The sequence below is a fragment of the Mobula birostris genome, chromosome 12 (assembly GCF_030028105.1).
Source record: "Mobula birostris isolate sMobBir1 chromosome 12, sMobBir1.hap1, whole genome shotgun sequence".
NCBI lineage: Eukaryota > Metazoa > Chordata > Chondrichthyes > Myliobatiformes > Myliobatidae > Mobula > Mobula birostris.
Genome location: NC_092381.1, coordinates 115,865,472 through 116,009,650, shown reverse-complemented (window position 1 = coordinate 116,009,650; position 144,179 = coordinate 115,865,472). Strand labels below are relative to the sequence as shown.

General features: G+C 47.2%; 1 protein-coding gene across 1 annotated transcript; it reads left to right on the top strand.

The window, feature by feature from the left end:
• Positions 1–62,321: 62,321 nt before the first annotated feature.
• Positions 62,322–133,100, top strand: LOC140206247 (uncharacterized). The gene is made up of 14 exons (XM_072274566.1): positions 62,322–62,405; positions 68,511–68,641; positions 78,324–78,480; positions 84,713–84,856; positions 95,073–95,158; positions 100,414–100,639; positions 104,151–104,332; positions 109,376–109,540; positions 111,899–112,076; positions 118,289–118,741; positions 122,690–123,119; positions 127,635–127,818; positions 129,325–129,446; positions 132,514–133,100. The coding sequence occupies exons 1-14, from the start codon at positions 62,322–62,324 to the stop codon at positions 133,098–133,100; spliced, it is 3,129 nt and encodes a 1,042-aa protein (XP_072130667.1).
• Positions 133,101–144,179: the final 11,079 nt, after the last annotated feature.

Sequence of the window (144,179 nt, the reverse complement as noted above, 5' to 3'; positions counted from 1 at the left end):
GAAAGTGAGAGTGAGGTGGGGTATGTTAGCAATCGACCACTGGTATTGTGCTCCAAACGTTTTGCAAATCGGCTGTAACCCAGTTATTGACTCACTTGCTGGTCTCCACTGGGGGTGCCCAAGAAACTGTCCACGATGTTGAGTAAGGAAAGAAATAAAGAGTCGATATTTCGAGCCGAGACCCTTCATGAGGACTGATGAAGGGTCTTTGCCTGAAAACATCGACTGTTTATTTTCCCCCATAGATATTGACTGAGTTCCTCCAGCATTTTGTGTGTGTTGTTCAAGATTTCCAGCATCTGCAGAATCTCTTGTGTCCACTAGGTTGTATGTGAAAGGGCCTGGAGGTCTTTACATCAAAGACATACAGGCATAGGATCCAGGAGCAAGCCATTCAGCTCTTCAAACCTTCCCCAACATTCAGGAAGGTTATTGTGACCTGATTATCACCTCATCTCTGTATTGCCACCTGCCCCGGTGACCTTTCATCCCCTCTTGAATTTGCTTCCACTGGACCCTGAGGAAGAGCATTTTAAAGATTACCATCCTTACAGGGAGACTTTCATCTAATCTCTATCTTAAATGAACAACCTTTGATTTTTAGACTGTGACTCCTAGTTTTGGCTTCTTCCATGAGAAAACTTTCTCTCTACAGTTTCCTGTCAGAGCTCCTTGGGATCTTATATGATTCAGTTAAGTCCTTCTATAGGTATATTGACCATATCGTGACATTTGAAATCACGAGGAACACAGATAGAGTGAATGCATGCAGTCTTTTCCCAAGGGCATAGGAGCCAAAAACTAGAGGCCGTGGGGTTAAGGTGAGAAGATAAAGACATAACAGGGGCCTGAGTAGGCAACTTCTTCAGATAAGTTGCCAGAGGAAGTGGTTGAGGCAGGACCAATAATGACATTTAAAGGACATTTGGACAAATACATCAGCGAAGGTAGAGCCAAAATTTATACTTTGGAGTCAGACGTGTAATTAAGGTGTCACACACTTCTCAGCAAACCAAATGGCGATTATGTTTGATATACTCCTGGGCTGAAAATCAAGCCTGTTCTGTTTGCTATGAAGGATTAATAATGGGCTTGGTAACTCTTGGCTGCCCGGAACGTCGTCTCCGCACCCCACCGCCCACAGGAGGACTGCAGTGAGGAGGAGTCTGTGACCCACCTCTTTGCACACTGTCAGTTCACAGAGTGGGTGTGGAGGAGGATGGACGGGCTAGTGTCACGTTTTATCCCCAGCAGCTGCGTAACAGACGACTCTCTGATCTATGGGCTGTTCCCGGGGACGCACACGGAGACCGACATCCGGTACAGCTGGCACATCATCAACTTGGTGAAAGATGCTCTTTGGTCGGCCCGAAACATGATGGTCTACCAGCACATGGAGATGTCCGTGGGAGAATGCTGCCGACCGGCACATTCTCACCTGCAGGAGTACGTGCTGATGGACGCACTGAAACTCGGTGCAGCCACCGCCAGGGCCCGGTGGGGAAGGACCACGGTATAGGGTTCTTCACCCGTGGGAGTGGGAGGGGTCGGGTAGCGGGGAGTATACCCCTCAACAATGATGTGGTAAGGTGAACAACTGGAGTGCCACGTGGGTGGCCATAAGTATGGATATGTACTGACTATAATGGAAACGTATGTAAAGGATGGGAAGTTATTGAATGGTTTATTGTATCTATTTATTTTTGAATAAAGTTAAAAAAGTTAAAAAAACTCTCGGCTGCTCTGGATCAGTGGGATGCAGGGTATGTTCTTCAATCAATTCATCAGTGCGAGCCCTGGCAGATCAGTCCGTGTCAGTGCCTTGGGACTGAATTGAATCAATGTTTGCATGATGTGTTTTGGGCAGTTGTGTGTCAAGCTTCTGTCATTACTTGAGAGCCTCCAAGTGAGACAACTGATCAGATTCAAGTTCAGAGTTATTTATTTATTTATTTATCTATCATGTACATCAAAACATACAGAGAAATGAGTCATTTGCATTAAAAACCAACATAATGTAAGGATGTGCTGTGTGTTGCCACACATTCTGCTGCCAACATAGCGTGTCCACAGAACTCAGCAGAGCAACACTAGCAACAACAACTCAACAACACACACACATACCACCTCCCACCCCAGGCCCCAGGCTGCCTCTGGGTCTCCAGCCTCCAGTGGACTCGCAGGCATCAAGCCTTCAACTTTCTAGTGGACTCACAAACCCAGGGCTTTGGCCATCGATCCTTGACTTCCGGACTTGCTGAGTTTGGTCTTCAATCTTCAGGCTTCGATCTTCACTATCGACACTAGGATTCACCAATGACGGGACCCCATACACCAGGCCTCGAACTTCAGACTCAATGACTCACTGATCCAGGGGTCACTGGCCCTTGTGTCTCCTGGACACACAGACCTCTGAACCCAGGACACATGGACCAAGGGAATTCAATGAGCTGGTGGGGGGTGGGGGTGTGGTCACTAGCCCTCTTCCACGCTGGACTTTGTCCATGATGCTTGCTGACCCGATATCTGTCCATGTGCATTACTGGCCTTTAACCGTGGAGCTCTCCAACCTGGACTCTGGCCTGACCGCTAACTCTCACACATCCCTATCCCTGAGCCCTAACTCCTCTCTCTGTCTCCGAAACCATCCCTATGAACCTAAAAAACAATTCAGTCTGAACTGTAATCACAATGAACATTGCAGCTTGGTGCCTTCTTGACCAAAGCAATCGGCACCGCTTTCCCAGTGTGGACTGTGCATCCTCACTCAGATTATCCTCATTACCTGACGCAGGGTCTCGGCCTGAAACGTCGACTGCACATCTTCCTAGAGATGCTGCCTGGCCTGCTGCGTTCACCAGCAACTTCCATGTGTGTTGATCCTCAATTACCCACTGGTTGGCAGATTCTGGCCGTGGGTATGTCCAGTGGCATGCTGGAGTACTGTTGGATTTTGCCATACTAAGCACTGGTTTAGAGGAAGACTTGGGTTTCTGTTGTACCTGTCAGGGATCTCAAGATACTGTACAGCCAATAGCACATCTTTCAACGTTCCAAGTAAAACTTCATTATCAGAGTAGATACATGTCACTACATACAACCCTGAGATTCTTTTTCTGCAGGCAACTGTAAACAGCATCAATAAATAACAAACTGTACAAATGCAATAAATAAGGAGAGCATGAAATAACAAGATAAAGAGACCTTAAAGTGTGACCATCAGTTGTGGGAACAGCAGAAATACGATGAGTGCAGTTATCCCCCTTTGTTCAAGAGCCTGATGGTTGAGGAGTAGTATCTGTTCTTGAACCTGGTGGTGCGAGTCCTGAGGTACTTGTTCCCTCTACCTGATGGCAGCAGTGAGAAAAGAACATGGCCTGAGTGGTCAGGACCTTTGATAACAACTACATATCTTGAAGCTGTAGCTGTTATGAAGTGGGAACTACAACACTGCAAGCCCCCACATTCAGCAATGTGATGGCTTGTTGTGATGATGTTGCTTTTATTTGTTTATTTTATTCAGAGATAACAGGCCCTTCAGAGCCATGTGACCATGTACCCAATGTAAATTGGGGACTACTTTGTCGACCACCTCAGCTCCATCTGCTAAAAGTGGAATTTCCCAGTGGCCAACCAGCTTAATTCGTAAACATCAAGAGTCAGACGGCACAGGTTCAATTCTGGCACATCAGTACGTTCTCCCCGTGACAGCGTGGGTTTCCTTCGAGTGCTCATTTCATCCCCTATTCCAGTTGGTAGGTTAACTGGTCATTGTAAATCGTCCTGTGATTAGGCTAGGATTGAATTGGGGGATAGCTGGGCAGCGTAGCTCGGTGGACCTATTCTGCACTGTAATCTTAATGAATAGATGTTCAGAGGTATCAAGTTGGCCCACTCCTCCTCTATAGTGTCAGACAAGTTGTTCTGGTGAGTTGACATTAATGTACCAGCTACTGAAGATGACTGACAAAGAACTTTGGCAGGCACATCACAATTGACTTGAAACGTTTGATTTATGGAAACTGGCCAGGCCAAGACGACTGATGCTGCGATACTTATCCCGGACAGCTCCACTTTGCATGAAGGCATAATCCATGACTAAACTACCACGATCTGAAAGACCAAATATAATTCATGCATTCCTTTTCAAAACGCACGATTGGAGCCAGATTTTGTGGATGAAGTGAGTCCATCTGGGAAGCAACATCACAATCTTTCTACCTTTGTCTACTAGCTTGCTTACTCGAAAGTAGGGAATCCACATTACACTACCAAAGACGGTTCATGAAGCAATCTCTTTCACATCTTCGTTTTACTTCAGAGGCTGTCCTCTCCCATCTGGTGACTCAATTTTGGGCTGATCGGGCGCTTTGCTGTCTCCAAGCGCTTCATAAGCCCACGGTCGACTCCACGTCTCACTGATTAAAGCACTGAAGAAGATTGAAATCAAGTCAGGCGCGCAGGGCAAGCGAGTGTGCAGCGCCGTCTATCAGCCTCTCGCTGGCTGCTGCTGGAGAAGGTGCCAGCTTGTGGCAGCCTCTCACTGGCTGTTCCCGAGGGAAGGGCCTCGCGCTCAAGTGAATCTCCCTCTCTCCCCCGATGCTGTTGGCCGATGGTATCTGAGCATGCTTTAATCGAAGTAGATTTCGACTCATTCAGGTTTATGATGTGCTCTAGTTTCTAGTTCCAGTTTATCTCTCTATGTGATGATACGCTGCTGCAGACACAATCGGTGGACAGTGGTGTGGCTGGGTGGCCCAACATCCACCGCAGTTTCTCTGATGAAAGATCCAATCAAGAGACACGTACACGAGAAAAGATGCAGCTTATTAAGCAGTCAATGATTCCTTAAGGTTGTCATGGCCAGGGGCGGTAATGGGGACAAGCTCCCACTACAGACTAAATGCTTCTAATGGCATGCACCTCAAACAGCCTCTCACACCAGGTCCAGCTCCTGGCCTTTGCATGTGGCTGACTGACAGCAGAAGGCGGGTCACTGACACTTTAAAACTGGTCACTTCGGTCAGATGGGGCTCATGGTTAGCAGCTCATCTAGGAGAAGGAAGACTCTGATCTCAAACCTCCAATGCCTTGCGCCTATACCCACTCACAGGAGTAAACCTCGAGGGAAAAATCCGGAGCCGGATTCTCCCAGGCAGTCCTACGTTGAGTTCAACGCTGACTGGCAACTCCTGCGACGCCACTGGTACCAGACTTTATCAGTCTCTGCCGATCCTTTGGATTCATCAGATGCGTGGAGAGGGGGAGCCTGCTACACGGGCACCAGCTTGCTCTCCATATCATACTGCCTTGGCTTACGTATCACGTAGACAGCTGTACGTAACATCCATGGTGGACCCTGACCAATGGAGGGCCTCGGGTTAGGCAGTCAGTGCTACAAACGTGAAGAACACCATTCACTCTTTTTCACAATCTCACAACCTTTCAAGACTCTGCACAAGCAATGAAGTGCATGTTGTAAGGAGCAGCCACCATCGAAACATGAAGTCAAGTGGCACACAATTCCTTTCCATTTGCTGTTATCCAGTTCTGGGATCAGATCAGGATGCGGAAGGGGAGGCAAACTGGCATGCTGTTCTCACTTGGAGAAGTGTCACCTGGATATGTGGTACGACATTAAATAGAGTCATCGAAAAGCACAGTGCAGAAAAGGCCCTTTGGCCCGTCTCGTCCATTCTGAACAATTCAAACTGTCTACTCCCATCGTCCTGCACTAAGTCCATAACACCACCACCCCCCATATCCCTACTATCCATGTACCTATTCAAACTTCTCTTAAATATTGAAATTAAAACTGCACGGACCACTTGTGCTGGCAGCTTGTTCCACTCTCATGACCCTCTGTATGAAGAAGTTTCCCCTCATGTTCCCCTTAAACTTGTCACCTTTCACCCTTAACCCATGACCTCTGGTTGTCGTCCAACCCCACCTCAGTGGAAAAAACCTGCTTGCATTTACCCCATCCATACCCCCCCATAATATTGTACCTCCATCAAATCTCCTCTCAATCTTCTGCATTCTGAAGAATACAGTCCTAACCTATTCAACCTTTCCTTATAAGTCAGGTCCTCCAGACCAGGCAACATCCTTGTAAATTTTCTCTGCATTCTTTCAACCTTGTTTACATCTTTTACAGGAGTTCAAAGTTCAGGGGTGTTCAGGGAAGGAGTCGCACCTCTGATGAAGGGGCTTGTCATGTCCATTCTGGGGCAGCTCACTCATCTTTGCTCCCCACTGGACACTCATCTCTCACCCGTGGCTGCAAGCAGCCATTTGCACGTGACAGCAGTCTCATACTCCGGTGAGATTGGGACAAGCCAGTCCTAGCACACAAAGTCAGCCTCAGCGGACTGGGCGGGTGCGATCTACAGTAAAACCCAACGGCCAAGAAGGTGGCTCTGCATCGCTCCATGGAGAGCGAGGGGCATGAAAAGACACAGAAAACATCCTGGTCATCCATTGCAAACAAGAAGACCCCAGTTTCTTCTGGCGCTTGTTCATACCACTGGACCCGGACTTCTGAGGCCGAGAGAGTGGAACTGCCCCAGTGCAAAGGCTTTTCCATTTTAAAAACTCTCCCGCACAGGTTTCCCGTCATCGTCAGACAAAATGTGCAGCCACCATGCATACTATACACAACCTTGACATTTGTCTCCTTACAGGCAGCCACAAAGCAAAGGAACCCAACACAACCCATTAAAAACAGAAAACCATCAATCACACAATGCGCACGAAAGGAAGACAAATTGTGCAAACAAGAAAAGTAAGCAAATAATGTTCAGGACTGCACTGCAAGATGCCAGGTTGTACAGCTGGATCAACGGCTCGTCTCCACTAGGAAGGTTACAGGCACAGAATGCAGTGTCATTGCCCAGAACAAGAGTCTATTAATAAAGTAATTGATAGTTGTTTCTGCTGCCAGAAAGTTGTCACTGTGCTTCACCAACAACATCTTAAACCGGATGGAAAAGACAAGAATGAGAATTCCCAACCAACCTTTAACTTTGTTGGCCCCAGCTGCTCGCACTTCAGCCTCACAATCTTTCAACAGGTTTTGGAAAGCAGGAGCTAGATCATTTTCCGCAATTTCAGGACCCACGGTTTTCAGAAGCTTTAAAGGCAAGAGAAACTAAATGATTAACAAAGATAGAGCGGGTTTCAATAGCAGCAATCTGTGCATTAACACGTGAACAGAGGAATCACAAAGACAACACCATCTTTCTTTTCCACGCTTGTCTCGCTGCTGCCATCAGGTAGAAGGTGCAGGAGCCTCAGGACTCTCACCACCAGGTTCAAGAACAGTTATTACCCCTCAACCATCAGGTAGAAGATACAGAAGCCTCAGGACCCACACCATCAGGTTCAAGAACAGTTACTACCCCTCAACCATCAGGTAGAAGGTGCAGGAGCCTCAGGACCCACACCACCAGGTTCAAGAACAGTTACTACCCCTCAACCATCAGGTAGAAGGTGCAGGAGCCTCAGGACCCACACCACCAGGTTCAAGAACAGTTACTACCCCTCAACCATCAGGCTCTTGAACAACAGGGGATAGGTACACTTATTCGATTGAGATGTTCCCACAACCAATGATCTTACTTCAATTATTCTTTATCTTGTTATTTCATACTCTTGTTATTTATTGCTATTTATTTATATTTGATTTGCACTTGATCTTTTATTGATCCTGTTCACAGTTACTATTCTATAGAAATTGCTGAGTATGCCCACAGGAAAATGAATCTCCAGGGTTGTATGTGGTGACATGTACAGGTGTCCCCCACTTTTCCAACGTTCGCTTTATGAAACCTCACTGGTACGAAAGATCTACATTAGTACCCTGTTTTCGCTTTCAGTAGGTGCTTTCACTGTTACGAAAAAAAAATCAGCGCGCGATAAAAATCAACGCGCAAAAAAATCAGCGGGCGATAAAAGGCAGCCGCACTCCCCCGGATTCAGAACGGCATTGCTTAAACACGTGCCTCTGAGCAGCCGTTTGCAAGATGAGTTCCAAGGTATCGGAAAAGCCTGAAAGAGCTCGTAAAGGTGTTACACTTAGCGTAAAACTAGACATAATTAAGCATTTCGATCATGGTGACCGAAGTAAGGGCAACGTGAGCTTGGCTTGCGGAAGCTGACGAACATGATGTTGAAGAGGTTTTGGCATCCCATGACCAAGAACTGACAGATGAAGAGCTGATGCAATTGGAAAAAAAAAGGATAACAATCGAAATCGAATGTGTAACGACAAAGTATGACTTTAATTTTGAAAGGGTACGTCAGTTTAGGAGATACTTGCAGGATGGTTTGAGTCCTTACAAACAACTGTATGATAGAAAAATGCGTGAGGCTCAACAGTCAAGCAAGCCTTCCACATCAGCCACAGCAGACAACGAACCTCGACCTTCGACGTCGAGGCGGGCAGAGATAGAAGATGAGCTGCCTGCTCTAATGGAAACAGACGATGACGAGATGACACCCCAGTGTCCCACCATCCCAACCCCCAGGCCATGGACAGATACTGATTCGCGGAGAATGCAATGGTAGCTGAGAGGCACACAGCACAGCTTTAAGAAAGAAGCCAAAATAAACAAGCTAATTAATTAGGTGATGCCTACACGTAATTGTCGGCCCAGATCAGAGACAATGCAATCGGAAATCACCTCTGATCTGGGCCGACAATTACGTTTCGGGCAGCACCTAATTAATTAGCTTGTTTATTTCAGCTTTTTTCTTAAAGATGTGCTGTGTGCTTCCCGGCTACCACTGCATTCCTGCATGCTTTGCGGCAATGAATCGCTCTGCAACTGGGAGGGTGGCGGCTACTGTACCACCCAAACTCCGACTCAGCCTAACACACCATCATCAGTGTGCTCGGCGCTGCCTTCCTGATTCCGGTAAGTGATACTACACTGTACATACATTATTTCTACTTTGTATAGGCTGTGTATTTTTACGTGTTATTTGGTATGATTTGGCAGCTTCATAGCTTAAAGGTTACCGGAGGGACACACATCAAAGTTGCTGGTGAACGCAGCAGGCCAGGCAGCATCTGTAGGAAGAGGTGCAGTCGACGTTTCAGGCCGAGACCCTTCGTCAAGACTTCCTTCAGTTAGTCCTGACGAAGGGTCTCGGCCTGAAATGTCGACCGCACCTCTTCCTACAGATGCTGCCTGGCCTGCTGCGTTCACCAGCAACTTTGATGTGTGTTGCTTGAATTTCCATCATCTGCAGAATTCCTGTTGTTTGAGGTTACTGGAGGGAGTGTTTTTGCCAACAGCGCTTGCGTGAGATTTTCTGCTGACGGCGCTTGCGTGAGATTTTCGCTACGGAGAACAGTGCCGACAATGATTGTGGAAAAGTATTTCTACTTTATATAGGCTGTGTATTTATCATATCATTCCTGCTTTTACTATATGTTACTGTTATTTCAGGTTTTATGTGTTATTTGGCATGATTTGGTAGGTTATTTTTGGGTCTGTGAACGCTCACAAAATTTTCCCATATAAATAAATGGTAATTGCTTCTTCGCTTTACGACATTTCGGCTTACGAACCGTTTCACAGGAACGCTCTACCTTCGGATGGCGGGGGAAACCTGTATGTACTCTGAAAATATCAACTTCAAAATTGAAAATCTGAACTGTACTTTAGCTACGGTCTTCATTCCAAGATTAGTTTATATGTGGTCTTCAGCATAGAAAGTGCCTTTTGTTGTGGTCTGTCATTAGCAATGATAGCAGAACATTATAAATACAATAAACTCTGTACCATTATAATGCAATTGTTTTCCAATAATGGGTTGGTGCCAATTTCACAAGTACTCTGGCAACCTTTATCTTGTTCTGGCATATTCCCCCTTCCTTTCCAGTCCTGATGGAAGGTCTTGGCCCAAAATGCCGACTGTTTATTCACTTCCACAGATGCACTCTGACTTGCTGAGTTCCTCCAGCATTTTGTGTGAAGCCTTTCCCATGAACTTGCCCTCAACTATCACTTTCTAGAATATTCCCCTTCTCCTCCCCCCCGCCACATTCTTGTTCTGGCATATTCCCCCTTCCTTTCCAGTCCTGATGAAGGGTCTCGGCCCAAAACGTCGACTGTTTATTCACTTCCTTAGATGCAGCCTGACCTGCTGAGTTCCTCCAACATTTTTGTGTGTGTTACCTTATATAGAGCTTATTTTTGAACACGGGTTAGTTATCTTATAAAGACAAACAATATAAAGTCTTTGCCTGTTCCAAGGGTAACAATCCTAAGCTGACAAAATGGCTGTGTTTTCTGTGTGCTTTTGAACACTGGTCCATCTGTAATTTGCTTTAATTTTTGATCAGGTTTACAGTTTTGAATTATGTAATTTTTTCATGGGTGGCGGGGTGGAAATACATCTCTACCAAGAGAGGTGTAAGGCGTTCCTTCCCTCCGCTAGCCTGCAGGTCACCCTTGGGCAAGGTGTAGCACCTGCTTAGCCGACCCCCCACCCCCAATCAGGGTCACGTGAAGCCATGGGGTAAGAGGAAAGAAACCCAGAGAAATGTTGCCGTTGTGTTCAGATGTTTATCAATGAGTGGATACCTCATGCTCTGGTAAAGAAATAAATGAGAGGGGAGAAAAAGGGAATGGTTAGATAAATGATGTCCATTTAGAAGCAGCATTCTTTAGTGTTACCCAGGTAAAACATGGTCATAGTCATAGTCATACTTTATTGATCCCGGGGGAAATTGGTTTTTGTTACAGTTGCAGCATAAATAATAAATAGGAATAGAACCATAAATAGTTAAATAGTAATATGTAAATTATGCCAGTAAATTATGAAATAAGTCCAGGACCAGCCTATTGGCTCAGGGTGTCTGACCCTCCAAGGGAGGAGTTGTAAAGTTTGATGGCCACAGGCAGGAATGACTTCCTATGACGCTCTGTGTTGCATATCGGTGGAATGAGTCTCTGGCTGAATGTACTCCTGTGCCCAACCAGTACATTATGTAGTGGATGGGAGACATTGACCAAGATGGCATGCAACTTAGACAGCGTCCTCTTTTCAGACACCACCGTGAGAGAGTCCAGTTCCATCCCCACAACATCACTGGCCTTATGAATGAGTTTGTTTATTCTGTTGATGTCTACAGCTGTAATGATCTATCCTTGATAATATATCCACAGATAAACCAGCTGCTTCAGTACAGATTTTACACTCATACAGAACAGAAAGATTTAATCTCAATGCTTTGAGGTGGGACCGGAATTTTCTGGCCTTAAGAGACGGAATTTTAAGTTTTCATAGAAAGGCAAAGTTGAGAAAATATTGTCGTTGATGGCTCTGAATCCGAAAGTATGGTACACAGACAACAACGTGGGCAATTGTAATCAGCTAGTTTCTCAGGTCAAAAAAACAACTAAATAATGTTATTTAATCATTAAACAATGTTTCTTGATTGTTAAATAATGTTACCCTGATCGGTATTGTTTGCAATTAACTTATGTAGGCAATGTGCCTTATTTTGAAGATTTGGATTACACTGCGGTGAGAAAAGCACGGAGATTTCAGTAAATCGGAGTGTTTTCCCAGGCTAGGAAAGTCTAAGACTAAAGGGCATAGATTTAATTGGAGACTCAGAACAGAACAAGCTGGTCCGGCCCTTCAAACTGCACCGCCAGTAACCCACCAACTTGTGCAACAATCTACAATGACCCTTTAGCCTACTAACCGGAATGCTTTTGGACTGTGCGAGGAAACCGGAGCCTCAACTGCCAATAGCCTCACCGAATCCTGTGAAAAAGATGTTCAAACCAGGTTTGAGCTGGTTCTTAATTAAAACACAAAATTAATTTACTGAAGTTAACATTAGGAAGAACTAATCTAATCAAAAAAACCATAAAAATAAATACTGACAATATAACAATTGTTTCCCAGATGATATCCATTCAGATCACCTAGAAAGTAGCAACAGGTTTCATTACTTTGCAATGTGTGCTGGAATCTTCCCAGGATACAAGTACTGGACTGGAGATACTGAACTTGTAAGTTATAACTGCTGAAAAGACATGTTTAATTGGGGCAAATGCAACTGTCCGAGGCTACACCTTTAGTTTGGAGAAAGTGGGAGAAACCTAAGTCAAACTTGAGAGTAAGAACTAGTTCTACCAGGTGAGGAATGATGGCGATGAAGGGGAACTGATAAGGTCTGTTGTCTAGAAAGAAGCAGAACTTTAAGGACTTCCTGGAAGGGGATGAAAACGTATAAACACCAAATCCATAGTGAAAATAAAGTGATCTGGGCCAGGCAACTGTAAGTGATTGAAGTGATGGAGAAATTACAGACCAGATAATGTTCTAAGTGTCGGTTGCCAGAAAAACATTGGCAAGAACTCGAGGAAGAACACTTCCTACTTCTTTTTAAAATTAGGAGTACATTATTTGTTACATTGATAAAACCAGACAGGCTTCCGAATACCATTGCATCTCTATTGGTAGAGTAATCCTTCAATACCGTACCATATGAATAGCCTGGACTGTGGGACTCCAGGTCAGTCTTACAAGAGATATTGTTAAGCCTGGAAAATTGTAGCTATGGAGGAAAGATTGGATAAGTTTGGGTTGTTTTCTAGTCTTGAGATGTATAAAATTGGGAGGATTAAATGGCAGAAATGAGAAGGACTTACTTCCTGAACAGGGGGATTAAAAACAAACTGAGGTGCATAGTAACTGCGAGAAGTATTAAAAGTATTTTCACTCAGAGGATGGTAGAGGGATCTGAAATACTTCCAAGGCATAAATTCCCCTCATATTTAAAAAGTAAGTGAATATCTGAAGAGATGTGATCAACTGGGCTGCAGAGCCTGAGGTCGGACGTGGAATTAGAATGGGTAGCTCTTTTCTCGACCATCACAGATACAGTTCCCATCATATTTATTCTTATGGTTCTGTGAGCTTGGCTTACGAAATAGGCAGGTAGATTTTATTTTCAGAAACACAATTTAGTTGTTCAACTAATTTTTGAAAGTGTTTATACTTGTAAACTTTCAACTTAAAAGACTTTCTTTTATCAAGTTTTTTTGGAATGTGTCATCTCAGGTGTTTACAGAGAGAACATTTTGAGATGCAGACGTACATGCAACTCAATGACACATTAGATCCTTCACCCTTTCCAGCTCTTTGCAGATTCAGTCCTGAAAACAAAAAGCAGAAAACTAATTTTGAGTTTAAGAGCTTGGCAGATAAATATCATATTGTCTTTGGAATTTTGCAGTGACAAAGGATCGCAGATCGACATTGTAGACCGCTTTTCTTCTCACAAATTCTGCCTGATTCCGTGCATGTTACAGCAAGCTACTCACAACATTTCTGAGCCAAATCCCAGAGTCTCAAAAGCACAGCAAATGTTACAGATCATCATTAAACTGCAGAATAGAATGAATTATGTCACTGGATGGAACAGTCAGCTATTGAAAGAAAACCTGCTAGAAATTTAGGTAAACTTTTTGAAAACAGAAATCAAAATATCACAGATGCTGGAAACGTAAAGAGAATGACAGAAATATTCAGCAGGTGAAGCAGTGTCTAAGAAGAGAGAAACAGAATTACTGAAATAATATTTCAAAAGTCACTGTCATTGTTTCATGCTCCACCTCCTCAGTAGAAAATACTGTACTACTCTTTAAAGAAGTCTGCTAAATAAATGAACAACAGTCACGTTCAACCTAATTTTTAAAAAAGTACTTTCAATAGGGGAGAGGCCATCCCATTATGTTTAACTTATAAAACAGTGATACTACCAATATCCAGAGAAGTCTTTTTCCAACTAAGGCTGTATTGCCCAGTGACATTACCTTTGTAGAGAAAGTGGTTTAGCCTTGGGCTTCTCAGCAGCAATGGAGGAAGGGGTTTTGATTTGTGGTTTGGTGGAACTGGACACTTTGCTTAGTTTTGCTGGAGTCCTTTTAATTATTTCATTACAGGACTGGTAATACAAGAGAAAGAAAAAGATTAAATGTTGAAAGGTTCATTTTATTGTCGAAGTATGCACGTACAACTCTGATATTTGTCTTCTCCAGATAGCCCTGAAATACAGAAAGACCATGAGAGTTGATGAAAGAAAAGACACCAACTCTCCCCCACCATCAGAATGAAAAAGAAAAGAAACAATAACAACCCCCGACTCCCTGACTCGCAGAAAAAAACAGCAACAATAACAATCTGCAATCCCCTGACTCACAGAGAAAAACAGCGACAATAACAATCCCCGACCTGCTCACTTGCAGAAAAATCAGGGGCAATAGCATTAAATCCACACTGCTCCCCCACAGGAAAAAAAATTACAATAACAATCCCCGACCCCCTCGCCTGCAATAAAGAACAGTGACAGTAGCATCGAAACCCCCAACCCCCACCTTACACACAAAATATTTACAGATCACCCACCAACCAGCCACAATTAAGAAAACACCAAAAACCTGAAGGAAACCAATATAAAGTACAGTCCAAAATTCACATATGTCTCAGAATATTGGAAACAGCTTTCCATCAGCATACGAAGGCAGTGGCTGCAAACTCAACAAATCAGCAAAAGCATTTTCAACTTAATAAATCCAATTTTAGTTGGTAAATTAATCAAGGCTGACAACTGAAAATATTCAGAGGATGGCAAATCAATTTGGCTAAATGCTGTAAAAAATAAATTGTAAAGACTGCAACAATCCAGATTTCTCCAAACTTTCAGAAAGCGTTGCCTCCTGCTGCTTTAACATAGCAGATACAAAGCAGGAGAATAGCAGCAATTGGGGAGAGACAACCGAACGTACTATTGAATGTTGCATAATTTTCAAAGACTTTTGAAAGTCAGAAGCAATATAGCAATGCAAAGAGCCTTAAGAATGAGTTGAGGGTGATATAAAGGATTTTCCAGCAATGGAACAGAAACAAAAAGTATAAAGGTAGATCAAGCCCTTTGAATAATCATATACTTTATTTCCTCAAATACCAGGAAATCTGCAGATGCTGGAATTTCAAGCAACACACATAAACGTTCACCAGCAACTTTTATGTGTTACTTAATTTCCTCAACAATTTTCCAAATTAAACAATGAATATTGTGGATAGCAAATTGATTTTGGAGTAGTATATACATACAACTTTCATATTGCCCTAATCAAAGACTGGCAGGACAGTCAAGGTGAGAAGGTACGACGATAATCTTACCCTTAGCTCTTTAATGAGACTGGCCTCCTGTGCCTTCAATCTGTCCTTCCGAAGGTTCTGCTCTTTCTTCAATTTGTTTACAACAGATTTATGTTTCCTCAGATCATCTTTCAGTGCATGAATCCTGCCCTCGATATCACTCTGCTCAGATACTTTCTCTGTTAGGGATGCAATCAAATCAATGTTATAATGGGTAGTAGCTTCCAATTCAACCAATTATTTATCATTCAAAATACATATCTCAGCAGGGTGAAATCAACTAACAATTTTACTTAGTTTCTATTCATTTATTGCTACTTGAAGCTTAAATTTCCAATTAAAATCCACCTGATTCAATGCAGTAATAGCTGCAAGAATTAAATGGAAACTCTCACATACCATTTTGTTTTGTTTATCACACATGTCCTGAGATCCCCAGTGGCAGGAAATGCATTTTGATTTTGACACTGTCCTCCTGGTACCATTCTCCTGTAAATATAATCAAAAGCTGTCACTGTACAGTGCAATCAGATCCATAACTCACTAAATGCACTCTTAAAGCTCAGAATACGAGTAACACACAGCTGAGCAAAGCAATAGACTGTCAAATGCCTTCTTAATTGGCCCAGTAAGCCAATAGATGAAGGGCAAACAGGGAAGGAAAGAAATACTGATATCCCCCAAAATACTAATTACGCACATCGAGCCCCAACCTTGTCGGACACCGACCGGCCAGAGTCACGGCCTCGTTGGAGACGTGGCTCCCACTCTCAACAGCAAATACAGTTGTGGACTCATTGAGATCATAAACAGGGGAACATCAGGAAACAATTTAAATATAATATCGGATTTTTTAAAAAATGGAAGCTAGTGGTGAGCATTGCATCAATAGGCAGAGAAACACTTGCTGCAAAATAGAGTACGTGCAGCATTTCACTAACCAAAGTTAGAACTCACTGACCACTGCTTTTAAACCTTTTCCTTTCTGTGGTACAAATCTTGCCAGTGTAGTTTTCACGTTGATTTCCAGAGTTCAATTTGATTCGGGCTATTTAATCCCACACCCTGTCAAATACAGCCTCATTAAAGGCAGTCACTCAAATCACCCGTAAATAATGCACTAACTCTGACCATGGAAAGTCAAAATGGGCATGGGGGAACAGATTACTGAAAAGCAATTGTCCCTTAAGAGCACTGTTGGTGACACGTCCCATTACTTTTATGATAGGACAGTAATTAGCCAGATCGGATAGACTCTGTTTTTGGTGGATAGAACGTAACTAGGGACATGTAGTTGCCACTGACAGACCTGTACTGGATATGCTTGGCATGCCAGGCATTTAGTTCTGAAGTGCAACTTTAAGCACGACACATCGGAGGTTGCCCATTTTCATTATTATTGCTTTTCCTGCTACTCGCTCATTCTTTGATTTGGCTGAAAATTACCATTATAACAGTGAGGACTTTGGGAGGAAGCACAGATGCATCATTCACTCAGTTCTTCCAGTTGAATATAGTTTCACAAAGTTCATTCCAGGGTCTGGTTTAACTGAAGGTGGGGATCTTTACTGGAGAAGTGTCCTCATGTTAGCTAACCTATCACCATCATGACTGTGTGATCCAGGGTGGCAGAACTTTGATAAGATCCATTGGTTGGGGAACTGCTGAACTCTTAATTGAAGATGAGAAAATCTGCAGATGTCAGAAATCCAAAGTAATACCCAGAAAATGCTGAAGGAACTCAGCAGGCCAGGCAACAGCTACGGAAAAGAGTTAACAGTCCTGGAATAGTCCATGTTTCGAACCTAAACGGGCATCACTCCACAACTCTTCCTACGCTACAAAGATAACTGCATTGGTCCTGCTTCCAGCACCCATGCTGAGCTCATCAATTTCCTCAACTTTCTCCAATTTCCACACTGCCCTCAACTGGCCCATTTCTGACACCTCTCTCCCCTTTCTCGATCTCTGTCTCCATCTTTGGAGACAGTTTATCTACTGATACTCTTCACAAACCCACTGACTCTCACAGCTCTCTGGACAAGATGTCTTCCCATCCTATCACTTGCAAAAATGCCATTCCCTAGCTTCAGTTCCTCCATCTCCACTGCATCTGCTCCCAGAATGAAGCTTTTCATTCCAGAACAACTGAGATATCCTCCTTCTTCAAAGAAAAGGGCTTCCTTTCCTCCACTATCAACGCAGCCCTCAACCACATTGCACAAGTCACCCTCAACCCTTCCACATGCCACCACACGAGGGATAGGGTTCCTCTTGTCCTCACCTATCACCACACAAGCCTATGCATCCCGCACGTAACTCTCTGCAACTTCTGCTCTCTCCAAAGGGAGCCCACCACCAAGCACATCTTTCCATAGGAATCACTCCCTACACGACTCCCTTGTCCACTCGTCCCTCCCCACTGATCTCCCTCCTGGCACTTATCCTTGCAAGCGGAACAAGGGCCACACCTGCCCCTACACCTCCTTCCTCACTACCATTCAGGGCCTCAAACAGCCCTTCCATGCCAGGCGACACTTCACCCGTGAATCTGTTGGGATCACCTATTGTATCTGGTGCTGCCTCCTATATACTGATCAGACCAGACTGGGAGACTTTTGTCAAGCAGCTTCGCTCCATCTGCCACAAGAAGCGGGATTTTCCGGTGGTCAGCCATTCCAACTCTACTTCCCATTCCAATATGTCAGTCCATGGTCTCCTGTCACTGTGAGGCCACCCTCAGGTTGGAGGGGCAACAGCTCATTTTTTGTCTGGGTCATCTGCAAGCTGATGGCACAAACATCAATTTCTCAAACTTCCAGTAACTGCCCCCTCCTCCTCTCCATTCGTTTCCCTCTCTCACCTCATCTCCTTACCTGCCCATCATCTCCCACTGGTGCTCCTCCTCCTTCCCTTCTTCAATGGTCCTCTGTCCTCTCCTATCAAATACCCCCTACTCCAACCCTTTGCCCCTTTCACCAATCAACTTCCCAGCTCTTTGCTTTAACCCCTCCACCTCTCCCAGTATCACCTATCACCTGCCAACTTGTATCTCTTCCTTCCCTTCCCCCACCTTCTTTTTCTGACTCCTTCTTCCTTCCATTCCACTCGTGAAGGTTTTCGGCCTGAAACATCGATTGCTTACTCTTTTCCGTTAATGCTGTCTGGCCTGCTGAGTTCCTCCAGCATTGTGTGTGATGCTTCTGTTTACTGCATGCTGCTTTTGCCATTTAACAAGCTGATGGTTCTGTGTAGCAGCTCTATTCAGTTCAGATCCACCCAATGCAACTTGTAAAACTTCTTTCTACACTCGCCACTGAACTGGCATTGGCCCCCAGCTTGATAGTAATGGTCAAAAGGAGTGATAGACCAGGCCTCGAGATTACAGTTTGCAGTTGAATACAATTCTGCTGATATGGGCAATTACAACCCTTCATGAGCAGCTGGATTTACTGAGACTGTCCCATCAGTACTGAGCTGTAATGTTAGCTGTGGTTACATGGAATTCTGTGAGTACCTACCAAGTATAAATACTGAAAAGCTCACACATAGCTGTTAGAAACTTCATACCTGATTGAGTCACAGATACAGATTTGTCAGACGAGCTGCAGGATCCTTGGCGTGACTGTAAACTAGGGCTGGAGTTATTCTTCCTATCAGCTTCATTTGATGCAGGGACACTCACTTCTGAGGAAGCAGACTGCACAAGGGCAAGGGAATGGCAATAGATTAGTTCCCGAGCTGTTAGTATTTTCTGATTTGATAAAATAAGGATTAGATGGGCAGGAAGCTTGCAAAAGTTTAACATCCAGCAACTTAAATTCTGTACATCTGTCCACTGGATTGCCCCCTCCCTGCCCTTTCAATGCGTCCCATTATATCCTTCCATATATATCACTAAACTGCTCCAACCTATTAGCCCAAACCCTCAAAGTTTAATGTTCATCTCAAGCATGCTCCCCTTGAAAGAACCACATAAGAAACACCCCCTTGACCAAATTGATCTAAAAATAACCCACCAAATCATACCAAATAACACATAAACCTAAAGTAACACTAACATATAGTAAAAGCAGGAATGATATGATAAATACACAGTGTGGCGGCTCGCCCACGCGGCAAGCAAACCGGCTCCAGCAGTCGCGGGCGAGTCTGCAGCCAGCGGCAACCGAGAGGGCTCTGAGTGCGGGGCAGACCTCGGCCTGAAAGTCGACCTCACTTTCGCCCTGCAAAGAGCGGGGGATGCTGGGGGCAGGCACTTAAGCGTGTGCAGTTTGAAACAGTGAACAGTTCAACCAGACTATACTCGACTCAGTGTGTTGCTTTCACTCGTTGCATATCAGCACGACCACAACAGCCTATATAAAGTAGAAATAATATATGTACAGCAGTGGTCCCCAACCTCCGGGCCGCGGACCGATACTGATCCGCGAAGCATGCAGTGGTGCAGCGGTAGCCAGGACACACCCAGCACATTTTTTAAAAAAGGCTGAATAAACAAGCTAATTAATGCTGAGCTCGCTGCATTGGCACTGCTTCCTGCATGCATGCTAAGCTCATTGACTTCATTAACCTTGCCTCCAACTTTCACCCTGCCCTCAAGTTTACCTTTATACTTCATACTTTATACTTCATTGTCGCCAAACAATTGGTACTAGAACGTACAATCATCACAGCGATATTTGATTTTGTGCTTCACACTCCCTGATTACAAATATTAAATATTAAAGATATTAAAAACAGTTAAAAATAGTAAATATTAAAAATTTAAATTTTACATCATACATAAAAAATAGAAAAATGGGAAGTAAGGTAGTGCAAAAAAACTGAGAGGCAGGTCTGAATATTTGTAGGGTACGGCCCAGATCTGGGCAGGATCCGTTCAGCAGTCTTATCACAGTTGGAAAGAAGCTGTTTCCAAATCTGGCTGTACGAGTCTGCAAGCTCCTGAACCTTCTCCCGGAGGGAAAAGGGATGAAAAGTCTGTTGGCTGGGTGGGTCGTGTCCTTGATTATCCTGGCAGCACTGCTCCGACAGCGTGCGGTGTAAAGCGAGTCCACGGACAGAAGATTGGTTTGTGTGATCTGCTGCACCGTGTTCACGATCTTCTGCAGCTTCTTTCGATCTTGGACAGGACAACTTCCATACCAGGTTGTGATGCACCCTAGAAGAATGCTTTCTACGGTGCATCTAGAAAAAATAGTGAGTGTTTTAGGGGACAGGCCAAATTTCTTTAGTTTTCTCAGGAAGTAAAGGCACTGGTGGGCCTTCTTGGCAGTGAACTCTGCTTGGTTGGACCAAGTCAGGTCATTTGTGATATTGACCCCGAGGAACTTAAAGCCTTTGACCTGTTCCACTTGCGCACCACCGATGTAAATTGGGTTATGTGGTCCACTACTCCTTCTGAAGTCAGCAACCAATTCCTTCGTCTTGCTGACGTTGAGAGATAGGTTATTGTCTTCGCACCATGCCACCAGGTTCTTAATTTCCTCTCTGTACTCAAACTCATCATTACCCGAGATATGGCCTACAATTGTTGTGTCATCAGCAAACTTATATATTGAGTTTGATGGAAACTTGGCTACACAATCATGGGTGTACAGTGAGTACAGCAGGGGGCTGAGTACACAGTCTTGTGGGGCATCGGTGCTCAGAGTGATTGTAGAGGAGAGCTTGTCCCCTACTTTTACAGCCTGGGTCCTGTTTGTGAGGAAGTTGAAGATCCAGCTGCAGATCTGAGTGCTAAGGCCCAGGTTCCAGGAATCAGTCTATTTGGAACGATGGTATTAAAGGCAGAGCTGTTGTCAATGAAAAGGAGCCTTACATATGCGTCTTTATTCTCCAGGTGTTCTAAGGAGGAATGTAGGGCCAGAGAGATGGCATCTGCCATTGACCTGTTGCTCTGGTAGGTGAATTGCAAAGCATCGAGGTTGACCGGTAGGCTGTGGTTGATGTGTGCCAAAACCAATCTCTCGAAGCACATCATAGCAATTGATGTCAGAGCCACAGGTCGATAGTCATTCAGGCATGCCACCTTCGTCTTCTTCGGCAGTGGGATTATCGTTGCCTTCTTAAAACACGAGGGGATCTTAGACTGAAGCAAGAAGCAGTTGAAGATGTCAGCAAACACTCCAGCTAGTTCCCTTGCACAGGCCCAGAGAACCCGTCCTGGGACGCCATCTGAGCCCGTTGCCTTCCTTGGATTTATCTTCAGGAAGGCCCTTCTAACGTCCTCCTTGGTGACGATGAATCTCGATGCCACCAGGTCTGGTTCATCCGGAGGGAGCGGGATGCTCCTCTTCTGTTTGAATATTGCATAGAATACGTTAAGTTCGTCAGGAAGAGAAGCACCACAGTTATTGATATTCCCAGCCTTTTCTTTGCACCCAGTGATCTCATTCAGACCCTGCCATAGTCTACTGGCATCCCTTTGGTTAGCCTGGGCTTCCAACTTGGCCCAATATTGCCTCTTGGCGCCCTTAATGGCTTTCCGGAGTTCACGCCTGGATTCTGTGTAGTGACTGGTAACCCCGGACCTAAAAGCCGCAGCTCTAGCCTTTAAAAGGCACTTGACCTCATAATTCATCCAAGATTTCCGGTTAGGGGATACCCGGATCGTCTTGCGAGACACACAGTCCTCCGTGCACTTCCAAATAAAGTCCGTGACAGCTGAGGCATACTCATCGAGGTTAGCTCCGAGTCCTTCAATACTAACCTTGGATACCTGGTCCATTTCCGACACCTCCCTCCCTTTTCTAGATCTTTCTGTCTCTATCTCTGAAGACAGCTTATCTACTGATGCCTACTATAAGCCTACGGACTCTCACAGCTATCTGGACTCTTCCTCTTCTCACCCTGTCTCTTGAAAAAATGCCATCCCCTTCTCGCAATTCCTCCATCTCCGCCGTGTCTGCTATCAGGATGAGGCTTTTCATTCCAGGACAAAGGAGATGTCCTTTTTTAAAGAAAGGGGCTTCCCTTCCTCCACCATCAACTCTGTTCTCAAACGCATCTCTGCCATTTCACGCACATCTGCTCTCACCCCATCCTCCCACCACTCCACTAGGGATAGGGTTCCCCTGGTCTTCACCTACCATCCCACCAGCCTCCAGGTCCAACAAATAATTCTCCGTAACTTCCGCCACCTCCAACGGGATCCCACTAATAAGCACATCTTTCCCTCTCCCCACTCTGCTTTCTGCAGGGATCGCTCCCTACGTGACTCCCTTGTCCATTTGTCCCCCCCATCCCACCCCACCGATCTCCCTCCCGGCACTTATCCTTGTAAGCGGACCAAGTGCTGCATATGCCCTTATACTTCCTCCCTTACCACCATTCAGGGCCTCAGACAGTCCTTCCCGGTGAGGTGACACTTCACCTGTGAGTCAGCTGGGGTGATATACTGCGTTCCCATGCTCCCGATGTGGCCTTCTATATATTGGCGAGACCCGACGCAGACTGGGAGATCGTTTCACTGAACACCTACGCTCTGTCCACCAGGGAAAGCAGGATCTCCCAGTGGCCACACATTTTAATTCCACATCCCATTCCCATTCCGATATGTCTATCCATGGCCTCCTCTCCTGTAAAGATGAAGCCACACTCAGGTTGGAGGAACAACACCTTATATTCCGTCTGGGTAGCCTCCAACCTGATGGCATGAACATTGACTTCTCTAACTTCTGTTAATGCCCCACCTCCCCCTCGTACCCCATCCATTATTGCCCATTCTCTCGGCTTCCCCCCTCCCCCTTTCTTTCTCCCTTGGCCTCCTGTCCCATGATCCTCTCATATCCCTTTTGCCAATCAGTTGTCCAGCTCTTGGCTCCATCCCTCCTCCTCCTGTCGTCTCCTATCATTTCGGATCTCCCCTTCCGCCTCCCACTTTCAAATCTCTTACTAGCTCTTCCTACAGTTTGTCCTGATGAAGGGTCTAGGCCTGAAACGTCGACAGTACCTCTTCCTATAGATGCTGCCTGGCCTGCTGCGTACACCAGCAACTTTTATGTGTGTTAATTAATTAGGTGCTGATTGCATCGTCTCTGATCTGGGCTGACATTTACGTGCTGGGCAGCAGCTAATTAATTAGCTTGTTTATTTCGGCTTTTTTCTGGGTGCGTTCTGGCTACCGCTGCACCCCTGCATGCTTCGCTGATCGGTACCGGGCCGTGGCCCGGAAGTTGGGAACCACTGATGTACAGCATAGTTTCACTTAGCAGAGTCAAGAAGACAGCCAGCATGCTGGAAGGTTCACACGTCTTTCTATCATACAGTTCTTTGTAAGCACTCAAAACATCCTGCAAACCTGCCCTGAACCTACGTGCCCTTTCAAAGTTAAAGCCATACTTTTCTGCAATCATTGCAGCATTGTCAATTGTAGTGAAAATCTCACACAGTTCAAAGCTATGACAGCTTAATGCTGAGATGCTGAGTGTAGTTCCCGGGGAAGAAGCTTGGCTTTTCACCACTCTCGCAGCTCGGTGTGCGTGCTGCCTCTATAACGGCTCACTTCACAACAAACGCTGAACACTATTGTCGCCACTCTCGCTGCTCGAGGTGCGCGCTGCCTCTATAACAGCTCACTTCACAACAAACGCTGAACACTATTGTCGCCACTCTCGCTGCTCGAGGTGCGCGCTGCCTCTATAACGGCTCGCTGCAAAACAAACACTGAACAGTATCTTCACCACTCTCGCTGCTCGGGGTGCGCGCTGCCTCTATAACGGCTCGCTTCACAACAAACGCTTAATGCTATTTTCGCCACTCTCGCTGCTCGGGGTGCGCGCTGCATTTTTTTGTAACAGTGAAAACACCTTCTTGTCAGCGAAAACAGGTAACTAATGTAGGTCTTTCGTAACAGCGAGGTGTCATAAAGTGAACTTTCGAAAAACGGGGGCCACCTGTACACTGAACACTTGCTGACAAGTTCGGAATTACCTGAGATCTTTCCTCTTCATCCTGCCTGAGCAAGCATCTGCTCCATCCCAACCCCATTTGTTCGGCAGTTATCACCTCTTTAGCTCTCCAGTATTTCCTAGCTGAAGACTGAGACACAACAGTTTGTGCTTCTTATCTGATATCAATACCAAAATATTTCTCATGGTTTCTGATTTAAAGCCAGTGTGATGTCATCAGCCATTGTGATGTCATCAGCCACTGTGATGTCATCAGCCACTGTGATGACATCAGCCACTGATTAAATCTAATTAAAACATGCAATCTGATAAAATGAAGCTATCCCAAATATTTGAAACATTTCATTATTTGAACCTTCCCATCGTTGATTATAATCAGTGGCCACAAATTTCAGTTGGGCTGGGTCTTGTGATTTATTTAATGAAACAGTTATGTATGACAGACTTTTTGTTCCAATGTATACAGTAAAGAAAATGACACAGAATGACATTCATGATCCCAGTACATTAATATTCACCTCTTTGGGCAAGTTAGGATTTAAAAAAAGAAATCACTCTTAATTGTTCCCCGAGGCAAAAAAAAGGGGAAAGTTGACAGTTGTCCATACAACTGGCTTTAATTGATTCCTAATCTAAATTACCTTACCACCAATGATTAGTCAAATAACCTCACACCTCCTCCCTTGCAGGAAGCAAAGAATCTTTAAAATGTAGAAATGGTCTTTGAGAAAAACAAATCCTGGCACTGCTAGGAGAATTGCCAATTGAAGAAAACTCAATTCTACCGTTGACTTGTTTCCAAAATGCATCAGGCTTGTTTAGATGTTCCTTTGCAAACTTCTGATGCTGAAATTTGTGGTGAGAATGCAGGAAAAGTTTTCTTCTGATGACTCTTCCATGAAGGTCATATTTGTTCAGTGTAGAACAGTGCACCACCACTCCAGAGTCTGCTAATTCCTCCTGAAGGTCTTTTGCAGTCAAACAGGGGTTTTGATTTGCCTTTCTAGCAATCCTACAAGTAGCTCTCTTGGAAAGTTTTCTTGGTCTTACAGACCTCAACCTGACCTCCACCGTTCCTGCTGACTGCCATTTCTTAATTACGTTATGAACTGAGGAAACGGCTATCTGAAAACTCTTTGCTCTCATCTTATAGCCTTCTCCTGATTTGCGGGCATCATTTATTTTAATTTTCAGAGTGCTAGGCAGCTGCTTAGAGTAGCCCATGGCCGCTGATTGTTGGGACAAGGTTTGAGGAGTTAGGGTATTTATAAAGCTTTGTAATTTCCATCACCTGGCCTTTCCTAATGATGACTGTGAACAAGCCATAACCCTAACAAGCTAATTAAGGTCTGAAACCTTGGTAAAAGTTATCTGAGAGCTCAAATCTTTTGGGGTGCCTAAACTTTTCAATGGTGCTCCTTTCCTTTTTTTCATTCTAAAATTGTACAAAACCAAAATAATACACTAATCTTGCTCAAAATGTTGAAAAGAATGTTTCATCTTCAACTTTATGATTTTTGGAGATCAGTTCATCTTCTACTCACTTAACTATTCACTGTAACAGAAATTTTGACCCGGGGTGCCCAAACGTTTTCCTGCCACTGAATGTCAATTTAGGCAGCTGCAAGTATCATGATGTTTACTTCTGCATAGACTGCAAGTAAACGTTATTTTTTTTTCAATAATATTACTGGTATTGTGAAAACGGTATTGTTCACCATCCACTTCAAGGTTCGACATGTGTGTTTAGAGATGCTCTTCTGCACACCACTGTTGTAACGTGAGGTGATTTGAGTTACTGTCACCTTCCTGTCAGCTTGAACCAGTCAGTTGTCATTTTGGGCCAAGATGCTTCATCAGGACTAGAAAAAAAAAGATGAGATCAGAGTAAGAAGGCGGGGGAAGACGTACAAGGTTGTGGGTGATAGGTGAAACCATGAGATGGGGAGTGGTGAGGTAAAGATCTGAGAAATTGGTGAAAGAGATAAAGGGCTGGAGAAGGGGGAATCTGATAGGAGAGGACAGAAGGCCATGGAAGAAAGGGAAGGGGGAAGAGCACCAGAGAGAGGTGATGGGCAGGTAAGGAGATAAGGTGAGGGAGCAAAATGGGAATGGGGAATGGTGAAGTGGGGGGGGGGGGTGGTCATTACCAGAAGCAGGAGAAATTGATGTTAAGGCCATCAGGTTGGAGGCTACCCAGATGGAATAAGGAGTTGTTCCTCCAACCCAAGTGCGGCCTCATAGCGGCAGTAGAGGAGGCCATGGACCGACATGTTGGAATGGGAATGGGAAATAGAATTAAAATTGGTGGCCACCAGTTGAAGTGCCACACCTGCCCCTGGATCTCCTCCCTCACTACCATTCGGGGCCCAAACAGTCCTTCCAGGTGAGGCGACATTTCACCTGTGAGACCCAGATTGGGGGACCACTTCGACGAGAACCTACAGTCCATCCAGCAGAAGACAACAGGACCTCTCGGTGGCCACCAATTGACCTGGATGAGGAAGTGGAGGGATAGGTTAGTAAATTTGCGGATGACACAATGACTGGCGGGGTTGTGGACAGTGTGAATAGCGGGACATTGATAGGATGCAAAACTGAGCTGAGTAGTGATGGATGAAGTTCAACGCAGATAAGTGAGAGGTGGTTCATTTTGGTAGGTCAAATATGACGACAGAATATAGTATGAATGGTAAGGCTCTTAGCAATATGGTGACCTTTTATCCAATATTTTCATTTAATTGTTTATTAGTCTTTCAGTCTTTATTTCAAAGTTTTAGATTTGATCAGAAGGCCTTTCTTTCTTTCTTTTTTGATCGTATCCTCAAAATGGAATGCCCAGTCCTTTTTTTTTGTTTTGTTTTTTTTTAGTGTAGTGGGTTTTTTTTCCTTTTCATTTAAAACCCAATGTTTTTTCCTTTCTCTTCATAAACTGCTAAGAGAATTGTTATTTTCATTTTTTTGTTATATATTTTATACTATTTTTACAATATCTATGATCTTGACAATGTCTATCTTAACCTTGGATTATATTGTTACTGATATATATATTAGAATGAATTCTCCTCTTGATCGTATTTATGCTTTTTTTAAATCAATAAAAAGATTAATGAAGAAAAAGACTCTTGGCAGTGTGGGGGATCAGAGGGATCTTGGGGTCCGAGTCCATAGGACACTCAAAGCTGCTGTGCAGGTTGGCTCTGTGGTTAAGAAAGCATACAGTGTACTGACCTTCATCAACCATGGGATTGAGTTTAGAGCCAAGGGGTAATGTTGCAGCTGTATAGGACCCTGGTCAGACCCCACTTGGAGTACTCTGCTCAGTTCTGGTCGCCTCGCTATAGGAAGGATGTGGAAACCATAGAAAGAGTGCAGAGGAGATTTACAAGGATGTTGCCTGGATTGGGGAGCATGCCTTATGAGAATAGGTTGAGTGAACTCGGCCTTTTCTTCTTGGAGCGTCGGAGGATGAGAACTGACCTGATAGAGGTGTATAAGATGATGAGAAGCATTAATTGTTTGGATAGTCAGAAGCTTTTTCCCAGCTAGCACGAGAGGGCACAGTTTTAAGGTGCTTGGAAGTAGGTACAGAGGAGATGTCAGGGCTAAGTTTTTTATGCAGAGAGTGGTGAGTGCGTGGAATGGGCTGCTGGCGATGGTGGTGGAGGTGTTCTAAGAGTAAAGTTAAGAGTAAATTGCTAAGTTCTAAGAGTAAACCTAGCAATTGTCGGCCTATAAGTTTGACGTCAGTGGTGGGTAAATTAATGGAAAGTATTCTTAGAGATGGTATATATAATTATCTGGATAGACAGGGTCTGTTTAGGAACAGTCAACATGGATTTGTGCATGGAAGGTCATGTTTGACGAATCTTATTGAATTTTTTGAAGAGGTTACTTGGAAAATTGACAAGGGTAAAGTGGTGGATGTTGTCTATATGGACTTCTGTAAGGCCTTTGACAAAGTTCCACACGGAAGGTTAGTTAGGAAGGTTCAATCGTTAGGTATTAATATTGAAGTAGTAAAATGGATTTAATAGTGGCTGGATGGGAGATGCCAGAGAGTAGTGGTGGATAACTGTTTGTCAGGTTGGAGGCCGGTGACTAGTGGTGTGCCTCAGGGATCTGTACTGGGTCCAATATTGTTTGTCATATACATTAATGATCTGGATGGTGGAGTGGTAAATTGGATTAATAAGTATGCAGATGATACTAAGATAGGTGGCATTGTGGATAATGAAGTGGATTTTCAAAGCTTGCAGAGAATTTGGGCCAGTTAGAAGAGTGGGCTGAAAGATGGCAGATGGAGTTTAATGCTGATAAGTGTGAGGTGCTACATTTTGGTAGGACTAATCAAAATAGGACATACATGGTAAATGGTAGGGCATTGAGGAATGCAGTAGAACAGCGTGGTCTAGGAATAATAGTGCATAGTTCCCTGAAGGTGGAATCTCATGTGGATAGGATGGTGAATAAAGCTTTTGGTATGCTGGCCTTTATAAATCCAAGCATTGAGTATAGGAGTTGGGATGTAATGTTAAAATTGTACAAGGCATTGGTGAGACCAAATTTGGAGCATTGTGTACAGTTCTGGTCAACGAATTATAGGAAGGATGTCAACAAAATAGAGAGAGTACAGAGAAGATTTACTAGAATGTTACCTGGGTTTCAGCACCTAAGTTACAGAGAAAGGTTGAACAAGTTAGGTCTTTATTGTTTGGAGCATAGAAGGTTGAGGGGGGACTTGATAGAGGTATTTAAAACTATGAGTTGACGTGGATTGGCTTTTTCCATTGAGAGTAGGGGAGATTCAAACAAGAGGACATGAGTTGAGAGTTAAGGGGCAAAAGTTTAGGGGTAACATGAGTGGGAACTTCTTTTCTCAGGGAGTAGTAGCTGTGTGGAACGAGCTTCCAGTAGAAGTGGTAGAGGCAGGTACGATTTTGTCATTAAAAAAAAAATTCGATAGGTATATGGATAGGAAAGAAATGGAAGGTTATGGGCTAAGTGCAGGTAGATGGGACTAGGTGAGAGAAAGCGTTTGGCATGGACTAGAAGGGCCAAGATGGCCTGTTTCCGTGCTGTAATTGTTATATGGTTATATGGAAAGCAGGAGATTGCAGCTGAGAGGAAAAATGGAGCAGCCATGATGAAATGGCAGATCAGACTTGATGGGCCAAATGGTCTAATTCTGATCTGCATCTTATGGTCTTAACCACATTCTCTACCACTCCTTTATAATCCCTCCCCAATCCTATCGCCCTCTTTCTAATCCCACCCCACTTCCCCACTACCCACAACACAATTGTGTCGCGTTCTGGTTGCCTCATGATTGGAAAGGTGCAGAGGAGGTTTCCCAGGATGCTGCCCAGATCAGAGAGCATGTCTTTATGGAATGGGTGAATGAGTTAGGGCTTTTCTCTTTGGAGCGAAGGAGGGTGAGAGGTGACTTGATGAAGGAGATGAAAAAGGCATAGATCAAATGGCAGTCAGAGACTTTTTCCCAGGTTGGAAGTGGCTAATGGGGAAGGGGGGCATCATTTTAAGGTAATTGGAGGAAAGTATAGGGGGGACGTCAGAGGTAAATTCTTCACACAGAGAATAGTGAGTGCATGGAACACCCTGCCAGGGGTGGTGGTAGAGGCAGATACATTAGGGACATTAAAGAGACTGTTAGATGGGCACATGGATGATAGAAGAATGGAGGGCTCTGTGGAAGGGAAAGGTTAAATTGACCTTAAAGTAGGTTAAAGATTAGCACCACATCGTGGGGTGAAGGGCCTGTATTGTGCTGTCAGGTTCTATGTTCTCTCCCTCCACAGCTATATATTCTTACCATCATTAAGGACCCCCACCACCCAGGACATGCCCTCTTCTCAACTTTCTGTAGCTCCTTTCGGTCCTGTGCAGTGCCCACTCCCCCACCATACCAGATGGTGATGCAGCCGATTAGAATGCTCTCCATGGTACATCTGTAGAGATTTGCAAGTGTCTTTGCAGACATACTAAATCACCTCAGCCTCCTCATGATATATAGCTGATGTTATGCCTTCTTTGTAACTGCATCGATATCCTCAGAGATGTTGACACCCAGGAACATGAAATTGCTCATTCTCTCCACTTCTGATCCCTCTGTGGTGGTGAGCAGCGAGCTAAACGGACCTTCCAGGTTGGAGGAGGCTCAGCAGGTGAAGCTAATGACTCAAATTATCAGCTGATATAAGCAAGGCTTGCTCTCGGGGAGCAGCCTTGTCGAGGGAAGTGCCTTGTGAGAAAAGTGCGAGTCTTTGGCTCGGGAGTCTTCGGCGAGGAGGCTGAGAGTGGAGACTATGCCACAGTTGGACAGGGTGAGAAGTGGTGAAGAGATGACCGCTAGGCTGATTCAGTGTGCTGCGTGCATGATGTGGGAAGTCAGGGACACTGATAGTGCCTCTGGCTCCTGCACCTGTGGAAAATGTGTCCAGATTCAGCTTCTGAAGGACCTTGTTGCAGCACTGGAGAGGAAACTGGATGACATTAGGTTCATCTGGGAGAACGAAAGTTTTCTGGACAGGACCTACAGTGAGATCGTTACACCCAGGATACTGGAAGAGAGAAGGGGGACGACGATGAGCAAGGAAAGGATGCTTGAAGTACAGGAGACCCCGGGAGATGTGCCTCTCGTAAACAGGTTCTCCCTCTTGGAAGCTGTTGGGACAGAAGACAGTGCCAGTCTGAGAGGTGGACGGGTCTGCGAGTCAACAATTGGCGCTGAGGTCCGAGGAGACAGACGTCAGGCAGAGCCGTGGTAGTAGGGGATTCCATAGTGAGAGGTACAGAAAGGGGTTTCTGTGGCAACAGGCGAGATTGAAGGATGGTGTGTTGCCTCCCTGGTGCCGGGATCCAGGATGTCACGGACTGATTGCAGGGAATCCTCAAGAGTGAAGGTGAACATCCGGAAGTGGTGGTGCATTTGGGCACAAATGACGTGGGGAAGAACGGAAAAGACATTCTACAGTGTGACTTCAGAGAACTCAGAAGAAGGCTGAAAAGCAGGACTTCCAGGGTGGTTATCTCCGATTTGCTTCCAGTTCCCCGTGCTGGAGTGGTCAAGAATAGGGAGATAACGGATCTGAATGTGTGGCTGAGGAACTGGTGCAGGAAGCAAGAATTTACATTCCTGGACCACTGGGGTATGTTTCAGGGTGAGGATGAATTGTACAAAAGGGACGGGTTGCACCTTAATAAGCGGGGCACCAGCATTCTGGCAGGCAGGTTTGCCTCTGCAACACGGGTGTGTTTAAACTAAGTAGTGGGGGGAAGGGGACGAACTGGAAACATACGGATGGAGATAAAAGGAAAAAGTGAGAATAAGAAAAGTTAAGAAAGACAGCAGAATCAACAGAGCAGGAAGCTCAAGAAGGGATCGTACAGTATGGCCAAGTGAAATAGGAATTGATATGGGAGGTGAGGGGAGTAATGAATTAGAAGTATTGTATATGAATGCACGGAGTATAAGAAATAAAGTGGACGAGCTTGAGGCTCAGTTGGAAATTGGTAAGTATGATGCTGTGGGAATAACAGAGACATGGCTGCAAGTGGACAGGGCCTGGGAAATGAATATTCAAGGGTATACGTCCTATCGAAAGGACAGACTGATGGGCAGAGGGGGTGGGGTTGCTCTGTTGGTGAGGAATGATATTCAGTCCCTTGCGAGGGGAGACATAGAATCGGGAGACGTAGAGTCAGTATGGATAGAACTGAGAAATTCTAAGGGTAGCAAGACCTGAATGGGAGTTATCTACAGGCCCCCAGACAGTAGTCTGGATGTAGGGTGTAAGTTGAATCAAGAGTTAAAGTTGGCATGTTGCAAGGGTAATGCTACAGTTGTCATGGGGAACTTCAACATGCAGGTAGACTGGAGGAATCAAGAGGGTACTGGAGTTTGTGGAGTCTCTCCGAGATGGATTCTTAGAACAGCTTGTACTGGAGCCTACCAGAGAGAACGCAATTCTAGATTTAGTGTTGTGCAATGAACCAGATTTGATCAGGGACCTCGAGGTAAAGGAGCCATTAGGAGGTAGTGACCATAATATGCTAAGTTTTATAGACAATAGTCAATAGACAATAGGTGCAGAAGTAGACCATTCGGCCCTTCGAGCCTGCAATGCCATTCTGAGATCATGGCTGATCATCTACTATCAATACCCGGTTCCTACCTTGTCCCCATAACCCTTGATTCCCCTATCCATAAGATACCTATCTAGCTCCTTCTTGAAAGCATCCAGAGAATTGGCCTCCACTGCCTTCTGAGGCAGCGCGTGCCACACCTCCACAACTCTCTGGGAGTAGAAGTTCCTCCTCAACTCTGTCCTAAATGACCTACCCCTTATTCTTAAACCATGCCCTCTGGTACTAGACTCTCCCAGCATCTGGAACTTATTTCCTGCCTCTATCTTGTCCAATCCCTTAATAATCTTATATGTCTCAATCAGATCCCCCCTCAATCTCCTTAATTCCAGCGTGTACAAGCCCAGTCTCTCTAACCTCTCTGCATAAGACTGTCTGGATATCCCAGGAATTAACCTACTGAACCTACGCTGCACTTCCTCCACAGCCAGGATGTCCTTCCTTAACCTTGGAGACTAAAACTGCACACAATACTCCAGGTGTGGTCTCACCAGGGCCCTGTACAAATGCAAAAGGATTTCCTTGCTCTTGTACTCAATTCTCTTTGTAATAAAGGCCAACATTCCATTAGCCTTCTTCACTGCCTGCTGCACTTGCTCATTCACCTTCAGAGACTGATGAACAAGTACTCCTAGATCTCTTTGTATTACTCCCTTACCTAACTCCACACCATTCAGATAATAATCTGCCTTCCTGTTCTTGCTCCCAAGGTGAATAACCTAACACTTATTCACATTAAACGCTATCTGCCAAGTTTCTGCCCACTCACCCAGCCTATCCAAGTCACCCTGAATTCTCCTAACATCCGCATCACACGTCACACTGCCACCCAGCTTAGTATCATCAGCAAACTTGCTGATGTTATTCACAACGCCTTCCTCTAAATCATTGACGTAAATCGTAAACAGCTGTGGTCCCAATACCGAGCCCTGTGGCACCCCACTAGTTACCACCTGCCATTCCGAGAAACACCCATTCACTGCTACCCTTTGCTTTCTATCTGCCAACCAGTTTTCTATCCATGTCAATATCCTCCCCCAAATGCCATGAGCTCTGATTTTACCCGCCAATCTCCTATGTGGTACCTTATCAAATGCCTTCTGAAAGTCAAGGTACACCACATCCACTGGATCTCCCGCGTCTATCTTCCTGGTTACATCCTCGAAAATCTCCAATGGATTAGTCAAGCATGATTTGCCCTTGGTAAATCCATGCTGGCTCGGCCCAATCCTATCACTGCTATCAAGATACGCCGCTCTTTCATCTTTAATAATGGACTCTAGCATCTTCCCCACTATGGATGTTAGGCTAACAGGGCGATAGTTCTCTGTTTTCTCCCTCCCTCCTTTCTTAAAAAGTGGGATAACATTAGCCATTTGCCAATCCTCAGGAACTGATCCTGAATCTAAGGAACATTGGAAAATGATCACCAATGCATCTGCAATTTCTGGAGCCACCTCCCTCTACAATTTGAGAGGGAGAAAGGAAACTCGGAAGTGTCAGTATTACATTTGAACAAAGGGAGCTATGGTGCTGTGAGGGAGGAGCTGGCCAAAGTTCAATGGAACAATACCCTAGCAGGGATGACAGTGGAACAGCAATGGCAAGTGTTTCTGGGAATAATGCGGAAGGTGCAGGATCTGTTCATTCCAAAGAGGAAGAAAGATCTTAAGGGGAGTAAGGGGAGGCCGTGGCTGACAAGGGAAGTAATGGACAATATAAAAAAAAAGAGAAGTATAACATAGCAAAGATGAGTGGGAAGCCGGAGGATTGGGAAACTTTTAAAGAGCAACAGAAGGTAACTAAAAAGGCAATACGCGGAGAAAAATGAGGTACGAAGGTAAACTAGCCAAGAATATAAAGGAGGATAGTAAAAGCTTCTTTAGGTATGTGAAAAGGAAAAAAATAGTTAAGACCAAAATTGGGCCCTTGAAGACAGAAGCGGGTGAATTTATTATGGGGAACAGGAAATGGCAGACGAGTTGAACAGGTACTTTGGATCTGTCTTCACTAGGGAAGACACAAACAATCTCCCTGATGTAATAGTGGCCAAAGGACCTAGGGTAATGGATGAATTGAGGGAAATTTATATTAGGCATGAAATGGTGTTGGATAGACTGTTGGGTCTGAAGGCTGGTAAGTCCCCGGGACCTGATGGTCTGCATCCCAGGGTACTTAATGAGGTGGCTTTAGAAATCGTGGATGCATTGGTAATCATTTTCCAATGTTCTATAGATTCAGGATCAGTTCCTGTGGATTGGAGGGTGGCTAATGTTGTCCCTCTCTTCAAGAAGGGAGGAAGAGAGAAAACAGGGAATTATAGACTGGTTAGGTTGACGTCGGTGGTGGGAAAGATGCTGGAGTCAATTATAAAAGATGAAATTACAACACATCTGGATAGCAGTAACAGGATTGGTCCGAGTCAGCATGGATTTACGAAGGGGAAACCGTGCTTGACTAATCTTCTGGAATTTTTTGAGGATGTAACTATGAAAATGGACAAGGGAGAGCCAGTGTACCTGGACTTTCAGAAAGCCTTTGATAAGGTCCCACATAGGAGATTAGCAGGCAAAATTAGAGCACATGGTATTGGGGGTACGGTACTGACAGGGATAGAAAATTGGTTGGCAGACTCAAAACAAGGAGTAGGGATTAATGGGTCCCTTTCAGAATGGCAGGCGGTGACTAGTGGGGTACCACAAGGCTCGGTGCTGGGATCGCAGCTATTTACAACATACATTAATGATTTAGATGAAGGGATTAAAAGTAACATTAGCAAATTTGCAGATGACACAAAGCTGGCTGGCAGTATGAAATGTGCAGAGGATGTTGAGATAATGCAGGATGACTTGGACAGGTTGGGGGTGTGGGCAGATGCAGTTTAATGTGGATAAATGTGAGGTTGTCCACTTTGGTGGCAAGAAGAGGAAGGCAGATTACTATTTGAATGGTGTCAAGTTAGGAAAAGGGGAAGCACAACGAGATCTAGGTGTTCTTGTACATCAGTCACTGAAAGCAAGCATGCAAGTACAGCAGGCAGTGAAGAATGCTAATGGCATGCTGTCCTTCATAACAAGGGGAATTGAGTATAAGAGCAAAGAGGTCCTTCTGCAGCTGTACAGGGCCCTGGTCAGACCACCCTGGAGTACTGTGTGCAGTTTTGGTCTCCAAATTTGAGGAAGGACATTCTTGTTATTGAGGGAGTGCAGCGTAGGTTCACAAGGTTAACTCCCGGGATGGCAGGAATGTCATATGTTGAAAGACTGGAGCGACTGGGCTTGTATACGCTGGAATTTAGAAGGATGAGAGGGGATCTTATTGAAACATATAAGGTTATTAAGGGATTGGACATGCTGGAGGCAGGAAGCACGTTCCCGCTGATGGGTGAGTCAAGAGCCAGAGGCCACAGTTTAAGAATAAGGGGTAGGCCATTTAGAACGGAGTCGAGGAAAAACTTTTTCACCCAGAGAGTGGTGGATATATGGAATGCTCTGCCCCAGAAGGCTCTGGAGGCCAAGTCTCTGGATGCTTTCAAGAAAGAGATGGATAGAGCTCTTAAAGATAGCAGAATCAAAGGTTATGGGGATAAGGCAGGAACTGGATACTGATTGTGGATGATTAGCCATAATCACAGTGAATGGCAGTGCTGGCTCGAAGGGCCGAATGGCCTACTCCTGCACCTATTGTCTATTGTCTGTTAATGATTTAATCTACGAGATGTAGATGATTTCAGCTGAGCTGACATCTTGTAGATGATTTACAGCTCAGTTCATAGCGACATCTCAGCTCAATCAGGGTTGGGAATTAAATATCAGGTAATACGGTAGGATAGGCATGAAGGTAAGGGAGGTGGGGTAGCGCTCTTAACTAAGGATGAGATCAGGGCAACCGTGAGAGACAATATAAGATCTTCTAAGGAGCAGAATGTTGAATCCATCTAGGTAGAAATTAGGAACAGTAAGGGAAAAATAATCACTGGTGGGAGTTGTCGATCAGCCACCCAATAATAACATTATAGTGGCACAGGCAATAAACAGAAATATCTCAGGCACGTAGGAATGGAACAGCAGTTATCATGGGAGACTAACTTGCACATAGATTGGGTGAATCAAGTTGATCAAGACAGTCTTGAGGAGGACTTCGTAGAACGCATAAATGATGGCTTTCTTGAACAGCATGTTACTTAACCTACAAGAGAATCTGTTATCTTAGATCTGGTCCTGTGCAATAAGACAGGTAAAACTAGTGATCTTGTAGTTAGGGATCCTCTTGGAAAGATTGATCACAGTATGATTTAGTTTCCCACACAAATGGATGGTGCAGAAGTTTGATATAAAACTAGTGTATTATGTCTAAACAATGGAGACTACAATGGGATGAGGAAGGACTTGGCTAGTGTCGACTGGGAACACAGGCTATATGGTGGGACTAGTGAGGAACAGTGGAAGACTTTCGAAGAGATTTTTCATGGTGCTCAATAAAAGTATATTCCAGTAAAAAGCAAGGACAGTAAGGGGGGGGAGAGCCAGTCTTGGATGCCTAAGGATATAAAAGAAGGCATCAAACTAAACGCTTGTGAATAGAAAGCCTCCAAGAGTAGTGGAAAACTGGAAGACTGGGAGAACTTTAAAAAGCAACAAAGGACCATCAAGCAAGTAATAAAGAAAGGGAATAAAGAAAGAAAATATAAATACTGAGAGTAAAAGTTTTTATAATTATATAAAGTGGAAAAGGGTGGCTAAAGTGAACGTAGGTTCCTTGGAGGATGAGAAGTGGGAATTGATATTGGGCAACAAGGAAATGGCAGAAGCTTTGAATGACTATTTTGTGTTGGTCTTCACGGGGGAGGACATGCTTAACATGCCAAAGAGAGATGTTATGGAAGTGATGGGAGGTGAAGACCTCGATACAATAGCTATCATTAAAGAGGTAGTGCTGAGCAAACTTGTGGGCCTGAAGATACATAAGCCCTCTGGTCCTGATGGAATGCGTCCTGGTGTCCTAAAAGAGATGTCAGAAGTTATAGTAGAGACTTTGGTGAGAATCCACTAAAATTCTCTGGACTCTGGGCAGGTTCTGGTGGATGAGGAGACGGCGAATATCACGCCATTGTTCAAAAAATGATGTAGGCAAAAGCAGGTAACTATAGATCAGTAAGTTTAACATCTGCAGTTCGGAAAATGCTTGAAGCTATCATTAAAGAAGAGATAGCAAGACATCTGGCAAGAAATGGATACATCAGGCAGATGCAGCATGGATTCAGCAAAGGCAGATCCTGTTTGACAAACTTACTGGAGTTCTTTCAGGATATAACAAGTGCAGTGGATAGAGGGGAACAGATGGACATTATTTACTTGGATTTCTGGAAGGTGTTTGATAAGGTGCTACATAAAAGACTTATCAATAAGATAAGGATGCAAAGAGTTGGGGTGATGTATTAGCATGGATACAGGATTAGTTAACTGAAAGAAAGCAGAGTTGGGATACATGGGTGTTACTCTGGCTGGCAATCAGTGGTGAGCGGTGGTGCCATATGGGTCGGTGCTGGGCCTGCAACTGTTCTCGATATATATTAAGGATCTCGAAGAGGGAATCGAGTGTAGTGTATCTAAGTTTGCTGATGATACCAAACTGAGTGGAAAAGTAAATTGTGTAGAAGATACAGAGAGATATGTATAGATAGGTTAGGTGAGTGGGCAAGGCTCTGGCAGATGGAGTACAATGTTGGTAAATGCGAGGTCATCTACTTTGGAAGGAAAACTGGAAGAGCAGATTATTATTTAAACGGTAAAAATTTCCAGCATACTGCTGTGCTGAGGGACTTGGGAGTAATTATGCATGAGTCACAAAAGGTTGGTTTGCAGGTGCAGCAGGCTATCACGAAAGCAAGTGGAATGTTGGTCTTCATTACTAGAGGGACTGAACTGAAGAGCAAGAAGGTTATGCTGCAACTCTACAGGGTACTGGTGAGGCTGCACCTGGAGTACTGCATGCAGTTCTGGTCTCCGTACTTGAGGAAGGATATACTGGCTTTGGAGGCGGTGCAGAGGAGGTTCACCAGGTTGATTCCAGAGATGAGGAGTTTAGACGATGAGGAGAGATTGAGTAGCCTGGGACTGTACTCGCTGGAATTCAGAAGAATGAGAGGAGACCGTATAGAAACATACAAAATTATGAAGGAGATAGATCAGATAGAGGCAAGAAAATTGTTTCCACTGGTAGGTGAGACTAGAACTAGGGGACGTAGCCTCAAGATTTGGGGGAAGTGATTTAGGATGGAGATGAGGAGCAACTGCTTTTCCCAGAGGGTGGTGAATCTGTGGAATTCTCTGCCCAATGAAGCAGTGGAAGCTACCTCAGTAAATATATTTAAGACAAGGTTGGATAGATTTTTCCACAGTAGGGGAATTAGTCATAGTCATACTTTATTGATCCCGGGGGAAATTGGTTTTCGTTACAGTTGCACCATAAATAATAAATAGTGATAAAACCATAAATAGTTAAGTAGTAGTATGTAAATTACACCAGGAAATAAGTCCAGGACCAGCCTATTGGCTCAGGGTGTCTGACCCTCCAAGGGAGGAGTTGTAAAGTTTGATGGCCACAGGCAGGAATGACTTCCTATGACGCTCTGTGTTGCATCTCGGTGGAATGAGTCTCTGGCTGAATGTACTCCTATGCCCAACCAGTACATTATGTAGTGGATGGGAGACATTGTCCAAGATGGCATGCAACTTGGGCAGCATCCTCTTTTCCGACACCACCATGAGAGAGTCCAGTTCCATCCCCACAACATCACTGGCCTTATGAATGAGTTTGTTGATCCTGTTGGTGTCTGCTACCCTCAGCCTGCTGCCCCAGCACACAACAGCAAACATGATCGCACTGGCCACCACAGACGTGTAGAACATCCTCAGCATCGTCCGGCCGATGTTAAAGGACCTCAGTCTCCTCAGAAAGTAGAGACAGCTCTGACTCTTCTTGTAGACAGCCTCACTGTTCTTTGACCAGTCCAGTTTATTGTCAATTCGTATCTCCAGGTATTTGTAATACTCCACCATGTCGACACTGACCCCCTGGATGGAAACAGGGGTCACCGGTACCTTAGCTCTCCTCAGGCCTACCACCAGCCACTTAGCCTTTTTCACATTAAGCTGCAGATCATTCTGCTCACACCATGTGACAAAGTTTCCTATCGTAGCCCTGTACTCAGCCTCATCTCCCTTGCTGATGCATCCAACTATGGCAGAGTCATCAGAAAACTTCTGAAGATGACAAGACTCTGTGCAGTAGTTGAAGTCCGAGGTGTAAATGGTGAAGAGAAAGGGAGACAAGACAGTCCCCTGTGGGGCCCCAGTGCTGCTCTGTCGGACACACAGTGTTGCAAGCACACGTACTGTGGTCTTGCCAGTCAGGTAGACAAGAATCCATGACACCAGGAAAGGATCCACCTGCATCGCTGTCAGCTTCTCCCCCAGCAGAGCAGGGCGGATGGTGTTGAACGCACTGGAGAAGTCAAAAAACATAACCTTCACAGTGCTCGCTGGCTTGTCCAGGTGGGTGTAGACACGGTGCAGCAGGTAGACGATGGCATCCTCAACTCCTAGTTGGGGCTGGTAGGTGAACTGGAGGGGATCTGAGTGTGGCCTGACCATAGGCCAGAGCAGCTCCAGAGCAAGTCTCTCCAGGGTCTTCATGATGTGGGAGGTCAATGCCACTGGTCTATAGTCATTGAGGCCGCTGGGTTCTTGGGAAAAGGCAGGTAGGCGGAGATGAGTCGATGGCCAGATCAGCCATGATATTAAATGGTGGAGTAGGCTTGATGGGCCAGATGGCCTAATCCTGTTCCTTTTTCCTATTTCTTATGTTCCTATGTAGGAGGTGGCAGTCTGGTGCTTATGGTCTCACTCCAAGGCATGACTGATGAGAAATTTCCACTTTGTATAAGGTGCTGTTCTGGTCTCGGGGGCCCATCTATGTTCTCCTGAATATCAGGCAGCTTTTTGTGTCGGGCATAGAATGGAATCGAGATATGAGGACGTGAGTTCAGTGGGGCAGTAGCAGGCAGAGACAACAGGCCTACCCGGAGAGTCCGATCTGTGGATCTTTGGTGGGAGGTAGAAGCGAGCAGTGCAGGGTAAGGGAACTATGAGTTTGGTAACAGTGGTTGGGAGTTCTCCAGAGTGGATGAAGTTAGTGATGTGTCGGAGACAGTTTTCTGATGGTGTGGGGTGGGGTCCTCCTCGAGGGGTAGGTGTGAGGAAGTGTCTGAGAGTCGCCGCCTGGCCTCAGCAAAGTAGAGGTCAGTGGGCCACACTACAACAGCATCCCATTCGCCTGCCAGTTTGATGGTCAGGTTGGGATTGGTGTGGGGAGAGTAGAGGGCAGTGCGTTCAGTGGAGGAGTGAAGCAGTGATGAAGTCAAGATGGTTGATGTCCCGTCGGCAATTCGAGATCAGAAGATCTACCCTCCATTCTTGTCACCACTCCAAGCCCACTGCCAACATCAAGAGTGCCAACTTACCATAGGGATTGAAACATCAAGTCCTAGTAGCGGTACTACTAATGGAGAGCATTCTAACCGGCTGCATCACTGGTCTGGTATGGAGGGGCCACTGCACAGGATTGGAAACAACTGCGGATAGTTGCAAACTCAGGCGGCTCCGACACAGGATATAGCCCACCCCCTCCCCCTCAGCATCAAGGACATCTTCAAAAGGTGATGCCTCAGAAAGTCGGCATCCATTATGAAGGACCCCCCATCACCCACGACACGCCCTCTTCTCATTGCTACCATCAGGGAGGAGGAACTGGAGCCTGAAGACACACACCCAATGATTCAGGAACAGTTTCTTCCCCTCCGCCATCAGGGAGGAGCAACTGGAGCCTGAAGACACACACCCAATGATTCAGGAACAGTTTCTTCCCCTCTTCTATCAGGGAGGAGGTACAGGAGCCTGAAGACACACACCCAATGATTCAGGAACAGTTTCTTCCCCTCTGCCATCAGGGAGGAGGTACAGGAGCCTGAAGACACACACCCAATGATTCAGGAACAGTTTCTTCCCCTCTGCCATCAGGGAGGAGGTACAGGAGCCTGAAGACACACACCCAGCTATTCAGGAACAGTTTCTTCCCCTCTGCCATCAGATTTCTGAATGGACACTGAACCCATGAACACCACCTCGCTGCTTTCTTTGCTCTCATTTTGCACTCTTTAAATTTTGTATCAGGATCAGGTTTAACATTGCTGGCATACGTCATGAAGTTTGTTAACTTTGCGGGAGTGGCACAATGCAATAACAAGCGAATTACAACAAGTATATGTACAGTATATTAAATAGATAAATTTAGATAAGTAGTGCAAAAAACAGAAAATTTACAAAAAAAAGTGATGAGTTCATGGGTTGAATGTCCATTTTGAAATCTGTGTGTATAAGCTATCTTATGTTTTTATATTTATTCCGTTTTTTTTTAAATTACAGTGTTCTTTATCTTATTGTGTTGGTTATCTTGTGTTTTTTTTTGTCCTGTATCAGATCTGGAGTAACATTTATTTTGTTCTCCTTTACACTTGACATTAACCAATCGTGGACTTCTCCTGCGTTCCGAGAATCAATCAGTAACTTCACTGAGGAACTGAATCGACTTGCAGCATCTAAGGTCCCTCTTTTGGGCAACACTCTACGAGCAAGCTGGGTGCATCGGAAGCTTTCAAACTCCTCTTACCTTCGAACGTTACTTGCTGCTGGCTTTCCACCTGACCAGCCTCCTTTGGGAGAGGAGCCCAAACAAACGTGCGGTAATCTCCAGCTGTACTCCATCCAACCTGCAGCAAGACGGAAGGATAGCTAAAAGCCAAAGAGCTGTGCAGGCAGATCACAAAACTACAAGACATAAAGCACTGTGCAAAAGGCTCAGGTATATAGTGGGGTGCCCAAGACTTTTACACAGTACTGTACTAAATTTATGTATCACACAGAATCAGGTTTATTATCACCGGCATGTGTCGTGTAATTTATCCAATTAGCAGCGACCGTTCAATGCAACACGTAATGTAGAAGAAAAAAAGAGAAATAAATAAGTAAATCAATTACAGTATATGCATGTTGAATAGATTGTGCAGAAACAGAAATAATATAGATTAAAAAAGCCAGGTAGTGTCCAAGGGTTCAATGTCCAATTGGGAATCAGATGGCAGAGAGAAAGAAGCTGTTCCTGAATCTCTGAGTGTGTGTTGTCAGGCTTCTGTCCCTCCTACCTGATTGTAACAGTGAGAAAAGGGCATGCCCTGGTGCTGGAGGTCCTTAATAATGGACGCTGCCTTTCTGAGACACCGCTCCTTGAAGATGCCCTGGGTACTTTGTAGACTAGTACCCAAGATGGAGCTGACTAGATTCACCACCCTCTGCAGCTTCTTTCGGTCCTATGCAGTAGCCCCCACCTCCCCCCACCCCCATATCTGACAGTGTCAGAATGCTCTCCACGGAAGTTTTTGAGTGCATTTGTTGACATACCAAATCTCTTCAAACTCCTACTCTGTAGCTCTCAATTCTGTACTGCTGCCATGAAGAATAAAATTTCACAACATTTGTGAGTGACAATAAACCTGATTCTGATGTGGGTGTCTATTGTGGACTGAGAGTAGAAGGGGGCAGGGAGAGGGGAATCATGGTTGGGAAAAGGGAAAGGGAGAGGGGAGGGAGCGGGAGGCACCAGAGGGACATTCTGTAATGATCAATAAACCAATTGTTTGGAATCAGATGACCTTGCCTGGTCTCTCAGGGCTGGTTGTGTTTGCACCTGCCTCTGGCACTCCTTCTCTGCCACCTGTCCCACACCCCTCCCGCAGTGCTCCGTCCTCGCCATTCCCAATGTCCTTTACTCCCATCGGATTTACAAGCTCACTCTCCGCTCCACATTGACAAATACAGTACTGTGCAAAAGTCTTGGGCACCCTACCCATATACAGTGCATATGTATATACCTACGACTTTTGCACTGTACTGTAGTTAAGCAGCATTTGTAAAAAAAGACAAAACTAGTCAATCTAGATTATTTCATCCTCTCCCCTCCCATCAGACAGATGGATAAAGTGCCACCGGGTTCCAGGTTAGTTTTTAATCTGTTGTTATAGGACTACTGAACGATCCCTGAACAGGATAACATAGACTCTTAACCTCACAATGTACCTCATTGTAACTATTCACTTTATTATCTGCTGACGTTGCACTTTCTGAGTAACTGTAATATATTCTGCACTCCGTTATTATCTTCCCTCAAATGTGGCGTTGGAATGAAATAGTCTCTGCGGAGGGCACACGAAGCAAGTATTTTCACTATCTCTTAGTTCATTGGTTATGGGCCACGTCGCCTGACATCATCATGCGCCATATTACATGACGTGGGCGATCACGGTCTTTCCATGACCATGATTGTTCTTGGCAAATTTTTCTACAGAAGTGGTTTGCCATTGCCTTCTTCTGGCCAGTGTCTTTACAAGACAGGTGACCTCACCCCAGCCACATTATCAATACTCTTCAGAGATTGTCCGCCTGGCGTCAGTGGTCACATAACCAGAACTTGTGATCTGCACTGGCTGCTCATACGACCATCCACCACCTGCTCCCATACTTTCATGTGACCCTGATCGGGGAGGTGGGGGCTACGCGGGTGCTACACCTTGCCCAAGGGTGACCAGCAGGCCAGCAGAGGGAAGCAGCGCCTCACACCTCCTTTGGTAGAGATTCATCTCCACTCCGCCACCCACATGTCCCTCAGTACATGTGACTATAGTAAGGGGTGGGACTCCACGGTAGCGTAGTGGTTCGCGTGAGGCCATTACAGCTCAGGGCATTGGGACTGGTGTTAAAATCCCGTATCCTCAGTCAGCACGTTTGTGTGGTCTTCCTGTGTGCTCGTGGGTTTCCCCTTGGTGCTCCGGGTCCCTCACACAGAACAAAGACGGGTAGGTTAATAAGTTAATTCCCATTCCCGCATGTCGATCCGTGGCCTCCTCTCATGCCAAGATGAGGCCACCCTCAGGGTGGGGGAGCCCCAACACTCATATTCCATCTGGGTAGCCTCCAACATGATGGTATGAACATTGATTTCTCCCTCCGGTGAACAAAATTCCCCCCCCCCCACCATTCCCGGCTCTGACCTTCCACTTCTTCTCAGCTGCCATCCCTTTCTCCAATGGTCCACTCTCCATCTCCAGTCAGACTCTTCCTTCTCTAGCCCCCTTGACCTTTCCCACCCACCTGGCTTCACCTAGCACCTTCCAGTTAGCCTCTCCACCCCCACCATTTTATTCAGGCATCGGCCCCCTTCCTTCTCAGTCCTGATGACGACTCTCCGCCCAAAGCATCACCAGTTTTACTCCTTTCCATGGGTGCTGCCTGATGTGCTGCAGTTTGTGTGTGTTGAGAGGTTGGGTTTACAATCGGTGGGGGCTGCTCGAAGGGCCTATCCTGTGCTGTATCTCTAAATTGATAAACCGATTACTATTTTGTATTTGCCGGGGGGTGGGGGGGGTTCTTACCTTGAAAGTTCCAATCCAGTCGTTCTTATGGGGTGTGATCCTGGGGGTCAAGGTGTAATTGCATTTTACAGCAACGTCTCTCGTGTACTGCTTTTCGACGTTGACAGAGATTACTTGGGCGAAGGTGCTGGACTATAGTGAAGAGGTGCCAGTCAATGACTCTTCGTTCATAGTGTCCAGACTGAGCAACAAAGAGAGAAACAAAATGTATTTAGCCCAGTGTCTGAGATCTCCTTCATAGAGGAAAAAAAACACCTTTATGATGCAAGACCACAGACGTAGGAACAGAATCAGGCCATTTGGGACTGCAGTTGGGAGGGTGAGTAGTTTCACGTTCCTCGGTATACACATCACTGAAGATCTCACCTGGATCGTACACACCGGCTATGTGGCAAAAAAAAGCACAACAGCCTCTCTTCCACCTCAGGCGACTGAAGAGGTTCGACACAAGTCCCCAAATCCTCAAGACCTTCTGCAGGGGCACCATTGAGAGCATCCTGACTGGCTGTATCACCGCCTGGTACGGGAACTGCACCAACCTTGATTGCTGGTCACTGCAGAGAGTAGTATGGACAGCCCAGCACATCTGTGGATGTGAACTTCCCTCCATTGAGGACATTTACAGCAGCAGGTGCAGAAAGGAAGATCATCGGGGACGCCAGTCACCCCCCCCCCCAACCATAAACTGTTTCTGCTGCTTCACTACCACAGCATTAAATCACCCCCCAACAACCATAAACTGTTTCTGCTGCTTCATTACCACAGCATTAAAGCCAGGATCAATACACTACGGGACAGCTTCTTTCTTCAAACTGATGGTGGCATCCGTTAGTCTCACAAGACCACGGATCCACGACTGGAAGGCTTCCAGGGCGCAGGCTTGGGCAAGGTTTTATGGAAGACCGGCAGTTGCCCATGCAACAAGTCTTCCCTCTCCACGACACCGACGTTGTCCAAGGGAAGAGCAAGGGCCGATACAACTTGGCACCGGTGTCATCACAGGAGCTGCCAGAATGAGGTTGAAGGCAGTGTCAGATTGCCTTAGGGACTCCAGCTCCGGATCTGTCCTCAGGATTTACACTCAAAACCTTTCTCATGAGTGGGTATGGCTGTAAGGCAGCGGAGGTTTGAAAGCAGAGTTTTCCCTCTCTTAGATGGACTGCCTTCCCAGGCTGATAAGCTCGATCTACCTGAAGCACTAGTTTTAAGGCGCCAGGACCTGCCTTTGCCCCTCCTCCTGTCAGTAGAAACAGTTCCGCTGGGCTTAGAGGCTAAGCCACACGAGAAGGCCAGGAGTTGAACTTGGTTGTCAGAGGCTATTTGAATCACGTGCCGTAAGGAGCACCTTTAGGTAGTGGGAGCTTGTCCCCATTACCACTCCTCGGCTTGACAACCTCAGGAACCAAACTTCTTCAAACTATTAGACTTTTAAATTCACATGTCTGTACACTGCGATAGAGTCAAAGATTTTTACTCCCTCACGTTGTGGGATGGATGCAAGATTTAAATAGACGCAAATTAAATTCAAATTCAAATCTCCACCACAATCCATTGAGGCTGATAAGAACCCAAGAAATAGGAGCAGGAGTAGGCCATCTGGCTGTCAAGCCTGCTCCACCATTCAATAAGATCATGGTTGATCTGGCCATGGACTCATCTCCACGATCCCGACTTTTCCCCATAACCCTTAATTCCCCTGCTCTGCAAAAATCTATCCAACCTTGTCTTCAATACATTTACTGGGGTAGCTTCCACTGCTTCATTGGGCAGAGAATTCCACAGATTCACCACTCTCTGGGAAAAGCAGTTTCTCCTCATCTCTGTCCTAAATCTACTCCCCCGAATCTTGAGGCCATGTCCCCTAGTTCTAGTCTCACCTATCAGTGGAAACAACTTTCCTGCCTCTATCTTATCTATCCCTTTCATAATTTTATATGTTTCTATAAGATCTCTTCTCATTCTTCCGAACTCCCGTCCCAGTCCCAGGCGACTCAATCTCTCCTCAAAATGTATTATCCCCCTCAACCCCATTCCCCTGTCTCCTCCTTGTATCTTTTGACACCCTTGCTATTTACAAGACAGGTGACTGCAGCCATTATTAATACTCTTCAGAGATTATCTGCCTGGCATCAGTGGTCGCATAACCAGGACTTGTGATCTGCACCGGCTGCTCATATGACCATCCACCACCTGCTCCTGTGGCTTCATGTGACCTAGATCTGGGAGGGTGGCGGGGGCTAAGCAGGTGCTACATCCTGCCCAAGGGTGAACTGCAGGCTAGTGGAGGGAAGGAGTGCCTTACACCTCCTTTGGTAGGGACGTATCTCCACCCGCCACCCGGAAGGCGGCAGTGGCAAATTACTTCTGAGGAAAAATATGCCAAGAACAATCATGGTCAAAGACCGTGATTCTGTGAAATGAATTCCATAGATTCATCACCCTCTGCCGAAAGAAATTCCTTCTCATCTCTGTTCTAAAGGGAGGACCTTCTATTCTGAGGCTGTGCCCACCATGTTCACTCTGTCGAGGCTTTTCACTATCTGACGGGTTTCAGTCAGATCCTCCCGTCTCAACTCTGGCGAGTACAGGCCCAGAGCAGAGTATTCCAATGCTCCTCACACGTTAACCCTTCCATCCCTGGGATCATCCTCGTGAACCTCCTCTCTAATGTCAGCACATCCTTGCTCAGATAAGGCTCCCAAAATTGCTCACAATACTCCAAGTGAGGCCTCACCAGTGCCCTATAAAGCCTCATCATCACATCCTTGCTTTCGTATTCTAGTCCTCTCCAGATGAATGCCCACATCACATTTGCCTTCCTCCCTGCTGATGTATCCAGCAACTTATCCTTTAGGTAATCCTGCGCGAGAACTCCCAAGTCCCTCTGTACATCCGGTTTTTAAAATTTTCTCCCTGTTTCAAAAATAGCCCATGCCTTTACTCCTTCTACCAAAGTGCATGTCTGTACACTTCCCGACACTGCATTCCACCTGCCACTTCTTTGTCCGTTCTCCTAATCTGTCCAAGTCCTCCCTGCTTCCTCAACACCACCGGCCCCCACTACCCGTCTTTGTATCGTCCACAAACTTGGCCACAAAGCCAGCAGTTCCGTCATCCAGGGATGACAGCTGGAGAGGTGAGGGAAGGATCTGAACACAGGGACTGCTTTTAAAAAAGAATTATCAAATCTGATCCTCATTTATCACCAAAGAAAATGAGACCAACTTGGATCAGTCTGTGCAAGGAAAGAAATTCAAACACAAGTGACATGAAAGGGAATGAAAAAGAAATTGCAGCGAACAAACTGTTTAAAACAGCCAGAAACACTGCAGCAGACCAGCATTTAAGATGGACAATGGTGGCAGACAGGATCTCATGAAAACCTGACATTCTCCTGACATTAATCATTCGGCATCTATTCAGTCAAAAAGTTGAGACTAGGAGTCAGACACAGTTTCTCATATTGAGAACAACAGATCTTACAACACACAAGGTGTACATTATACATGTGTGTGTATATATATATAGAGAGAGAGAGAGAGAGAGAGAGAGAGACACACACACACACACGCACACACACACACACACACACACACACACACACACGCACGCACACACACAGAGTGAGGGAGGTTAAAAATTTGCAGAACACTGTAGTAATTTTATGTATTGTACTGCACTGTAGCCACACAAAATAAAACAAGTTTCATGACATATATGAGTGACGATAAACCTGATTCCGATGTGGGTCTCCATTGTGGACTGAGAGTGGGAAGGGGGGCAGGGAGAGGGGAATCATGGTTGGGAAAAGGGTGGGAGTGGGAAGCATCAGAGAAACAATCCAGAATGATCGATAAACCAATTGTTTGGAATCAAATGACCTTGCCTGGTGTCTCAGGGCTGGGTGTGTCGGTACCCCCGCCAGACACACCTTCTCTGCCACCTGTCCCCACACCCCTACGGCGGTATTCCACACACAAAATTCCCAACATCCCTTTGCTCTCGCCGGATTTAAAAGCACGCTCTCAGTGCACGATGACAAACACAGTACTGTGTGCAGAAGTCTTGGGCACCCCAACTATATACAGGTGCCCGAGATGTTTGCACAGACTGTAAACAGCAGAATTAAGCCATTCAGCCCATCGAGTTTGCTCTGGAAGAGCAGAGAAAACAGGAGTACAGTTGAGCAGCGATAGGATCAATGTTCAGGCTGTGATACAACAAAAGGGTGTACATTTCATGGTGTGCCCAACTTGCTGGAACACAGATGGAAAAATCATACAACTCCCACGAACGGAAAATCCACCGGGGTGGGGCAGAAAGATCTGTTAGCAGTAAAATTATATCCCAACAACTGCCCAACACATTAACCAAAGAGAATAAATGAAATGTCCAAATCACTTCTACTGTTTTTGTGTGGGGGAAGATAGGGGAAGGGGGGGGGTTGTGGATTGATGTTCAATCTGACGTTTCTGTGTGGACAATCAGTTAGTTTTTGTGAGAGGGAGGGGATTCGGGAGGGGTTTGGGATTTGATGTTCAATCTGACGTTTCCCTGTGGATGATCTGTTCGTTTTTGTGTGAGTCAGGGGATTGCGGGGGGAGTTGGGGTATATGCCTAAGACATTTGCACAGTACTCTTCATATAAGTTGACTTGTAAATCTAATTGTTTATAGTATTTATTTTAAATAAATTAAATATGTAGTGCAGAAAGAGAGCAAAAACGATGAGGTAGTGTTCATGGGTTGATGGTCCGTTCAGAAATCTGATGGCAGAGGGAAAGAAGCTGTTCCTGAATCGCTGAGTGTGAGCCTTCAGGCTTTTGGACGGTAGCAATGAGAAGAGACCATGTCAGAGCAGATTCACCAGGATGCTGCCTGGTTTAGAGAGTATGCATTATGATCAGAGATGAAGGGAGCTAGGGCTTTACTCTTTGGAGAGAAGGAAGATGAGAGGAGACATGATAGAGGTGTACAAGATAATAAGAGGAATAGATAGAGTGGATAGCCAGCGCCTCTTCCCCAGGGCACCACTGCTCAATACAAGAGGACATGGCTTTAAGGTAAGGGGTGGGAAGTTCAAGGGGGATATTAGAGGAAGTTTTACTCAGAGAGTGGTTGGTGCGTGGAATGCACTGCCTGAGTCAGTGGTGGAGGCAGATACACTAGTGAAGTTTAAGAGACTACTAGACAGGTGTATGGAGGAATTTAAGGTGGGGGGTTATATGGGAGGCAGGGTTTGAGGGTCGGCACAACATTGTGGGCTGAAGGGCCTGTACTGTGCTGTACTATTCTATGTTCTATCTCCTGGGTGATGGATGTCGGTGTTCCCACATCACAATAGTGGCTGCACTTCAAACGTAAGCTGCAAAGAACCACCGACACTTCTAGACTGACCGCCATCCAGCCACCATTCCCGTGGGCTCAACTGTCAAACTGCTGGACATCAGTTCCCAGTTGTGTCGGCGTGACCGGGGGTGGCTGGTCAGGATCCTGTCAGGTCTCTCAGTCTTTTCTCCAGAGGGAGAGAGATCGATCGGAAAACTCGGGTCTGACGGGGAGATTTCTCTCTCTCTCTGATCTTCCGGCCGAATGAAACGCTCCCTGAACGAGCTGTCCCGAGGCTCCTCAGAGGAGGCTCTTCCAGACGGGAGCTCGGGGGCTGCGACTGCCAGCCACGGGGAAGATGGCTGCGAGACCCTGCAAGACGCTTCCCGAACCGACACCGTGATTCTCTGCCAAGCCCGTAAAGCCCGGGCCGAGATGATGAGGCGGAAGAGGTAACGACCAAATAAATGGCGGGCAATCCGGTATTGGGTGGGTGGGTCCGTCCGTCCGTCGCCGGTAGTGTTGTGGGTCGGTCCGCTCATCATCCACGTCGAGTTCCTAAATTTAGCCTCAGAATAGACGGTCGACCCTTGGGAGCAGAGATGAAGGAAAACATTTCCACCATTGACTAGATGGGCCGAAGGGCTCGCTGATGTACTGCAGTGCTGCCTGAGGAGGGCCCTCCTCGGCCAGAGGCGCCGAGTCTGTGGAAAGCGTTGTCACAAGATGGCGGACGAGGCCAAAGCGGGGTTGGTGCCGCCTTGTTGGGTCAGAGCTTCAGAGGTTATGGGGAGAAAGCTGGAGACTGGGGTGGAGAGAGAAAATAAAAGATCAGGGATTAAATATTACGTTTTCCTGCACTAGGAGCTTGCTGTGGTGTGTTTGTCAGGACTCAACATATGAAAAACTTTCAAAAATTATAAAGAATTGACTTTATTTCTTACATCCTTCACATACATGAGGAGTAAAATCCTTTACGTTATACAGAGAAACATAGAAAATAGGTGCAGGAGTAGGCCATTCGGCCCTTCGAGCCTGCAGTGCCATTCAGTACGATCATGGCTGATCATCCAACTCAGAACCCTGTACCTGCCTTCTCTCCATACCCCCGATCCCTTTAGCCACAAGGGCCATGTCTAACTCCCTCTTAAATATAGCCAGTGAACTGGCCTCAGCTGTTTCCTGTGGCAGAGAATTCCACAGATTCACCACTCTTTGTGTGAAGAAGTTTTTCCTCATCTTGGTCCTAAAAGGCTTCCCCTTTATCCTCAAACTGTGACCCCTCGTTCTGGACTTTCCCAACATCGGGAACAATCTTCCTGCATCTAGCCTGTCCAATTCCTTTAGCATTTTATATGTTTCAATAAGATCCCCCCTCAATCTTCTAAATTCCAGAAAGTACAAGCCTAGTCGATCCGGTCTTTCATCATATGAAAGTCCTGCCATCCCAGGAATCAATCTGGTGAACCTTCTTTGTACTCCATGGCAAGAATGTCTTTCCTCAGATTAGGGGACCAAAACTGCACACAATACTCCAGGTGTGGTCTCACCAAGGCCCTGTACAACTGCAGTAGTACCTCTCTGCTCCTGTACTCGAATCCTCTTGCTATGAATGCCAGTGTATGGGGTCTTTCTTTTTTGTATGTTAAATTTAAAATGGCTTCTTTGTGATGTTAAACGCTGAGAAAGTCTCGAGCTAGACGTTTGCTTGGGTTAATACAAATTGTAGGGTGTTATTAGCCAGTGGGTGTTCATGTGTCGTTTTTTTCGGATCTCTCTCTCTCCCTCCCTCCCTCTCCCTTTCTCTCTCTCCCTCCCTCTCCCCTCCCCTGTATCTCTCTTTCCCCCTCTCTCCCTCCCTCCTTCTCCCACTCACTTGCCACCTCTCTCACCCCCTCTCCACACCCCTCTCCCCCCTCTCCCACTCTCCCTCATTCACCCCCTCTCCCTCCCTCACTTTCGCTCCCCTCTCCCTCCCTCACTCTTACTCTCCCTCCCTCAGTCTTCCTCCCTACCTCACACTCCCCCTCTCCCTCCCTCCCTCACTCACCTCCTCTCCCTCCCTCACATTCCCTCTCCCTCACTCGCTCTCCCCCTCCCTCTCCCACTCTCCCCTCTCCCTCCCTCCCTCACGCTCCCCATCTCCCTCACACTCTCCCTCCCTCACTCTCCCCTCTCCCTCCTTCACACTCCCACTCCCTCCCTCACTCTCCGCTCACCCTCCCTCCCTCACTTTCCCCCTCTCACTCCCTCCCTCATGCTCCCTGTCTCCCTCACTGTCTTCTCTCCCTCACTCCCTCACTCTCCCCCTCCCTCACCCTTCTCCTCTCCCTCCCATCCTCACTCTCCCCACCCTCCCTCACTCTCCCCTCCCTCACTCACTCTTCCCTCTCCCTCCCTCACTCTCTCCATCCCTCACTCTCCCCTTCTGTCCCACACTCTCCCCCTCTGCCTCTCTCCCTTACCCTCCCTCCCAAACTCTCCCCCTCCCTCCCTCACTCACTCTCCCCCTCCCTCCCTCACTCACTCTCCCCCTTTCCTTCCCTCACTCCCATCTCCCCCACCCCCTCTCTGAGACCACAGACCATCACACGTCCACTGACCATCCCCCACCCCTCTCTGAGACCACGGACCATCACACATCCCCTGACCGTGTCTCACCCCTCTCTGAGACCACAGACCATCACACGTCCCCTGACCGTGTCGCACCCCCTCTCTGAGACCACGGACCATCACATGTCCCCTGACTGTATCCCACCCCCTCTCTGAGACCACGGACCATCACACCCCCCCTAACAGTGTCCCACCCCCGCTCTGAGACCACGGACCATCACACGTCCCCTGACCGTCCCCCACCCCCTCTCAGAGATCACAGACCATCACACGTTCCCTGACCGTGTCCCACCCCTTCTGAGACCACAGACCATCACACGTCCCCTGACCGTGTCCCACCCTCTGTATCCCTCTCCCTCCCTCCCTCCCTCTCCCCCTCCCTCCCTCCCTCTCCCTCTCCCTCCCTCTCCCTCCTCCTCTCTCCCCTCCCCCTCACTCTCTCTCTTTCCCTCGTCCTCCTCTCCCCTGAATCTCTTTCTTCCCCTCTCCCTCCCTTTATATCCCTCTCCCTCCCTCCCCCTCCGCTCCTCTGTATCTCTCTCTCTCTCCCCCTCTCTCCCTTCATCCTTTCCCATCTCCCCCACTCACCCTCCCCCTCCCCTCTCTCCCTCCCTCTCAGTCTCCCCCTCTCTTCCTCCCTCCTTCTCCCACTCACGCGCCACCTCTCTCACCCCCCTCTCCACTCACCTCTCCCCTACCCCTCTCTCTTTCCCCCTCCCTCTCCCTCCCCCCTCGCCCTTTCCACTCCCTCTCTCCGTCCGTCCTTCTCCCTCTCCCTCGCCACCTTTCTCACCCCTCTCTCTCACCCCCTCTCTCTCACCCCCTCTCTCCCATCCCCCTCTCTCCCATCCCCCTCTCCCCTCTCTCTCCCAGCCTCTCCCCCTCTCTACGTGCCTCCTTCTCCCTCTCCCTTGTCACCTCTCTCACCCCCTCTCTTTCCTCTCCTCTCCCCCCTTCTCACCACCTCTCTCCCCCTCCCCGCTTGCCCTCCCCTCTCTCCCTCTCTCTCTTTCTCCCCCTCTCCCCCCTCTCCGTCTCTCCCCCCTCTCCATCTCTGCCCCTCTCTCCCTCTCTTTGTCTCTCCTTCTCCCTCTCCGCCACCTCTCTCACCCCCTCTCTTCCCTCTCCTCTCCCCCTCCCTCTCCCTCCTTCCCTCCCTCTTTTGCCGTCCCTCTATCTCGCTCCCTCCATCCCTCCCTCACTCTACCCCTCTCCCTCCCTCCCTCACTCTCCCCCTCCCTCACTGTCCCCACTCCGTCCCTCAGTCTCACTCCCTCCCTCACTCTCCCCCTCCCTCCCTGACTCTCCCCTCCCTCATTCTCTGTCTCCCTTCTGCACTCTCCCCCTCCCTCCCTCCCTCACTTTCCCCTCTCCCTCCCTCACTCCCTCCCTATCACCCTCTCTCCCCCTCCCTCTCCCCCTCCCTCTCCCCCTCCCTCACTCCTCTCTCCCTCACTCCCCCTCACTCTCCCCTCTCTCCCTCACTTTCCCCCTCCCTTCCTCACTTTCCCCTCCCTTCCTCACTCTCCCTCTCACTCCCTCACTGTCCCCCTCCCTCCCTCACTGTCTCCACTCCGTCCCTCAGTCTCCCTCCCTCACTCTCCCCCTCCCTCCCTGACCTTCCCCTCCCTCCCTCATTCTCTGCATCCCTCTCTCACTCTTGCCCTCTCCCTCCCTCACTCTCACCCTCTCCCTCCCTCACTCTCCCCCTCCCTCCCTCAATCTCCCCTTTCCCTTCTGCACTGTCCCCTCCTCCCTCAATCCTTCTCTCCCTCTCCCTCCCTCACTCCCTATCACCCTCTCTGTCCCTCACTCTCCCCCTCCCTCACTCTCCCCTCTCTCCCTCACTTTCCCCCTCCCTTCCTCACTTTCCCCTCCCTTCCTCACTCTCCCCCTCACTCCCTCACTGCCCCCTCCCTCCCTCACTGTCTCCACTCTGTCCCTCAGTCTCCCTCCCTCCCTCACTCTCCCCCTCCCTCCCTCATTCTCTGCATCCCTCTCTCACTCTCGCCCTCTCCCTCCCTCACTCTCGCCCTCTCCCTCCCTCACTCTCCCCCTCCCTCCCTCACTCTCCCCTCTCCCTTCCGCACTGTCCCCTCCTCCCTCAATCCCTCTCCCCCTCTCCCTCCCTCACTCTCCCCTCTCCCATCCTCATTCTCCCCTCTCCCTCCCGCACCGTCCCCTCCTCCCTCACTCCCTCACTATCACCCTCTCTGTCCCTCACTCTCCCCTCTCTCCCTCACTCTCCCCCTCACTCTCCCTCCTCCCTCACTCTCCCCTCCATCCCTCACTCTCCCCCTCCATCCCTCACTCTCCCTCCTCCCTCACTCTCCCCCTCCATCCCTCACTCTCCCCCTCCATTCCTCACTCTCCCCTCTCCCTCCCTCACTTTCCCCTCCCTCCCTCACTCTCCCCTCTCCCTCACTCACTCTCCCTCTCCATCCCTCACTCTATCCCTCTCCCTCCCTCACTCTCGCTCCCCTCTCCCTCCCTCACTCTTATTCTCCCTCCCTCAGTCTTCCTCCCTACCTCACACTCCCCCTCTCCCTCCCTCCCTCACTCATTCCATCTCCCTCCCTCACATTCCCTCTCCCTCACTCACTCTTCCCCTCCGTCCCTCACTCTCCCCCTCTCCCTCCCTCCCTCATGCTCCCCATCTCCCTCACTCTCTCCTCTCCTTCCCTCCCCCTCCTCTCCCTCCCTCACTCTCCACTCTCCCTCCTGCACTGTCCCCAACTCACTCCCTCACTCTCACCCTCTTCCTCCCTCACTCTCCCCCTCTCCCTCACTCACTCTCCCTCTCCATCCCACACTCTCCCCCTCTCCCTCCCTCACTCTCCACTCCCTCCCCCACTCTCCCCCTCTCCCTCACTCACTCTCCTTCCCTCTACCCTCTCCCTCCCTCCCTCCCTCGCTCTCCCCTATACCTACCTCACTCTCCCTCCCCGTCCCTGATTCTCCCACTCTCCCTCCCTCCCTCACTCACCCCCTCTCCCTCCCTCACCCATACCCTCTCACTCCCTCACTCTCCCAACCCCTCCCTCACTCTCCTCTCTCCCTCCCTCACTCTTACTCTCCCTCTCTCACTCTCCCCTCCCTCCCTCACCCCGTCCCTCCCTCACTCTCCCTTCGACCTCCCTCACTCTCCCCCTCCCTCCCTCACTGTCCCCACTCTGTCACTCAGTCTCCCTCCTTCTCTCTCCCCCTCTCCCTCCCTCACTCTCCCCCTCCCTCCTTGACTCTCCCCCTCATTCTCTGCCTCCCTCCCTCACTCTCCCCCTCTCCTTCCCTCACTCTCCCCCCTCACTTTCCCCTCCCTCCCTCACTCTCCTCTCTCCCTCACTCACTCTCCCTCTCCATCCCTCACTTACCCGTCTCCCTCCCTCACTCTCCCACTCTCCCTCCCTCCCTCACTCACCCCCTCTCCCTCTCTCACTCTCGCTCCCCTCTCCCTCCCTCACTCTTACTCTCCCTCCCTCAGTCTTCCTCCCTACCTCACACTCCCCTCTCCCTCCCTCACATTCCCTCTCTCTCACTCACTCTCCCCTTCCCTCTCTCACTCTCCTCTCTCCCTCCCTCCCTCATGCTCCCATCTCCCTCACCCTCTCCCTCCCTCACTCTCCCCTCTCCCTCCCTCACTCTCCCACTTTCTCCCTCACTCTCCCCTCACCCTCCCTCCCTCACTCTCCCCTCTCACTCCCTCCCTCATGCTCCCCGTCTCCCTCACTCTCCTCTCTCCCTCACTCTCCCTCCCTCCCTCACTCTCCCCTCTCCCTCCTTCACTCTCTCCTCTCGACTCCCTCACTCTCCCACTCTCCCTCCCTCACTCTCCTCTCTCCCTCCCTCACTCCCTCACTCTCCCCCCTCCCTCACCCTCCTCCTCTCCCTCCCACGCTCATTCTTCCCCTCTTCTTCCCTCACTCTCCCCCCTTCCTCCCTCACTCTCTCTCCATCCCTCACTCTCCCCCTCTGTCCCACACTCTCCCCCTCTGTCCCTCACTCTCCCTTCCCTTACACACCCTCTCCCTCCCTCACCCACACCCCCTCCCTCCCTCACTCCCCCCTCCCTCCCTCACTCTCCCTCCCTCGCCCACTCTCCCCATCCCCCACTGTCCCCCTCTGCCTCACTCCCTTATCCTCCCTCCCTCCCAAACTCTCCCCTCTCCCTCCCTCACTCTCCCCCTCTCCTTCCCTCAGTCCCATCTCCCCCGCCCCCTCTCTGAGACCACGGACCATCACATGTCCCCGACCGTGTCCCACCCTCTGTATCTCTCTCTCTCCCTCTCCCCTCTCTCCCCCTCCTCCTCCCCTCCCCTGAATCTCTCTCTCCCCCTCACTCCCCCTCTTTATATCCCTCTCCCTCCCTCCCACTCCGCTCCTCTGTATCTATCTCTCTCCCCCTCTCTCCCTCCATCCTTTCCCATCTCCCCCACTCACCCTCCCCCTCCCCTCTCTCCCTCCCTCTCTCTCCCGTTCTCTCTCTCCCTCCCTCTCACTCCCCCCCTCTCTCCCTCCTTCTCCCACTCAAGCGCCACCTCTCTCACCCCCTCTCCACTCACCTCTCCCCTACCCCTCTCCTCCTCCCTCTTCCTCCCCCTCACCCTCTCCACTCCCTCTCTCCGTCAATCCTTCTCCCTCTCCCTTGCCACCTCTCTCACCCCTCTCTCTCACCCCCTCTCTCCCATCCCCCTCTCTCCCTCTCTCTCCCAGCCTCTCCCCCTCTCTACGTGCCTCCTTCTCCCTCTCCCTCGCTACCTCTCTCACCCCCTCTCTTTCCTCTCCTCTCCCCCCTTCTCACCACCTCTCTCCCCCCTCCCCGCTTGCCCTCCCCTCTCTCCCTCTCTCTTTCTCCCCCCCTCCCCCCTCCCCCCCTCCATCACTGCCCCTCTCTCCCTCCCTCTCTCTCCCTCTCTTCCTCTCTTTGTCCCTCCTTCTCCCTCTCCCTCGCCACCTCTCTCACCCCCTCTCTCCCCTCTCCTCTCCCCCTCCCCCTCCCCGCTCACACTCTCCCCCCTCCCTCCCTCCCTCCCTCTCTTGCCATCCCTCTCTCTCGCTCCCTCCATCTCTCCCTCCCATCGCATCCCCCTCTCCCCCTCTCCCCCTCTCCCCATCTCCCTCCATCTCCCTCCATCCCTTCCTCCCTCCCTTCTCCCTCTCTCCCTCCCTCCTCCCACTCTCCCTTCCTCCCCATCTCCCTTCCTCCCCCCTCTCTCTCTCCTTCCCTCCCTCTCTCCCTCCCCCTCTATATCTCTCCCCCCCCTCCCCGTCTCTCTCCCCCTCTCCCTCCATCTCTCCTCTCCCTCACTCTCTCCCCCTCTCCCCCCTCCCTCTTTATATCCCTCTCGCTCCCTCCATCTCTCCCTCCCATCGCATTATCCCTCGCCATCCCCCTCTCCCCTCTCCCTTTCTCCCTCCATCTCCCCCTCTCCCTCCCTCTCCCCCTTCCTCCCCCTCTCCCTCCCTCCCTTCCTCCCCCTCTCTCCCTTCCTCCCCTCTCTCCCTTCCTCTCCCTCTCCCTCCATCTCCCCCTCTCCCTTCCTCCCCCTCCCCCTCCCCTTCCCCCTCGCGCTCTCCCTCTCCCTCTCCTCTCCCTCCCTCTCTCCCCTCCTCCTTTCAACTTCCCTGTCCCCCTCCCATCCCTCCCACCCTCTTCCTCTCACCCTCCCTCTCCCATCCTTTTCTCTCCCTCCCTCCTTCCCTCCCTCTCTCTTTCTACCTCCTTCCCCACCTCTCTATCTGATTCTCTTCCTCTCACTCTCCCCCCCTCCCACCTCTCCCCCTCTCCCTCCCTCCCTCTCTTACTCCCTCCCTCCATCTCCCTCTTTCCCCATCCCCCAGCCTAAGAGAGAATTGCCCCTTGCAGCAAGAAATTGCCCCTGTTTACCCCCTATTTCTCTATTCATTGAGATAGTGGGGAGTGGGCCGTTCCGACCTCACTGAGCCACGCTGCCCTGCAACCCTCTGAATTTAACCCTGGCCCCATCACAGACCCACCCACAACAACCCACCCACCTACCCAGCGGTAGGTCTTTGGGAGTGTGGGAGGGAACCGGAGGGACACCTGCTCGTCCACGGGGAGGGGACGGTACATCTCCTTACGGCAGCGGCGGAAATTGAAGCCGCTGGCGGCGGCACTGTAATGCGCTGTGCTGACCACTACTCTACCTTGGTGGGAGGATGATTACCTGTCTGTGTTCGAATGTTCCCATATGAACGGGGGGGCGGGGGAAGAGAGAGGGAGAGGAAGAAAGAGAGGGAATGAGTGAGAGAGAGGGAGAAAGTGATAGGAATGGGAAGAGAGGGGGAGTGGGAGTGTGGGAGAGAGGGAGAGAGAGGGAATGAGGGAGAGAAGGAGAAAGGCAGAGAGGGGAGAAGGGAACGGAGAGAGACGGGGAGAGAAGGAGTGAGGGAGAGGCAGGGAAAGAGAGAGAGAGACTCTGATCTCACATTACAGCACCTATGTTAAAGATGAAAGGTAACAGAACAATTTATTTAGTTCTAATGACCTCATAGTGATTCTTTTCAACTACACACAACTTTCACCCCTCCCTCTTCACACCCACATTACTGACTTCCAGCTAACGAATACACATTAGCCCTGTCTTGTTTTCCATTTAGCTGTGCTTCATGCTTCTTAGGAACCCATTGTTTGGGGCTGCATTTTGAGTTTATTGTACAGTCCATACTCAGATTGACGGCTGCAGTCAGTTGCTGAAGTTATTTGCTCTTCATGCTAACTCCATTGATCCACACTGATCGTATGGAGGCCATTGGCCATTGTCAGTGGGAAAAATGTGGGGTATTTTATGAGGAAAGATATGAGGTTTAAGTAACTACTGTTGCCTTTCTGCTTTGAGGCAGTGTTCTTGTGAATGTGTCTGTCTCTCTGTATCTTTTATTTCAGATGAATATGGATTAATCTTTCCAACTGCAAGCAATCCAGTGGTGAGTATGTGCAGTTCCCTTCAACTCTGCGTGTAACCTGCATCCTATTTCTGGTTGTATACGTCCGTTTGTTCATTCGTTACGTGCCCTTCCTGGATGACGTGGGTGATCACGGTCTTTCCGTGGCCATGACTGTCCTTGGCAAGTTTCTCTACAGAAGTGGTTTGCCATCGCCTTCTTCTGGGCAGCGTCTTAACAAGATGGGTGAAATCCCAGCCATTATCAATACTCTTCAGAGATGGTCAGTGGCTGCATAGCTTCTGATATAGGCCCGCTGCTCATGCCTGTTCCCATGGCTTCACCTGACCCTGATTCGAGGCTTGGGGGGTGCGGGAGAGTGGGGGGGGGCGCTGCTAAACAGGTGTTACACCTTGCCCAAGGGTGACCTGCAGGCTAGCGAAGGGAAGGAACGCCTTCCACCTCCTTTGGTAGAGACATGCCTCCACCCAAATGCATACTGAGCTGTTGCAAAAACTGCGGAGATAATTGCCTGGTGTTGATGATCTACAGCTCGGCGAGGCCACCTTCAGGATAGAGGACAAGCAAGCATCTTGCATCCCATCTGGGAAGCCTCCAGCATCGACCTGGAACTTAGGATATAGAACAGTACGTGAGTTCAAAGAAGAGATAGGCCATCCCTACTTTGTGCAGTTTCTGGTGATCTCTTTCGTATCAGGGTGTGCAGGTGTCCCCAGTCTGGATTAAGTTAACAGGGAGTAATCCTATTCTAGGTGCTCTAACTTTATGGAGCCAATTCATATTCTTAGGCTTAGTTATTAGAGTGAATTTGGGGAGTAGGTGTTGCTTTTAGGCCTAGTTCATAGGCTTCGTTTAGACTGTTAAAGCCCTTTTGGCCCTCAGCGTTGTGCTGATCCAATGAAATGGTCAATTAAGCCAGTCTCCTCTGCCGACCCAATGTCCATATCCCTCTATTTTCCTCGCAGTCAGGGGCCTATCTAAATATCTCCAAAAAAATCCCAAACGTTTCTGCCTCTACCACCACCCAAGGCAGTGCATTCCAGGGACCCACCACCTTCTATGTGGGGAAAAATAAACTTGCCCTCACATCCCCTTTGAAGCTACCCACTCTTACTTTAAGTGCATGCCCTTTGGTATTAGACGTTTCAACCCTGGGAAAAAGATACTGCCTGTCTACACGCCCCATGCCCCTCATAATCTTACACATCTCTATCAGATCTCCCCCGCACCTCTGAAGTTAATTTTCTCTAACTTCCAGTAATTTTTCCCCTTCCCCTTACCTCTTCTTCAATTCTTCACTCTGGCATCTTTTCTCCACTTCACCTGCCTATCAATCTTCTGCTGGTTTCCCTCTTCCTTCTTTTTCTCCCATGGCCCTCTCTCCTCTCCTATCAGATTCCTTCTTCAGCCCTTTACCTTTCCCACCTATCACCTCCCAGCTCTTTATTTCATCCTCCGTTCCCCCCCCCCACACACCCACACACCTGGCTTCACCTATCACCTTCCAGCTTGTACTCTTTCCCCTCCACACCTTCTTACCCCCCCCCCCTTTCCTTTCCAGACCTGATGAAGGGGCCTCGGCCCAAGACGCCGGCTGTTCAATCCTCTCCACAGATGCTGCCTGACCTGCTGAGCTCCTCCAGGATTTTGTGTGCGCTGCTCTGGATTTCCAGCGTCAGCAGGATCTCTTGTGTTAAAGTTAGTGGGGGACCGCAGCACCCGTTATAACGGGAGATTTTGTGTTCATGTGAATAGGGAGCTCAGTGTGTATTCCGTGGCTCACAACTGTTTAGGCTGAACAAATAAACCCGTCCCCATGCTCAATTGGGTGATTCATCCGGGGGAACGATGGGAGCATCTATGTTGGGAAATAAAGAGTTGCCACTTCCGGCTGGAGACCCTTTGTCAGGACTGGAAAGGAAGAGAGAAGAGGCCAGGATAAGAAGGACGGGGAGGTGGGGGGAAGGAGGACAAGCTGGGACAGATCTTCCCCGGCTGCAGAAGGAAACAGGGGCAAGAATTTCACAGAATTTGCCCCAGAAGATGGGTTGGAAGGTTGCGTCATCCTCATTCGCCAAAGTTCTTGCCTCCTCTCCTGAGCCTGCACTTGGAGATGAATGCCAAGACCCCTGAGTTGGTGTGCAGGAGATTTGTTCGAGGGCTTCAGCTGCAGGGAGAGAGACTGGGGAAGCTGTTGCATTGAGCGACGGAGGAGTAAACAAGGTTATTCTATAAGATTTTACTGTAAACATCTGAAAACGTTGCCACAGTGCCAGGGAAGGGAGCCATTTCAGCGTGAGGGGTGAGGTGAGTCTGGCCATAGTAATCTCTGCGGCATTCACTAAATGCTAGAGGAACTCAGCACGTCAGGCAGCATCTCTGCCGGCTGGTGGTGTGGTGGCATCCGCACCGCACTTCCAGCCGAGTGGCAGTTCGAGTCCGGCCGGCTCCTTGCACGCCTTCCATCCGTGCTGGGTTGAGCGTCAAGCTAGCGACTCGGCCTGGTAAAAAACAGACAGACAGACAGGTGTGAACGAAACGGCAAGGTTACCGCCCAATGCGCCATGAGCCGCGGAGAGGAACAACTAAAACAGTCGACGTTTCGGGCCGAGGGCCTTCATCAGGACTGGAAATGAGATGAGGTGGGGTAGGAGAAGAAGAAGTACAAGGTGGCAGGTGAACGGTGATAGAAGGGGTGGGGGTGAAGTAAAGAGCTGGGAGGTCGATTGATGAAAGAGATAAAAGGCTGGAGAAGGGGGAATCTGATAGGAGAGGACAGAAGGCCTTGGAAGAAAGGGAAGGGAGAGGAGCACCTGAGGGAGGTAAGGAGATGAGGTGAGAGAGAGAAATGGGGATGAGAAACGGGGAAGGGGAAGGGTGGTGGGGGGGGGGCGGGAAATTTGCAGAAGTTCGAGAAATCAATGTTCATTCTATCAGGTTGGAGGCTACCCAGACGGAATATAAGGTGTTGCTCCTCCAACCTGAGTGTGGCCACATCTTGGCAGTAGAGGAGGCTGTGACTGACGTGTCTGAATGGAAATGGGAAATAGAATTGAAATTGGTAGCCACCGGGAGATCCCACTTTTTCAGGCAGACGGAGTGTTTATTGCTCGGTGAAGCGGTCTCCCAGTCCGCATTGGGTCTCACCGATATACAGGAGGCCACACCCGGAACAACAGGTAGTCGACCCCAACAGACTCACAAGTGACGTGTCGCCTCACCTGGAAGGACTGTTTGGGCCCTGAATGGTAGTGATGGAGAGTGTGGGGGCAAGTGTGGCACTTGTTCCGCTTGCAAGGGTAAGTGCCAGGAGGAAGATCAGTGGGGAGGGACAAGTGGACAAGAGAGTCGTGTAGGATTCGATCCCTGCTGAAAGCGGAAAGTGGGGAGAAGGGAAAGATGTGCTTGGTGGTGGGATCCCGTTAGAGATGGTGGAAGTTGCGGAGAATTATGTGCTGGACGCGGAGGCTGGTGGGGTGGTAGGTGAGGACAAGAGGAAATCTCTCCCTGCAGGGGCGGCATGAGGATGGGGTGAGAGCAGACATTCGTGAAATGGAAGAGAGGTGAGGGCAGCATTGATGTTGGAGGAAGGGAAGCTCTTTTCGATGAAGAAGGAGGACATCTCCTTCGTTCTGGAATGAAAAGCCTCATTCTGAGAGCTGATACGGCACAGCCAGAGGAACTGAGAGAAGGGGATGTCATTTTTACAAGTGACAGGCTGGGAAGAGGTATAGTTCAGGTAGCTGTGAAAATGAGTAGGTTTATAAAAGATATCAGCAGATAAACTTTCTGCAGAGATAGAGACAGAGAGATCAAGAAAGAGAAGGGAAGTGTTGGAAATGGACCAGGTAAATTTGAGGGCAGCATGGAAGTTGTAAGCAAAGTTGATGAAGTGGACGAGTTCAGCACTGGTGCAGGAAGCAGCACTAATGCAGTTATCGAAGTAGTGTAGGAAGAGTTGGGGCATGATACCAGTGTAAGCTTGGAACATAGACTGTTCCACGTAGCCGATGAAAAAGCAGGCATAACTGGGACCCCCGTGAGTGCTCGTGGCTTCACCTTTTAGTTTGAAGGAAGTGGGAGGAGCCAGAGGAGAATTTGTTGAGGGTGGGGAACAGTTCTGCCAGAGGGAGGAGAGTGGTGGTGGAGGGGAACAGGTTGGGTCTGGTGCCCAGAAAGAAGCAGAGAGCTTTAAGGCTGATGGGGGCTGGAGGTATGTAGGGACTGGACATCCGTAATGAAAATGAGACGACCAGGGCTAGGGAACTTGAAGTCATTGAAAAGATGAAGAGCGAGTGATGGGTCTACCTGGACAAGTAGGTTTGTGGATCTTGGGTAGGAGGTAGAAATGGGAGGTGCAGGTTGAGGGAACAATGAGGTTGGTGGAGGTGGGTTGCAGATCCCCAGAGTCAATATGGTTGGTGATGGTGTGGGGGACAATGGCCTGGTGCTCCTTAGTGGGGTCCTGTTCCAGGGGTAAATAAGAGCAGAGCTGACGCTGGGGCTCAGCAAGGTAGAGGTCAGTTCACCAGACTACTACAGGACCTCCCTAATCTGCGGGTTTGATGGTGAGGGTGGGATTAGTGCGGAGGCAGTGCAGAGCGGAGTGTTGAGAAGGAGTGAGGTTGGAATTGGAGAGGAATGTTGAAGTCGAGACGGTTGATGTCCCATCGGCAGTTGGCAATGGAAAGGTCCAGAGCAGGCAAAAGACCAGGGTGGGGTGTCCAGGAGGAGGAGGAGGGTTAAAGATGGGAGAAGAGGTCACTGGTGTGGGGTGGGGCGTCCTCGCCTAAGAAATAGGCTTGGAGACGGAGATGGCAGAGGAAGAGCTCGGCATCACGGTGGGCGCGGAACTCACTGAGGTGTGGGTGTGGGGGGTCCGAGGACAGAACGGTCTGCCTCAAAGAGGGAGGTTGGAAGGAATTGTGAAGAGCCGGCACGGATGAGAGCTGGGATTGGAGTGGGGGAGGGGGTTGGTAGTGTCTGAGGAGAGGGGAGGATTGAGGTGTTCAGGGAAGGTGATAGATGGGTGAATAGGAGAGAACTCGTAGCGGGGGAGCCAAGATGGAATATATTGTGTGTGTTGCTCTGAATTTATAGTATCTGTTGAACCTCTTGTGTTTAATCTCTGGTGTGTTTCTGGTTTTTAATTGTGAGGAGAGTTAATTTGCTCCAAAAACAATAATTCAACCTCAGGGATAGAAGAGCTTCAGGAGTCTATTCAGCAGTGGTGGGAATTGAACCCGGGTCGCCGGTACAGTAAAGCGTTGCGTGGACCGCTACGCTACCGGGCCGCCCCACGGTTCACTTGGAATCCAGCACTGTGTATGGAGTGTATGATGGACGGGATTGTGTTAAAAATAAATCCAGCGCACCCCTTGGCTGGCGGGGTGGAGATACGTCTCTAGCAAAGGAGGAGTGAAGCGCTCTTTCCCTCCGCCAGCCTGTAGGTCACCCTTGGGCAAGGTGTAATACCTGCCACCTGCCTAGCCCCCCAGTCTGGGTTATGTGAGGCTAAGGGAGCAGCTGGTGGATGGTTGTATGAGCAGCCGGTACAGATCACAAGTCCAGGTTATGCCACCACTGATGCCAGGCAGACAATCTCTGAAGAGTATTGATAATGGCTGGGGGGGGGGCTCAGACGTCTTGTAAAGACACTGCCCAGAAGGCGGCAGTGACAAACCACTTGTGTAGAAAATTTTGCCAAGAACAATCATGGTCATGGAAAGACTGTGATTGCCCACATCACACGACACGGTGCATAATGGTGACGTCATATGACATGGCACATATGTAAAAAGGAAAAGACTGGTAAAGACAAATGTAGGTCCCCTGCAGACAGAAACAGGTGAATTGATTATGGGGAGCAAGGACATGGCAGACCAATTGAATAATTACTTTGGTTCTGTCTTCACTAAGGAGGACATAAATAATCTTCCAGAAATAGTAGGGGACAGAGGGTCCAGTCAGATGGAGGAACTGAGCGAAATACATGTTAGTAGGGAAGTGGTGTTAGGTAAATTGAAGGGATTGAAGGCAGATAAAGCCCCAGGGCCAGATGGTCTGCATCCCAGGGTGCTTAAGGAAGTAGCCCAAGAAATAGTGGATGCATTAGTGATAATTTTTCAAAACTCATTAGATTCTGGACTAGTTCCTGAGGATTGGAGGGTGGCTAATGTAACTCCACTTTTTAAAAAAGGAGGGAGAGAGAAACCAGGGAATTATAGACCAGTTAGCCTAACGTCGGTGGTGGAGAAACTGCTGGAGTCAGTTATCAAGGATGTGATAACAGCACATTTGGAAAGCGGTGAAATGATCGGACAAAGTCAGCATGGATTTGTGAAAGGAAAATCATGTCTGACGAATCTCATAGGATTTTTTGAGGATGTAACTAGTAGAGTGGATAGGGGAGAACCAGTGGATGTGGTATATTTAGATTTTCAGAAGGCTTTTGACAAGGTCACACACAGGAGATCAGTGTGCAAACTTAAAGCACACGGTATTGGGGGTAAGGTATTGGTGTGGGTGGAGAGTTGGTTAGCAGACAGGAAGCAAAGAGTGGGAATAAACGGGACCTTTTCAAAATGGCAGGCGGTGACTAGTGGGGTACCGCAAGGCTCAGTGCTGGGACCCCAGTTGTTTACAATATATATTAATGACTTGGATGAGGGAATTAAATGCAGCATCTCCAAGTTTGCGGATGACACGAAGCTGGGTGGCAGTGTTAGCTGTGAGGAGGATGCTAAGAGGATGCAGGGTGACTTGGATAGGTTGGGTGAGTGGGCAAATTCATGGCAGATGCAATTTAATGTGGATAAATGTGAAGTTATCCACTTTGGTGGCAAAAATAGGAAAACAGATTATTATCTGAATGGTGGCCGATTAGGAAAAAGGGAGGTGCAACGAGACCTGGGTGTCATTATACACCAGTCATTGAAAGTGGGCATGCAGGTACAGCAGGCGGTGAAAAAGGCGAATGGTATGCTGGCATTTATAGCGAGAGGATTCGAGTACAGGAGCAGGGAGGTACTACTGCAGTTGTACAAGGCCTTGGTGAGACCGCACCTGGAGTATTGTGTGCAGTTTTGGTCCCCTAATCTGAGGAAAGACATCCTTGCCATAGAGGGAGTACAAAGAAGGTTCACCAGATTGATTCCTGGGATGGCAGGACTTTCATATGAAGAAAGACTGGATGAACTGGGCTTGTACTCGTTGGAATTTAGAAGATTGAGGGGGGATCTGATTGAAACGTATAAGATCCTAAAGGGATTGGACAGGCTAGATGCAGGAAGATTGTTCCCAATGTTGGGGAAGTCCAGAACGAGGGGCCACAGTTTGAGGATAGAGGGGAAGCCTTTTAGTACCGAGATTAGGAAAAACTTCTTCACACAGAGAGTGGTGAATCTGTGGAATTCTCTGCCACAGGAAACAGTTGAGGCCAGTTCATTGGCTATATTTAAGAGGGAGTTAGATATGGCCCTTGTGGCTACGGGGGTCAGGGGGTATGGAGGGAAGGCTGGGGCGGTGTTCTGAGTTGGATGATCAGCCATGATCATAATAAATGGCGGTGCAGGCTCGAAGGGCCGAATGGCCTACTCCTGCACCTATTTTCTATGTTTCTATGTTTCTATACTGACTCAAAAGAGGATCCTGCTACATTACACACCCTTTCTGTAGCTGTAATAATATCCCTGACCAGTAATGACACCCCTCCTCCCCTTCCCCCCCTCTCTATCCCTTTTAAAGCACTGAAATCCAGGAATATTGAGAATCCATCCCTACCATCGTGTAAAGACAATACCCAGAAGAAGGCGATGGCAAACCACTTCTGTAGATAACATTTGCTGAGAACAATTGCTCATGTCATACGACATAATGGTTATGATGTGCACACAGTACAGTATTTGTCATCGTGGAGCAGAGAACGAGTTTGTAACTCTGGCGGGAACAAAGGATTTTGGGAATGGCGAGGGTGGAGCACCCCAGGAGGGGTGTGGGACAGGTGGCAGAGGAGGAGTGCCAGTGGTGGCGGGGTGCAGACACACCCAGCCCTGAGACACCAAGCAAGGTCACTTGATTCCAAAAATTGGTTTATTAATCATTACAGAATGTCTCTCTGGTGCCTCCCCCTCCCTTTCCGTTTTCCCAACCATGATTCATTCCCCTCTCCCTGCCCCACTTCCCACTCAGTCCACAACAGACACCCGTATCAGAATCAGGTTTATCATCATTCTCACATGTCATGAAATTAGATTTTTTTTGTGGCAGCAGTACAGTGCAATACATAAAATCACTACAGTACTGTGCACCCTTGATAATTAGATGATCTCCTAAGACTGTCGCACAGTACTCTACCTCATTATGATCTTGCATTTTGTCATTTACCTGTGCTGCATTTTCTGGGTAGCTTTTACACTTTATTCTGTACTTTGATTATTTTACTCTGTTCTGCCTCATTGTACTGATCTGTGTGAACAGTAGGCAAGACAAGCTTTTCACTGATTCTTGGTATGTGCATGAAAATCGCAGGAGGTCAGCAGTTTCTGACATACTCAAACCACCCTGTCTGTCACCGGCAATCATTCCATGGTCAAAGTCACTTAGATCACAAATTCCTCCCCGTCTATTCTGATGTTTGGTCTGAACAATGACCGAACTTCTTGACCATGTCTGCATGTTTTTATTAATTGAGTTTCTGCCACATGGTTGGCTGATGAGATATTTTATATTAAGGAGCAGGAGCACCTAGTAAAATGGTCACTGAACGTATGCCACGTCATACTGGTATACCGTCTGCATGGATTGATAATTCTTTTCCTCACACAGAAAATGAATTACTTTCTTGGGATGAACGAAATCTGTATGAAGGATTTGCTGGTCATGAACTTAAATCGCATGCTAAGGCAATACCCAGAAGATTACAACATCTTCCCAAAAAGCTGGCGTTTACCATCTGAGTAAGTTTAAAGACCACCTCGAAATGGAGTGGGGCTCTGTTCATGCGTGTGTGTGTTTCAAACTTTCAAAGTACATTTATTATAAAAGAATGTGTAAATTATACAACCCTGAGATCTCCTTGCTTGTCAGCAGTTGCAAAGGAAGAAATCCGAAAGAACCCAATTAAAACTAAAGGCCAACACCCGATGGGCGGAGAAAGGGAAAAAGCACAAATCGTGCAAACAGTAGAAGCAAGCAAAATCTGTATGGTCTCTCTGAACCATAAAGTGTGTGTGTGTGTGTGTATAAGTTATGAAAAGATTAAAGATTAGCCTTACTTGTCACATGTACAGTACATCGAAATATACAGTGATATGTGGTCTCAGGCACAGAGCCGAGAGTGCATCGAACCGGCAAAGCCCGGGTCCCGAGAGCGAGGAACGACCTGAGATTTGGACGATTTAAGTGCCGGGCCAGATTGAAAAGGTCAGGAGGTGACGAACGGGCTGGTATTCAACTCGCTGCTCGGCAAGGTTTACTGAACAGTGCGCTGAATTGAGGCCGTGGCCTGCAACGAACAGGCTCCTGGACTGGCTGCAGTGACGACTGGCTTCGTGTCAGTGCACTCACTTCTGTCAACTTCAGTTCTGAAAGTTATTTGCTTACTTTTATTGTTGGCACGATTTAATTTTGTTTCTGTCCATTGGGTGTCTGGCAGTCTTCAATTTTTTAATGGGTTCTTTTATGTTTCGTTGTTCTTTGGCCGCCTGTAAGGAGACGATTCACAGGATTGGATGTCGTATACCTACTTTGATAATAAATGTACTTTGAACTGCATCAATGACACTTAGCACCACTTTTCCATCTTTATTACATCAAAGGTTAAAGTTCAAAGTAAATTTATTATCAAGGTACATATATGATATGACCTTGAAATTTGTTTTCTTGCAAGTACGATAGAATTTGTGAAACACTATGAATAACAAAGACTGACAAACAACCAATGCGCAAAAGAAGACGGATTGTGCCAAGTTGCAGAGTTCTTGAAAAAGAGTCCATAGGGTTGTAGAATGAGTTGAGGGTGGAGGTGAGTGAAGGTCTCCATGCTGATGGTTGAGGGGTAATTACTGTTCCTGAACCTGATGGTGTGGGACCCCAGTCTGCTTGGACCTCTTCGTCCAATGAGCAGAGAGCACGGATGTGGATGTTGGATGCTGTTTTCTTGTGGCAGTTAAGTGTACTCAATGGTGGGGAGGATTTTGCCTGGTATGGACTTTCTATAAACTCTTCCATTAATGCACATTGGTCGGAAGTTGAGATACGTTTTAAAACAAACCTCAACATATCTCATCTTAGCAATCATTGTTGAACATACACCCAAGTTGCAAGGGTCCATTAAGTTAACATCTAATGGAAAGAGATATTAAATGACCATTACCAGTCTCTCCTCCCATGTACCCACCCTCACCCCCTCCCACTCTCCCTGTCACTTTCTCTGTTGCTTCCTCTTCCCACTCATACCCACTCTCTCCCAATACTCCCCCCACTCCCCTGCCACTCTGCTCTTGCACTCCCCCACTCCCAATCCCCCATGCATGCCCTCCAACACACACCTCCCAATCCCCACTTTCACTCCCCCCAACACCCCTCCCAGTCCCCCCTCTGAGTCCTCTCTCCCACTCCACCCTCCACTGCCGCCTCCCCTCCCCTCTCACATCTGTATCATACAGCTCTCCAGGGATGTGGATGCAGCGTATAAGATATGGCTGACCAATCTCCCATCATTGCCCAAAGGCAAAAGTACCCCATGATTGTTATAATGACTGCATCCCTCACCTGCTTAAAAAATTATGGTGTCAAAGGCAAGTGCTCATTCAATAGTCAACAAATTAGGAAAAGAGATGGCAAGGTGGGGCTTGTTAGGCAAAGAGATGATGTGGTGGGACTTGTTAGGCAAAGGGATGGGGTGGTGAGACTTGTTAGGAAAAGAGATGGTGTGGTGGGACTTTTTAGGCAAAGGAATGGCCCGGTGGGACTTGTTAGGCAAAGAGATGGCCCGGTGGGACTTGTTAGGCAAAGAGATGGCGTGGTGAGACTTGTTAGGCAAAGAGATGATGTAGTGGGACTTGTTAGGCAAAGAGATGGTGTGGTGGGACTTTTTAGGCAAAGGAATTGAGCAATGAGGAAGGGTTAATTAGCAATCTTGTCATGAGAGGCCCCTTGGGTAAGAGTGACCATAATGTGGTGGAATTCTTCATTGAGATGGAGAGTGACATAGTTAATTTAGAAACAAAGGTTCTGAACTTAAAGAAGGGTAACTTTGAAGGTATGAGACGTGAATTAGCTAAGATAGACTGGCAAATGACACTTAAATGGTTGACGATGGATATGCAATGGCAAGCATTTAAAGATCGCATGGATGAACTACAACAATTGTTCATCCCAGTTTGGCAAAAGAATAAATCAAGGAAGGTAGTGCACCCGTGGCTGACAAGGGAAATTAGGGATAGTATCAATTCCAAAGAAGAAGCATACAAATTAGCCAGAAAAAGTGGCTCACCTGAGGACTGGGAGAAATTCAGAGTTCAGCAGAGGAGGACAAAGGACTTAATTAGGAAGGGGAAAAAGATTATGAGAGAAAACTGGCAGGGAACATAAAAACTGACTGTAAAAGCTTTTATAGATATGTGAAAAGAAAAAGATTGGTTAAGACAAATGTAGGTCCCCTACAGACAGAAATAGGTGAATTGATTATGGGGAGCAAGGACATGGCAGGCCAACTGAATAATTACTTTGGTTCTGTCTTCACTAAGGGGGACATAAATAATCTTCCGGAAATAGTAGGGGTTAGAGGGTACAGTGAGATGGAGGAACTGAGCGAAATACATGTTAGTAGGGAAGTGGTGTTAGGTAAATTGAAGGGATTAAAGGCAGATAAATCCCCAGGGCCAGATGGTCTGCATCCTAGAGTACTTAAGGAAGTAGCCCAAGAAATAGTGGATGCATTAGTGATAATTTTTCAAAACTCTTTAGACTCTGGACTAGTTCCTAAGGATTGGAGGGTGGCTAATGTAACCCCACTTTTTAAAAAGGGAGGGAGAGAGATACCAGGGAATTATAGACCGGTTAGCCTAACATCGGTGGTGGGGAAACTGCTAGAGTCAGTTATCAAAGATGTGATAACAGCATATTTGGAAAGCGGTGAAATCATCGGACAAAGTCAGCATGGATTTGTGAAAGGAAGATCATGTCTGATGAATCTCATAGAATTTTTTGAGGATGTAACTAGTAGAGTGGATAGGTGAGAACCAGTGGATGTGGTATATTTGGATTTTCAAAAGGCTTTTGACAAGGTCCCACACAGGAGATTAGTGTGCAAACTTAAAGCACACGGTATTGGGGGTAAGGTATTGATGTGGATAGAGAATTGGTTGGCAGACAGGAAGCAAAGAGTGGGAATAAACGGGACCTTTTCAGAATGGCAGGCAGTGACTAGTGGGGCACTGCAAGGCTCAGTGCTGGGACCCCAATTGTTTACAATATATATTAATGACTTGGATGACGGAATTAAATGCAGCATCTCCAAGTTTGCGGATGACACGAAGCTGGGCGGCAGTGTTAGCTGTGAGGAGGATGCAGGATGACTTGGATAGGTTAGGTGAGTGGGCAAATTCATGGCAGATGCAATTTAATGTGGATAAATGTGAAGTTATCCACTTTGGTGGCAAAAACAGGAAAACAGATTATTATCTGAATGGTGGCCGATTAGGAAAAGGGGAGGTGCAACGAGACCTGGGTGTCATTATACACCAGTCATTGAAAGTGGGCATGCAGGTACAGCAGGCGGTGAAAAAGGCGAATGGTATGCTGGCACTCATAGCAAGAGGATTCGAGTACAGGAGCAGGGAGGTAATACTGCAATTGTACAAGGCCTTGGTGAGACCACACCTGGAGTATTGTATGCAGTTTTGGTCCCCTAATCTGAGGAAAGACATCCTTGCCGTAGAGGGAGTACAAAGAAGGTTCACCAGATTGATTCCTGGGATGGCAGGACTTTCATATGATGAAAGACTGGATGAACTAGGCTTATACTCGTTGGAATTTAGAAGATTGCGGGGGGATCTGATTGAAACGTATAAAATCCTAAAGGGATTAGACAGGCTAGATGCAGGAAGATTGCTCCCGATGTTGGGGAAGTCCAGAACGAGGGGTCACAGTTTGAGGATAAAGGGGAAGCCTTTTAGGACCGAGATTAGGAAAAACTTCTTCACACAGCGTGGTGAATCTGTGGAATTCTCTGCCACAGGAAACAGTTGAGGCCAGTTCATTGGTTATATTTAAGAGGGAGTTAGACATGGCCCTTGTGGCTAAAGGAATCGGGGGTGTGGAGGGAAGGCAGGTACAGGGTTCTGAGTTGGATGATCAGCCATGATCATACTGAATGGCGGTGCAGACTCGAAGGGCCGAATGGCCTACTCCTGCACCTATTTTCTATATTTCTATGTTTCTATGGAATGGTGTGGTGGGACTTGTTAGGCAAAGGGAGGGGGTGGTGGGACTTGTTAGGCAAAGAGATGGTATGGTGGGACTTGTTAGGCAAAGGGATGGTGTGGTGAGACTTGTTAGGCAAAGGAAGGGGGTGGTGGGACTTGTTAGGCAAAGGGATGGCCTGGTGGGACTTGTTGGGCAAAGAGATGGCCCGGTGGGACTTGTGGCCTCCAGTTAAATTGACAACAACAAAAGAGAGTTAATTTAAAATAAGTCTCTGCAATCAGCAGCAAATATAATTCAGCCATGTCTCCTGACTAAAAGCAGTGAGTGAAGGAGAGCTGAACAAGGTACAGAGGGAATGGATCTTTGATGTAGAAAGGAAAGCTAGGGGTCCAAGTTCATAACTCCCTGCAAATGGCCATGCAGATGAGTGGGGTGGTCAAGAGGGTGTACAGAAGTCTTTGCCTTCTTGGTTGTACACTCAGTACCCGAGTAAAGACAACATTTCACAGCTGTATAAAGTTTCAGTCAGCCTCCATTTGGAGTGTTGTTGCAGTCTGGTCACCCTATTGCAGGAAGGATATGGAGGCTAAGACTGCAGGACCATAAGACACAAGTGCAGAATTAGGCCATTTGGCTCATCGAGTCCGCTCCGCATTCCATCATGGCTGATCTATTATCCCTCCCAAACCCACTCTCCAGCCTTCTCCCGAAAACCTTTGACGCTCTGACTAATCAAGAACTTATCAGCCTCCACCAGTGGTTTGTCCTCCACAGTCATCTGTGGCAATGAATTCTACATGTTCACCACCTTCTGGCTAAAGAAATTCCTCCTCATCCCTGTTCTAAGGGGACGTCCTTATACTCTGAGGTCTTGAACTCTCCTACGATTCTCCTCTAGGGGAGAAAGTGGTCCAGGGACTGACTTAGACAGGCGTGGGGACATTTGATTGGATTTTGAGGACGGGTAACTAGACCATAGGCAGGGGCTTGGCCTCCACAGCTGTCTGTGGCAACAAACTCCGCTGATTCACCACTCTAGCTGTAGCTCGGGAGTTACCAACCTGTTTTATGCCATTGACCCCTACCGTTAACCAAGGGATCCGTCGACCACTAGCTGAGAAATTCTTTCTCGTATCTGTTGAAAATGGACGTCTCTCTATTTTGAGGCTGTGCCCTTTGGTCTGAGACTCACTTTAGAGAGGATGCAGAGAAGGTTGGCCAGGATGCTGCCTGACTGAGAGAGTATAAATTTCTTTTGTCTCTACATTGAGGTTGGACAAGATTGGGATTTTTTTCTTGGGAGTGCAGGAGGCCGAGGGATGTTTATAAACGTTGGACAAGATTAGATTATGAGGACACTCAGTCCACGTTTATTGTCATTTAGAAATGATTCAATGTTCCTCCAGTAGAATATCACAGAAACACAGGACAGACCAAGACTAAAAGGGACACAAACCACATAATTATAACATATAGTTACAACAGTGCAAAGGAATACCGTAATTTGATAAAGAGCAGACCATGGGCATGGTTAAAAAAAAAAGTCTCAAAGTCCCAATAGCCCCAACATCTCACGCAGACAGTAGAAGGGAGAGACTCTCCCTACCATGAGCCTCCAGCGTTGCAAACTTGCCAAAGCAGCATCCTGGAAGCACCCGACCACAGCCGACTCTGAGTCCGTCCGAAAACTTCAAGCCTCTGGCCAGCCCTCCGACACCAAGCACCATCTCTGCCGAGCGCTTCGACCCCGCCCCAGCCGCCGAGCAACGCGCAAAGCCGAGGATTCGGGGCCTTCACCTCCGGAGATTTCGAATCACACAGTAGCAGAGACAGCGAAACAGGCATTTCAGAAGTCTCACCAGATGTTCCACCGTGCTCTCACGTCTGCCTCCATCAAATCAGAATTGTGCACGGCACCCTACTTGACAGATAACAGATATTCATCACCGGAGTGGCCGCTGTGCGCTGTGTCGCGCCGTCATCTTCTCCTCTGCAATTGGGTTATTTTATCTGGAGTGCAGGAGGATGAGGAAAGTTTATAAAGGTTGGACAAGTTTGGGTTATAGGCAATAGACAATAGGTGCAGGAGTAGGCTATTCGGCCCTTCGAGCCAGCACTGCCATTCACTGTGATCATAGCTGATCATCCACAATCAGTACCCCGTTCCTGCCTTCTCCCCATATCCCTTGACTCCGCTATCATTAAGAGCTCTATCTAGCTCTTTCTTGAAAGCATCCAGAGAATTGGCCTCCACTGCCTTCTGAGGCAGAGCAGTCCACAGATCCACAACCCTCTGGGTGAAAAAGTTTTTCGTCAACTTCGTTCTAAATGGTCTACCCCTTATTCTCAAATTGTGACCCCTGGTTCTGGACTCCCCCAACATCGGAAACATGTTTCCTGCCTCTAGCATGTCCAATCCCTTAATAATCTTATATGTTTCAATGAGATCCCCTCTCATCCTTCTAAATGCCCAGTGGCTCCAATCTTTCAGCATATGACAGTCCCAGCATCCCAGGAATTAACCGTGTGAACCTCTGCTGCACTCCCTCAATAGCAAGGATGTACTTCCTCAAATTTGGAGACCAAAGCTGTACACAATACTCCAGGTGTGGTCTCAGCAGGGCCCTGTACAACTGCAGAAGGACCTCTTTGCTCCTATACTCAACTCCCCTTGTTACGAAGGCCAACATGCCATTAGCTTTCTTCACTGCCTGCTGTACCTGCATGCTTACTTTCAGTGACTGATGAACAAGAACACCTACATCTTGTTATACTTCCCCTTTTCCTAACTTGACACCATTCAGATAGTAATCTGCCTTCCTGTTCTTGCCACCAAAGTGGATAACCTCACATTCATCCACATTAAACTGCATCTGCCCACACCCCCAACCTGTCCAAGTCATCCTGCATTATCTCAACATCCTCCGCACATTTCACACTGCCACCCAGCTTTGTGTCATCTGCAAATTTGCTAATGTTAATTTTAATCCCTTCATCTAAATCATTAATGTATGTTGTAAATAACTGCGGTCCCAGCACCGAGCCTTGCGGTACCCCACTAGTCACTGCCTGCCATTCTGAAAGGGACCCATTTATCCCTACTCTTTGTTTCCTGTCTGCCAACCAATTTTCTATCCCTGTCAGTACCCTACCCCCAATACCATGTGCTCTAATTTTGCCCACTAATCTTCTATGTGGGACCTTATCAAAGGCTTTCTGCAAGTCCAGGTACACTACATCCACTGGCTCTCCCTTGTCCATTTTCATAGTTACATCCTCAAAAAATTCCAGAAGAATAGTCAAGCATGATTTCCCCTTCATAAATCCATGCTGACTTGGACCGATCCTGTTACTGCTATCCAAATGTGCCGCTATTTCATCCTTTATAATGGACTCCAGCATCTTCCCCAGCACTGATGTCAGGCTAACTGGTCTATAATTCCCTGTTTTCTCTCTCCCTCCTTTCTTAAAAAGTGGGATAACATTAGCTACCCTCCAGTCCTCAGGAACTGATCCTGAATCTATAGAACACTGGAAAATAATTACCAATGCATCCACGATTTCTAGAGGGTTGTTTTATCTGGGGTGCAGGATAGAAACATAAGGTTTCGGGGCTAAGGACTGGAGACCTGTCTGAATGTATGAGTGGATGGGTGAGTGGCAGAGTGGGAAAGGAGCCTTACAGAGTCATAGAAAAGTACAGCACAGAAACAGGCTCTTTGGCCCATCTAGTCTATGCTGAACCATTTAAACAGCTTAGTCCCATTGGCTGCACCGGGACAATAGCTCTTCATACTTCCTACCATCAATGTACCTATGCAAACTTCTCTTAAACATTGAAATCGAGCTTGCAGGCACCACTTCTGCTGGCAGCTCGTTCCACACTCTCACCACCCTCTGGGTGAAGAGGCTTCCCTTCAGGTTCCCGTTAAACTTTTCAGCTTTCACCTTTAACCTGTGACCTTTGGTTGCACTCCCTCCTAACCTCAGTAGAAAAAGCCAGCTTGATTTTACCCTATCTCTACTCCTCATAATTTTGTGTACCTCTCATTCTTCCGCATTCCAAGGAATAAGTTCCTGACCTATTGAGCTGTTCCTTGTAACTCCTCCAATCTATCTCCCAGACCCGGCAGCATCCTTGTAAATTTTCTCTGTATTGTTTCAACCTTACCTACGACTTTCCTGTACGTTTGTAGGTGACCGAAACTGCACAGAATACTCCAAATTTGCCGTGTTTTGTTGCTTGTGTTGCTGTGCTGAACATCGTGGGCACGCTACGTTGTCACCGGAACGTGCTGCTCCCCAGCACACTTCGGTTGTGTTGTCTGTTAACGCAAGTGGCATGTTTCACTGTCTGTTTCGGTGCACCTCCGATTAGTAAATGAACCTGATCTGATCTGAATTGTGGTCTGTAAAAAGATAAGGTTGTATAATCAACGCATAGAGTTGGCCTGATGTTTATCATCGTCTTATGCCCCAAAGCCGGTTTGTTTAAAGATGATCTTAAAGGAGAGTTTAACCTGTCAAATCTCACCCATTTTTGCCAGAATGTGTGTCGATATTTGTCCCTGCTCATCCTTTGTTTTGCCAATGCAAATGACACATTTCACTGTATGTTTTGACGTACCTGTGACGTATCCATGAATCTGAACTTTTAACAGTGAAATCAGCAAATCTGGTTGATGGAGGGTTTACAGAAACGTAAACCACAGTGGACAGTAGTGATGGCTGGAGTTGAGTAGTGGGGAAGAGAACAGGGGTGCAGCGGGCGTGCTGGAATCCGTGCTGGTCTGGGGTGGCTGGTTGCTCCTGTCGATGCTGTCCTCTAGTGTCCACTCCTTGGAATACAAGCTTAATTGCTTGCGGCGGACCCAGCACGAGACAAGCTCATTTGCCCTTGCCTGCTGAACCGGGGCAAGTTGAGGAACTGCTGCGTACTTATTCTTGGTTCCAGGCCAACATCCCAAGCACCCCATCAAACTTCAGGCCTGTGCTATAATTTTTGGTGACTGTATGTCCTATCATAACTGTATGTACTATGTGTGTCTTTGTGTGCTTGTGCTTTGCAACTTCGGCCCCAGAGAAATGCTGTTTCGTTTGGCAGCATACGTGTGTACGGCCGGATGAGAATTAACCTTGAGCTCAGCCTTGAACTTAAAGACCTTATGACCTTCTTCTCTCAGTACTAATGAGTGCTTCTCGCTGCAGATATTTTGATTTTGCGGCCTACTATAAAGCTGGGAAACCCAAGACCTTCATCTGCAAGCCAAATCCTGACTATGACTGGCGCGACATCTTTTTGACCCAGGACGTCAGAGATATGCAGTGCGGGGAGGACGTGATCTGCCAGGTCTACATTCCGAAGGTACTTTACTGCACTCTTGACTCTCTGCCTAGAACGTTAACTCTTTATCTGCATTCTGGTTTCCCTCTTACCCCTTCTCTTCTCCTCCTCCTTCCCTCTCTCCCACGGTCCACTGTCCCCTCCTATCAGATTCCTCCTTCTTCAGCACCTTGCCTCTTCCACCTATCACCTCCCAGCTTCTTACTTCATCCCCTATCCCCACCCACCTTTCTCCTCACCTGGTCTCACCAATCGAGCTTGTGGCAGGTTCCCCTTGCACCCCTTCTCTTCCCCTCCCCTCCCTCTGGAGCCCCTTCTTCCCTTTCTTCCGTAACCAACGGGAGTTGTTATCTTGCTATTTCATCTTCTCATTATTTATTGCTATTGATTTATATTTGCATTTCCACAGTTTGTTGTCTTCTGCACTCTAGTTGACCTTTCACTGATCCTGTTATAGTTACTCTCCGATAGATTTGCTGAAAATTAATCTCAGGGTTGTACATGGTGACGTACACATACTTTGATAATAAAATTTACTTTGAACTTTGATCATAGACCACTCTCCTCTCTTATTATATTCCTCCTTCAGCCCTTTCCATTTTGCACCTAACTCCTTTTGGCCTCTGATCATCCACACCCACCTACCTTCCCCCCCCCCCCCCACCTCACCTGGCTTCACCTAGCACCTGTCACGTTCTCCTCCCCCTCCCAACCCACCTTCTTATTCTGCCTTCTTGCCCCCTTTCTTTCCTGTCCTGGTGAAGGGCCTCAGATCAAAACATCACCTATTTATTCCTTTCCTTCGATGCTGCCTGACCTGCTGAGTTGCTCCAGCATTGTGTGTGTGTCTGAATTTCCAGCATCTGCTGAACCTCTTGTGTTTATGATTTACTGCACTCTTTCCTGCTGAGTATAGGCTGTCATAGAGGTGGATCCTAAAATAGACTTTGCTTTATTCGTTATGTTCTGCGTCATATGATGTGGACGATAGTCATAGTCATACTTTATTGATCCCAGGGGAAAATGGTTTTCGTTACAGTTGCACCATAAATAATTAAATAGTAATATCTAAATTATGCCAGTAAATAAGTCCAGGACCAATCTATTGGCTCAGGGTGTCTGACCCTCCAAGGGAGGAGTTGTAAAGTTTGATGGCCACAGGCAGGAATGACTTCCTATGACGCTCTGTGTTGCATCTCGGAGGAATGAGTCTCTGGCTGAATGTACTCCTTTGCCCAACCAGTACAGTATGTAGTGGATGGGAGACATTGTCCAAGATGCCATGCAACTTGGACAGCATCCTCTTTTCAGACACCACTGTCAGAGAGTCCAGTTCCATCCCAACAACATCACTGGCATTATGATTGAATTTGTTGATTCTGTTGGTGTCTGCTACCCTCAGCCTGCTGCCCCAGCACACAACAGCAAACATGATAGCACTGGCCACCACAGACTTGTAGAACATCCTCAGCATCGTCCGGCAGATGTTAAAGGACCTCAGTCTCCTCAGGAAATAGAGACGGCTCTGACCCTTCTTGTAGACAGCCTCAGTGTTCTTTGACCAGTCCAGTTTATTGTCAATTCGTATCTCCAGGTATTTGTAATCCTCCACCATGTCCACACTGACCCCCTGGATGGAAACAGGGGTCACTGGTACCTTAACTCTCCTCAGGTCTACCACCAGCTCCTTAGTCTTTTTCACATTAAGCTGCAGATAATTCTGCTCACACCATGTGACACAGTTTCCTACCGTAGCCCTGTACTCAGCCTCATCTCCCTTGCTGATGTATCCAACTATGGAAGAGTCATCAGAAAATTTCTGAAGATGACAAGACTCTGTGCAGTAGTTGAAGTCCAAGGTGTAAATGGTGAAAAGAAAGGGAGACAAGACAGTCCCCTGTGGAGCCCCAGTGCTGCTGATCACTCTGTCGGACACACAGTGTTGCAAGCACACGTACTGTGGTCTGCCAGTCAGGTAATCAAGAATCCATGACACCAGGAAAGCATCCACCTGCATCGCTGTCAGTTTCTCCCCCAGCAGAGCAGGGCGGATGGTGTTGAACGCACTGGAGAAGTCAAAAAGCATGACCCTCACAGTGCTCGCTGGCTTGTCCAGGTGGGCGTAGACACGGTTCAGCAGGTAGACGATGGCATCCTCAACCCCTAGTCGGGGCTGGTAGGCGAACTGGAGGGGATCTAAGTGTGGCCTGACCATAGACTGAAGCAGCTCCTGAACAAGTCTCTCCAGGGTCTTCATGATGTGGGAGGTCAATGCCACCGGTCTGTAGTCATTAAGGCCGCTGGGGCGTGGTGTCTTCGGCACAGGGGTGAGGCAGGATGTCTTCCACAGCACAGGAACCCTCCGGAGCCTCAGGCTCAGGTTGAAGACATGGCGAAGTACTCCACATAGCTGAGGGGCACAGGCTTTGAGCACCCTGGTACTGACACCATCCGGTCCTGCAGCCTTGCTTGGGTTGAGACGTTTCAGCTATCTTCTCACCTGTTCAGCTGTGAAGCCCACCGTGGTGGTTTCGTGTGGGGAAGTGGTATAGTCATGAGAGCAGGGTGGGGGGCTGTGAGGAGGGGTAGGAGGGGAGAGTGGAATATGTGTTGGTTGGGGGCAGACAACAAATGACTCACGGGGGGGGATGGGCAGGGGCCACAATGTCAAATCTGTTAAAGAACAGGTTTAGTTCATTGGCCCTGTCCACACTGCCTTCAGCTCCTCTGTTGCTAGTTTGCCGGAACCCAGTGATGGTCCTCATCCCACTCCAGACCTCTCTCATGTTGTTCTACTGGAGTTTCCACTCAAGCTTCCTCCTACACCTGTCTTTAGCCTCCCTGATCCTGGCTTTCAGGTCCCTCTGTATTGTCCTCAGCTCCTCCCTATTTCCATCTCTAAACACCCTCTTTTTAGCGATCAAGATGTCCTTTATGTCCTTTGTCACCCATGGCTTGTTATTTGAATAACAAAAGACAGTTCTTGTCAGAACATTGCAGTCCTTCCATGACCATGATTGTTCTTGGCCAATTTTTCCACAGAAGTGGTTTGCCATCGCCCTGTTCTGGCTAGGGGTGGGTGACCCCCAGCCATTATCAATACTATTCGGAGATTGTCTGCCTGGCACCAGTGATCGTATAACCAGGACTTGTGAACTGCACCGGCTGCTCATACGACCATCCACCCCCTGCTTCCACAGCTTCATATGACCCTGATCCAGGAGCTAAGCAGGTGATACACCTTGCCCAAGGGTGACCTGCAGACCTTACATCTACTTTGGTGGAGACCTATCCCACCCTGTTCCTCAACCAAGATAATGGAAATTTTATTACTGCTCTGGTGGTAATTTTGTGTTTGGACTGGGTATCCACAGCATTCTGTCACTGTGAATGATAGGCTGGTGGGAATGGTGGAAACTTGGGTAAGAAGGAAATCGGGGGATTTGAAGATGTGTGGGTTGAGTGGGATAGTGGGGGGCATAATTCACGAATGGAATAAGGACTTGAGGGATAGGCTGGGCAGGAATTTCCATTAGCAAGACCCTTTTGTGATTGTCGAGCCAACTTCACATGCTAAAGTGATTACGCATTGGAAAACCATAGAAACTATAGAAAACTACAGCACAGAAACAGGCCTTTTGACCCTTCTTGGCTATGCCGAACCATTTTCTGCCTAGTCCCACTGACCTGCACACGGACCATATCCCTCCATACACCTCCCATCCATGTATCTGTCCAATTTATTCTTAAATGTTAAAAAAGAACCCGCATTTACCACCTCATCTGGCAGCTCATTCCATACTCCCACCACTCTCTGTGTGAAGAAGCTCCCCCTAATGTTCCCTTTAAACTTTTCCCCCCTCACCCTTAACCCATGTCCTCTGGTTTCTTTCTCCCCTTGCCTCAGTGGAAAAAGCCTGCTTGCATTCACTCTATCTATACCCATCATAATTTTATATATCCCTATCAAATCTCCCCTCATTCTTCTACGCTTCAGGGTAAGTCCTAACCTATTCAACCTTTCTCTGTAACTGAGTTTCTCAAGTCCTGGCAACATCCTTGTAAACCTCTGCACTCTTTCAACCTTATTTATATCCTTCCTGTAATTTGGTGACCAAAACTGAAAACAATTCTCCAGATTCGGCCTCACCAATGCCTTATACAACCTCATCATAACATTCCAGCTCTTATACTCAATACTTTGATTAATAAAGGCCAATGTACCAAAAGCTCTCTTTACAACCCTATCTACCTGTGATGCCACTTTTAGAGAATTTTGTACCTGTATTCCCAGATCCCTCTGTTCTACTGCACTCCTCAGTACCTTACCATTAACCCTGTATGTTCTACATTGGTTTGTCCTTCCAACGTGCAATACCTCACACTTGTCTGTCTTAAACTCTATCTGCCATTTTTCAGCCCATTTTTCCAGCTGGTCCAAGACCCTCTGCAGGCTCTGAAAACCTTTCTCACTGTCTACTACACCTCCAATCTTTGTATCATCAGCAAATTTGCTGATCCAATTTACCACATTATCATCCAGATCACTGATATAGATGACAAATAACAATGGACCCAGCACTGATCCCTGTGGCACACCACTAGTCACAGGCCTCCACTCGGAGAAGCAATTCTCTACTACCACTCTTTGGCTTCTTCCACTGAGCCAATGTCTAATCCAATTTACCACCTCTCCATGTATACCTAGCGACTGAATTTTCCTAACTAACCTCCCATGCGGGATCTTGTCAAAGGCCTTACTGAAGTCCATGTAGACAATATCCACTGCCTTCCCTTCATCCACTCTCCTGGTAACCTCCTTGAAAAACTCCAGTAGATTGGTTAAACATGACCTACCACGCACAAAGCCATGTTGACTCTCCCTAATAAGTCCCTGTCTATCCAAATGCTTGTAGATTCTGTCTCTTAGTACTCCCTCCAATAACTTACCTACTACCGACGTTAAACTTACCGGCCTATAATTTCCCGGATTACTTTTCGATCCTTTTTTGAACAACGGAACAACATGAGCCACTCTCCAATCCTCCGGCACCTCACCCGTAGAGAGCGACGTTTTAAATATTTCTGCCAGGGCCCCCGCAATTTCAACATTAGTCTCCTTCAAGGTCCGAGGGAACACCCTGTCAGGTCCCGGGGATTTATCCACTTTAATTTTCCTCAAGACAGCAAGCATCTCCTCCCTTTCAATCTGTACAGTTTCCATGATCACAGTACTTGATTCCCCTAATTCCATAGACTTTATGCCAGTTTCCTTAGTAAATACAGACGCAAAAAACTTATTTAAGATCTCCCCCATTGCCTTTGGCTCCGCACGTAGCCGACCACTCTGATCTTCAAGAGGACCAATTTTATCCCTTACAATCCTTTTGCTCTTAATATACCGGTAAAAGCTCTTTGGATTATCCTTCACTTTGACTGCCAAGGCAACCTCATGTCTTCTTTTAGCCCTCCTGATTACTTTCTTAAGTATTTTCTTGCACTTCTTATACTCCTCAAGCACCTGATTTACTCCCTGTTTCCTATACATTTCATACAACTCCCTCTTCTTCTTTATCAGAGTTGCAATATCCCTTGAGAACCAAGGTTCCTTAGTCCTATTCACTTTGCCTTTAATCCTGACAGGAACATACAAATTCTGCACTCTCAAAATTTCTCCTTTGAAGGCTTCCCACCTACCGATCACATCTTTACCAGAGAACAACCTGTCCCAATCCATGCTTTTTAGATCCCTTCTCATTTCTTCAAATTTGGCCTTCTTCCAGTTCAGAACCTCAACCCTAGGACCAGATCTATCCTTGTCCATGATCAAATTGAAACTAATGGTGTTATGATCACTGGAACCAAAGTGCTCCCCTACACAGACTTCTGTCACTTGTCTTAACTCGTTTCCTCTCTTGACAATGGGTTTTATATTCTGGGTTTTTCCCCATTCTTTCCTGTTTTTTATTTGAGTGGGCGGAGGGTGGGGGGATTTGGGGGTTGATGTTCTGTGTTTTGTGCAGGGGAAGGGGGATTTGGGGGGGGTTGATGATTGTGTTGCTGTTCTTTTTTCTATGGGGGGGGATGGGTGCATGGGTTTGATGTTTCTCTTTCAACGACCTCCATGTTTTTTCCTTTGTTCGGTGGCTATCTGGAGAAGATGAATCTCAGAGTTGTACACTGCATACATACTTTGATAATAAGTGATACCTTTGAACCTCACAGTGTGTTAACTCTTCCTCTACTTGTGCAGCCCTTCACTTTGGATGGTTTCAAGTTTAACCTCAGGCTCTACGTCTTGGTTACTTCCTGTGACCCTCTGCGGATATACCTCTACAATGAGGGCCTGGTCTGCTTTGCCACTAAAAAGTATTCCGAACCGACCGAAAAGAATTTAGTAAGTGACACATTGACTTATCTTTAAGACATACAGTTAATTCTCTGAAAGTACGATCCTACTTTTATAAGAGGTTAATTCTTGCCTAATTCACTGTTGTATGGAAGTAATCGACTCGGGTGGGATCTTGCTGTTACGTTCCCAACCCCAGCCAAAAGCTGACTACTCTGTCTGGGGGGGCGGGGAGTGGGAGGTTGGTGTGGTTACAGAAGCATCTCCTAACGAGTCTAGTTCACAAAGTTTACAAGACAAGGTCAGGAAAAGCCCTCCCCACCATTGAGCACATCTACAATGAGCGCTGCCATAAGAAAGCAGCAACTATCATCAGGGATACCCACCATCCAGACCATGCTCTCTTCTCATCAGGAAGAAGGCACAAGAGCCGTAGATCTGTCACCGTAAGTTTCAGGAACAGTAATCACCCTACAACCATCAGGCTCCTGAACCAGTGTGGATAACTTCACTCAGTTCAACACTGAACTGGTTCCACAACCTATGGACTAACTTTCAAGGGCTCTACAACTCATGTCCTCAATGCTTCTGTCTGTCTTTATGTATTTGTGCAGTTTGCCTTCTTTTGTACGTCGGTTATTTGGCCGTGTCTGTGTGTTGTTTTTCATCAGTTCTATTGTATAAGACCATATGAGATAGGAGCAGAATGGGCCATTCAGCTCATCGCGTCTGTCACCATTTCATCATGGCTGATCCACTTTCCCTCTCAACCCCAATCTCCTGCCTTCTCCCGGTAACCTTTCACACCCTGAGTAATGAACAATCTGTCACCTCTGCCTTCAGTATACCCAATGACCTGGCCTCCACAGCCCTCCATCTGCACAATTAATTCCACAGATTCACAACCCTCTGGATAAAGAAATTCAATTCATCTCCATTCTAAATGAACGTCCTTCTATTCTAAGACTGTGCCCTCTGGTGCTGGAGTCCCCCACCATAGGAAACATCCTCTTCACATCCAATCTGCCTACGCCTTTCAACATTCAATAGGTTTCAATGAGATTGCCTCTCAGTCTTCTAAGTTCTCATGCGTACAGGCCCAGAACCATCAAGCGCTCCTCCTGTAGTCATTCTGGTGAACGGCCTCTGAACCCTCTCCAATGTCCGCTCATCCTTTCTTAGATAAGGGCTGGCGATATTCCAAGTGAGGCCTCACCACTCAACATTAACTCCTTGTTTTGATATTCTAGTCCTCTCGAGATGAATGCTAACATTGCATTTGCCATCATCACCACAGACTCAACCTGCAAATTAACCTTTAGGGAATCCTGCATGAAGGCTCTCTCGTCCCTCGCACCTCAGATTTTTGGATTTTCCGCCTGCTTAGAAAATAGTCTACCCTTTTGTTCCTTCTGCCAAAGTGTATGACCATAAACTTCCCGACACCGTAACTGTTATACTCTGCTCTGTGTCTGCCACTTTGCGTATTCTCCTTATCTGTCCAAGTCCTTCTGCAGGCTCCCTGCTTCCTCAACACTACCTGCCCCTCCACCTATCTTCAAATCATCCGCCAGTCAGCCACAAAACCAACAATTCTGTCTTCATAGACAATACAGAAAGAAGCAGTTACTCCCCGCCCCCAACACTGATTCCTGTGGGACGCCAGTGGGTGCTGTGAACGCCTGCACGAAAATGAATCTAGGCTAGTATATGGTGATATAGTCGTACTTCGATAATCAATTTACTTTGAAATTTGAACTTTGAAGATTTTATAAGATAAGTTTGTTACATGTACATCGAAACATCAAAACTGGGCTGAGAAGTGGCAGATGGAGTTCAACCCAGGTAAGTGTGAAGTGGTTCATTTTGGTAGGTCAGATATGATGGCAGAATATAGCTAATGGTAAGACTCTAGGCAGTGTGGAGGATCAGAGGGATCTTGGGGTCCAAAGCCACAGGACGCTCAAAGCAGCTGCGCAGGTTGACTCTGTGGTTAAGAAGGCATACGGTGTATTGGCCTTCATCAATCGTGGAATTGAATTTAGGAGCCGAGAGGTAATGTTGCAGCTATATAAGACCCTGGTCAGACCCCACTTGGAGTACTGTGCTCAGTTCTGATCGCCTTACTACAGGAAAGATGTGGAAGCCATAGAAAGGGTGCAGAGGAGATTTATAAGGATGTTGCCTGGATTGAGGAGCATGCCTGATGAAAACAGGTTGAGTGAACTCGTCCTTTTCTCCTTGGAGCAACGGAGGATGAGAGGTGACCTGATAGAGGTGTATAAGATGATGATCGTGTGGATAGTCAGAGGCTTTTTCCCAGTGATGAAATGGTTGCCACAAGAGGACACAGGTTTAAAGTGCTGGGGAGTAGGTACAGAGGAGATGTCAGGGGTAAGTTTTTTACTCAAAGTGGTGAGTCCGTGGAATGGGCTGCCAGAAACAGTGGTGGAGGCGGATAGGATAGGGTCTTTTAAGAGACTTTTGGATAGGTACGTGGAGCTTAGAAAAATAGAGGGCCATGGGGAAGTCTAGTAATTTCTAAGGTAGGGACATGTTCAGCACAACTTTGTGGGCCGAGGAGCCTGTGTTGTGCCATAGGTTTCCTATATTTCTATCCATGTGGCAATCTAAGAGTTTCTTAAATGCCTCTCATGTATCTGCCTCTACCAGTGCCACTGGCAGTGCATTCCACGCACCCATCGCTCTCTGTGTTAAAAGATTACCTCTGACCTCCCCCTCCCCCATACTTTCCTCCGATCCTCTCGTGCTTTAGCATTCCCCTGGCTATCCACTCCGTCTATGCCTCTGATCAGTTTCTACACCTCTATCGAGTCATCTCTCATCCTCCTTCACTCCAGGGAGAAAAGCCATAGCTTTCTCAACCTATCTCAACTCTGTGGTTAAGAAGGCATACGGTGCATTGGCCTTCACCAATCGTGGGATTGAGTTTAAGAGCCGAGAGGTAATGTTACAGCTATATTGGACCGTGGTCAGACCCCACTTGGAGTACTGTGCTCAATTCTGGTCGCCTCAGTACAGGAAGGACGTCGAAACGATGGAAAGGGTGCAGAGGAGATCTACAAGGATGTTGGGGAGCATGCCTTATCAGAATAGGTGAACTCGGCCTTTTCTTCTTGGAGTGACGGAGGATGAGAGGTGACCTTATAGAGGTGTTTAAGATGATGAGTGGCATTGATTGTGTGGACAGTCAGAGGCTTTTTCCCAGGGCTGAAATGGCTAGCACGAGAGGGCATAGCTTTAATGTGCTTGGAAGTAGGTACAGAGGAGATGTCAGGGGTAATTTATTTACTCAGAGAGTGGTGAGTGAGTGGACTGGGCTGTCAACGGTGGTGGTGGGGGCGGAAATGACAGGGGTCCCCACCTTTTTTGCACCGCGGACCTGTTTAAGATTGGCAATATTCTTGCGGACCGGCCAACGGTGGGGGGGGGGGGGGAGTGGGGGTGGCGTGTTCAAGTTCGACAGTGTGTGACAGGAAATGAGGAAAGGTGCAGCTGACTCATATCGTTTCATATCGCCAAATCATATCGTTTCCTCGCGGCCCAGTAGCACATGCTTTGCGGCCTGGTACCTTTCCGCGGCCCGGTGGTTGGGGACCACTCTTTTAAGAGACTCCTGGATGGATACATGGAGCTTGGAAAAATAGAGGGCTATGGATAAGCCTAGGTAATTCTAAGGTAAGGACATGTTTGGCACAGCTTTGTGGGCCGAAGGCCTGTGTTGTGCTGTAGGTTTTCAGTGTTTCTATCCTCATAATCCAATCCAGGCAGCATCCTGGTAATCCTCTTAAATATTGAGGAAAATTGATGATTCCATCGTAAGACAGATTGAAAATGGGAAGTTGTGTGATATAACACTCAAGGATATATCTAGCCAGGGTTATTGGCCCTGCATCTTGTCTGGAGTTAATCTGCCTTGATTTCAAGAAAAAGCGATAGAATCATAGAAAAGTACAACACAGAAACAGGCTTTTTGGCTCGTCTAGTTGGTGCCAAACCATTTAATCTGCCAAATCCCATCAACCTGCACCCAGACCATAGCTCTCCATACCCCTCCCATCCAAACTTCTCTTAAATCTTGATATCAAAATCATATTCACATGAGGTTACGCATTGTATCGGAGGGATAGGAAGGTAGGCAGAGGGGGTGGTGTAGCTCTGCTGGTAAAGAATAGCATCAAATCAGCAGAAGGATGTGGCATAGAATCAGAAGATGTTGAATCCTTGTGAGTTCAGATAAGAAACTGCAAGGGTAATGGCAGTTATAAACAGGCCTCCCAACAGTAGCTGAGACATGGAGCACAGATTACAACAGGAAATGGAAAAAGGTGTTTCAAAAGGGTAACGTTATGGTAGCCATGGGAGATTTTATCATGCAGCTCGATTGGGAAAATTAGGTTGGTAATGGATTTCAAGAGAGTGAGTTTGTTGAATACCTAAGAGATGGCTTTTTAGAGCAATTTGTCATTGAGCCTGCTAGGGGATCACCTACACTGGATTGGGTGTTATGTAATGAACTGGAGGCGATTAGGAAGCTTAAGGTAAAGGAACCCTTAGGAGTCAGTGAAGACAATATGATTCAGATAGGGAGAAAGTAGAGTCTGATGTAGCGATATTTCAGTGGAGAAAAGGAAATTTGAAAGGAAAGTAAAGGTATGAGAGAGGAGTTGGCCAAAGTAAGTTGGGAGGAGATGCTGGCAGGGAAGACGGCAGAGCAGCAATGGCACAAGTTTCTGGGAAAATATGGGGAAGGTGCAGGATGAATGTATTCCAAAAACAAAGAAATACTTGAATGGCAAAATGCTACAACCGTAGCTGAGAAGGGAAGTCAAAACTAATGTAAAAGCAAAAGAGAGGGTATACAACAGAGCAAAAATTAGTGGGAAGATAGAAGGTTGGGAAGCTTTTAAAACCCTAGAGACAGCAACTAAAAGAATCATTAGGAGGGAAAAGATGAAACATGAAAGCAAGCTAGCAAATAATATCAAAGTTGATAGAAAAAGCATTTTCAAGTATATAAAAAATAAAGGAGAAATGAGAGTGGATATAGGACCGCTAGAAACTGAGGCCAGAGAAATAATAACGGGAGACAAGAGGTGGCAAATGAACTAAATGAGTACTTTGCACCAGTCCTCACTGTGGAAGACACTAGCAGTGTGCCAGATTTGAAGAGTGTGAGGGAAGAGAAGTGAGTGCAGTTTCTATTACAAGGTTGAAGGTGCTCAAAAAGCTGAAAGACCAAAAGGTACTTTTTTCACCTGGACCAGACGAACTGCAAACTGGGGTTTTGAAAGTGGTACTGGTAGAGAGTGTTGAGGCATTTGTAATGATCTTTCAAAAGTCATTGGACTCTGGCATGAAAATTCCAAATGTCACTTCACTCTTTAAGAAAGGAGGGAGGCAGCAGAAAGGAAATTATAGACCGGTCAGCCTGACCTCAGTGGTTGGGAAGATGTGGGAGTTGATTGTTAAGGGTGAGGCTATAGAGTACTTGGTGACACAGGACAAGATAGGACAAAGTCAACACGGTTTTCTTAAGGGAAAATACTGTCTGACGAACCTGTTGGAATTCTTTGAGGAGATTACAAGTAGGATAGATAAAGGGGACGCAGTGGAGGTTGTATATTTGGGCTTTCAGAAGGTGCCACACATGAGGCTGCTTACCAAGTTAAGAGCCCATGGTATTACTGGGAAGTTATTAACATGGTTAGAGCATTGGCTAATTAGTCGGAGGCAGCGAGTGGGAATAAAAGGATCCCTTTCTGGATGGCTGCCAGTGAGTAGTGGTGTTCCACAGGGGTCGGTGTTGGACCACTTCTTTTTATGCTGTATATAAATGACTTAGATGGTGAAATAGATGGCAAGTTTGCAGATGATACGGAGATTGGTGGAAGGGCAGGTAGTGTGGAAGAAGCAGGTAGGATGCAGAAGGACAGATAAATTAGGAGAATGGGCAAGAAAGTGGTAAATGAAATACAATGTTGGAAAATGCATAGTTATGCATTTTGGTAGTAGAGATAAATGTTCAGATTATTTTCTAAATGTGAAGAAAAATTCAAAAATTTGTGATGCAAAGGGACTTGGGAGTCCTTGTACAGAACACCCTAAAGGGTAACTTGCAGGTTGAGTCAGTGGTGAGGAAGGCAAATGCAGTGTTAGCATTCATTTCAAGATGTCTAGAATACAAGAGCAGGGACATGATGCTGAGGCTTTATAAGGCACTGCTGAGGCCTCACCTTAAGCACTGTGAACTATTTTGGGCTCCTTATCTAAGAAAAGATGTGCTGGCATTGGAGAGGGTTGAGAAGAGGTACACAAGGATGAGTCTAGGACTGAAAGGGTTATCATATGAGGAACATCTGATGTATCTGGGCCTGTACTCGCTGGAATTTAGAAGGATGAGAGGGGATCTGATTGAAACCTTTCGAATATTGAAAGTCCTAGGCAGAGTAGACGTGGAAAGAATGTTTCCCATGGTGGGGGAGTCTAGGACAAGAGGGCAGAACCTCAAGGTAGAGGGGCATCCGCTTAAAACAGAGATGCAGAGAAAGTTCTTCAGTCAAAGGGTGGTGAATTTGTGGAATTTGTTACCACAGGCAGCTGTAGAGGACCGGTCGTTGGGTGTACTTAAGGCAGAAATTGATTAGTTCTTCAATGGCCGTGGCAACAAAGGTTACGGGGAGAAGGCTGGGCGGTGGGGTTGAGGAGGGGAGGAAAAGGATCAGCCATGATTGAATGGCGGAGCTGACGATGAGCCAAATGGCTCCTGTGACTTATGGTTTTATGGTAGTACAGAGAATTTAACACCGTGAATGTTAGGACGGAGAAATGCATTCAAACAGAGGGATCCGTAACTTCTTGAAAAAGAACTCACAGGTAGGTAGGGTCGTAGAGAGAGCTTTTGGCACACTGGCATTCATAAGTCAAGGTACTGAGTACAGAAGCTGGGATGTTATGTTGGAACCACTTCTTTTTACAATATATATCAAGGATTTCGATGATGGAATTGATAGCTTCGAGGCTAAGTTAGCGAATGATCGGAAGATCGGTGAGGGTGGGGGGGCAGGTAGTATCGAGGAAGCAGATAGGTGCAGAAGGATTTAGACAGTGTAGGAGAATATGCAAAGAGGTGGCAGACGGAAAACAGTGTTGGGAAGTGTATGGTCATGCACTTCAGTAGAAAACTTCAAAGCATAGGCAATTGTATGACTGGAGAGAAAACTCAAAAATCGGAGGTGCAAAGGGACTTGGGAGTCTTCAAGCAGGATTCCATAAAGGTTAATTTGTTGGTTAAGTCAGTGATAAGGAAGGTGTTAGCATTCATTTTGAGAGGAATAGAACATGAAAACAAGGATATAATGTTTTATATGGAACACTCACAGAATGCTGGAAGAACTCAGCAGGCCCAGGAGCATCTCTGGAGTATTTGGGGCCCTGAATGGAAGTGAGAGAGGAGGTGTAGGGCAAGCGGGTGGAACAAGCATTGCACCTGACACTACACCTCGTCCCTCACTGCCATTCAGGAGGCAACACTTCACCTGTGAGTCTGTTGGGGTTCATCTACTGTATCTGATGCTCTTGGTGTGACCTCCTGTATGTCAGTGAGACCCGACGCAGATTGGGAGACCGCCTTGCAGAGCACCTACACTCCGTCTGCCAGAAAAACCCATTTCAAGTCTACTTCCCATTCCCATTCTGACATGTTAATCCTCGACTGCCACGATGAGGCCACACTCAGGTTGGAGGAGCAGCACCTTGTATTCCGTCTGGGTAGCCTCCAACCTGATGGCATGAATGTCGATTTCTCTAACCTCCGGTAATTGCCCCCAACTTTACCATTCCCATTCCCATTTCCCTCTGTCACCTCATCTCCTTAGCTGCCAATCACCTCCTACTGGTGCTCCCTCCCCTTCCCTTTATTCCAAAGTCTTCTGTCCTCTCCTATCAGATTCCCCCTTCTCCAGCCCTTTATCTCTTTAACCAATTGACTTCCCAGTTCTTTACTTCCCCCCTCCCCCCTCCCAGTTTCACCCATCACCTACCACCTTGTACTCCTTCCTCCCCTCCCCCCAACCTTCTTGCTCTGACTTCTCATCTGTCCTGATGAAGGGTCTTGGTCTGAAACATCAACCTTTTGCTCTTTCCCATAGATGCTGCCTGGCCTGCTGAGTTCCTCCAGTATTTTGTGTGTGTTGCTCAGATTTCCAGCATCTGCAGGGTTTCTCCTCCTTGAGGCTTTAGAAGGCACTGGCGAGGCCTCCCTCGCTTGGGGTATTGTGAGCTGTTCCGGGCCCCAGAAAGGATATGGTGACACTGGAGAGGGTTGAAAGGAGGTTGACAAAAATGATTCCGGGATTGAAAGGCTTATTATATGAGGAGCATTTGATGGCTCTGGGCCTTAACTGACTGGAATTTAAAAGAATGAGGTGAAATCTCATCAAAACCTATCGAATGTTGAAAAGCATTGACAGAGTGGATGTGGACAGGATGTTTCCTATAGTGGGGGAGGCCAAGACCAGAGGACACAGCCTCAGAGTAGAGAGACATCGATTTAGAACAGAGATGAGGAGGAATTTCTTTAATTTGTAGAATTCATTACTACATGCTGTGAAGGCCAAGTCGTCGGGTATACTTAAGGCAGAGCTTGTTAGGTTCTTGATTAGTCAGGGATAAATGGATACGGAGATTGGGGCTGAGAGGAAAATAGATCAGCCATGATGAAATGTCAGACAAGACTCGATGGGTCAAATGGCCCAATCCTGCTCCTACAACTTACAATCTTATGGCGTGGACTGCTCCGAAAAGAAAAACTCAGCCCATATTTCATAACCAGAATTGGAATCAGAATCACGTTTACTGTCATTGTCATTTGCCATGAAATTTGAGGTTATGCGGCAGCAGTACATTGCAGTACGTAGTAATGAAAGTTATAAATTACAAAAAGAAATATATTTTAAAAATTAAATAAGTTGTGCTAAACAAGACCAAGAGACAAATGTTATTGAGGTACTGTACATGGGATCATTGTTCATTCTGAAATCTAATGGCGGAGGGAATTGTTGAGTGTGTGTCTCAGGCTCCTGTACCTCCTCCCTGACGGTAGAAATGAAAAGAGGCTTTACCTGGGTGGCGAGGGTCCCTCAAGATGGATGTTGCCTTTTGAAGATGTCCTCGAAAGTGGGGAGGATTGTGCTCAGGATGGCTGATTTATTATCCCTCTCGACTGTTTTCTCCTGCCTTCTCCTGTTAACCTTTGATGCCCTGACTAAACAAGAACCTATCAACCTCTGCTTTAAATACACTCAATGACTTGTCCTCCACAGCGGTCCGTGGCAACAAATTCCACAGATTCACCACCCTCTGGCTAAAGAAATTCCTCACCTCTGCCCTAAAGGGAAGTTCTTCTATTCTGAGGCTTTGCCCTCTGCTCTTAGAGACAGCCGTCCCCCCTCCCACTACAGGAAACATCCTCTCCACGTTGATTTTCAATATTTGATGGTTTTCGTTGAGATCCCCCATCATCCTTTTAAACTTCAGCGAGTACAAGCCCAGAGGGAGCAATGCTCCTCAAATGACAACCCTTTCATTCTCGTGAACCTCCCCCAGACCCTCTCCAATGCCAGCTCACCAATTCTTAGATAAGGGGCTCAGAACTGCTCACAATACTCCGAAGTTCGGTCTGAGTTATAAAGCCTCAGCCTCACATCCTTGCTCTGACTGACAGTACCCATCCTTATGCACTGCGCTTCAGATGAGCGATCCTTTGACTTGGCGATGTTTTGGGGCTGCAAAAACTGCTTTAAGATGCAAGGCTTCCTTCAGTTTCACCTTCTTGCCACCTGCCGACTGCTCTTCATCACCACAGGAAAAGTGAAGCCGAGAGGAATGAGGAAAATAGCATTTGAGCAGCTTCTGGCTGGGATGGCGTTAGTGTGACGCGATAACTGAGGGCAATGTCCCTGACTGAGAAACCAACATCTTTATCTTCTGGGCAGCATCTGTAGGAAGAGATGCAGTTGACGTTTCAGGCCGAGACCCTTCGTCAGGACTAACTGAAGGAAGAGTGAGTCACTCTTCCTTCAGTTAGTCCTGACGAAGGGTCTCAGCCTGAAATGTCAACTGCACCTCTTCCTGCAGATGCTGCCTGGCCTGCTGCGTTCACCAGCAACTTTGATGTGTGTTGCTTGAATTTCCAGCATCTGCAGAATTCCTGTTGTTTATCTTTATCTTCTGCCTCTCACAGGATGACATCTGCATGCACCTCACCAATTATGTCATCAACAAGCGTATGATGAACGTTGTCCCGGATGAAAAGAAAGGCAGTAAAAGGTGAGACCATATGCAGCAGGGTGCACCCTTCACCACGAGCAGGCACGTTATAGAAGGTCAGTGTTGGAGTGATTTTTGGGGTTAGGACATAGACATTTAGCAATCGAATTTGGCTACCAGTCTTCATATCTGAATGTGTGTTGTGGATTTTATTTGGAGTGCAGATCTGAACTTTATATGTAGGCATCCATTAGTCTTGTGAGACCATGGAAGGTTCCCCTTGGAAGTTTACACCTTGGAAGCTTTCCAGGGCGCAGGCCTGGGCAAGGTTGTATGGAAGACCAGATGTTGCCCATGCTGCATGTCTCCCCTCTCCACGCCACCGATGTTGTCCGAGGGAAGGGCATTAGGACCCGTACAGCTTGGTACTGGGGTTAATGCAGAGCAATGTGTGGTTAAGTACCTTGCTCAAGGACACAACACGCTGCCTCGGCCAAGGCTCGAACTAGCGACCTTCAGATCACCAGAGGGACGCTTTAACCACTTGGCCACATGCCAACACGTGACCAAGTCTGAACATGTGGCTAGCTCTGAACAATGGGTTCCTAAAAGCCATGAATCCCAGCTGACAATGGTGATTAAAATTCATTTGGATGTGTGTGGTGTGGCTGTGAAGCAGGAGGCGTGAAGGTTGAATTTTGTTTCAAAGAAAGCATTGTCCATGCATTGTAAGTATGGAGTTGCCCTTTGCCGTTTGGCACATAAAATATTGAGCCCCACGTCAGGCCGGCCAGACCTTTCGACCAGAAGTGTCTCCATAAAATGCCTTCTCTAAACTTGCTTTGTCGAATAAAGAAGCTGCTTTGTATCTACCAGTAATTTTCTCTGCTGGCTTCATTCACACAACAACCTTAGCGAGCAGGCACATTGTAGAAGGAAGGGGAGCACACAGCAGCAGCTTACTGAAGCCCTTAATTCTGTTGCCACTACTTCAGGTTGTCATAACTGGCAGAATGCTCCCAATGGCATGCTATAAGACCATCAGATATAGGAGCAGAAGTGGGCCATTTGGCCCATTGAGTCTGCTCTGCCATTTAATCATGGGCTGATCCAATTCTTTCAGTCATCCCCACTCCCCTGCTTTCACCCCATACTCTGGCTAATCAAGAACCTATCTATCTCTGCCTTAAATGAGCTCAATGACTTGGCCCCCAAAGCCGCTCATGGCAACAAATTCCACAGATTTACCACCCTCTGACTAAAGTAATTTCTCTGCATCTCAGTTCTAAATGGACGTCCTTCAATCCTGAAGTCATGCCCTCTTGTCCTAGAATCCTATACCATGCCCTCCAATAACTTCTGACAACCAAGTCTAGCTCCTGGCCTTCACATGTGGCTTAGCCACTAAGCTGAGCGGAATCATTTCTACTGACAGAAGGGGCAAAGGTGGGTTAATGGCATCTTAAATCCAGTCGCTTCAGGCAGATGGGACTCATCAACCATGGCTGGCCCCTCATCTAGGAGAGGGAAAACTCTGATCTCAAACCTCCCATTGCCCTGCGACTATACCCACTCATAGGGAAGGCTTCAGGAGTAAACCCTGAGGGAAAACACCTACGGCAGTCCCACGTTGAGTTCAACACTGACTGGCAACTCCTGCGATGCTGCTGGTGCCAGGCTGTATTGCTCTCTGCCGTTCCTTTGGGTTCATCAACTGCGTGGAGATGGGGAGCTTGCTACATGGGCAACAGCTTGCTCTCCATATCCGGGCGTAGTAGCTAAGCCACCGTGAAGGCCAGGAGCTGTGACTTGGTTGTCAGAGGCAATATTGAGGCACACGCCATTGGGAGCATTTAATAGGCAGTGGGAGCTCGTCCCCATTACCACCCCATGGCTATAACAACCTTAAGGAACGGAGTGAAGCTGAAATTGTTGCAATGGACGACTGGAAGCGGACCCAAGTGCAGAGCACCGACACGGAGGTAGCATTAACAAAAGTGTGTTTATTAATAGTTGCGAGGAAGACCAGAGAGTGAGGATTAGATGCTTACATGGCCAACAAACCGGAGTAGCCCGGACCCAGAGCTTGGTTATGGAGCTTGGACACGGAGCCTGGACTCGGACTCAGACATGGAGCCTGGACTCGGACATGGAGCCCGGACTTGGACTTGGACTCACACTCTGAGCCGGGACTCGGACACGGAGCCCGGACTCGGACTCGGACTGGGACATGGCGCCCGGACTTGGACACGGAGCCTGGACTTGGACACAGAACAACAAAACCAAAAACGACAGACAATTTGTATCTTGATTCGGAGTAGCAGCAAACGGCCAGCAATACTCAGCAGGACACGAAACTACAAAACCAAACAACGACAGTCTGTTGGTATCTTGACTCGAAATAGCGGCAAACGGCCGGCAATACTCAGCTGGACACGAGACGACAGAATTCCCAAAGCAACCCCAGGCACCGAAGCAACTTAGAGTCCACTATTCTCAGCGGCCCGGAACGTGCTTTGCCGCACTGGCTGAGGTGACGGTCCAGTCCCAAGTAGATGTAAGCCGGAGTTATTATGTTTCCAGTTCGGATGAGAATCAGGTGCCTTAGTCAAGGAGCCAGGTAAAACACGGGGAAAAGGAAATGAACAGAAATGAGGAATCAACTGGACCGTGACTGAAATAACAGATAAAAGTGAGTGGAAGGACAATGTTAAACACTCTCTCATTCAAATCTGCAGACAGGAGTCATTATTAATGATCAATAAATAATGACAATAATGAGCAGGAGTCAATTATACGTCCCTTGCCACAGGGAATGTACCTGGACTGGATTATCTCTCAGGATGTCCCGCTGGTTGGGATCGTCCCAATCTGGTATTTCACGTCCAGCAAGAACCATGGATCTAGAACAAAGAAATGTGAGCTAAATCCCATGAAGGCAGACAAATTTACATAAGTGATCAGATAAATCTGGAATAAAGGTCTGTAAGACATGGCAACTATTGAGCTGTTGTTAAAAAGCTCTTTAGTGAGGGAAATCTCCCATTTCCTCTTCATATTTGAGGCCTACAACACTGCTGTGGCCTTACCATTGCTTACAATGGGCCGTAAATTCATGGACCCTATGCAGATTACAGAGAAGGAGGTGCTTGCTGTCCTGAGGAAAATCAGGGTGGGTAAATCCCCAGGGCCTGACAAGGTGTTCCCTCAGACCCTGGGGGAGGCTAGTGCAGAAACTGCAGGGGCCCTAGCAGAGATATTTAAATAATTCTTAGTGACAAGAAAGGTTCTAAACATAAACCAGGAAATTACAGACTGCTCAGTCTGACATCAGTAGTGGGATAGTTATTGGAAAGTATTCTAAGAGACTGGATATATGAGTATTTGGATAGACATGGGACTGATTCAGGATAGTCAGCATGGCTTTGTGCATGGTAAGTCATGTCTGACCAATCCTGGAGAGTTTTTTGAGCGAGTTACCAGGAAAGCGGATGAAGGAAAAGCAGTGGATGTTGTCTCCGTGGACTTTAGCAAGGCATTTGACAAGGTCCCGTATGTGAGGTTGGTCAAGAGGGTTCAGTCGCTCGGCATTCAGCATAGGTTGTAAATTGGATTAGACATTGGCTTTGTGGGAGAAGCCAGAGAGTGGTAGTAGAGGTTTGCCTCTCTGACTGGAGCCTCTGCCTGTGACCAGTGGTGTGCTGCAGGGACCAGTGCTGGGCCCACTGTTGTTTGTCATCTCTATCAGTGTTCTGGATGATAATGTAGTTAACTGGATCAGTAAATTTGCAGATGACACCACGTTTGAGGATATAGTGGACAGTGAGGAAGGCGGTCATGGCTTGCAGAGGGATCTGGATCAGCTGGAAAAATGGGTTGAAAAGTGGCAGCTGGAAGTCAATGCAGACAAGTGCGAGGTGTTACATTTAGGTAGGACCAGCCGGGGAAGGTCTTACACAGTGAATGGTAGGGCACTGAGGAGTGCGGTAGAACAAAGGGATCTGGGAATAGAGGTCCAAAATTCGTTGAAAGTAGTGTCACAGGTAGAAAGAAAGCTGTTGTCACATCGGCTTTCATAAATCAATGTATTGAGTACGAGAGATGGGATGTTATGTTGAAGTTGTATAAGACATTGGTGAGGCCTAATTTGGAGTATCGTATGCAGTTTTGGTCACTTATCTACAGGAAAGATGTATAGTAAATAAGGTTGAAAGAGTAGAGGAAAAATTTACAAAAATGTAGCTAGTCTGGAGGACCTGAGTTATAAGGAAAGATTGAATAGGTTAGGACTTTCTTCCTTAGAATGTAGAAGGTTGAGAGGAGATTTGACAGAAATATTCAAGATTATGAGGGGTATAGAGAGGGTAAATGCAAGCAGGCTTTTTCCACTGAGGTTCAGTGTGACCACAACCAGGGATCATGGGTTAGGGTGAAAGGTGAAACACGAGGAGAAACGTCTTCACTCAGATGGTGGTGAGCAGTGTGGAATGAGCTGCCAACACAAGTGCTGCATGCGTGCTCGGTTTCAACGTTTCAGCGAAGTTTGGATAGGATGGAGGACTATGATCCTGGTGCAGGTCAGTGGGTGTCGGCAGTTTAGCAGGTTTTGGCATGGACTGGATGGGCCAAGAGGCCTGTTCCTGTGCTGTACTTTTCTATGACAATGACTCTGGAAACACTGATTCGTTACGTCAGGCTTATTACACGGAGCTTGGGAGGGTGAGACTAGAACTAGAGCTCGTGGGTTAAGGGTGAAAGGTGAGAAGTTTAAGGGGAACATGAAGGGAAACTTCTTCACTCGGAGGGTAGTGAGAGTATGGAGCAAGCTGCCAGCAGAAGAGATAGATGGAGGTGCGATTTCAACATTTAAGATAAATTTGTACATGGATGGTAGGGCTACAGACTGGGACCAGACAGATTAATGATTCAGCATGGACTAGATGGGCCAAAGGACCTGTTTGTTTACTGTAGTGCTTTCTGACTGTGAATGTAAACCACCAGGCAACTTCACAAGATGGAATATTGTGGGTTCAGGGTGCAGTCAACCTTTTCAAAGGCAACTATGAATCGGCAAGAAATCACTTCCAATAAATCCCGTCAAAAAGGGGAGAAATGAATCAAGAGAGCTGATATTTCCTTCAATGGATACGCAGTCTATCTTGTGGCTTGCAGTGCTATTGACCTCTCACACAATAACACAAATGGTGGGGCAGAGTACTTGATCAGCGAAGTCACTCGGCAATGCCATCCGATGGATGAACGGTGGCCTGCGATAGATTAGAACTGACGGCTCTGTAAAATGTTGTTTCTTGCAGAAAGCTGTCTTTCTTTAACCAGTACATGGAGGGCAATGCCTATGACCTGGAGGTGCTGTGGAGCAGTATTGAGGACGTGATCATCAAAACCATTCTGTCTGTGTATCCGGCCCTGAGGAACACCTACTTCACCTGCTTCAGAAATCACGTGTCTGGGAGTGCTTGCTTTCAGCTCCTCGGCTTTGACATCCTGCTGGACCACAGCTTGAAACCCTGGCTGATGAAGGTACGCGCGCCTCTGGGATACATAAAGATTAAGCAGATAATTCAGGTGACTGCATAAAACATGCAAATGTAACATCATGATGGGATGGCCAGTAATATGGTGAAGGATCCCACCAACCCTGCTCACTGTTTGTCCCCACTCCCATCAGGGAAGAGGCTCTGTAGCATTCACACCAGGACCACCAGACTCAAAACCTGTTACTTTCCCCAAGCAGTCCTCCAACAGGACCACAACCGTGTTGTAGGGTTTGGAGGCTTGCGCGCCTCAGTGACCCGGAGAGGGCTGCACGCTGGAGCCGGGGCTTTAGGCTTTGGCTCTTGGTAGGGTCAGCCATGACAAACAGGTCAAAGGGTAGAGGCCAGACTGAGAGCGTTGTACCGGTCCTCCAGGTTCGAGGGCTCAACTCAGCACTAACAGCACTGACCACAAAAACAAAACTGTTACGCAAACAGCAATGAAGAATCCTCCTACATCTGAGTGTGGCGGTGTTCCTGAGTCTCCACCTGGGACTTACATGTCCGACAGTAGTGAAAACCGAGAGGAAGCTACAGGCATGATCAAGGAATCTCTGAACACCACCAGAGATGAAGACCTTCACTGTTGTCCTAAACACCAGCGCTGTAATGGGCAGTCAGTAAGTCCCCAAGTACTGAGGCTGCTCAACACCCCCACCCGCTAACCCACCCCTCCACACACCCGCAACCACCACTACTTTATCATTTCCTGTCAGAGTCACCTTATGTACAGAAACTCCTGTGCCCAGCGTCACTTTATGGACATACAATCAATCTATGCATATAAGCTATCTAATGTATTTATATTTACTGTGTTTTTTCCCATTAATATTGTGTTTTTTTCCACTTTTCCATTATTATTGTTATCGAAAAGGTGTTATATTTGGATGTGTGCAGTGTACAGAATAAGGTCGATGAACTTGTGCCACAGTTGCAGATTGGCATATATGATCAGAATTAGAATCATGTTTATTATCACCGGTATGTGTCATGAAATTTGTTAACTTAGCAGCAGCAGTTCAATGGAACTGTTCAGGAACAGTTATTACCCCACTCAACCATCAGGAAGAAGGTACAGGGTCTTGAACCAAAGGGGATATCTTCACTTAACTTCACTCACCTCAGCATTGAACTGCTCCCACAGCCTATGGACTCACTTTGAAGGACTCTTCATCTCATATTCTTGATATTTATTGTTTGTTTATTTATTTATTCTGGATGTTTTGTTTGATTCCTTTTAAATACTGTGAAGGTCCTCAAGTAAGTGAATCTCAGTGAATCAACATATGCCTATGGTCATATGTACTTTGATAATAAATTTACTTTGAACTTGACTTTGAGTAGAAGAGCAGAATACAGTGCAGAAGCAGTTTGACAATGACAGCCTTAAGGTAAAAAAAAGTTAAACCAACTTTCTGACCGTTATCCCAAAATCTGCTCCCTGTGGAAACAGATAGATGGGTTCATAAAGAGAGATTTTGGCACTTTGGTCTTCATTAATCAAATTGTTGAGTACAGAAGCTGAGTTGTTAGATTGAAGCTCTTGAAGATATTGGTGAGGCCTACTTTGGGGTATTCTGGTCACCTAACTACAGGAAAGATATCAATGATTTGAAAGACAGCAGAGAATATTCACAAGGATGTTGCTGGGTCTGGAGGGAAAGTTATTCTCTAGAGCACAGGGGAATCAAGGAAGATTTGATAAAGGTGTACGAAACCATGAGGAGCATAGAGTAAATGGAAGCATGCTTTTGCTGCTGAGGATGGGTGAGACTAGAACTAGAGGTCATGGGTTAATTGAGAAAGGTGAAATGTTTAAGGGGAACATGAATGGGATCTTCTTCACTCAGAGAGTGGTGAGAGTGTGCCAGCGGAAGTGACGGATGCGACATTTAAGAAAAGTTTAGATAAGTATGTGGATGGGAGGGGTATTGAGGTCTATGGTACAGGTGCAGATTGATAGGAATTGGCAAAATAATATTTTGGCATGGACTAGATGGGCCAAATGGCCTACTTCTGTCTTTTAGTGCTCTAAGGTTATGACACAATGGAAGATGTGCATCTATAGATGGGTGGAGGACCATGGTCGTTTATGATAGTTCCCATAGACAAAGACCTGGCATTTGTCTATAGTTAAATCCACATTAAAATGGTTCCAGAGAGGAAGACACCAGAGGTTGGCAATCCAAAGCAACACACAGACACACACAAAGACACACACACACAGACACAAAGACATACAAGCTTGTTGGTGATAGGTGAAACTAGGAGATGGGGAGTGGGGAGGTAAAGATCTGAGAAATTGGTGAAAGAGATAAAGGGCTGGGGAAGGGGGAATCTGTTAAGAGAGGACAGAAGGCCATGGAAGAAAGGGAAGGGGGGTAGAGCACCAGAGGGAGGTAATGGGCAGGTAAGGAGATAAGGTGAGGGAGCAAAATGGGAATGGGGAATAGTGAAGTGGGGGGGGGGGTCATTACCGGAAGCAAGAGAAGTTGTGCCATCAGGTTGGAGGCTACGCAGACGGAATAAGGAGTTGTTCCTCCAGCCTGAGTGTGGCCTCATCGCGGCAGTAGAGGTGGCCATGGACTGACATGTTGGAATGGGAATAGGAAATAGAATTAAAATTGGTGGCCACCAGGAGAAGTGCCACACCTGCACTTGGATCTCCTCCCTCACTACCATTCGGGGCCCAAACGGTCCTTCCAGGTGAGGTGACATTTCACCTGTGAGTGTGTTGGGGTCATCTGTTGTATCTGGTGCTCCTGGTGTGGCTTCCTGTATATCGGAGAGACCCGGCCCAGTTTGGGAGACCGCTTCAACGAGCACCTACAGTCCATCCACCAGAGAAAAACAGGACCTCCCGGTGGCCACCAATTGACCTGGATGAGGAAGTGGAGGGATGGGTTAGTAAATCTGCTGATGACACAAAGGTTGGATAGTGTGGAGGGCTGTCAGAGGTTACAGCGAGACATTGATAGGATGCAAAACTGGGCTGAGAAGTGGCACCCTACCTGGGTCACCTTCTTAATGGCTCTGGTCCAGGGCTCCAGCCAGCATTGTTCAATGGTCTTTGCCCCCAGACCCGTGCCTTTGTTTTTTTCAACTCGGCCTGGTTCAAACCAGTTAAGGTAGCTGACCCAGGCACTGAGCCTAATGAGGTTGTAGATTTCTTCTCCAAGTCTGCCACTTTACATTATAAATAGCTGTTTGTCTGAGAGTGGTCCCGGGTTAGCCGGTCGTTAGCTGAAACTCCTTGCGTCCACATTCAATTGCTCTGATTAGATAATCCCAGAGCTAGAATCGAAGAGTTCACAAAATGGAGGGTGTGCAAGGACAGTCTCACAAAATGGCCACCTCCACCTCCTTTCAGCATGTGGCAAGAACAAAGACAGTTTGTTTGCCTACTTCCACTGCCCTTGATTCATTTGAATTCACTGATTTGTGGACTGTTGTTCTTTTTGGCCAACACTATTAATTTTTAATTATTAACGTTGCAGGTTAAGCATTCCCTGAGCTCTGTGATGGACTCCAAGCTTGATCAAGAGGTGAAGGAGGATCTTCTTTATGATACACTCTGCATGATTAACCTTGCAGCTTGTGGCCGGCAGAAAGACATGGAGGAAGAGAGGCCGCGAAAGAAGGAACAGCTGCCTAAGATCTGGTGGTCGCGGGAGTACAGGTGACTGAAAGACTGAAGAGTGCCACGTTGGGCAACGATAATTAATGAATATTCCTGCTCTCAAATTCAGCTGCACACACAAAGTGCTGGAGGAACTCAGCAGGCCAGGCAGCACCCATTTAGAACGGAGATGACGAGAAGTTTCTTTTGCTAGAGGGTGGTGAATCTGTGGAATTCATCGCCACAGATGGGAGTGGAGGCCAAGTCATCGGGTATATTTAAGGCAGAAGTTGATAGATCCTTGATTAGTCAGGGCATGAGGGGTTATGGGGAGAAGGCAGGAGTTTGAGGCTGAGCTGGGAAGGGATCAGTCGTGATCAAATGGCAAAGCAGCTCCGATGGGCCAAATGGCCTAATTCTGCTCCTCTTAAGGAAATGAACAAACAGTCGCCATTTGGGGCTGAGACCCTTCTTCAGGACTGGAAAGAATAAAAAGGTGTGGGGAGGGAGGGGAAGGAGGCTAGCTAGAAGGTGATGGGTAAAGCCAGGACCGTGGGCTAGACTGCGCTCCAGAGGACTAGAACATATCACCAAGGAAGTAATGCTGAGGCTTTATAAGGCACTGGTCAGACCACACTTGGAGTATTGTGAGCAGTTCTGGGTGGGGGGGCGGAGATATGTTTCTACCAAAGGAGGTGCAAGGTGCCCCTTCCCCCCTCTAGCCTGCAGGTCACCCTTGGACAAGATGTAGCAGCTGGTTAGCCCCCTGATCAGGGAGTAGGTGGTGGATAGTCGTATGAGCAGCCGGTGCAGATCGCAAGTCCTGGGTATGTGAGCACTGACGCCAGGCAGACAATCTCTGAAGAGTATTCATGATGACTGGGGTCACCCGTCTTTTAAAGACACTGGCCCAGAAGAAGGCAATGGCAGACCACTTCTGTAGATAACTTTGCCAAGAGCAATCAATAGACAATAGACAATAGGTGCAGGAGTAGGCCATTCAGCCCTTCGAGCCAGCACCGCCATTCACTGTGATCATGGCTGATCATTCACAATCAGTACCCTGTTCCTGCCTTCTCCCCATATCCCTTGACTCTGCTATCATTAAGAGCTCTATCTAGCTCTTTCTTGAAAGCATCCAGGGAATTGGCCTCCACTGTCTTCTGAGGCAGAGCATTCCACAGATCCACAACTCTGTGGGTGAAGAAGTTTATCCTCAACTCCATTCTACGTGGCCTACCCATTATTGTCAAATTGTGGCCTCTGGTTCTGGACTCCCCCAACATCGGGAACATGTTTCTTGCCTCTAGCGTGTCCAATCTCTTAATAATCTTGTATGTTTCAATCAGATCCCCTCTCATCCTTCTAAATTTCAGTGTATACAAGCCCAGTCGCTCCAATCTTTCACCATATGACAGTCCCGCCATCCTGGGAATTAACCGCGTGAACCTCGACTGCACTCCCTCAATAGCAAGAATGTCCTTCCTCAAATTTGGAGACCAAAACTGTACACAATACTTCAGTTGTGGTCTCACCAGGGCCCTGTACAACTGCAGAAGGACCTCTTTGCTCCTATACTCAACTCAACTCCCCTTGTTACGCCATTAGCTTTCTTCACTGCCTGCTGTACCTGCATGCTTACTTTCAGTGACTGATGAACAAGGACACCAAGATCTTGTTGCACTTCCCCTTTCCTAACTTGACACCATTCAAATAGTAATCTGCCTTCCTGTTCTTGCCACCAAAGTGGATAACCTCACATTTATCCACATTAAACTGCATCTGCCCACTCACCCAACCTGTCCAAGTCATCCTGCATTATCTCAACATCCTCCGCACATTTCATACTGCCACCCAGCTTTGTGTCATCTGCAAATTTGCTAATGTTACTTTTAATCCCTTCATCTAAATCATTAATGTATATTGTAAATAGCTGCGGTACCAGCACCGAGCCTTGTGGTACCCCACTAGTCACCGCCTGCCATTCTGAAAGGGACCCATTAATCCCTACTCTTTGTTTCGAGTATGCCAACCAATTTTCTATCCCTGTCAGTACCGTACCCCCAATACCATGTGCTCTAATTTTGCCTGCTAATCTCCTATGTGGGACCTTATCAAAGGCTTTCTGAAAGTCCAGGTACACTGGCTCTCCCTTGTCCATTTTCATAGTTACATCCTCAAAAAATTCCAGAAGAATAGTCAAGCATGATTTCCCCTTCATAAATCCATGCTGACTTGGACCGATCCTGTTACTGCTATCCAAATGTGCTACTATTTCATCCTTTGTAATTGACTCCAGCATCTTCCCCAGCACTGATGTCAGGCTAACTGGTCTATAATTCCCTGTTTTCTCTCTCCCTCCTTACTTAAAAAGTGGAATAACATTAGCTACCCTCCAGTCCTCAGGAACTGATCCTGAATCTATAGAACATTGGAAAATGATTACCAATGCATCCAAGATTTCTAGAGCCACCTCAAGTACCCTGGGGTACAGACCATCAGGCCCTGGGGATTTACCATCCTTCAGTCCCATCAGTCTATCCAATACCATTTTCTGCCTAATGTGAATCTCCTTCAGTTCCTCCATTACCCTAGGTCCTCCGGCCACCATTACATCTGGGAGATTGTTTGTGTCTTCCCCAGTGAAGACAGATCCAAAGTACCTGTTTGACTCGTCTGCCATTTCCTTGTTCCCCATAATAAATTCACCCATTTCTGTCTTCAAGGGCCCAACTTTGGTCTTAACTAATTTTTTCCTCTTCACACACCTAAAGAAGCTTTTATTATCCTCCTTTCTATTCTTGGCTAGCTTGCCTTCGTACCTCATCTTTTTTCCCCATATTGCCTTTTAAGTTATCCTCTGTTGCTCTTTAAAAGTCTCCCAATCCTCTGGCTTCCCGCTCATCTTTGCTGTGTTATACTACTTCTCTTTTATTTTTATACTGTGCTTGACTTCCCTTGTCAACCATGGTCGTCCCTTACTCCCCGTAGAATCTTTCTTCCTCTTTGGAATGAACTGATCCTGCACCTTCCCAGAAGTACCTGCCATTGTTGTTCCACTGTCATCCCTGCTAGAGTATCTTTCCAGTCAACTTTGGCCAGCTCCTCCCTCATGGCTCCACAGTCCCCTTTATTCAACTGCAATACTGACACTTCCGATTTTCCCTTCTCCCTCTCAAATTGTATTTGAAAACTTATCATATTGTGGTCACTTCCTCCTGATGGCTTCTTTACCTCGAGTTCCCTTATCAAATCTGGTTCATTACACAACACTAAATCCAGAATTGCCTTCTCCCTGGTAGGTTTCAGTACAAGCTACTCTCAGAATCCATCTCAGAGGCACTCCACAAACTCCCTTTCTTGGGGTCTGGACCAACCTGATTTTCCCAGTCTACCTGCATGTTGAAATCCCCCATAACAACTGTAGCATTACCTTTGCGACATGCCAATTTTAACTCTTGATTCAACCTGCACCCTATATCCAGGCTACTGTTTGGGGCCCTGTAGATAACTCCCATTAAGGTCTTTTTGCCCTTAAATTTCTCAGTTCTATCCATACTGACTCTACATCTCCTGATTCTGTGTCGCCCCTTGCAAGGGACTGAATTTCATTCCTCACCAACCGAGCCACCCCACCCCCTCTGCTCACCTGTCTGTTCTTTTGATAGGACGTATACCCTTGAATATTTATTTCCCAGCCCTGGTCCTTTTGCAGCCATGTCTCTGTTATTCCTACAACGTCATACTTGCCAATTTCCAGCTGAGCCTCAAGCTCATCCACTTTATTTCTTATACTCCGTGCATTGATATATAATACTTTTAATCCATTACAGTACTCCCCTCACCTTTCACATCGATTCCGATTGCACTTGGCCATACTCTCCGATCCCTTCCTGAGCTTTCTGCCCCGTTAATTCTGCTGTCTTTCTTAACTTTCCTTATTCTCTCTTTCCCTTTAACTCCATCCTTATATTTCCTCTCCTCCCCCCCACTATTTAGTTTAAACACACCAGTGTAGCAGGGGCAAACCTGCCTGCCAGAATGCTGCTCCCCCGCCTGTTAAGGTGCAACCTGTCCCTTTTGTACAATTCATCCTTGCCCCAAAACAGATCCCAGTGGTCTAAGAATCTAAATCCCTGCTTCCCATGGGGCCATGGCCCAATCATGGCCGTGGGACCAAGATCACCCATGTCATACAACACGGCACATAATGATGATGTCATATGACCCAGCACATAATGATAGAAACATAGAAACGTACAGCTCAATACAGGCCCTTTGGCTCACAGAGCTGTGCCGAACATGTCCTTACTTTAAACATTACCTCGGGTTACCCATAGTCCTCCATTTTACTAAGCTCCATGTACCTATCCAGGAGTCTTTTAAAAGACCCTATCATATCCGCCTCCACCACCGTTGCCGGCAGCCTATTCCACGTACTCACCACTCTCTGTGTGAAGAAACTTACCCCGACATCTCCTCTGTATCTGCTTCCAAGCACCTTAAAACTGTGCCCTCTCGTGCTAACTATTTCAGCCCTTTAACATCAAAAAAAGATGGGCTGGCATTGGAGAAAATCCAGAGGAGATTCAAAAGAATGATCCTGGGAATGAAAGGGTTAAGTTTTGAGGAGCGTTTGATGGTTCTGGGCCTGTACTTGCTGGAGTTTAGAAAAATTTGGGAGGATCACATTGAAATCTATCAAATATTGAAAGGCCTAGGCAGAGTGGACGTAGAAAGACTGTTTCTTTCTGTATGGGAATCTAAAGCCACAGCCTGAGAATACCAGAATGTCCTTTTCGAACAGAGACAAGGAGGGATTTCTACAGCCGGGGGTGGTGAATCTGTGGAAATAATTGCAGAATATGGCTGTGAAGGCCAAGTCATTGGGTAAGAGGAGATTGATAGGTTCTTGTTTAGTAAGGGGGGAGTCAAAGGTTATGGAGAGAAGGCTGCAGAAGGAAAATATCTCAGCCGTGATGGAATTCTGGAGCAGGCTCGATGGGCTGAATGGCCTCATTTTGCTCCTGTGTTTTCTGGTCTTATGGCAAGAGATCGATTTTCAATGGAATAACTGACACCTCCTCTTTGCTTTCCTATTAGAGCTGATGAGAAACGAAACAACCAGGCTACCTGGGTGGAACAGGTGGAAAAGTACGAAGATGAAAACATGGGGAACTTCAAAAGGATCTACCCGAGCTCCACTTCAGAGAAATACGAGAAGTTCTTGGAAACGGTTGACTCCAAGGCTCGGGAAGAATACGTCAGGCAGGTTTACACTGCCCCTCCCAGTCCTGCCCCCTTCCTCCCTCCCTCTTCAGTGTCCCACAGCCACCCAGTGTCCCATCACCTGTCAAACGGTGAAAGGCCTCGAAAGAGTGGATGTGAGAGATACTTCCTATGGAGGGAGAGTCTCGGACCAGGGAACAGAGCCTCAGAACAGAGGCGGAGGAGTGTCCTCTTAGAAAGGAGGAGAGGAGGAATTTCTTTAGCCAGAGAGTGGTGAATCCGTGGAATTTGCTCCACAGGTGGCTGTGGAGGCCAAGTCATTAGGTATATTTAAAGCAGATGCTGATAGATTCTTGATTGGTCGGGGCATGAAGCGATAAGGGGAGAAGGTAGGAGATTGCGGCTGAGAAGGAAAATGGATCAGCCATGATGAAATGGCAGAGCAGACTTGATGGGCCAAATGGCCTAATTCTGATCTGCATCATATGGTCTTAACCACATTCTCTACTACCCCTGTATAATCCCTCCCCAATTCTTTCACCCTCTTTCTAATCCCACACCACTTCCCCACTACCCACAACACAATTGTGTCGCGTTCTGGTTGCCTCATGATTGGAAAGGTGCAGAGGAGGTTTCCCAGGATGCTGCCCAGATCAGAGAGCATGTCTTTATGGGAATGGGTGAACGAGTTAGGGCTTTTCTCTTTGGAGCGAAGGAGGGTGAGAGGTGACTTGATGAAGGAGATGAAAAAGGCATAGATCAAATGGCAGTCAGAGACTTTTTCCCAGGTTGGAAGTGGCTAATGGGGAAGGGGGGCATCATTTTAAGGTAATTGGAGGAAAGTATAGGGGGAATGTCAGAGGTAAATTCTTCACACAGAGAGTAGTGAGTGCATGGAACACCCTGCCAGGGGTGGTGGTAGAGGCAGATACATTAGGGACATTAAAGAGACTCTTAGATGGGCACATGGATGATAGAAGAATGGAGCGCTCTGTGGAAGGGAAAGGTTAAATTGACCTTAAAGTAGGTTAAAGATTAGCACCACATCGTGGGGTGAAGGGCCTGTACTGTGCTGTCAGGTTCTATGTTCTCTCCCTCCACAGCTATATATTCTTACCATCATTAAGGACCCCCACCACCCAGGACATGCCCTCTTCTCATTGCTACCATCAGGGAGGAGGTACAGGAGCCTGAAGACCCACAGTCAACGATTCAGGAACAGCTTCTTCCCCTGTGCCACCGGATTTCAGAATGGACATTGAGCCCAGGAACACCACCTCACTGTTTCTTGCAGTCTTTTTGCACTACTCATTCAGTTTAATTTTTAGTATGTTTCCTATTGCAACTTACAGTGTTTTTATGTCGCAAGTTTCACAACAACTTTCCCAATATATGTCAATGATGTGAAACCTGATTCTGATCAAGTGTGGTGATTCATCACTGGTGATACGGAACAGAATCAGAATTTGGTTCATATCACTGGCGTACGTGGTGAAACTTGTTGTTACGTGGTAGCAGTACAATGTAATACATAATAATCAAAACTGTGAATTACTGTGTATATATATAACAGTTAAATTAATTAAGTAGTGCAAAAAGAGGGGGAGCAAAGTAGTGAGCTCGTGTCCATTCAGAAACCTGATGGCTGAGGGGAAGGAGCTGTTCCTGAATTGTTGAGTTTGTGCCTTCAGGCTCCTGTACCTCCCCCCTGATGGTTGCAGTGAGAAGAGGGCATGCCCTGGGCGATGGGGGTCCTTGATGGTGGAGGCCGTCTTTTTGAGGCATCGCTCCTTGAAGGTGCCCTGGATGCTGGGGAGGTTAGTGCTCATGATGGAGCTGACTGAGTTCACAACTTTCTGTAGCTCCTTTCGGTCCTGTGCAGTGCCCACTCCCCCACCATACCAGATGGTGATGCAGCCGATTAGAATGCTCTCCATGGTACATCTGTAGAGATTTGCAAGTGTCTTTGCAGACATACTAAATCACCTCAGCCTCCTCATGATATATAGCTGATGTTGTGCCTTCTTTGTAACTGCATCGATATCCTCAGAGATGTTGACACCCAGGAACATGAAATTGCTCACTCTCTCCACTTCTGATCCCTCTGTGAGGACTGATGTGTGTTCCCTCGTCTTACCCTTTGAGGTCTGCAATCAGTTCTTTGGTCTTACTGACGTTGAGTGCAAGGTCAGGTACACTTCCCGTTCCTATGTCAAAGAGCACCCCACCCCCAAATGTTAGACTGACGGGTGATTCTTGCCCCCGGTACTGCTCCCTCTGAAACAGCCGAGCATGCTGTCCCTACTGGGCAGACGGTTGGAACATTGAAGGGGTGGGAGAGGGCATTGTTAATATTGGTACAATGGCTTGGTATTGAAAATCTCACTCTCTCTCCAGGCAGATACGCAGGGAAATTCAGCAGAGGCAGGAGCAGAAGGAAATGCTCCTCAAAGAACTGGGGTTCCCTGAAGAGAATCTGCAAGAAGAGTCCCATTTGCAGAAGAATCCGACCCTGTTGATCTTGGTGAAGCCAAAGTCACCAGAAGGACCGCAGACGTCATCATCCTCCACTCCTGTAAGAGTTTCTCTTGGTTGACGTGCTAAGTCGCCTTAGGTGGGACTGATGATTTAATCTCCGAGATGTAGATGATTTCAACTGAGCTGACATCTTGTAGATGACTTACAGCTCAGCTCAAAGCAACCTCTCAGCTGTCAAGATTGGGAATTAAATATCCAAGGATATCAGGTTATACGGTTTGATAGGCAGGAAGGTAAGGGAGGTGGGGTAGCGCTCTAAGGATGAGATCAGTGCGACAGTGAGAGACGATATAAGATCTAAGGAGCAGAATGTTGAGTCCATCTAGGTAGAGATTAGGAACACTAAGGGAAAAAATAATCACTGGTGGGAGTTGTCGATCAGCCCCCAAATATTAACTTTACAGTGGCACAGGCAATAAACAGAAATATCTCAGACACGTAAGAATGGAACAGCAGTTATCATGGGAGACTAACTTGCACATAGATTGGGTGAATCAAGTTGGTCGAGACAGTCTTGTGGAGGACTTCATAGAACGCATAAGTGATGGCTTTCTTGAACAGCATGTTACTTAACCTACAAGAGAATCTGTTATCTTAGATCTGGTCCTGTGCAATGAGAAAGGTAAAATTAGTGATCTTGTAGTTAGGGATCCTCTTGGAAAGAGTGATCACAGTATGACTGAGTTTCCCATACAAATGGAGGGTGCAAAAGTAGTCTGGGAACACAGGCTATATGGTGGGACTATTGAGGAGCAGTGGAAGACTTTCAAAGAGATTTGTCACGGTGCTCAACAAAAGTATATTCCAGTTAAAAGCAAGGACAGTAAGGGTGGGGAGAGCCAGTCTTGGATAACTAAGGAAATTAAAGAAGGTGTCAAACTAAAAGTGTGTGAATAGAAAGCCTCCAAGAGTAGTGGGAAACTGGAAGACTGGAAAAATTTCAAAAAGCAACAAAGACCCATCAAGCAACTAATAAAGAAAGGGAATAAGGAAAGAAAATAAACTAAAATTCTCTGGACTGTGGGCAGGTTCTGGTGGATTAGAAGACGGCGAATGTCACGCCACTGTTCAAAAAATGATGTAGGCAAAAGCAGGTAACTACAGGTCAGTTAGTTTAACATCTGTAGTTGGGAAAATGCTTGAAGCTATCATTAAAGAAGAGATAGCAAGACATCTGGCAAGAAATGGATCCATCAGGCAGATGCAGCATGGATTCAGCAAAGGCAGATCCTGTTTGACAAACTTACTGGAGTTCTTTCAGGATATAACAAGTGCAGTGGATAGAGGGGAACAGATGGACATTATTTACTTGGATTTCTGGAAGGTGTTTGATAAGGTGCTACATAAAAGACTTATCAATAAGATAAGGATGCAAAGAGTTGGGGTGATGTATTAGCATGGATACAGGATTGGTTAACTGAAAGAAAGCAGAGTTGGGATACATGGGTGTTACTCTGGTTGGCAATCAGTGGTGAGCGGTGGTGCCATATGGGTCGGTGCTGGGCCTGCAACTGTTCTCAATATATATTAACAATCTCCAAGAGGGAATCGAGTGTAGTGTATCTAAGTTTGCTGATGATACCAAACTGAGTGGAAAAGTAAATTGTGCAGAAGATACAGAGAGGTACGTATAGATAGGTTAGGTGAGTGGGCAAGGGTCTGGCAGATGGAGTACAATGTTGGTAAATGCGAGGTCATCCACTTTGGAAGGAAAAATAGAAGAGCAGATTATTATTTAAACGGTAAAAATTTCCAGCATACTGCTGTGCTGAGGGACTTGGGAATACTTGTACATGAATCACAAAAGGTTGGTTTGCAGGTGCAGCAGGCTGTCACGAAAGCAAGTGGAATACAGTATTGGCCTTCATTACTAGAGGGACTGAATTGAAGAGCAGGAAGGTTATGCTGCAACTGTACAGGGTACTGGTGAGGCTGCACCTGGAGTACTACATGCAGTTCTGGTCTCCATACATGAGGAAGGATATACTGGCTTTGGAGGCAGTTTGTTGGTCAGGTTGGGATTGGTGCGGGGAGAGTTGAGGGCAGTGCATTCAGTGGAGGAGTGAAGGAGTGATGAAGTCGATGTCCCGTCGGCAATTCGAGATGAGAAGATCCAGAGCAGGCAGAGAACCAGAGCGGGGAGTCCAAGTAGAGGAGGAGGTGATTGAGGGTAATTTCAGAGATGTGAGAGCGGATCTTTTACACAGAGAGTGGTGGGTGCCTGCGGTGGTGGCTGAGATAGATACATTAGAGATTTTTAAGAGACGTTTAGATAGGCACATGAATGTGAGAAAGATGGGACGATATGGACATTGTGTAGACAGGAGAGATGAGCTTAGTTAGCTATTTGATTACTAATTTAATTGGTCTGGCACAACGTTGAGGGCCGAAGGGCCTGTTCCTGTACTATACTGTTGTATGTTCTATTAAAGGACTCCTGTCCTCAGCTGCAGGGATATCTTTGAACGAACGTCTGAGGGTCACGCCAGTGGGTCTTTTCACTGCTTTAGCCTTCAGCCCAAGCGGGGCTTTGGTTCAGAGGTTGGGAACGGGAGCTGGCTTTCAAGATAGCAACCAAACCTGTTGGCAGATGTTTGTCCTGGCCAGACAGCTTGGTGTCAGCGTGAGAGAGGGAGAGAGAGAGAGAGGATTCCAGTCTTTCTGCATGTAAGGATGCAATGCTGAGGCTTTATAAGGCAGTAGTGAGGCCTCACCTGGAGTCTTGTGTGCATTTTTGGGCCCCTTATCTCAGAAAGGATGGACTGATATTGGATGTTTGAATAGGCAGCTCAGGCAACGCATCACCAAATGATTAGATAGGGCGTCAAAGGTTAAAGGGAAAATGGGTTTGAGAGGGAAATGCATCAGCCATGATGAAACAGCGGAGCAGACTCGATAGGCTGAAAGGCCTAACTCTGCTCCAATGTCTTAAGTTCTTCCGGTCTTTCATATGGAGACTGTCCTCCAGTCCGCTGAAGGAGTCTGTTAGTGAGCTAGACCTGGAGGTTCTGCATTGGTTGGAATGGACCATGGATGTTGTGTCCTAGCTGTCTACATGATGTGCAAGCCAGGGAAGTACAACACAGAGAGCAAGTTGTTGCCTACACAGCAGGCTAGCTCTCTCCATGTAGCTGATGAATGCAAAGGAATGGCAGAGATCGACAGTTTGGCATCAGCCCAAAGCAACTGGTTTTAAGGCGTCAGTAACCCACCTAGGTGCCTTCTCCTGTCAGTAGAAACGGTTCCGCCAGTCTTAGTAGCTCAGCCAGACGTGAAGGCCAGGAGCTGGACTTGGTTGTCAGAAGCCTGCCCTGCCGTGCAATGTGATCATGTCTGCTCTATGCTGACTACAATTCTTTTTTTCCTGTATTGGTTTACGTATTAATAAACAGCCAGCAGGTGGAGATTGTGTCTCTCTCAGCCTTTGGCAGTCCATCAGGGTCAAGCATATTTTGCTTCCAACCCACGACACACACACCAAGTGCTGGAGGAACTCAGCAGGTCAGGCATCAACTCCAGTGAGAAATACAGTCGATGTTTCAAACCAAGACCCCCTCATCAGGACTGGAAAGGAACTGGGAAGAAGCCAGAATGAGACTGGGAGGTGGTGGGAGCGTGGAGGGAAGGAGTACAAGCTGGCAGGTGATAGGTGAGACCAGGTAAGGGGGAAGATGGATAAAGTTAGAAGCTGGAAGGGTTTAAGTCAGGGGTTCCCAATATCATAAAACCACAAGATATGGGAGCAGAATTAGGCCATTAGTCTGCTCTGCATTTCATCATGGCTGATCCATTTTCCCTCTCAGCCCCAATCTCCTGCCTTCTCCCTTTATCCCTTCATGCCCTGACCGACCTCTGCCTTAAATATACAAAAATACTCGGCGTTCACAGCTGACTGTGGCAATAAATGCCACAGATTCACCACTCTCTGGCTAAAGAACTTCCTTCTCATCTTCCTATTCATCTCTAAAAGGACACCTCGCTATTGTGAGTTTGTCCTCTGGTCTTAGACTCCCTACCATAAGAAACATCCTCTCCACATTCACTATGAGACCCCTTGCTTAATTGTACTGGTCCATGGCAAGTAAAAGGTTGGGAACCCCTGGTAGAGGTGGAAGAGTTAAAGGGCTGAAAGAGGAGGAATCTGATGGGAAAGGAGAGTGGACTATGGGAGACGGGGAATTAGGAAGGGAAGAGGGTGAAGATGGGAAGGTCTTCATTGAGTTCACAACATCCAATCTGCTCTGGTACCACATATTTATGTGGGCTGTCCTGCTGAGACTCTGGACAATGTTGGCCCCTCCAGGACATTGATAGTTGGGTCTTAAACAACTGTTGGGTCATTGAATATCAGGGATAAGCAGTTAGATGCCCTCTTGCTGGAGATATCATTACCTGGTGTACTGGTGGCATGATAACTTGGCTTCCTGGTGTCTGGCTATAACACTGAAGAATCCCAAGCCTACTGTCTCCCCTGTACCACTGCGACCTTTCTTACCTGTTTGCTGTAGTAGTGAAATCTGCCCCAAAACCTTGTAAATTATAATTCTTTGAGGACAAAGAAATCTGGCTGTGGGAAACAAGCTTCGTTTGTGTAGAGCTTTTCATTGATGGCATGAACTATTTTTCCAACTACCGGTAATTTTTTCCCTCCTGCTTCCTATTCCCCATTCTGGCCTCTTTTCCACATCTCCCTATCACCTCCCCTGGTACCCCTCCTCCTTCCCTTTCTCCTGTGGTCCACTGTCCTCTCCTATCAGATTCCTCCTTCTCCAGCCCTTTTACCTTTTCCACCTATCACCTTCCAGCTTCTTACTTCATCCTGCTCCCCCACCCACCTAGCTGCACACATAATCTTCCCTTCTCCCCACCTTTTTTATTCTGGCTTCTTCCCCCTTCCCTTTCCAGTCCTGATGTAGGGTCTTGGCCCAGAAACGTCAACTGTTTATTCATTTCCATAGATGCTGACTGACTTGCTGAGTTTCTCCAGTATTTTGTGTGTAGAATTCCATTTACCTTTGCCATTATCTACATTACTCCAGCTAACGTTCTGTGACCCCCCCCCCAGCTCTCCCTGTACAGTAGCATTCTGTGATGTCACGCGCTCTCTCTCTCTCTCTCTCTCTCTCTCTGTTTAAAGGATATTTTACTTTCTTGCTCCTTTCACCATCATCATTATGTGTCATGCCGTATGATATGGGCAATCATGGTCTTTGGCACTGTGGGCAATGGCAAACCTCTTCTGGGCCAGTGTCTTTACAAGACGGGTGACCCTAGCCATTATCAATACTCTTCAGAGACTGTCTGCCTGGCATCAGTGGTCGTATAACCAGGACTTGTGATATGCACCGGCTGTTCGTACAACCAACCACCACCTGCTTCCGTGGTTTCATGTGACCCTGATCGGGAGGGCTAAACAGGTGCTATTCCTTGCCCAAGGGTGACCTGCAGACTAGTGGAGGGAAGGATCACCTTACACCTCCTTTGGTAGAGATGTATCTCCACCCCACCACCCAGCTACACCTTTAACCACACATTATAGTCCAGCTCCCCTGTGGCATTTACCCTTCAGGGAAATATCTAAAATAGCTCACACAAAATGCTGGAGGAACTCAGTAGGCCAGGCTACAGTGAATTCTAAATCACAACTGTCTATGTTAAAAAGAAATTACTTCATTGCCCCTCTGACCCAGGCCGAGGCTGATTCCAGACTGAACAAGAGGCCTGAGCGGAAATCCAGGAACTGGAATCTCAGTAGCCAAAGTGAAGAGATTTATGGCAACTTAACAATTATCCTCAATCTCTTTCCTCCAGTTATTGACCCTCCTGCCACTGAAAGCAGTTTCTCTTGACCCACCCTCCATTATTTGATTGCCTCTAATAAATCTGCCTTTCTCACCTGTCTCAAAGGGCAGTAGCACTGGGGCTTCTCACATCTCACCACATTAAATGGTCCCCTCTCCCTGGGCCAGCTGCTCACTGACCTGTTCCGGTATCAGGAATGGCATTATTAGTGTCATGTTATTCTATAATATCATGGAAATAACTCTTTGACTACATCGTGTTCTTGTCACTGGTGCCATTGTCAAGGATTCTTCTGCACGCCTCTCTGAGTCTGAGGCGAAACTGAGTGGTATTCTGAGTGTCACAAGTTCAGGAAGTTCATCTGACACTGACCACCAAGATTGTTTTTTACTGAGTGTTTTAAAATGCCAGCTGTTTTCAAAGTTTTTTTTCCTCTGTATTCTTCAGACCAGCCAAGTGCTAGGAATTGTCTCCAGCCCAAGCCAGCGAGCAGGCGGCTGGGAGGAGAAGAACGTGGGCCACAGCTGTGAATTGTCTCCAGGCAGAGCAGATGTTGAGCCAGAGCTGGTTTCTGAACAGAAGGCTGATGGCACAGAACACTGCTCGCTGCTCCAGAACCAATCCCAAGCAGAGCGGAAAGAACCAGGCCAGAAGCAGGAGCAGACAGAGGTTCCATCGGAGATCCCTGCTGAAGCACAAGAGGGAAATGCTGTGAGTGAGGCAGTGAACCAACCGGAGGCCAATGGTCAAAAGTTCCAACAGCAGGCCCAAGTCCTGGACCAACAAGAGGCCGAAGACGGGGATCAGCAGCAGGTTCAAGATCTGATGCCACTGGAGCCCCAAGCTCTGAAAGAGGCCAAAGACCTGGCGCAGCAGGAGTCACCATACCCACCTCTACTGGTAATGTTGCAGCCCTAACAAAACCCTAGTTAGACTATGCTTGGGAGTATTGTGTTCAGTTCCAGTCACCTCATTACAGGAAGGATGTGGAAGCTTTAGGTAAGGTGCAGAGGAGATTTACCAGGATGCTGCCTGAACTGGAGGGCATGTCTCGTGAAGATAGGTTTAGCCAGCTGAGGCTTTTCTCTTTGGAGCAAAGAAGGATGAGGGGTGACTTGATGGAAGTGTATAAGACGATAAGAAGCACAGATCAATTGGACAGCCAGAGTTTTCTTCCCAGGCAGAAATGGCAAATGCCAGGAAGCATAATTTCAAGGCGATCGGAGGGAAATATCGAGGGGATGATAGAGGCAGAGAGTAGTGGGTGCATGGAACACCCTGTCATGGGTGGTGCTAAAGGCAGATACATCAGGGGCATTCAGGAAATGCTTAGATGGGCACATGATGATGGAAAAATAGAGGGTTAAGTAGGAGAGAAGGGTTAGATTGATCTTAAAGTAGGTTAAAAGTTGGTACAACATCGTGGGTGAAAGGACTGCACTGTGCTGTGGTGTTCGATGATCTATGTTCTCAATCACACATAGGCAAGTTGAGAATTTGAATTGACCAAGGCCTGTGTCAACAGGAAGCCCAAGTCATAGTCACAGAGCTATCGGTCCCTTTGCCTTGATGCTAACCATGATTACAGGGACTTGAGGACCTGAGTTATAGGAAAAGGCTGAATTGTTTGGGACTTCATTCCCCGGGGCGTAGGAGGTGGAGGGGAGACTTGATTGAGGTATACAAAATGATGAGAAGTATCCATAGTGTAAAGGCAGGCAGGCTTTTCCCACTGAGGTTGGGTGGCACTGAACTGGAGGTCATAGGTTAAGGGTGAAAGGTGAGTGTTCAAGGGGAACCTGAGGGTAATCTTCTTCACTCAGAGTGTGGAATGAGCTGCCAGCAGAAGTGGTAAATTGTGGTTAGATTGCAATATTGAAGAGGAGTTTGGATGGGTCCATAGATGGGAGGGTAGGGATGGCTACAGTCCAGGTGCTGGACGACAGGACTCGGCAGATTAATAAATTGGCATGGCCTGGATGTGCTGAAAGGCCTATTTATGAACTAAATGACTCTTTGGCTGCTAATCTGTACTCAAATACTCTACCATTGCGCTTATAAAATTAATTTTAAAATGACAAAATTTTAGAAAATACTAGAAACTGGAGCAGACTTCATGCATTTTTTGGCCTCTGTAAAACCATAAGACATAGGAGCAGAATAGGCCATTTGGCCCATTGAGTCTGCTCTGCTATTCCATCGTGGCTGATTTACTATCTCTCTCAACCCTGTTCTCCTGCCTTCTCCCCATATCATTTGATGCCCTGACTAATCGAGAACCTGCCAACCTTCGGTTTAAATATACCCAATGACCTGGCCTCCGCAGCCGTCTTGTGGTAACAAATTTCACAGATTCACCACCCAATGACTAGATGCATTCTATGACCCTTATAGGATTCCATGCGTTTACAGGCTCTCTCAGGAGTAGACAGGGTTCAGTTCCTGAGAACGGTCTGTAAGATGGAAATGAACAGAAATAGTGCACGGGACAGGGTCACGGGAAGAACTACGACAGGGGAGCGAACAGGTGTGGCAAGAGCAGCTGCCAGCCCGTCTCACTGACCCAGTGAGAGGCCGAATTGAATTTGATTGAATTGAATATTATTTCTTACGTCTTTCACATACACGAGGAGTAAAAATCTTTATGTTACATCTCCGTCTGAATGTGCAATCTGTAAATTGTAGTAATTTGTAATAAATAGGATGTCCAGTAATTTATACAATAGTACAGTCAATATAGCTCAGAACTACGGTTGTGTCAGCGTGAATTAATCAGTCTGATGGCCTGCTGGAAGAAGCTGTCCTGGAACCTGTTGGTCCTGGCTTTAATGCTGCGGTACCATTTCCCGGATGGTAGCAACTGGAACAGTTTGTGGTTGGGGTGACTTGGGTCCCCAATGATCCTGCAGGCCCTTTGTACACACCTGTCTTTCTAAATGTCCTGAATCATGGGAAGTTCACAAGTACAGATGTGCTGGGCTGTCCACACCACTCTCTGCAGAGTCTTGCGATTGAGGGAAGTACAGTTCCCATACCAGGCACTGATGCAGCCAGTCAGGATGCTCTCAGTTGTGCCCCTGTAGAAAGTTCTTAGTTTCTGGGGACTCATGCCGAATTTCTTCAACTGTCTGAGGTGAAAGAGGCGTTGCTGTGCTTTTTTCACCACACAGCTGATGTGTACAGACCACGTGAGGTCCTCGGTGACGTGTATACCGAGGAACTTGAAGCTGTTCACCCTCTCAACCCCAGATCCATTGATGTCAATTGATGTCCCCATTCCTCCTGTAGTGCACAACCAGCTCCTTTGTTTTTGCGACATTGAGGGAGAGGTTGTTTTCTTGACACCACTGTGTCAGGGTGATGACCACTTCTCTGTGGGCTGCCTTGTTATTATTTGAGATCAGGCCAGTCAGTGTATAGAGAGTCTGTTCAGTGGTCCCATCACTGCTCGGCCTGAACCGGCCCCCTGATTGTAGTGGCTTGGCTGGATCGAGAATGCAGTGTGGGGAGCAAACACCAAGTTACAGAACCACTAACGCCATCTGGGGCACAGGCCTTTGACAGCAGCTCGCCAGAGTCCTCCATCCTGGGAGTCTTTCAACCTGTTCCCAGGTGTGGCCCATCTTCTTGGCAGATCCTTCCTCTCCCAGGGATGGAGCTTCTGCTGGGGTTTCTGCAGCTCTGGGTTTTTAACCCCATGCCCAGGTGGTGGGGTGGTGGGAGTGAAAGCAGTTGGGAAAGCTCCATTCCCACAAGGTAGAAGATTCCTGCGGTGTCGGAGAGTCATAGAAAAATACGGCAGAGAAGCAGGCCCTTCAGCCCATCTAGTCCATGCCGAGCCATTTTAAACCGTCTATTCCCATCGACCTGCACCGGGACCATTGCCATCCATATCCCCTACCATCCATGTACCTATCCAAACTTCTGTTAAATGTGGAAACCGAGCTCGCACGCACCACTTATGCTGGCAGCTTGTTCCAAACTCTCCCCACCCTCTGAGTGAAAAAGTTTCCCCTCATGTTTCCAGGTGGCAAATGCAGTTACTGCATTGCCCATCCTGAAAGAAACTGTCCGAGTTTTGAACAGATACTAATGGGTCCCTTGCAATTATTTCCCGAGAACATTAAACTGATCCAACACCGTGCCTTTTCTTTAAAATATCTCAGTCAGGTTAGACTGAAATGTCTATACAGAGCGGACGTGGAGAGGATGTTTTTGAAAGTGGGAGAGTGGAGAACCAGACAGTGCAGCCTCAGAAATGAGGTTCGTCACTTTAGAATAGAGATGGGGAAGAATTTCTTGAGCCAGAGGGTGGTGAATCTGGAATTCATCGCCACAGGCGGCTGTGGAGGCCAAGTCATTGGGGATATTTAAAACCAGAGTTTGATAGGCTCTTGATTAGTCAGGGCATCCAAGGTTATGGCGAGAAGGCAGGAGAATGTGGTTGAGGTTATAAATCAGCCATGATGGAATAGAAGGACGTCCCTTTAGAACGGAGATGAGGAGGAATTTCTTTAGCCAGAGGGTGGTGAATCTGTGGAATTCATCGCCACAGACGGCTGTGGAGGCCAAGTCGTTGGGTGTACTTACAATGAAGGTTAAGAGGCTCTTGATTAGTAAGTGTGTCAGAGGTTACGGGGAGAAGGCAGAAGGCTGGGGTTGAGATGGACAATAAATCAGCCATGAAGGAATGGTGGAGCAGACTCGGAGGGCCAAGTGGCCTAATTCTGTTGCTAAGATTTATGGTCTATCTACGAATAGGTTATGAGGTCAGCACAACATTGTGGGCTGAATGGCCTGCAACATTCTGTGTTCTAAACCTTTCATCTATATTTCTGTTTTCTTCAGAATACCCAGTCGGAGATCTTCGAGGAGCTTGACCAGAAGAGCACAGTTGTTGGGGAGGAAACCGAACCAGCGGACGCGTGCAGCACGCTGCCGGCCGAAAGCACAGAGCAGAATGGGAGCTCGAGGCAATTCCTCCCTGAGGTCCAGAGTCAGCCCAGGAGCCAAGGTGGCCCCGAGGCCCAGGCGCTCCCCCAGGGGGGGCAAAAGGCCGCTAGAGAGATGCTGAGCGCAACGGGCAACCCGCATGCCGCCTCGAAGGCCATCAAGAAGTTGTCTAAGGTCCTGAAACGCAACCGCAGCCAAGTGGGCCTGGCAAGCAATGTGAATTGTTCCGGACAGACTGATGCTGCAGGGCACGTTAATGTCACTGAGGAGATTTCAAATGCACCTCGGGATCAGCGTGATTCCTGTTGCAACTGCTGGGGTTACAGTAAGTGAAATACAACCTTTTAGCCTTCTAAACTCGAAATCTGGGTTTCCTCACTTGCAGGGACTCCACAGTTTGTGTTCTCAGTATTACTTGTTTAGTCTTTGTATTTGCACAGTTTGTCTTCTCTTGCCCATTGGTTGCTTGTCAGCGATTGTGTGTACAGTGCCTCTAAAAAAGCATTCGTCCCTTTTGGAGGTTTTCATGTTTTGCTGTTTTACAACACTGAATCATATTGGATTTAATTTGGCTGCTTTGACACTGATCAACAGAGAAGATCTCTTTTGTGACCAAGTGAAAACAGATCTCTACAAAGTGCTCTAAATTAATTAGAATTATTAAACACAAAACAATTGACTACCTAAGTATTTTTCCCCTTCAAGTCACTATTTAATAGATGCACCTTTGGCAGCAATTATAGCCTTGAGTCTGTGTGGACAGGTCTCCATCAGCTTTGCACATCTGGACACTGCAATTTTTCCCCTTCCCCTTCCTTCTTTACAAAACTGCTCAAACTCTGCTAGATTTGCATGAGGATTCCATGGGGCAACACTGTAGCATAGTGGTTAGCGCAATACTTTACAGTACTGGTGACCCCAGTTCAATTTCAGCCGTTGCCCGTAGAGAATTTGTATGTTCTCCCCATGACCGCGAGGGTTTCCTCCGGGTGCTCTGGTTTCCTCCCACAGCCTAAAGACCTACCAGTTGGTAGGTTGATTGGTGGTTGTAAAACTGTCCTGTGATTGGGCTGGGATTAAATTGGGGGATTGCTGGGTGGCACAGCGGAAGGGTTTACTCCACACTGTATGTTAATAACATCAAATAAGTTAATTAATTAACTCAAAACATGAGGTTTCTCACTTTCAGGGACTCTGCAGTTTGTGTTCTCGGTACTATTTATTTATCTGTCTGGTTTTTTTTGCACATTGGTTGCTTGTCAGTCTTTGTGTGCAGATTTTCATTGATTCTGCTGCAGTTCGTTGTCCTACTGTGAATGCCCGCAAGAAAGTTCATCTCAGGGTAGTATATGGTGGCGTATATGTACTTCAAAAATAGATTTACTTTGAACTTTGAACCTCGAAGTAAGGGAAACATAACCTTCAGACCACATTCAGAGTATTGTCAGCTGTGGAAACTCCTACCAAAATTCGGTTGCCCCCCCCCCCATGCCTAACCAACATCATCGGTCGGTTCCCCAAAGGCATGGAAGGCCGCATCAACATGTGTGGTGAGTTGTCAAACCCATTATCCACCAGCAACGGCGTAAAACAGGGTTGTGTTCCGGCTCCTACTCTGTTTGGACCATTCTTCGCTGCTGTTCTTTAGGATGCCACATCAGACCTGAAGTCAGGGGTCTTCCTACAAACAAGGGCTGATGGCGGGCTCCCCACCCTCGCAAGATTGAGAGCAAAATCAAAAGGCAGGGACATTGTGGTGCATGAGCTACAGTTTGCTAATGACTGTGTACTGGTTGCCCACGCTCTCGAAGACTTACAGGAGATCACCAGTGCAGCCAAAAGCTTCAGACTGACAATCAGCCTGAAAAAGATGGAAGTTTTGTACCAACCAGCTCCTGGCTGAAGCTACGAAGAACCAACTGAACTCATTGATGACACTTGTCTCAATGCTCTCAACAAGTTTTGCTACCTGGGAAGCATAATCACATCCTCAGCTTCTCTGGATGTAGAGACTGAGTCAAGAACCAGAAAAGCCTGCTTTGCCTTCGGTCAGCTGAAAGATCGAGTTTGGTCACAGAACATCAGGTTGGCCACCAAGTGCAAGGTACACAGGGCCGTTGCCATATCAACCTTGTTATAACGGATGTGAGACATGGTGCCCATGTCAGAGACACTTACGCCAGCTTGACCAACTGCAGCAGCGTCACCTACGTTCTCTGATGAAGATCACCCGGCGAGACAAGGTCTCCAATACCGAGGTCCTCTCTCGAGCCGGAATGCCAGCAGTTTCAACCTTGGTGATGTCAGCCCAACTGCACTGGGCAAGACATGTTGTCAGAATGCCTGACGGGAGACTGCCCAAGGACATCTTGTACGGCTAACTGTCCAGTAGCACCCAAAAATGAGGAGGCCAGCGACTACGGTACAGGGAGGTTCTGCACAGGAGCCTCAAGAAAGCTGACATTGCCCCATCAACATGGGAAGATCTGGCTCAAGATTGCTCACAGTGGAGGGACGCCATCAGAAAAGGTGTGGATGCTGCTGAGAACAAGCTCAACGAGGCAACAGAGGAAAGGCACAGGAAGCGCCACAACAGAGCTTCTGCCCCTGCTGTCCCTCCAGGCCTCACCTGCCAAGCATGTGGCAAGCAGTGCCCGTCAAGGATCGGCCTGTACAGTCACTCCAGGATGCACATATCAAACCCCACTAACTGACTGAAAGTAACGTCATCATCCTATGGGATGGATAGCCAGAGAGATTGTCAGCTGTTCTCAAGGTTCAAGATTCAAGTTCATTTATACGTGTGCAGTACAGTGCAAAAGTCTATATATATCGAGAGAGAGAGCGTGAGCTAGAGTGCCTAAGAGTCTGGCCATTCTCCTCTGACCTCTCTCATTAACAAAGTGTTTTCACCCACAGAACTGCTGCACACGGGATGTTTTTTTAGTTTTTCACACCATTCTCTATAAACTCTAGAGACTGTTGTGCTTGAAAATCCCCAGGAGATCAGCAGTTTCTGAAATACTCAAACCACCCTGTATGGCACCAACAATCATTCCACGGTCAGAGTCACTTAGATCACATTTCTTCCCCCATTCTGATGCTTAGACTGAGCAACAACTGAACCTCTTGACCATGTCTGCATGCTTTCATGCACTGAGCTGCTGCCACATGATTGGCTGGTTCGATATTTGCATTTACGAGGCGGTGTACCGAACAAAGTGGCTAATAAACCTTGTGTAGGAACATTTTTTTAAAATTCTGAATGTGTGCTAGATTTTATTACAGCCTTGTGGGCTGAGTAAAACTGAATTATTAGTTGTTGAATTAAGTGTTTCAGGAAACAATTAAGTGCCCAACGCGTCACCAGCACCAGACTACCAGCCATCAAGGATGTATTCCAAGTTCAAAGTACAAAGTACAGTAATTATCAAAGTATGCTTACGGCGCACAGCCTCGAGGCTCATCTTCTTGCAGGCAGCCACAAAACAAAGAAATGTCAGAGAACCCACTTAAAGAAAGCAACCCACGAAACAAGACCATCAGACGTGCAAAGTCACGCAAACAACAGAAACAACAAACGAGTAACGCTCAGAACATCAAACATCAGAACGCAGGATCCCCAGAAGTGGGTCCACACCCACGAGCCACCGGGGGGTGAGTGAAGCCGGTCCAGGAGCTTACCCAGCATCAAGGGCCGGGAAAGAGCCAGTAACGTCAGGATCCCACCCACCCTGCTCACGGACTGTTTGTCCCTCTCCCATCGGGTAGGAGGCTGCATAGCATCCACGCCTGGACCAGCAGACTCAGAAACAGTGACTAACCCACACCCCCAACCACCACTACCTGATCATTTCCTGTCAGTGTCACCTTCTGTACAGACACTCAGTGATTCAGGAACAGCCTCTCCCCCGTCATCAGATTTCTGAATGGACATTGAACCTGTGAACACTAACTCACTATTTTCTTTTTGTCTTTTTGCAAGACTTATTTAATTGTTTAATTTTTTATATATTTACTGTAATTCACAGTTTTTATTTTCTATTGCAAGGTACTGCTGCCGCACAACGACAAATTTCATGGGATATACTGATGGTATTAAAGCTGATTGTGATTTTGAGACACTCCTGTGCCTAGAGTCACCTTATGCACGTACAATCAATCCATGTATATAAGCTATCTTATGTATTTATATTTATTGTGTTTTTATTATTATTATTATTGTGTTCTTTATCTTATGGAGCTTATCTTAGTAATGAGTTAAGCATCGATTTGTCGAACTTCTAGTTTTCTTCTTCACCATTCCCCATTCTCATTTCTCTCTCTCACCTTATCTCCTTGCCTGCCCATCACCTCCCTCTGGTGCTCCACCGTCGTCCCCTTCTTCCATGGCCTTCTGTCCTCTCCTATCAGATTCCCCCTTCCCCAGCCCTTCATCACTTCCACCAATCGACTTCCCAGCTATTTACTTCACCCCACCCCTTCTTCCGGTCTCACCTATCACCTACAACCTCGTACTTCTTCCTCTTCTCCCCCACCCTCAACGTCTTCTCCCTTCCTTTCCAGTCCTGATGAAGGGTCTCAGCCTAATGCGTCAACTGTTTACACCTTTCTGTAAATGCTGCCTGACCTGCTGAGCTTTTCTGGCACTTTGTGTGTGTTGCCTTGGGTTTCCAGCATCTGCAGATTTTCTTGTGTTTGGCTTGGTGTGTTTTATTTATCTCCTGCATCCCATCCAGAGTTACGATTATTTCATTCTCCTTGACACTTGGGTACTGAAAGTGACACTAAACAAGCTTGAATGTTTTTCGATAGCTAAAGTATTCAGTTCATACCCCAGACAGGATCTGCTGCATGAGCTGGTTATGGGACAGTGCCGTGGAACGCGACTGCAGGAACCCGCCCGAGCACCAGCAGAATCAAGTTGCCGAGAGGTTTCCCAACGCGTCTGCCTATCCCGAGAGGGTGACCGAGGACAGGAGCAAACCCAGGATTAGACAAAGGGACTTCAACAGTCATGGCAGGTAAAAAAAAAAGGTGAACGCCAGAAATTTTCTCTGGTGTTTCCTCCGGGTGCTCCGGTTTCCTCCCACCGTCCAAAGACGTACCGGTCAGTAGTTTAATTGGTCATTGTAAATTGCCCCGTGATTAGGCTGGGGTTAAATCGGGAGATTGCTGGGCGGTGAGGCTCAAAGGGCTGGCAGGGTCAATTCTGTGCCGTCTCTCAATCAATGAATCAATCAACCTAACCCTCCCCTCCTGCACAGCCTGCCATTTTCCATCATCTGTCAGCCTATCTAAGTGTCTGTAAAGCACCGCAGTCAGCGTAATGCCTTCAGTGCCACCAGGTTCAGGAATAGTTATTACCACTCAACCATCAGGGTGAAGGTACAGGAGCCTCAGGACTCACACCACCAGGGTCAGGAACAGTTATTACCCCTCAACCATCAGAAAGGAGGTACAGGAGCCTCAGGACCTACACCACCAGGGTCAGGAACAGTTATTACCCCTCAGCCAGGGGTGCACTGCTGCCGGATCTCACCAGAGTGCCACTCCGGCACCTCTGTAAAAAATGTCAAAATATACAAGCGGGGAATTTCACAGTGGCCGCTATAGTTGATTGGAAAGAGGCTCTTTTTATCTTTGTGTTGATAGGAAAAAGAGTAGTGAGCAATGAATGAGACGAAATACATTTCCAAACCTCCCAAGTGGTTGCTGTCCTCCCCGTTAACATTTTTCACTTACAAAATGCAATATTTTCTATTCATACAGATACAATTATAATTTCTGTAAAGATTCAAGCTTCTTTCACTTTTTATATACTTAAAGACTAAACAAGATTTGTATTGGTCTAACCATGTAATACCCGATGTGTGAGGATATTGTGGGTATCCACACACACAGGTACACTTCCTGTCCAACCATTTCTGCGAGAGAAACGGTACGAGGCAGAGTTGCCAACCTACCGCTTTTGATACTAATATTCACCAATATTCGTGGCTTAACCAATTGTTCATCAGACGTTCTTGTTTCATACTTGATTACTTGGTTCCAATTTAAGTGGCTGAAAGTGTAAAAAACTTACTTGCTTTATTTCTGTTCTTTTGATACCTGCTTAGGAGCACTGCTCAGCACTGCGGGCCCTGCTGTCTGCTCTGACTCAGCCGTAGAAGTCAGGCTACATCTGTGGTGCTCGCCAATACAAAGGTAAATTTTTCTCACTAACAACCCTATGGCTTCTAAGCAAACAACGTTACTTTACTTGCTTGATAATTATATTTTATGATAATTAGTGAGTACAACCATGCAATACTTTGTCATATTATTAAATTAAGTATGATATGTTTTATTGTACCAGTTATACACTGAAGTGTAGTGATAGGCTATAGTCTTGTTCATGTCGTAACTATCACTATATTTCTGTGGAGCTGGGGAATTCATGTATTTCTTTCATCTTGGTTCAGTGCCTGACATTATAAGAAGCCCTGTTCACATATATATGTCACACCCAATTTGCGTACCTGCTCAAGGCGAGTGAAGAGGACAGACGTGTGCGGGAGCGGTCGGCGGTTCCGGAACAGCGGATACCGGAATTCGACGGTTCGAAGGTTGTTGGAGGTTCGGAGGTCGTTCGTGGACGGATCGGGGAGGTGTGAGCTCCAACGACTTAATTTGGTGCACAAAACTGACACATTTACTGAGTGGCACCTTTGTTTTTTTTGTGTCCACTAACCACACCACCAAAAAGAGTTATAAAGTGTAACTTAACTGTACATTGTGTATTGTCTGATATTTTACAGTGTGGGCTTGTATCGGGGTGCATTACGTAGCGTCTACGCAAACGTGAGTACACAGTTTGGTAGGGCCTACGGCAGTTCCCCTAGACGGACGTGAGTTGATCGAGCCGAGCATTACATATCTATCTAGCTAGGGTGCCTGAGACTTTTGCACACAGCGCTGTATTTGTCAACATGGAGCGGAGAGCGAGCTTATAAATCTGGCAGGAGCAAAGAATGTTGGGAATGGCGAGGGTGGAGCACCGCGGGAGGGGTGTGGGACAGGTGGCAGAGGAGGGGTGCCAATGCACTTGGATAGTGTGGTTGCAGACACATCCAGCCCTAAGACACCAGGCAAGGCTATTTGATTCCAAACAATTGGTTTATTGATCATTACAGATGTCTCTCTGGTGCTTCCCACTCACTGCCTCTCCCCTCCCTATTCCCAACCATGATCCCCCCTCTCCCAGTCCACAATAGAGACCCACATCAGAATTAGCTTGATCATCACTCACATACATAATGAAATTTGTATTTTTTTTGCAGCAGTACAGTGTAATCCATAAAATCACTACACTGTGCAAAAGTCTTTGGCATGCTATTTATATATATGTTTGTGCGTTGTGTGTCTGTCCCTAAGAATTTGGCACAGTACTGTACATATTTTGATAGAAAAGTTTTTAAAGTTCCAAGTTCAAAGTAAACTTTCACTTTTCATCTTGCAGGCGGTAACAGTCCACGTTGGCAATGATCTGCAGAAAAACCGCTTCAGCCGTTTCTAGGCAATTCAACGCCTCTACAGTGCACTGATGCCCCTGTCCACTTGCGCTCCAGCCTCTTCCGTCTTGGACATGATACGACGCCGCTTAAATCGGAGAAGAAATCATTTTATAATTTACTAATCTACTGAGTGGAAATTTTAGTCCTTAACTTCCTACTTTTTGTAAATGTATCTCTTTCCAAAATGAATTAAATATATTTAAAGCTTGCAAACTGCTGTAATGTTGCATCAGTTCTTTTGCCTCCCCAGTAGATAACGTGTTGATGATATTTTACCTGTATGGTTGAGGCAGGGAGAGATAGCAGTGGGAACATTGACACATAGAAACAAAGAAAATCTACAGCACAATACAGGCCCTTTGGCCCACAAAGCTGTGCCGAACATGTCCCTACCTTAGAAATTACCTCGGGTTACCCATAGTTCTCCATTTTTCTAGGCTCCATGTTCCTACCCAGGAGTCTCTTAAGAGACCATTTTGTTTCCGCCTCCACCACCACCGCTGGCAGCCCATTCCATGCACTCACCACTCTCTGCATAGAAAAACTTACCCCTGACATCTCCTCTGTACCTACTTCCAAGCACCTTAAAACTACGCCCTCTCGTGCTAGCCAGTTCAGCCCTGGGGAAAAGCCTCTGACTATCCACACAATCAATGCTTCTGATTATCTTATACACCTCTATCAGCCACCTCTCATCCTCTGTCGCTCCAAGGAGAAAGGGCTGAATTCACTCAATCTATTCTCACAAGGCATGCCCTCTAATCCAGGCAACATCCTTGTAAATCTCCTCTGCACTCTTTCTATGGTTTCCACATCCTTCTATAGTGAGGCGACCAGAATTGAGCGCAGTACTCCAAGTGGGGTCTGACCAGGGTCCTAAGGAGCTGCAACATTACCTCTCGGCTCTTAAACTCAATCCCACGATTGATGAAGGCCAATGCACTGTATGCCTTCGTAACCATAGAGTCAACCTGCGTAGCAGCTTTGAGTGTCCTATGGACTCAGACCCCAAGACCCATCTGATCCTCCACACCGCCAAGAGTCATCATTAATACTATATTCTGCCAACATATTTGACCTACCAAAATAAACCACCTCACACTTAGCTGGGTTGAACGCCATCTGCCATTTCTCAGCCCAGCTTTGCATCCTATCAATGTCCCACTTTACCCTCTGACAGCCATCTACACTGTCCACAACACACCCAACCTTTGTGTCATCAGCAAATTTACTAACCCACCCATCCACTTCCTCATCCAGGTCATTTATAAAAATCACAAAGAGTAGGGGTCCCAGAACAGATCCCTGAGGCACACCACTGGTCACCGGCCTTCACGCAGAATATGACCCATTTACAACCACTCTGCCTTCTGTGGGAAAGCCAATTCTGGATCCACAAAGCAACGTCCCCTTGGATCCCATGCCTCCTTACTTTTTCAATAAGCCTTGCATGGGGTATCTTATCAAATGGCTTGCTAGGGCACGACCTGCCTTTGACAAAGCCATGCTGACTATTTCTAATCATATTATGCCTCTCCAAACGTTCACAAACCCTGCCTCTCAGGGTCTTCTCCATCAACTTACCAACCACTGAATTAAGACTCACTGGCCTATAATTTCCTGGGCTATCTCTACTTCCTTTCTTGAATAAGGGAACAACACCCGCTACTCTCCAATCCTCCGGAGCCTCTCCTGTCCTCATTGATGATGCAAAGATAATTGCCAGAGGTTCAGCAATCTCCTCACTTGCTTCCCACAGTAGCCTGGGGTACATCCCGTCTGGTCCCAGTGACTTATTCAACTTGATGCTTTCCTAAAGCTCCAGCACATCCTCTTTCATAATACCTGCATTCTCAAGCTTTTCAGTCCACTACAAGTCATCCCTACAATCGCCAAGATCCTTTTCCGCCAAGACTATATGGTCAGTAAAGAAACGAAAAAAAAAAAAAAAACAAGGGCCCAATCTTATTAAACAGTCTGTTGCGCAAAGTTGGAACTCACTGATAAGTCGATCGTTCAACGGCGATTTCCCCCGATCGTCGCTGCCCTTCGGACTCTGGCTCCACGTCCGGCGGTCTCCCAACATGTGTAGATGTAATCTAAGGGAGGGGGGTGTTGACCCTGATGATGGAGACTGGTTCCCTGTCATATCGCTCTGTATAGTTTGTTTCTGGATATCCGTTCTGACACGTGATGTCCGGCGCCGAGAGGAAAACTTCCAGGAGGTAACCTGGCAGGGGAGAGACGGTGATGAAGAGCTAAGATCAAGCGTTCTTTACCGGAACGCTCTGATCACCGGTGGTCATTTCAGCACACAGAGAGCGTTGGCAGGGGAGCGGCCTCGGGCTGACACGGGATGGAGTGTGGAGGGCATTGGCCCCGAAATCTGGTCCTTTTCCCCCTGTGCAGCGGCGATGGAGGAAAGGATGGCTGGAGAGACGAACGCATCAGAGAAGAGGAAGGCTGGAGAGACCAGCGCTTCGATTCGTGGGGCTGGGGTCAAGAAGACGGTCAGACTGAGCGTTCGAGATTTGAAAGAAGGCAACGGTTTCAGTAGGGAGACCTTCATTCGCAAGGTGCTACCGGATTGCCGTGGCTTCAAGGTGGACGGTCTTTACAGCGTCCAGGATTTCACCGGTTACTACGACGTCACCTTCGGGCATGCCCCAGGGTGGCAGAAGTTACGTGACTGCTTCAGTGAGAAGGGGAGCGAGGCGCCGCTGTCGCTCCGAACAGCGCAGCCCCTCTAGCCGACGTAACGCAGCAAGAGAGAACGGTTCTGCTACAAATGTTTAACCCCTATGTACCGGTCGTTGGCATCCTCACATTCCCAGCGCGATATGTGGAGAGCGTGGGCAAGTGTGAGAACGCCAACGACAGTCTGGGAGTATGGACAAGTAAAAGGCAGGTCAGGGTGAAGCCGAGGGTGGACACCAGCGGCTGTGTCATCCATCCATCCTCAGTGTCCGCAATAGGAGGGAACCGATGCTTCCTGGTTTATGCCGGGCAACCTAAGGTGTGCCGGAACTGCGGTAAGGCGGAGGCCATCGCAGCCCAGTGTAAGGCTGTGCTGTGCAGAAACTGCAAGGTGGAGGGACACGGAGGCCAAGTCCTGCCACCTCTGCGGGCAGGCGGACCACCTGTACAGGGCCTGACCAAAAAGGGCGGGCTCCTACGCACAGGTGGCCGGGAGAGATGATAACATCGGAAAGGCCTGGGATGAGGAAGAGGCACAAAGGTCTTTCTTCCTTTTTAAATCTTTTTAGTGAATTAGTACACAAAGAGTGAAACATATAGCAACCAATACATTGTTAGGATATAAATATAAAAGTAATATTAATACAAAAGAAAACAATAGAAACAACGTATGTTAATTATAGAATAACAAGGAAATATAATTGCATACTAATTTTTCATATATACCAACAGAACAAAAAAAAACAGAAAGAAAACCTACCGTGCAACTAACGTAACAAAGCAAAGCAATGGGCTAACTAGGTATATACTGGACTTTAAACAATTAAACAATCGCGTCCTCACACCCGACAGATAAAATCCACGAAGGGAATGTATACATGGTCAGAGAGAAAAAAATAGTTACATTAAATGAAAATATTGAATAAATGATCTCCAGGTCTGTTCAAATTTAACTGATGTATCATAAAGATTACTTCTGATTTTTTCCAAATTTAGACACAGTATCATTTGAGAGAACCAAAAAAAAAACGTAGTTGGGGCATTAATCTCCTTCCAATGTTGTAGAATACATCTTTTTGCCATTAAAGTAAGAAATGCAATCATTGTACGTGCTGAAGGAGGTAAATTATTAGAAGTTTTAGGTAATTCAAAGATAGCAGTAATAGGATGGGGACAAATATCACTATTCAGAACCTTTGGGATAATATTAAAAATGTCTTTTCAAGAAGTTTCCAAAGTAGGACAAGACCAAAACATGTGGGTCAAGGAGGCTATCTCCCCATGACATCTATCGCAAAGAGGGTTAATATGAGGGTAATAACGAGCTAATTTATCTTTAGAGATATGTGTTCTATGGACAACTTTAAATTGAATTAAAGAGTGTTTGGAACAGATAGAGGAAGTATTAAGAAGTTGCAAAATATAGGTCCAGTCCTCAGCCGGGATAGCAAGACCCAATTCCCTTTCCCAGTCAGTCCTAATCTTGTCGAATGGAGCTTTCCTAAATTTCATGATAGTATTATAAATAGTAGCCGTTATACCTTTCTGATAGCATTCTTAATCTCATCAGTAGTGAAGGAAGTTTTCTAACATAGAACATATATCGTGTGATATCTTAGGGAAGTCTAGGTTATCTAAAAAGTCACACATGTTTAGAATCTTGTGGAGATTCTGATTGATATAATGAGGAATAAAAATCAAAGAAGGATTGATTAATCTCAGCTTGATCAAACGTCAGTTGATCTTTTTGATTATAAATCTGATTAATTTGAAGTTTAATAGAGTTAGTCTTCAACTGATTAGGCAACAGTTTGCCAACTTTGTCACTGTGTATATAAAATTCACTTCTTGTCTTCATGAATTGGTTTGCAATAGAGGACGAAAGTAATGAACTGTGTTCCATTTGAAGTTCAGTTCTTTGTTTATACAGCTTCTCAGAAGGAGCTGTAGCATATTTCTTATCTATTTCCTTAATCTTGTCCACAAGAACCAGCTCTTCCTTCTTCAACCTTTTCCTCAAAGCAGCAGAGTACGAAATAACCTGGCCACGAATATAAGCTTTGAAGGAATCCCAAACGGTGTTCACGGATATATCCTCTGTACTGTTAATTGTGAAAAAAGATCAATCTGTTCATTCATGAAGTTAACAAAATCCAAGTCCTGAAGCAACAGCGAATTAAAACGCCATTGTCTATTGTTATGAGCATTGGCCAATAATTTAATAGAAAGCTTAAGTGGAGCATGGTCCAAAATGGTTATAGAGTCATATTCGCATTTAACTACTTAAGAAATAAGATGAGAGTCAATAAAACAAAATCAATTCTTGAGTAAAAGTGATGAAGAGGCACAAAGATCAGCTGCTTCACCACCATTCAGGCTACATCCCAGCTGGAACATTACCTTCCTCTTCTCAGGACTCCAAACACATTCTGGCCAACCATTGCCTGATGGATCTCTGCTCAAAGGGGCCCCTACTCAGGACTTTCTCCACCTGGAACGAGAGGACAGGGCTGCACGCCACCGTAGCAGAACATCCTGCGCATGCCCAGAACATTCAGATAGAGCATCAAAGTCAGAGTCGAGTTCACTGTCTCACACACACAAGTACATGTGTGAACACAGGTGCAATGAAACGCTTGCTGCAGCATCACAGACACGTGGCATCAGATGAGCTGTATTCACAAGAAAAACATCAATCATACAGTTTTTTACAAGGAAGCACAACTAGAATAAAATAAAGCTCAGATTGAGAGCAAAGCGCTCATAGTGGTTAGGGTTTAAACCAGTTGGGTCGATAACTGAATATTTTAAGGAAAGTAGTTGTTCTTGAACCTGGTGGTGGGGGATTTAGGACCTAAGAGCGAAACATGACTAAAGTATATAAAACTGTGGGAGATAGAGATAGGGTGGTGTTGGTATTGGCATTAACTTCTGCAAAGGTAGATGTCAAATCTTCACTTAGAACAGCAGTTCCCAACCTGGGGTCCACGGACCTCTCAATGGGAAGCCTCCATAGCATAAGAAAGGTTGGGAGTCCCTGACTTAGAACAGTACACATCTCCTGCCTCCACACAATGGCAATGTCTTCAGTTTCTCGTTGGCCCAATTCTTCCCCCTGTGGAGCTCTCAGTATTTGTTGTAAGCCACCCTCTCTTCGGTTCAGCCTACTCTGTATGCTCCTTTACCTCCCTGGATTTTGATTTGGGAAGTGCTTCTTTTATTGGTTTATACTCGTTCTCGCTGCTCCTTCAATCACTCGCACACCTTCAAGTAACTCCCTGGCCTTTAGCATTATCATGGAAAAGCATAGAATCAGAGAGCACAGGAACATTTTTAATTGGGGAAGGGCAAATTATGAGGTGATAAGACTAGAACTTGCAGGTGTGAATTGGGATGATGTTGTTACAGGGAAATGTACTATGGACATGTGGTCAATGTTTAGAGATCTCTTGCAGGATGTTAGGGATAAATTTGTCCAGGTGAGGAAGATAAAGAATGGTAGGGTGAAGGAACCATGGGTGACAAGTGAGGTGGAAAATCTAGTTAGGAGGAAGAAGGCAGCATACATGAGGTTTAGGAAGCAAGGATCAGATGGGTCTATTGAATATAGGGAAGCAAGAAAGGAGCTTAAGAAGGGGTTGAGAAGAGCAAGAAGGGGGCATGAGAGGGCCTTGGCGAGTAGGGTAAAGGAAACCCCCAAGGCATTCTTCAATTATGTGAAGAAAAAAAGGATGACAGGAGTGAAGGTAGGACCGATTAGAGAGAAATGTGGGAAGATGTGCCTGCAGGCTGTGGAAGTGAGCGAGTTCCTCAATGAATACTTCAGTAATCACCAATGAGAGGGAACTTGATGATGGTGAAGACAATATGAGTGAGGTTGATGTTCTGGAGCATGTTGATATTAAGGGAGAGGGGGTGTTGGAGTTGTTAAAATACATTAGGACGGATATGTCCCTGGGGACGGAATATTACCCAGGCTGCTCCACGAGGCGAGGGAGGAGATTGCTGAGCCTCTGGCTCGGATCTTTATGTCCTCGTTGTCCACAGGAATGGTACCAGAGGATTGGAGGGAGGTGAATGTTGTCCCCTTGTTCAAAAAAGGTAGTAGGGATAGTCCGGGTAATTATAGACCAGTGAGCTTTACGTTTGTGGTGGGAAAGCTGTTGGAAAAGGTTCTTAGAGATAGGATCTCTGGGCATTTAGAGAATCATGGTCTGATCGGGGACAGTCAGCATGGCTTTGTGAAGGGCAGATCGTGTCTAACAAGCCTGATAGAGTTCTTTGAGGAGGTGACCAGGCATATAGATGAGGGTAGTGCAGTGGATGTGATCTATATGGATTTTAGTAAGGCATTTGACAAGGTTCCACATGGTAGGCTTATTCAGAAAGCCAGAAGGCATGGAATCGAGGGAAGTTTGGCTGGGTGGATTCAGAATTGACTTGCCTGCAGAAGGCAAAGGGTCGTGGTGGAGATAGTACATTCAAATTGGAGGATTGTGACTAGTGGTGTCCCACAAGGACCTGTTCTGGGACCTCTACTTTTCGTGATTTTTATTAACGACCTGGATGTGGGGGTAGAAGGGTGGGTTGGCAAGTTTGCAGACGACACAAAGGTTGGTGGTGTTGTAAATAGTGCAGAGGATTGTCGAAGATTGCAGAGGGACATTGATAGGATGCAGAAGTGGGCTGAGAAGTGGCAGATGGAGTTCAACCCGGAGAAGTGTGAGGTGGTACACTTTGGAAGGACAAACTCCAAGGCAGAGTACAAAGTAAACGGCAGGATACTGGGTAGTGTGGAGGAGCAGAGAGATCTGGGGGTACATGTCCACAGATCCCTGAAAGTTGCCTCACAGGGGGAGGGGGAGATCCAAAATGATACGAGAAGACAGGAGGGGGATGGATGAAGCCAGGAGCTGGACAGTTGATTGGCAAAAGGGATATGAGAGGATCATGGGACAAGAGGCCCAGGGCGAAGGAAAGGGGCGGGGGGGGGGAAACCCAGAGGATGGGCAAGGAGTATAGTCAGAGGGACAGAGGGAGAAAAAGGAGAGAGAGAAAGAATGTGTGTATATAATTAAATAACGGATGGGGTACGAGGGGGAGGTGGGCACTAGCGGAAGTTTGAGAAGTCAATGTTTATGCCATCAGGTTGGAGGCTACCCAGACGGAATATAAGGTGTTGTTCCTCCAACCTGAGTGTGGCTTCATCTTTACAGTAGAGGAGGCCGTGAATAGACATATCAGCATGGGAATAGGATGTGGAATTAAAATGTGTGGCCAATGGGAGATTCTGCTTTCTCTGGCGGACAGAGCGGAGGTACTCCCTCCAGACTGTGCTGTACCGGGCAGGAAGATCTCGGACAGCCTCGCGCTGCAGAGGGACACCATCGCCTACGTGCAGGACAGGGGGGTGAACGCCAGTCTGGTCAGCTTGGACCAGGAGAAAATCTTCGACAGGACATCGCACACGTACACGGCGGACGTGCTCTCCAAAATGGGATTTGGGGAGGGAATCCGGAAGTGGATCAGAATGCTCTACACAGACGTCCGTAGTGCAGTTCAGGTCAACGGGTGGGAAACAGACAGCTTCCCCATCAGGGCTGTCCCCTCTCCCCTGTCTTGTTTGTCTGCTGCATAGAACCCTTTGCGGAAGCCATCAGGAGGGATGAGGGCATAAGAGGGGTGACGCTACCAGGCAGTGGAGGGACCCAAGTGAAAACTTCCCCGTACATGGACGACGAAACCGTCTTCTGCTCTGATCCGAGGTCAGTTCGCAGGTTGATTGGCATCTGCGAACAGTCCGAGCAAGCGTCAGGGGCCAGGGTCAACCGCACGAAGAGCGAAGCCATGCTCTTCGGCAACTGGCCCGACCGATCCAGTGTCCCCTTCACCATCAGGTCTGACCACGTGAAGGTGTTGGGGATCTGGCTCGGAGGAGCCGAGGCGTGCAACAAGAACTGGCAGGAGCGGACTGCCAAGGTGAAACAGAAACTGGGACTGTGGGGAGGGCGCTCCCTGTCGATAACGGGCAAGAACCTGGTCATCAGGTGTGAGGTGCCCTCACCCGCTCCTACACCCGGGGCCCATCCCCCGCTCCTACAGCTCGGAAATCACCCGAGCTGTCTTCAGGTTCGTCTGGGAATCCAAGATGGAGCGGGTGAGACGGACCGTCATGCACAAGTCTCTTTACAATGGAGGCAAGAACGTCCCCAATGTCGCCCTCACCCTGATGGCCAGCTTCATGTGTGGCTGCATCAGGTTGTGTGTAGAACCCAGGTATGTGGGCACCAAGTTCCACTATGTGCCCAGGTTCTACCTGTCGCCCTGGCTACGAAGGATGGGTCTGGCCCCACTCCCGCGTAACGCCCCAGTCAGCTGGTCGTTGCTGGCATATCTGTCCTACGTAGAAAAGTTCTTCCAGGAGAACGCCTTTGACCACAGGGCCATCAGACAGTGTTCGGCACGTAATGTCCTGCAGGAGAAGGACGTGATGGACACAGTGGGGTGGTTCCCTGAGCAAACCGTCCAGTTTATCTGGCAAGATGCCTCATCGCCAGACCTCACCAACAGGCACCAGGACCTCGCCTGGCTGGCGGTGAGAGGGGCCCTCCCAGTCAGATCGCTCCTGTACGCCCGGAACGGCGCCTCCACACCCCGTTGCCCACGGGAGGACTGTGATGGGCTGCAGTCGCTGGCTCACCTTGTGGGTTCGCGAAGAAGGTGTGCAGGAGAATGGAAGGGACGGACGGTGTTAACATTCATGCCCAGCAGCTGCGTTACCGAGGACATCGTCATCTACGGGCTGTTCCCGGGGACACACACGGAGACAAACATCCGGTGCTGCTGGCAGATCATTAATTCGGTGAAAGACGCTCTTTGGTCGGCCCGAAACTTGCTGGTCTACCAGCACATGGAGATGTCGGTGACTGAATGCTGCCGACTGGCTCACTCTCGCCTGCAGGAGTAGGTACTGAGGGATGCACTCAAGCTTGGTGCGGCCACCGCGAAGGCCCGGTGGGGAAGGAGTACAGTTTAAGGTTCGTCACCCGCGGGAGTGGGAGTGGGGGGGGGGGAAGAGTATACCCTTCATCAGCGGTGTGGATAGATGAATCAACATGGTGCCCCAGGAGTGACAGGAAATGTAACTTTGGAAAAGGAATTAGACCCAACGCCTGTTTTTATTGTTAATAATTTTATTGTAAATAATCATAATTCTTGACTAAGGTTTGAGAGTAAACGAACGATTTATTGTAAACATCTTTCATTTGAATATGGACTGAGAGTCAATGCATAATTTTATTGTAAATAACTTTATTTATTGAATAAGGACTCAGAGTCAACGAATGTTTTTTAAGTAAATAACTTTATTTTGTAATATTTCTGAATGAAGTATTTTTGGAGAAAAAAGCGCCATGGAAGCGGAAGCGCTCCCACGTTCGGACAGGCGCTCCGCTGGTGGACTGCCGGCAGATGGTGATTCATTGTCTCCTACCGCTTCATTTCCTAAGGCTTGGCTCCCACCGTTCTTCGTAATCACTGTTCGGGTTCTCTTCTTCGGCCCGGCCATCGCGTGTCAGAACGGACACCCAGTCCAGGCGAGAAACAAATCAAACCTGCCAGTGGCGGGACCGTGATCGGGAGCTCTGATCAAGGCATAAGAGGGGTGACTGATCCACTGTCCCCGTCACCGTGAGGGGTTGAAGATATTGGGGATCTGGTTCAGAGGGGCCGAGGCGTGCGGGAACAACTGCTGGAGCTGACTGCACTGCCAAGGTGAAACGGAAACTGCGACTGTGGGGAGGCCTCACGGCTCGCCCCGCTGCTGCTGACGTCCAGCCCGAGACAGCAACTGCGCCATTGATGCGGCTGGACGGTACCCCCAGACTCCTGATGGAAACGGTGAAAACAGCCCAGCTGCGAGACGCCTTTGGCACCCCCACAGGCGAAACATAGCCACAAAGCCACCTGGACACGATCGGACGGCTCAGCCCACTCCTGGATCGACTTCCTCTTCCTCTCAGAGTCCCTCACGGTCAGGCCCACCGACGTCAAGCCGCTGTTCCTCTCTGACCACTGTCTTCTGCGAGCCACCTTTCACTTAGGAAGGCAGGAAGCTGAACGTTAAGCTGCTGACCAGAGACAATATTAGGGAACTCGACAAGGAGAACCTTGAAAGCCTTCTTTGATTCCTCGGTTTTCTGGTGGGAAGCCACCAAGGAGAACATCAAGAGATTCTTCATTCGCCAGGGTATCCAGAAAGCGAGGCAGGATCAGAGGGAACTCCGTTGCAGCAACTTCACCTTCTGCAGTCCAAGGGGGTGTGGTGGATGTCAGGGAAGATTTGCGAGAGGTGAAGGGCCGATAAGCCCGATACTTCGCCGTCCAATCCTCCAAGATCATCTTCCGATCAAGGGTCCAAACCGTGGAGCAGGACGAGACGTGCTGACGCTTCTTCTTCCAGAAGGTGCACAGGGCGAGCTCTGTGATCCACAGCCTTAAGGAAGAGGACGGCTCAGTCGCGTCCTCGCAGACGGACATATTGAGGATCAGCACGTCCTTCTATGCCGGTTTGTACGACGAAAAGGCCACAGCTTCCTGCAACTTCCAGTCGTCATCACGCAGGTCTTAGACGACGGCAAGATGAAGAGTCTGGATCAGCCTCTGACCCTAGACGAGCTGACTGGCTCCATACGTTCTTTTGGGTCGAATAGGGCTCCCGGAGGCGACGGCCACTAGTAGGTAGGGCTAACTTAAGCAACCCCTAGTGGTCGACACCGCCGAGTATACTTAGCAACGTCTGCGTGGTCCCTGAAGCAGGCGATCGACTATGGACTGGCTTGGGTGGAGGTCCTTCGCGCCGGTGCCTGAACCTCTGGCACAGGGGAGTTGTATGGAGGGGGAGCCGGTCGTCCCAATGCGGCCGTCATCATTAAATCGGCTGTTTCACTATAGGGTGCCGATGGGGCACTGGCCGGTACGGGGGGGGTCGGGGATAAAGTCCCAGGGCAGCTTTCGTTTCAGCCCCGGCCTTCTCTGTTTCAGGCTGCTTACTCTCCTGTTTCTTTGGAGGTTGGCGTCTTTTAGCCACCTCCTTCCATCGTTTAAAACATTTTAACATGTAATCAACATCCCAATTGGGGTCGCCGTCCCCATTTCGGGTGGCGTCCTCCCAGTGTTGGATTAGACTCAAATGAAAACTTCCCCATACGGCCGATCCCCATGTTACCGCTCATACAAATCACTACTGAATGTTACCGCATAACCATCACCCCCGGTCTCTCTAATTACCATATCGGCTGGGGTCCAGGCGGAACCAGGGGGTCTCCGAACTGCTGGCGGTGCCGTTTTACCTGTTTAGTAGTTTTGGCGGTCTTTTTTCCTACCTGCAGTTGAGTATTGAAAGCCCTCGTTTTACCTGCGGACCTCTTCGGTTTACTGGCAGGATCCGCGCTAGTGGGTGACCGACTGCCGGCAGTCCCCATTTTTCCTGTTTAGGATTTTAATTTCAGTTAAAACAGCACGAAGTCTCTTTATACGCACTATGAACACAATGAGCTCTCACTGAATCTCCATTTACGAACCTGGAAATCTCCCTTCAGCTCGGGCAGGCCCTTATTTTAATACGGACGCTATTCCCCCACCCCACCCCTTCAGCTAAATCAGTCCCTTATTTTCATTCGTTTTAAGAGTTTATGATCATGATACCGTGGAGAGTCTCCACCGCCACCAGAACTCTGATTTTTAGGTTATACATTGATCATATTTATACTGCAAGACAAACAACTTCACATAACTTTGTTAAGCGTCCCACAGTCAGCACATGATCAATCGTTAAAAGACACGTCAATTATCTCCCAGCGCGAGTCTAACAGTCCTCTTTGTTCCCTGTTATCAGAGCTCATGATTTACTTCTGAGAGGCGAATCTCTGTTTTCCTATCATCAGGACTCATAACTTACCCCCGGACTTACTCCCTCCTGGTTCCAGGGGTTTAATATGCTGTTGATTTTAATTCCAGGTGCTGCGCTAACCATACAAGGTTGTTCTCGACTCGCAACGACAGCCTTAAGTCCAGCTGCTCCAGAATGGTCAAGTATCCCAGCATACACCTGCTGTAACCATTTCTACCACATAAAATAACCCTTTCATTCCCGGAATCATTCTTGTGAACCTCTTCCAATCCCTCTCCAATGTCAGCGCATACTTTCTTAGATAAGGGACCTAAACTGTTCGCAATATTCCAAGTGAGGCCTCACCAGCACCTAATAAAGCCTTAACATTACATCCGTGTTTTTATATTCTAGTGCTGTCGAAATGAATGACAAGATTGCAGTTCCCTTCCTCACCAATCAAATCAACCTGCAAGTTAACCTTAGAGAATCCTGTAGAAGGACTGTCAAGTGCCTTTAGAACATAGAATAGTACAGCACAGTACAGGCCCTTCTGCCCACAATGTTGTGCCGACCCTCAAACCCCGCCTCCCAAATAACCCCCCCCCCACCTTAAGGACTGCCAAGTGCCTTTGCACCTGAGATTTTGAACTTTCTGTCCTTTTAGAAAATAGTCTATGCTTTTGTTCTTTCTACAAAAGTGAATGACCAAACACTTCCCTACACGATACTCCATCTGCCACTTCTTTGCCCATACTCCAAATCTGTCTCAGTTCTTCTGTCGACTCCCTGCTTCCTCAACACTACCTGCCTCTCCACCTATCTTTGTATCATTCACAAACTTGTCCACAAAGCCATCAATTCCATCATCCAAATCATTGACATAAAACTAAAAAGAAGTGCTCCCAACACCAACCCCTGCAGAACACCAGGAGTCACCAGCAAAGTAAGGAGGCATGGGATCCAAGGGGACATTGCTTTGTGGATCCAGAACTGGCTTGCCCACAAAAGCAAAGAGTGGTTGTAGACGGGTCAAATTCTGCATGGAGGCTGGTGACCAGTGGTGTGCCTCAGGATTCTGTTCCGGGACCCCTACTCTTTGTGATTTTTATAAATGACCTGGATGAGGAAGTGGAGGGATGGGTTAGTAAATTTGCTGATGGCACAAAGGTTGGGGGTGTTGTAGATGGTGTGGAGGGCTGTCAGAGGTTACACCGGGATGTCGATAGGATACAAAACAGGG

Coding starts and splice junctions, on each gene's coding strand:
- LOC140206247 (XM_072274566.1), top strand. CDS start 62,322: ATGAGGTGGGGTAGGAGAAGAAGAAGTACAAGGTGGCAGGTGAACGGT. Junction 62,406..68,510: donor GTGAAGTAAAGAGCTGGGAG/GTCGATTGATGA, acceptor TTCCTCACACAG/AAAATGAATTACTTTCTTGG. Junction 78,481..84,712: donor GCCAGGTCTACATTCCGAAG/GTACTTTACTGC, acceptor CTACTTGTGCAG/CCCTTCACTTTGGATGGTTT.